This window comes from Sardina pilchardus, chromosome 4 (genome assembly GCF_963854185.1).
Source record: "Sardina pilchardus chromosome 4, fSarPil1.1, whole genome shotgun sequence".
Taxonomy (NCBI): Eukaryota; Metazoa; Chordata; class Actinopteri; order Clupeiformes; family Clupeidae; genus Sardina; species Sardina pilchardus.
The window spans coordinates 3,015,798-3,159,976 of record NC_084997.1 but is presented as its reverse complement, the minus strand read 5'-3'; the positions used below and the strand labels follow the sequence as shown (position 1 = coordinate 3,159,976).

General features: G+C 40.4%; 3 protein-coding genes and 1 long non-coding RNA gene across 12 annotated transcripts in view; 3 read left to right on the top strand and 1 right to left on the bottom strand.

Annotated features, from left to right (window-relative positions):
• Positions 1-43,911: 43,911 nt before the first annotated feature.
• tsc22d1 (TSC22 domain family, member 1) lies at positions 43,912-88,085 on the top strand. 6 transcript variants are annotated; one of them, XR_009938821.1, is made up of 4 exons: positions 43,912-47,062; positions 57,251-57,336; positions 86,313-86,364; positions 87,376-87,460. XR_009938821.1 is itself a non-coding variant. In XM_062533744.1 (4 exons), exons 2-4 carry the CDS (start codon positions 57,296-57,298, stop codon positions 87,631-87,633), a joined length of 351 nt encoding a protein of 116 aa, XP_062389728.1. In that variant the 5' UTR covers positions 53,699-53,819; positions 57,251-57,295; the 3' UTR covers positions 87,634-88,085. The 6 variants fall into 6 exon arrangements, 5 of the variants coding, with proteins under 5 accessions (XP_062389724.1, XP_062389725.1, XP_062389728.1 ...); XM_062533744.1 differs by lacking the exon at positions 43,912-47,062 and adding an exon at positions 53,699-53,819 and having other exon boundaries at positions 87,376-88,085; XM_062533740.1 differs by lacking the exon at positions 57,251-57,336 and having other exon boundaries at positions 87,376-88,085.
• Positions 88,086-117,523: 29,438 nt separating this feature from the next.
• lacc1 (laccase (multicopper oxidoreductase) domain containing 1) lies at positions 117,524-120,547 on the bottom strand. The gene is made up of 5 exons (XM_062533739.1): positions 119,803-120,547; positions 119,411-119,589; positions 118,956-119,121; positions 118,360-118,585; positions 117,524-117,999 (listed from the first exon to the last, which is right to left on the bottom strand). Exons 1-5 carry the CDS (start codon positions 120,350-120,352, stop codon positions 117,816-117,818), a joined length of 1,305 nt encoding a protein of 434 aa, XP_062389723.1. The 5' UTR covers positions 120,353-120,547; the 3' UTR covers positions 117,524-117,815.
• A 4,453-nt stretch (positions 120,548-125,000) lies between these two features.
• The window catches only part of enox1 (ecto-NOX disulfide-thiol exchanger 1), a 90,256-nt gene continuing 71,077 nt past the window's right edge, over positions 125,001-144,179 (top strand). For both annotated transcript variants that reach the window (XM_062533738.1, XM_062533737.1), the window contains exon 1: positions 125,001-125,084. The gene's annotated coding sequence lies outside the window, so the exon portion shown is untranslated. The remainder of the gene's footprint in view (positions 125,085-144,179) is intronic.
• Positions 127,297-129,669, top strand: LOC134077721 (uncharacterized). Of its 3 annotated transcripts, XR_009938742.1 has the most exons (5): positions 127,297-127,410; positions 128,308-128,425; positions 128,510-128,644; positions 128,862-128,998; positions 129,269-129,669. It is a non-coding gene; the product is annotated as an uncharacterized LOC134077721 (long non-coding RNA). The 3 variants fall into 3 exon arrangements; XR_009938740.1 differs by lacking the exon at positions 127,297-127,410 and having other exon boundaries at positions 127,820-128,425; positions 128,573-128,644; XR_009938741.1 differs by lacking the exon at positions 127,297-127,410 and having other exon boundaries at positions 127,820-128,425.

The following is a 144,179-nucleotide window of genomic DNA, read 5'->3' as shown; positions in this document are numbered from 1 at the left end:
TCTGGGGTGTTGGTGTTTTAGCAGACTCAACCTCGCTAACTTTAAGACATTTGGATAACACAGAGATATAAAGTTACTCACGTAGGCTGGCTGTATGGTATCGATCACATTCTTCACATCGTTCTCCATGCACTTGTTCCATTAAGTCCAACAGGCTTTTAAAAAACACTGTACAGGGTAAACCGGGTGGAAGAGCTAGCTAGCCATAGTCCCAGGCAGGCACACAACGATTTCATGCTAACTAATCTGACGAATAGTTTTGGATTAATCCATAATCGATTAGAGTGGCACCTGAAATGCATTCATGTTTTTAAAGCTTTATTTGTTATGAAAATATGATGATGAGGACTCCAATGAATTATTTCTCAAACAATGTTCCCGGGGGAGAATTGTTTTATATTAACACGTAGTCCAAGTTATAGCCTATGTTACTGTGCTGTTCACTCAGCCGATCCCACAATTCCCAGTCCCAATTTAAAACAAAATAAAGCAAAATCCATCATAATTCTGAACCGAGGACTTTTACAATGCAATAAAAACAGCCAGTTTTGAATGTTGAAACAGTGTGTTAGGCTAGCGCCTGCTCTGCTTATGTTTTGATCTGACTAATCGTTTATTATAGGAAAAGACACCGTAGACAAGAAAGTATAGACCTAACCGCATTTAAATACTTAGCTGACACACAGTCATATTAACGGGCCGTATTCGTCGCAGTTCAGCAAGCAGCTAATGGTAAGTGAAGATTCATATAGCCTACTATGCATTGCCTTAGCCATCAGAAATGTTCGCTCTCCCAGTTTACAGATAGGCTGTCGTCGCAGACGGCGAGTGTGCAGCGAGCCATGTGAGGATGTCACGATAATTCTACATATTTTTTCCCCCTCTACACTTTGTTGCTGGGAGGTTAGGGGAACGTTAATGCAACCAAATATAGTAAAGTTCCCTAAAGGGTAGGAGAACGTTCTGCTAACCAAAATAAACAACCAGAAAAAAACGTAGTATTTTCGTCAAGAAAACTTTCCTGGGGAACCTTGTGGCAACTTTCGCAACTTTCAGGCAACGTTTTCCTAACCAGGAAAAAAACGTTCTAAAAACGTTCTCCTAACCAGAAATTGTTAGCTGGGATTCTGGCTGTCTTCCTAATTTGTGGTGTTGATGGCTGCAGGAGACGCTGTTATGTATGAACATCAGAAATGTCCCGGAGAAAATAGCTTTCGAGGACGCTACTGCGCTACTTGATCAATAAAATAGCTTAGCTACAGAAAAGTTACTTGGTTTTGTAAATAGCGACGTTACCGTCAAGCTACTGAAAAATGTGGTTATAGTAGCGTCCCCAAGCAGCAAAACACGTTATTTGAACCAAAACAAACGTTTTATTTAGGTTGTATTTTGGTTTCAAATAAAACAGACGTGCATAGTACGTTATTTAAACGTGCTTGATGGCACCAGTACAAATAACCCTATTAAAAACGTCCATTGCACGTTGTAATCTGGTGCCAAAAGACACGTGCAAAACCCAACGCATCTAGCACCGATTCCAACGTCAACAGAAGATGCAATATCGGTTTCAATTTACACCAACTATTACAAACTAAAAAACAACGTAAATTGCACGTTCAAAATGGGTGTAAATCACAACGGTTTATAACAAACGTATCTGACACTTACTTTCAACAATGAATGAAGGTGCTGGTTAACACCAAATACTAACGAGGGGGAAAACGTGTGGAAAACGTGTCAGACACGTCTGAAAACTTCAATGACATTTCGTGTCAGGCTATTGAGATTTGCTTCCCAGCATGCATTGTAATTCAGTTGCTTAGTTTATTGGCTGTATTATTAGTTTGAAACAACGTGGTTGGGACATTTTAGCTTAGGCTAGCCTACTCAGTTGATGTTGTTATCTACGGATAAGACCACTGATGTAATTGTTCATTAGGAAAAAAATACACCGTAGACATGAAAGTATTATACCTAAACCGGTTTAAATATCCAGCTGACAGTTATTAATATTATCCGAACGTGGTCGTTGAACTTCAAGACGTATGGAACGGTGAGTTAGCACAACGTAATCAATAAATTCTAATGTCGAATCTGCTATCATGAAGACGTGCGGTTGGTTGTTTCTCTCCCAAGGTTACCAAGGTAACTATATCGTGGAATAGACAGTCAACAGCAAAGATTCTAGAATGGACAAATGGCATTGCGGTGTCGAAAACGAACAGATATGTACGTTCATTGAATGTTTTTTTCACAACCATTGTGTTTAACACCCTTTTTCAACGTGCCCAAAACGTACATGGACACTTAATATGAACTATTCTGGAACGTGTTAAAAGCGTAATCGGGAACCTACACATTTACCAAAAATGAACGCAATTCTGAACCAATTCTGAACGTGTCTGAAACCAACTGAGCACTGGAAAAAAACGTGTACAACACGTCTGTTTGCTGCTTGGGTCGCTACAAAAGTAGCGACGCTACTGCCCATCACTGGTAGGCACAGACTAGGCTACTGGTCCTCCTGTAACTCGACAATCAAATGTAAATTTAATTTACGCTTGGCTTACGAACTCGTAATGATCCGGCCCGGGTGTAACTGAAACTTGTTGCAAGTCACACGGTTACGTGCGTTACGTGTGGTCTGAAGCAGTCGCAACTTTTTTTGGCTACGTTACTATAGCGAATCATTTGAGTTGCATATATTTTGCGTAGGCTTTGCGTAAGGTCTATGCGCAGTGTGCTTCGAGTAACAGGGCCCACTTTTCTTAAAGACAGCATTATCATGTCAATCAACTACGTCTCTGGACAAAACGAACCAGCCCAGTTTATGAGCATTTAATTCAACTGTCACATTAGCCTTTGATATACTGATAAAGTCTGCCTATTTGCTTCACCTTTTGCCGATCTAGGTGGTTCAAACTGCACGCATTCTTCATCAAAAGAACTCGTCATGTCTATTAGTCGGCAGGCCAAGACCCTAAAAAAAACTTTTGATGGCATTTTTTGTTAAAAGTTGGCAACCATGCTAGAAGTGATTAGTAGGGTCTGAGGTTCCAGAATCCAGTGGTTGCCAAAATCATATTTATAATTTAAGGTCAAATTTGAAGGTCAAAAAGTTGGAAACAATAGATTTTAATGGTTTGTCTTTTGGGGGGGATCTATTTTCATGACATCCTTTTTAAAAGTTGGCAACCATGTTAGAAGTTATTAGTAGGGTCTGAGGTTCCAGAATTCAGTGGTTGCCAACATCATTTTTATAATTTAAGGTCAAATTTGAAGGTCAAAAGGTCGAAAACAATATATTTCATGGTTCGTCTTTTTGGGGAGCTCTATTTTCATGACATCCTTTTTAAAAAGTTGGCAACCATGCTAGAAGTTATTAATAGGGCCTGAGGTTCCAGAATCCAGTGGTTGCCAACACCATTTTTATAATTTCAGGTCAAATTTGAAGGTCAAAAGGTCGAAAACAATAGATTTCATGGTTAGTCTTTTTGGGGAGCTCTATTTTCTTGACATCCTTTTTAAAAAGTTGCCAACCATGCTAGACGTTATTAATAGGGTCTGAGGTTCCACCTTCCAACCACCTGTCTCCTCGGGGATTTCACTAATTGCAGGGTCAGACTATAGGCTACACTGTTTTTGTCGCTCACAATTGTCGTTTACGATCTACCATGTCACACTATACGATTTTAGAACCATGAAAACCTCTCCGCGTCTTGGTCGGGAGAGTGGCCACATACACCGAAAGCATCGGTCGCATGTGTCACGCCCGGCTTTGCCATGCTGGGTGTGCTCACTCCACCATCTGACAGTGTAACTTTGGGCACTCTCTCTCCCCCGAGTCTGAAGGGGGAGCTGTCTGTTTTCTAGCTCATCTGGGCTGGACAACAGCTGATTGGCGGGACTATTCAAAAACATCTCTCACTTGCTGTTCGGTCTCTGATCTGATCTGTCCTGTTCTGGACCCTATGCTGGTGGCAGCAGCATTATACTCCTTTTTGCCTTATTTGCACTACACATAGTCTACATGTTACTGATCTGCACAACACATTTGATTACCTTTTCTTACTTCTCATCCACTGACTTGATACACGTCTTGATTTAGATTATGTTTTAACCGTAGACCTTTAACTTCATGCTTTATTAAATTATTTTTGATTTAACGGTACAAACGGTGTGGTCTCCCTTTATGTCATGGCTACTGTGAGCTAGGTAGTCGTGACACATGTCACATTATTCAGTAAGATTCCCTCCGCGTTTGATGTCGTGCCCGATCATTTGGTCACGACAAATGGCCAAAATCGGGCTGATATCGTGTAATCTGACCAGGCCATAACATCCACCTTGTCAGATTGCAGCCATACCTTTGCCTGATGATTTGCACATGCAAGATGCAATGACAATGCATCACTTCTTGGAGGTAACATTTCCATTGCCTTTTTGCCTTTCTGAAACAAGTCATGTCTAGCCCTGTCAATACCCAAAGATGTGCATGGTGCTTTGTACAGATGGCACAAAAACTCCTCAACGTCACCTTGAGGCCCATCCCAACCAACACCATGTAACAGTTCTGGGTGTTGCAAATACACAGTCCAACATGACTTCTTCCCATGTCCAGCAAATGAGGAGACAGTATCGCAACCAGTTAGGGCATGGAAGCCGAGTACATTATCCACAACTACCCGAGGTAGTTCTCATTGATAAGGTGGACTGAGTAGCACTCATATTCCTTGGAAGTCCCACTCATCATCCACACCTTGCAAACTTGGTCCCTAGTGAAGTGAAGAGGCAGAAGGTGGAGATCTGTATCACGGCACTTCACAATGATGTTCTCGTACCCAGCATTAATTACTTCCAGCATATGTAGGATGATGGGTGTGTCAGCCTCCTCATAGATAGATAGATAGATACTTTATTGATCCCCAAGGGGAAATTCAAGATTCAAGATTCAAAATTCCTCATGGTTTGCCTGTAAACCATGAATAATTCCACGTGGAAAGTGTGCAATACAGTCTCTACTCTCGGTTTTAATTTCCTAATGATGTCATTATTTCTTGTCATCCGCAAAACTGAAGATTGTTTTATGTAACTAATCACCTAACTGTGAGCTCACATCAGAAGCAACCAGAGTGACGAAAGTCATTATTTCTCTACAAATAGGGTGGCCATAGCAAATTCGGTGGCAAGGCAAGTTTTATTGATATAGTGCATTTCATACAGGGGAGCTCAATGTGCCTCACAAAACAAAATAATAAAGCGAAATGAATTGGGTGACCAGATTGAAAAGGCTAAAAGTCTGAATATGCTAATGAACTATGATGTAGCTCGGCAAAAACCAATTGGAATGTACACATTTTCGAATGCCCCAGGCTGACAGGCCAGAGCCGCTCTATGATAAGCTAAATCAAACATTCCAATATAAAGTCATGAGTGGATAAAACAAATTTATGTTGAGGCAGACTCATGTTGACTCTTCTTCAGTGAGCCTGGCGACCTGGTCGCTTCTGATGTGAGTGTTAAAATCTAAATTCTTTTCACATTTACCAATCATTGTGGCAAGTACCATCTGGAACCTCAGACCCCACTGTTCTAGCATGGTTGCCAACATTTAAAAAAGAATGCCATGAAAAAAAGAGGTCCCCAAAAAGACAATCCATAACATTTATTATTGTTTCTGACCTTTACATTTGACCTTAAATTGTGAACATGATTTTGGCAACCACTGGATTCTGGAACCTCAGACCCTACTGACAACTTCTAGCATGGTTGCCAACTTTTTAAAAAGAATGCTATGAAAATAGAGCCCCCCAAAAAGACAAACCATAAAATGTATTGTTTTTGAGCTTTTGACCTTCAAATTTGACCTTAAATTCTAAATATGATTTTGGCAACCACTGGATCCTGGAACCTCAGACCCTACTGTAAACTTCTAGCATGGTTGCCAACATTTAAAAAAAAGAATGGCATGAAAAAAGAGGTCCCCAAAAAGACAAACCATAACATGCATTTTATTGTTTTTGAGGTTTTGACCTTCAAATTTGACCTTAAATTCTAAATATGACTTTGGCAACCACTGGATTCTGGAACCTCAGACCCTACTGTAAACTTCTAGCATGGTTGCCAACATTTAAAAAAAAGAATGGAATGAAAATAGAGCCCCCCAAATAGACAAACCATAACATGCATTTTATTGTTTTTGAGGTTCTGACCTTCAAATTTGACCTTAAATTATGAATATGATTTTGGCAACCACTGGATTCTGGAACCTCAGACCCTACTGTTAACTTCTAGCATGGTTGCCAACATTTAAAAAAGAATGCCATGAAAAAAAGAGGTCCCCAAAAAGACAATCCATAACATTTATTATTGTTTTTGAGCTTTTGACCTTCAAATTTGACCTTAAATTCTAAATATGACTTTGGCAACCACTGGATTCTGGAACCTCAGACCCTACTGATAACTTCTAGCATGGTTGCCAACTTTTTAAAAAGAATGCTATGAAAATAGAGCCCCCCAAATAGACGAACCATAAAATGCATTGTTTTTGACCTTTTGACCTTCAAATTTGACCTTAAATTATGAATATGATTTTGGCAACCGCTGGATTCTGGAACCTCAGAGCCCTCTAATAACATCTAGCATGGTTGCCAACTTTTAACAAAAAATGCCATCAAAAGTGTTTTCTAAGCACATTTCCTAGTGTTGGCCTGCCGACTATATACATGTTTGTCTAATTTCGCTAACTTTCATTATTAGAAGAAAACAACCTAGCTACGTTGCTACACTAATCTCAGCGTCTTTTTCTAATAGAAGTTGAAAGTTTTAACTAGCCCACCTGTGAAATCCCTCGGCATCTCTTCTCGCCAGAATCACTATTCACCTGACATCTCAGACGCATCTATCTGCGCTCACAACAGAGGCTTGGTGTGCGCGTTCTGTTCGCGTTGCGTCTTTGCTTCCACTAATGTTTATTAAACGCATAGGGGCTACATTCACGCATCCCTTGCTGATCAGACACGTTTTAAATGCGGCTCTAGAAACACCTCAAGATGCGTTAGCATCTGCGCATAATTTCTAAACTTAGTTGTAAATTAAATTCACCTTGACCCCCCCCCCCCTAAATATTTTCTCATCGGATCTGCACGAACCATGTAAGTCACCTATTTTTGATTCAAAACGGCGAATTTCGCCGAAAGGTGAGGAGTTTGCATGCCTGCAGTATATTAAGCCTCATTTGCATATTCATTTGCATATTTAAACATTACATTTCAGAAAACTTGTAATACAAAAAAATCTTGTCTTAATGTAAGTGAATAACTGGGAAAGTTTTGTTGTGATACATAAAAGTTTAAAATGTTACCAGTATAAAATTAAATCTACCAGTATAGCATTATATGGCGTTTTTAATGCAATAGGACACCATTTTCAAGACCCAAAATGACTGCTTTAATGACTTCTGAAAATTGTCAAACAAAGATTTCCTGATTCTTCAGGTTCTAAGGATTCCAAAAATATATAGTTTTCATAATCCTTAAAAAAACTGAACGAATGAATTGGTCTGAACATAGTGTCCTGGGCTAACATGTTTGAGCCTTGATGTATTATTGACAAATAACTCAACATGCATGAAAGCCATAGCCTAATGTGGATAATTAACAAAACATACATAGCCTATCATCAACATGTCTTTCTCGCATCAAATAAGATGGAATTTTTGACGGGCGCACAAAACAACAATCAACCACGTTTTAGATTTTAAACAGGATTAGGTTAAGGCAGTTATGCCATTGATGCGCGTCATTGTGCGATGTTATGTTTGTGTTAAACTTTGATTATTGAACCAATTTCGTGTCGTTGTACCTGTTTCCTCCTGAGGTTGCACTTTCTGCTTTTCCCTTTTTTGTGCGTACGCATGGGTCAGAGCTTGCGTGGAGGTGCGCAACTTTTACCGTCAAGTTCAGTTTTTATAAATACCAAAGCTTGCGTAGAACGAGGCGTATGCATTCTTTTGTGCGTACGCATCAAAAGGTACAGAGGTGACGTGTTTGTTACAGATGAAAATATTATAATATTTCGTTGACTTCTTTGGGTCAGAAGCTCCTCTCGGAATAACGAAGTCGTCCTTCTCAAAATTATGACAGCAGACATGGTAATCCATCACTTTAGCGTTTCGATTGAGGTGTCAATGTCCACATTCAAAACAATAAGCCACTGGAGACCGACTGTATCGCAATGACAGCTGATGAAAACTTTTAAAGGGTCACTGCACCCTAAAATACGTTTTTTGAGCTGTTGATTGATTGAAAATACTCATAAGTGGTGAACTGTACTATTATAAATGAGGCCCCAGGTGTGTGACCAGATCGTGCTTGAGCAGTTGCTGGGCATGCTGAACCCGGAGCTACAGGTGTGGGTGAGAGAACGCACCCCACACTCCTCAACACAAGCAGCTGAACTGGTGGAGACTTATATGGTTGCCAGACCCTCCAGAAGAGGCTACCACATGGGTCCACAACAGGACTCCTGGAGAAGACCCCATCGTGAGCCAGAGAAGACATCAGTGCCTGGTAGGTCTGCGGGGGATGGTGCTCGTGTGTTTAGGGCATCTAGCAACCCCTATAGCCCCAGTGTTAGCTCCAGTGCTAATCCCACCTCAGCTGTAGCATCCAAAAGCCCTGTCTGTCATGGTTGTGGTCAACTAGGTCATATCAGGCCTAACTGTCCTGTTAAGAAAGTGTCTTACTCTAGACTGTGTTATCTCCCTGGCCCTAGTGTAACGGTGTTAATAAAGTGCTTCATAGTAAATGTTAAATCCTGCATAATTGGGTAGGAATTTTATTTTGATAAGAATTCTGGGTAACACTTTACATTACGGCTCGCTAATAGTAATTGTATGGTAATTTCTATGTAATTTCATGGTAACAATCCCTTGTTACCACTTGTTACAAGTAATTTCCATGCCGTTTCTAGTGCAATTACTCTGCAGTTTCTAGGTAATAGCAATGCAAACAGCATTAATTAAGGTGGTAATTTCTATGGTATTTTTATGTAATTTCATGGTAATAATATTTTATAGCCCCTTATTACTAGTCATTTCTTTGCAATTTCCAGTGCAATTACTCTGCAGTTTCTAAGTAATAGTGATGCAAACAGCTTTCATTTTAAGTTTAATAAAATGGTAATGATTTAAAATGAATCTAGTTCTTGAAATGATAGTCCAGGATTTACTTATTGTTTTTGTTTAATTACCTGAAAAACAATGAGGTAATTTCCAGGAAAATACACAGCATCAGGGCCGTAAAATACACTATCACTTATTTCCACTCAGTTACTTAGTTATTACCATCTCTGATCTGAAATAGGTTACCGTGTAGCCTACTGACATTCAACACACAACCACATGTTGAGCACAACCTTAACTGTTCTGCAAAAAGACATTGCTTTCACACATTTAACATGTTCTGCAATAGCCTAATAAAACAACATAATCAAATTCTGAAACAGTAGGCTAAATATTTTATTTGCAGTGCACCCTAAACCTATCAAAACATTCATACAGGTACAGAGGTGACGTGTTTGTTACAGATGAAAATATTATAATATTTCGTTGACTTCTTTGGGTCAGAAGCTCCTCTCGGAATAACGAAGTCGTCCTTCTCAAAATTATGACAGCAGACATGGTAATCCATCACTTTAGCGTTTCGATTGAGGTGTCAATGTCCACATTCAAAACAATAAGCCACTGGAGACCGACTGTATCGCAATGACAGCTGATGAAAACTTTTAAAGGGTCACTGCACCCTAAAATACGTTTTTTGAGCTGTTGATTGATTGAAAATACTCATAAGTGGTGAACTGTACTATTACCAGGGTTAATATTGACAAAAATCGTGTTTCTCGACAAAAGTAACATTTCGTCTGATTTTGTATTGGAGATATTGCTCTCTCGCGCATACTACCGTTTGAAAACATGTCATGGCATGTTGGTCCAAAATACTATTGGAATGCTGACGTTGTCCTGCACTTCTAGTCCGACACTACGTCACCGGGTCGTTACAAATTAGGACTGAAACGCCCCAACACCTGCTGCCCTGATTAGCCTACCTGTCTGCAGCTCTCATTCCCAGACTGACACAAAATCACCATGGTTGATTGGTTGCAGCAGTGCTGCACTCTCTCTCCAAAATTTCAGAACGTCTCGCCCATTTTGAAAGCTGTTTTCAGAAATGTGAAGTGGGTGGAGTTATGGGGTGAAGTGACTCTTTAATTTTTGTTTCGCTGCCGGGAAAGGAACAGACACGAACCACTCTGTCTTCCTTGTCCTCTTTCTTCTGTCTGTAGCATATCTCACCAGAGAAAAGACGGGCTCTGATCTCACTGTAATTTGAGCACCGGACTACCCGTAGTCTCTTCCGGCAATAGCTCGTGCGTGCTTCCGTGTGAGAACTCGCGTGACATTTCTGTGCTTCAGATAGCGTTGCAGTCTCGAACGATTTCTAAGTGTGTACAGACTATTCCAAAGTTTACAGACTGACTGGTGCTTTGTTTTATGTGTAGACACCTCGAGTTAGCTGCTGACGAGGTTTTGCGCTGTTTTGAGCAATGTTACTTGGTTTAATTTTGAAAGCGTAGCCGGCTTTATGCCACTGTTAGCGATTTTGGGCTGTAGCTCATGCTAGCTCTGCAGGCTAGCCTACTGCGTGATCAACGAAAAATACTTCCTCCATGGCTTAGTTACATTTTCGGCGGACTTATAGGCTACTTTAAATGTTGTATGTTAAATGTTAACTTTCTTTTTTTGCAGAACAAAGTAATAAAGGTCGTACTCAACATGTGTTTGTGTGTTGAATGTCAGTAGGCTACAAAATAGCCTATTTCAGATCGGAGATGGTAATAACTAAATAATTGAGTGGAAATAGGTGATAATGTATTTTACGGCCCTGATGCTGTGTATTTTCCTGGTAATTACCCCCTTGTTTTTCAAGTAATTAAACAAAAACAACACTAAAAATGTCATAAGGATAATTGATGGGTTTATCAACACAGCTAGGTAATTAAATAGGAAGAGGCAATAGTGCATTTTACAGCTCTGATACCATATAGTTTCCATAAAATGACTTCACTTCCAGTTTAGTTACAGGCACATAATGTCTTCTTTATCAGCTTACTACGACAATGACTTGGTTTGTCTCTTTCTTAGTAGGCTAATAACTAAGTAATTGGGTGGAAATAAGTGATAATGTATTTTACGGCCCTGATGCTGTGTATTTTCCTGGAAATTACCTCCTTGTTTGTCATGTAATTAAACAAAAACAATAAGTAAAATAATTACCATTTTATTATACTTAAAATGAAAGCTGTTTGCATCGCTATTACCTAAAAACAGAGTTATTGCACTGGAAACTGCATGGAAATAACTTGTAATAAGTGGCTACAAAGGATTATTCATAAAATGATATCAAAATACCATAGAAATTACCACCTTAATTAATGCTGTTTGCATTGCTATTACCTAGAAACAGCAGAGTAATTGCACTAGAAACTGCATAGAAATTACTGGTTATAAGTGGTAACAAGTGGTAACAAGGGATTGTTACCATGAAATTACATAGAAATTACCATACAATTACCACCTTATCAGCGAGCCGTAATGTAAAGTGTTACCGAATTCGGTACAGTAGTGGCGTTGTGGATGTTCTGCAGCAGACACGGAAATGAACTGCTGCAGGTAAGCAGGGCAAAAGAGGGTCCGCCGTAAAAGTCTTCACAAGTTGCGTTATCCCTATATTGATCCCTATATTAATGTATGTTCCCCACATAACTCGCGTTTCATATTGTCTCGTGGTTTTTATTTGGTGTATGTTTTCGTTTGACCTTCAAGTTCACTAATATAACATTAGCTACAGCGCCCTCCACAATTATTGGCACCCCTGGTTAAGATGTGTTAAAAGCCTTAAAATAAATACATTTTTTATTGTAGAAGCATACTCTCACACTTAAAATTTTAGAAAAATGTAACCTTCAACTCAAGAGAATATTAAGGTGGGAAAAAAATCCCTGACTGAGAAATAATTATTCTTCATAAAATCACCTGTTCCACAATTATTGGCACCCCTAACAATTTCTAGGTACGGAAGCCCTGAACCGCAAGTGAATACATTTTTTTTTGAGATGCTATCTTGTTATTTCGAGATAATATCTCGTTATTAGAGTGCATGCAAATGCACTTTACTGTTATCCGACATCTTCTTATCGATATTATTATAGTGCATGAAAATGCACTATACTGTTATTCCAAGTCTTCTTATTATAGTGCATGAAAATGCACTATACTGTTCTTCCTAGGCTTCTTATTATAGTGCATGAAAATGCACTATACTGTTATTCCAAGTCTTCTTATTACAGTGCATGAAAATGCACTGTACTGTTATTCCAAGTCTTCTTATTACAGTGCATGAAAATGCACTGTACTGTTATTCCAAGTCTTCTTATTACAGTGCATGAAAATGCACTGTACTGTTATTCCAAGTCTTCTTATTAGAGTGCATGAAAATGCACTCTACTGTTATCCTGTTTCTTCTTATTAGAGTGCATGAAAATGCACTCTACTGTTATCCGACATCTTATTATTATTAGAGTGCATGAAAATGCACTCTACTGTTATCCGATTTATTCTTATTATAGGTCATTATTATTCTTCTAACGCTTTTTGTGCGTGCAATTCAGCTTCAACCGTATAACGTAGAAACTTCATTCAAACTGCGCTGCGTAGGTCTTAATTAGGTGACTTCAGCTATGTTTTTTTGAACTTTGTAACTTTTATACTTTTTGAACTATTAAATAAAAACTATTAAAATTTCCCCATAGACTTAACATTGTGATTATGACATCATAATAGGGCAATTAGAATCTTATGCCAGGTGGCCAGTCCAGGTGCAGCAGCTCTCTCTCTCTCAGGCTTTAAGCATACAATCTCATTAAGACTACAGATCCTGTTTCACTACTTCCTCTGTCCACAACTGTTTCAAAATAAAAGTCCTCATTGCAATAATACACTATTAAATCATTTAACCATTGAAACTACTCAACTATTTAACTGTTCAACCATTCCAACTGTCAGTTACCATCAACTATGCCTCCAGTCAACTACATGAAACTTCCATGTACCTAGCAACCAACATAGCAACCATTAAAATTAAGCGTTTATGACCGTTTCCATAGCAACCAACATGATTTTACTACAGTAACTTCTTTATTCCTGATAGTGGCCACCATAGATACCCTATCAACAAATGTTTCAAAATAAAAGTCCTCACTAGCAAGTAAGCTAGTTAGCATGGTTAGCATTGTTAGCATAGTTAGCATTATTAGCATAACTGCTAGAAATGATTAGCTAAGTTAGCTAATCAACCTGGTTAGCATTGTTAGCATTGTTAACATAGTTAGCATTTTTAGCATAACTGTTAGAAATGATTAGCTAAGTTAGCTAATCAACCTGGTTAGCATTATTAGCATAGTTAGCATTTTAGCATAACTGTTAGAAATGATTAGCTAAGTTAGCTAATCAACCTGGTTAGCATTGTTAGCATAATTAGCATCGTTAGCATCGTTAGCATTTTTAGCATAACTGCTAGAAATCATTAGTTCAGTTAGAACTGTAATGTTTAAGCTTTAAACTGTCTACCTTCACACTATCAGCTTTCTTTAAACTATGCAACCACCATGTTTACCCTAGCTACACCTTAGCAACTATATCTACATTATCTACTGTATCTATACATTTTTGCATTTTCATGCACTCGTAATTTCCCTGGAATTACATTCTCTAGTTATCGATATTATTCTTCTTCTAACGCTTTTTGTGCGTGCAATTCAGCTTCAACCGTTTAACGTAGAAACTTCATTCAAACTGCGCTGCGTAGGTCTTACTTAGGTGACTTCAGCTATGTTTTTTTCAACTTTGAAAACTTTATCGTTGAATTTATATTAATTTTTTAAAACATTTTTTCTCCCATAGACTTAACATTGGATTATGACATCATAATAGGGCAATTAGAATCTTATGCCAGGTGGCCAGCCCCACCTGCAGCAGCTCTCTCTCTCTCAGGCTTTAAGCATACAATCTCTCTGTGAAGACTACATATCCTGTTAAACTGTTTACTCTGTCCACAACTGTTTCAAAATAAAAGTCCTCACTGCAATAATACACTATTAAATCATTTAACCATTGAAAATACTCAACAATTTAACTGTTCAACCATTCCAACTGTCAGTTATCATCAACTATGCCTCCAGTCAACTACATGAAACCTCCACCTACCTAGCAACCAACATAGCAACCATTAAAATTAAGCTTTTATGACAGTTTCCATAGCAACCAACATGATTATACTACAGTAACTTCTTTATTTCTGATAGTGGCCATCATGGATACCCTAGCAACAAATGTTTCAAAATAAAAGTCCTCACTAGCAAGTTAGCATGTTAGCATAGTTAGCATAGTTAGCATTTTTAGCAGAACTGCTAGAAATCATTAGCTAAGTTAGCTAATCAACCTGGTTAGCATTGTTAGCATTGTTAGCATAGTTAGCATTTTTAACATAACTGCTAGAAATCATCAACTAAATTAGCTAATCAACCTCTTTAGCATAGTAAGCATGGTTAGCATTATTAGCATAGTTAACATTTTTGCATAACTGCTTAAAATCATTAGCCAGGTTAGCTAATCTGGTAATCAGGTTAGCTAATTAAATTTTAAACTGTCTATCTTCGCACCATCAACTTTCAAAAACTATGAAACCACCATGTCTACCCTAGCAACACCTTAGTAACCATATCTACATGATTTATCTGTACATTTTTGCATTTTCATGCACTCGTAATTTCCTTGGAATTACATTCTCTAGTTACAGTGCATGAAAATGCACTGTACTGTTCTTCCTATTCTTCTTATTATTATTAAACTTCTTCTTCTAACGCTCGCAATTCAGCTTCAACCGTTTAACGTAGAAACTTCATTCAAACTTTGTTGCGTAGGTCTTGCTTATGCCATATGTGCTTTATATTTTTCAACTTTGTAACTTTTATACTTTTTAAACTATTAGTTAAAAACTATCACCATTTCCCCCATAGACTTAACATTGCTCATTATGACATCACGGCAGCAATTAGAATGTTACCCCAGCTGGTCAGCCACCTGGGCACCAACTGTCAGTTTCTCTCAGGCTCCTCTCTGAAGACTACATATTCTGTTCCCCTGTATCCTCTGCGCACAACAGTATCAAAATAAGTCCTCCTAATTCCATCCAACTTTATATCCATTCATCTTCTTCAAACCATTCACTCATCCACCCATTCTAAACAGTCTGCCTATCAACAACATCAATTAGACGCTCTACATTGAACTTTTAAACAATCTACTCTGTCTCAGGCTGGCTCTCTTAAGACTAGCCAGTTAAATTGATTACACCTGTATCTGTATCCACTACTCTCAGTAGAGAGCTGTGTCTCTCCATTCTACAAGAATATAAGGCACATTCCATCCAACATTCTATCCATTCATCTTCTTCAGACCATTCACTCATCCACCCATTAAACTGTCTATCAACATCTATTAAACAATCTGTCTATCAACATCCATTAAACTTTAAATTAAACATTAATTAGACTATCTACATTCAACTTTTAAATTATTTACTCTGTCTCAGGCTTTAAGAGTACTCTGGCACTCTTAAGACTAGCCAGTTAAATTGATTACACCTGTGTCAACTACTCTCAGAGAGCTGTATCAGTGTCTCTCTTAACAAGAATATAAGGCACATTCCATCCAACCTTCTATCCACTCATCTTCTTCAGACCATTCACTCATCCACCCATTAAACTGTCAATCAATATCTATTAAACAATCTGCCTATCAACATCCATTAAACATTCTGTCTATCAACATTAATTAGACTATCTACATACAACTTTTAAAGTATTTACTGTGGGTCCCTCTCAAGCAGCGTTTATATGTCCTCCCTCGCTCCTCGATCCTCAATGATCTACATAAAGAAAGATAGAAGAAGGGCTAGACTATCCCATTGTTGCCGCTCCATCATTCTTTATGTAGATCAGTGAGGAGCGAGAGAGGACGCGTAAACGCTATGAGAGGCACCTTCTGTCTCAGGCTTTAAGCATACAATCTCATTAAGACTACAGATCCTGTTTCACTACTTCCTCTGTCTACAACTGTTTCAAAATAAAGGTCCTCACTGCAATTATACACTATTAAATCATTTAACCATTGAAACTACTCAACTATTGAAATGTTCAACCATTCCAACTGTCAGTTATCATCAACTATGCCTCCAGTCAACTACATGAAACCTCCATGTACCTAGCAACCAACATAGCAACCATTAAAATTAAGTGTTTATAACCGTTTCCATAGCAACCAACATGATTATACTGCAGTAACTTCTTGTTTCCTGATAGTGGCCACCATGGATACCCTAGCAACAAATGTTTCAAAATAAAAGTCCTCACTAGCAAGTTAGCTAGTTAGCATAGTTAACATTGTTAACATAGTTAGCATTTTTAGCATAACTGCAAAAAATCATCAACTAAGTTAGCTAATCAACCTGGTTAGCATTGTCAGCAAATTTAGCATTGTTAGCATAGTTAGCATTTTTAACATTACTGCTAGAAATCATCGATAAGTTAGCTAATCAACCTGGTTAGCATTGTTAGTAAAGTTAGCATTGCTAGCATAATTAGCATTTTTAGCTTAACTGCTAGAAATCATTAGCTAAGTTAGCTAATCAACATTTTAACATGAATAGAAATCATTAGTTAAGTTAGAACTGGAATGTTTCATCTTTAAACTGTCTACCTTCACACTATCAACTCTCTGTAAACTATGCAACCACCATGTTTACCCTAGCTACACCTTAGTAACCATATCTACATTATCTATCTTTTTTAGCATTTTCATGCACTGGTAATTCCTTGGAATTGCATTTCTAGTTATTTTTATTTATCTTCTAACGTTTTTGTGCGTCCAATTCAGCTTCAACCGTTTAACGTAGAAACTTCATTCAAACTGCGCTGCGTAGGTCTTACTTAGGTGACTTCAGCTATGTATTTTTCAACTTTGTAACTTTTATACTTTTTGAACTATTAAATAAAAACTATTAAAATGTCCCCCATAGACTTAACATTGTGATTATGACATCATAATAGGGCAATTAGAATCTTATGCCAGATGGCCAGTCCAGGTGCAGCAGCTCTCTCTCTCTCTCAGGCTTTAAGCATACAATCTCATTAAGACTACAGATCCTGTTTCAAACTTCCTCTGTCCACAACTGTTTCAAAATAAAAGTCCTCACTGCAATAACACACTATTAAATCATTTAACCATTGAAACTACTCAACTATTTAACTGTTCAACCATTCCAACTGTCAGTTATCATCAACTATGCCTCCAGTCAACTACATGAAACCTCCATGTACCTAGCAACCAACATAGCAACCATTAAAATTAAGCGTTTATGACCGTTTCCATAGCAACCGACATGATTTTACTACAGTAACTTCTTTATTCCTGATAGTGGCCACCATAGATACCCTATCAACAAATGTTTCAAAATATAAGTCCTCACTAGCAAGCTAGCTAGTTAGCATGGTTAGCATTGTTAGCATAGTTAGCATTTTTAGCATAACTGCTAGAAATGGTTAGCTAAGTTAGCTAATCAACCTGGTTAGCATTGTTAGCATAGTTAGCATTGTTAGCATAGTTAGCATTGTTAGCATAACTGTTAGAAATGATTAGCTAAGTTAGCTAATCAGCCTGGTTAGCATTGTTAGCATAGTTAGCATTTTTAGCATAACTGCTAGAAATCATTAGTTCAGTTAGAACTGTAATGTTTAAGCTTTAAACTGTCTACCTTCACACTATCAGCTTTCTTTAAACTATGCAACCACCATGTTTACCCTAGCTACACCTTAGAAACTATATCTACATTATCTACTGTATCTATACATTTTTGCATTTTCATGCACTCGTAATTTCCCTGGAATTACATTCTCTAGTTATAGTGCATGAAAATGCACTATATTGTTCTCCCTAGGTTTCTTATTATTATTAATCCAACTTCTAACGCTCGCAATTCAGCTTGAACCGTTTAACGTAGAAACTTGATTCAAACTTTGCTACGTAGGTCTTACTAAGGAGACCTGTGCAATATCTTTTTCAACTTTGGAACTTTTATACTTTTTAAACTGTAAATTAAAAACTATTAAACATTTCCCCATAGACTTAACATTGCTCATTATGACATCACGGCAGCAATTAGAATGTTACGCCAGGTGGCCAGTCCAGGTGCAGCAGCTCTCTCTCTCTCTCTCTCAGGCTACATACACTGGCTCTCTTAAGACTAGCCAGTTAAATTGATTACACCTGTATCTGTATCCACTACTCTCAGTAGAGAGCTGTGTCTCTCCAGTCTACAAGAATATAAGGCACATTCCATCCAACTTTCTATCCATTCATCTTCTTCAGACCATTCACTCATCCACCCATTAAACTGTCTATCAACATCTATTAAACAATCTGCCTATCAACATCCATTAAACTCTCTGTCTATCAACATTAATTAGACTATCTACATTCAACTTTTAAATGATTTACTCTGTCTCAGGCTTTAAGCACACTCTCTCTTAAGACTAGCCAGTTAAATTGATTACACCTGTATCAACTACTCTCAGAGAGCTGTTTCAGTGTCTCTCTTAACAAGAATATAAGGCACATTCCATCCAACCTTCTATCCATTCATCTTCTTCAGACCATTCACTCATCCACCCATTAAACTGTCAATCAATATCTATTAAACAATCTGCCTCAACATCCATTAAACATTCTGTCTATCAACATTAATTAGACTATATACAACTTTTAAAGTATTTACTGTGGGTCCCTCTCAAGCAGCGTTTATATGTCCTCCCTCGCTCCTCGATCCTCAATGATCTACATAAAGAAAGATAGAAGAAGGGCTAGACTATCCCATTGTTGCCGCTCCATCATTCTTTACGTAGATCAGTGAGGAGCGAGAGAGTACGCGTAAACGCTATATATGAGAGGCACCTTCTGTCTCAGGCTTTAAGCATACAATCTCATTAAGACTACAGATCCTGTTTCACTACTTCCTCTGTCCACAACTGTTTCAAAATAAAGGTCCTCACTGCAATAATACACTATTAAATCATTTAACCACTGAAACTACTCAACTATTGAACTGTTCAACCATTCCAACTGTCAGTTATCATCCACTATGCCTCCAGTCAACTACATGAAACCTCCATGTACCTAGCAACCAACATAGCAACCATTAAAATTAAGTGTTTATGACCATTTCCATAGCAACCAACATGATTATACTGCAGTAACTTCTTGTTTCCTGATAGTGGCCACCATGGATACCCTAGCAACAAATGTTTCAAAATAAAAGTCCTCACTAGCAAGTTAGCTAGTTAGCATTGTTAGCATAGTTAGCATTTTTAGCATTACTGCTAGAAATCATCGGTTAAGTTAGCTAATCAACCTGGTTAGCATTGTTAGTAAAGTTAGCATTGCTAGCATAATAAGCATTTTTAGCGTAACTGCTAGAAATCATTAGCTAAGTTAGCTAATCAACATTTTAACATGAATAGAAATCATTAGTTAAGTTAGAACTGGAACATTTCATCTTTAAACTGTCTACCTTCACACTATCAACTCTCTGTAAACTATGCAACCACTATGTTTACCCTAGCAACACCTTAGTAACCATATCTACATTATCTATCTATTTTTGCATTTTCATGCACTGGTAATTCCTTGGAATTGCATTTCTAGTTAAACTTCTTCTTCTAACGCAGCCAATTCAGCTGTAACCGTTTAACGTAGAAACTTCATTCAAACGTTGTTGCGTAGGTCTTGCTCATGCCATGTCTGCTTTGTATTTTTCAACTTTGTAACTTTTATACTTTTTAAACTATGAATTAAAAAACGATTTCCCCATAGATTTAACATTGAGCTATTTCCCCATAGACTTAACATTGCTCATTGTGACATCACGGCAGCAATTAGAATCTTAGGCCAGGTGGCCGGCCACCTGGGCACCAACTGTCAGTTTCTCTGGCTTTAACCATACAATCTCTCTGAAGACTACATTATTCTGTTCCCCTGTATCCTCTGCGCACAACAGTATCAAAATAAGTTCTCCTAATTCCATCCAACTTTATATCCATTCATCTTCTTCAAACCATTCACTCATCCACCCATTCTAAACAGTCTGCCTATCAACATCAATAAGACGCTCTACATTCAACTTTTAAACAATCTACTCTGTCTCAGGCTGGCTCTCTTAAGACTAGCCAGTTAAATTGATTACACATGTATCTGTATCCACTACTCTCAGTAGAGAGCTGTGTCTCTCCATTCTACAAGAATATAAGGCACATTCCATCCAACATTCTATCCATTCATCTTCTTCAGACCATTCACTCATCCACCCATTAAACTGTCTATCAACATCTATTAAACAATCTGTCTATCAACATCCATTAAACTCTCTGTCTATCAACATTAATTAGACTATCTACATTCAACTTTTAAATTATTTACTCTGTCTCAGACTAGCCAGTTAAATTGATTACACCTGTATCAACTACTCTCAGAGAGCTGTATCAGTGTCTCTCTTAACAAGAATATAAGGCACATTCCATCCAACCTTCTATCCATTCATCTTCTTCAGACCATTCACTCATCCACCCATTAAACTGTCAATCAATATCTATTAAACAATCTGCCTATCAACATCCATTAAACATTCTGTCTATCAACATTAATTAGACTATCTACATACAACTTTTAAAGTATTTACTGTGGGTCCCTCTCAAGCAGCGTTTATATGTCCTCCCTCGCTCCTCGATCCTCAATGATCTACATAAAGAAAGATAGAAGAAGGGCTAGACTATCCCATTGTTGCCGCTCCATCATTCTTTATGTAGATCAGTGAGGAGCGAGAGAGGACGCGTAAACGCTATATGAGAGGCACCTTCTGTCTCAGGCTTTAAGCATACAATCTCATTAAGACTACAGATCCTGTTTCACTACTTCCTCTGTCCACAACTGTTTCAAAATAAAGGTCCTCACTGCAATAATACATTATTAAATCATTTAACCACTGAAACTACTCAACTATTGAACTGTTCAACCATTCCAACTGTCAGTTATCATCCACTATGCCTCCAGTCAACTACATGAAACCTCCATGTACCTAGCAACCAACATAGCAACCATTAAAATTAAGTGTTTATGACCGTTTCCATAGCAACCAACATGATTATACTGCAGTAACTTCTTGTTTCCTGATAGTGGCCACCATGGATACCCTAGCAACAAATGTTTCAAAATAAAAGTCCTCACTAGCAAGTTAGCTAGTTAGCATAATTGGTTAAACCAACATGATTATACTGCAGTAACTTCTTGTTTCCTGATAGTGGCCACCATGGATACCCTAGCAACAAATGTTTCAAAATAAAAGTCCTCACTAGCAAGTTAGCATTGTTAGCATGGTTAGCACAGTTAGCATTGTTAGCATAGTTAGCATTTTTAGCATAACTGCTAAAAATGATTAGCTAAGTTAACTAATCAACCTGGTTAGCATTGTTAGCATAGTTAACATTTTAGAATACCTGTTAGAAATTATTAGTTAAGTTAGAACAGGAATGTTTAAGCTTTAAAATGTCTACCTTAACACTATCAACTCTCTTTAAACTATGCAACCACCATGTTTACCCTAGCTACACCTTAGAAGCCATATCTACATTTTTTTGCATTTTCATGCACTGGTAATTCCTTGGAATTGCATTTCTAGTTACATTGCATGTAAATGCAATGTACTGTTATCCCTGTTCTTTTTATTATTATCGGGATAATTATTCTTCCTCCGACCAAAATCAACGATTTATAACGCTAAAACCACATAACCGTTTGACGTCATTCAAGCACTCCTACAAAGATCTTGTAACGGAGATTTGACGATTGTATTTTTGACATTTGTGAACTTCATACTTTTTGAGATATTTACGATAAAAGAGTTTAAAATTCCCATAGAGTTTACATTGAGATCCTTTGGCGGCAAAGACTAATTGTTACGTCAGTGCTCAGCTGTCAGTAATCAAGGATCTTTGATCCAAACTAAAGCCATGCCACCGCTGCAACCTGAATGTTTTGTCTAGCCTACTCATTAAACTGTAGCTGCGTGCCGAGTAGCCTAGGCTATAACAGCTATGAAAACATTCTACCATGCCATAGCTGCTGTAGGACGTTATCGTCTTGTCTCCTGTTAGGCTACTCCTAACTTGATTTGTTTATATCGTTACAGTAGGCTAACCGGTTTGCTCTCGGTAACGTTATCAACAGCTAAAGACAATCTAACCTAACGTCAACGTAAATCTAACACTGTATTTAGCTAACGACAACCAAACTTGCTCCAGGCTAGGTTTTTCGGTAGCCTATCATTCACAAATTAAAAACCTTTGTTAACAGCTTGTACATTCCTATTAGGACAATCACACACCTGGAGACACTTCGAAGAACATAGCTCATCCTATACAAATATCCTACTGTAAGCTAACGTTACATTTGCTAGATATCCTACCTGTTGCTGCATCATTAGTGATTGGCGTTGTTTGACATCGTATTCCGTATTCCAATGGTGTCTAAGTCTATGGTCTACTTTTAACCTGCATTAGTGTAGATATGAAGGCTAGGCTATATAAGCTATCCTACCAGTCGTTTCACTGTAGGCTACTAAAGTGTCAGCTCTTGCAACTCGTTTGAAGTTGCCAACTTCATTTCAGTCTTAAATTCTAATAAATGAAGAGTTATTTTCCCATAATAGCCTATATCCACAATTTTGATGCATTTTCATAAATCACTTTTTAAATGTGACTTTCCAAGTAATTTCAGTGGAAATGTAATTGGGTTATTGTTATTTATCTATTCTTCTGTGTAGCCTAGTTGTCTTTTTAACTATAGACCTAATAGGAATGTTTTACACAGTCAGCAACCTTTTTGCATTTACATGCAATGGTAATTCCTTCCATGGAATTACATTTTCTAGTTCTTATTCTTCTTCTTCTAACGCAGTTAATGCAACTTCAACCGTTTAACGTAGAAACTTCATTCAAACTTTGTTGCGTAGGTCTTACTTACGCGATGTGGGCTTTATATTTTTCAACTTTGTAACTTTTATACTTTTTGAACTATTAATTAAAAACTATTCAAATTTCCCCATAGACATAACATTGCTCATTATGACATCACGGCAGCAATTAGAATGTTACGCCAGGTGGCCAGTCCAGGTGCAGCAGCTCTCTCTCTCACACTGGCTCTCTTGAGACTACATTTTCTGTTCCCCTGTATCAACTGTATCAACATAAGTCTTCCTAATTCCATCCAACTTTCTATCCATTCATCTTCTTCAAACCATTCACTCATCCACCCATTCTAAACAGTCTGCCTATCAACATCAATTAGACGATCTACATTCAACTTTTAAACAATCTACTCCGTCTCAGGCTTTAAGAACACACTCTGGCTGTCTTAAGACTAGCCAGTTAAATTGATTACACCTGTATCTGTATCCACTACTCTCAGTAGAGAGCTGTGTCTCTCCACTCTACAAGAATATAAGGCACATTCCATCCAACTTTCTATCCATTCATCTTCTTCAGACCATTCACTCATCCACCCATTAAACTGTCTATCAACATCCATTAAACTCTCTGTCTATCAACATTAATTAGACTACATTCAACTTTTAAATTATTTACTCTGTCTCAGGCTTCAAGCATATACACTCTGGCTCTCTTAAGACTAGCCAGTTAAATTGATTACACCTGTATCAACTGTCAGTTTCTCTGGCTATAAGCATACAATCTCTCTGAAGACTACATATCCTGTTAACTGTTTCCTCTGTCCACAACTGTTTCAAAATAAAAGTCCTCACTGCAATAATACACCATTAAATCATTTAACCATTGAAACTACTCAACTATTTAACTGTTCAACCATTCCAACTGTCAGTTATCATCAACTATGACTCCAGTCAACTACATGAAACCTCCATGTACCTAGCAACCAACATAGCAACCATTAAAATTAAGCGTTTATGACCGTTTCCATAGCAACCAACATGATTATACTGCAGTAACTTCTTGTTTCCTGATAGTGGCCACAATGGATACCCTAGCAACAAATGTTTCAAAATAAAAGTCCTCACTAGCAAGTTACCTTGTTAGCATGGTTAGCATAGTTAGCATTTTTAGCATAACTACAAACAAATCATCAACTAAGTTAGCTAATCAACCTGGTTAGCATTTTTAGCAAATGTAGCATTGTTAGCATAGTTAGCATTTTTAGCATTACTGCTAGAAATCATCGGTTAAGTTAGCTAATCAACCTGGTTAGCATTGTTAGTAAAGTTAGCATTGCTAGCATAATTAGCATTTTTAGCGTAACTGCTAGAAATCATTAGCTAAGTTAGCTAATCAACATTTTAACATGAATAGAAATCATTAGTTAAGTTAGAACTGGAATGTTTCATCTTTAAACTGTCTACCTTCACACTATCAACTCTCTGTAAACTATACAACCACCATGTTTACCCTAGCTACACCTTAGTAACCATATCTACATTATCTATCTATTTTTGCATTTTCATGCACTGGTAATTCCTTGGAATTGCATTTCTAGTTATTATTATTAAACTTCTTCTTCTAACGCAGCCAATTCAGCTTCAACCGTTTAACGTAGAAACTTCATTCAAGCGTTGTTGCGTAGGTCTTGCTTATGCCATGCCTGCTTTGTATTTTTTAACTTTGTAACTTTTATACTTTTTAAACTATTACTTAAAAACTATTACCATTTCCCCCATAGACTTAACATTGCTCATTATGACATCACGGCAGCAATTAGAATCTTACGCCAGGTGGCCGGCCACCTGGGCACCAACTGTCAGTTTCTCTGGCTTTAAGCATACAGTCTCTCAGAAGACTACATATCCTGTTAACTGTTTCCTCTGTCCACAACTGTTTCAAAATAAAAGTCCTCACTGCAATAATACACTATTAAATCATTTAACCATTGAAACTACTCAACTATTGAACTGTTCAACCATTCCAACTGTCAGTTATCATCCACTATGCCTCCAGTCAACTACATGAAACCTCCATGTACCTAGCAACCAACATAGCAACCATTCAAATTAAGTGTTTATGACCGTTTCCATAGCAACCAACATGATTATACTGCAGTAACTTCTTGTTTCCTGATAGTGGCCACCATGGAAACCCTAGCAACAAATGTTTCAAAATAAAAGTCCTCACTAGCAAGTTAGCTAGTTAGCATGGTTAGCATAGTTAGCATTGTTAGCATAGTTAGCATTTTTAGCATAACTGCAAAAAATCATCAACTAAGTTAGCTAATCAACCTGGTTAGCATTGTTAGCAAATTTAGCATTGTTAGCATAGTTAGCATTTTTAGCATAACTGCTAGAAATCATCGGTTAAGTTAGCTAATCAACCTGGTTAGCATTGTTAATAAAGTTAGCATTGCTAACATTATTAGCATTTTTAACGTAACTGCTAGAAATCATTAGCTAAGTTAGCTAATCAACATTTTAACATGAATAGAAATCATTAGTTAAGTTAGAACTGGAATGTTTCATCTTTTAACTGTCTACCTTCACACTATCAACTCTCTGTAAACTATGCAACCACCATGTTTACCCTAGCTACACCTTAGTAACCATATCTACATTATCTATCTATTTTTGCATTTTCATGCACTGGTAATTCCTTGGAATTGCATTTCTAGTTTTTATTTAATCTAATCCCGCCGACGTTGTCAGTGAAAGATATGCGCACATTTCAACGTTGTTTCTACCTAGACTGCAAGGTAGCCTATTCCAGAAAATCCAGCTGATATAAAATAGTTATAATGCGTCACGTCATATGTTTCAATAGCCTCGCCAGGCCTTTTCTGTTTTTCTGAATCAACGAGTTTATTAACACGTTAATTCAGAAAAACAGGGCTGTTTTTCTGAATTGACATGATAATAAACTCGTTAATTCAGAAAAACAGGATCCGTTTTTTTTTTTTTTCGTGAATGCAATACGCTTCCGTAGGTCAAATTATGTGCTTAGTAATGAATGAAACTCTATATATTTCGGATAGTTTGCCTGAACCTTTAAGGTTTTACATGATATCTCGTAGGCGCCGTACGTACTGACGCTAATTTTCTGTCACCAAGCAGCTAGGTTAATAGATAGGTCCCACCTCTTTGAAATGCGTTTAAAATATGACAAGACTATTGATTTTACATGTTGAGACCTTGAAGGATGTACTTCTACTGTGTGGACTTGAAATGTAAAGCTTAAATATGCTTTAGATGTGTTAGAATATCACCCACGATTAGCATGCTAAATGCATTGAAAGTGAATGAATGAGCTACAAATCGCCACTGTAATGATCTGACGTTCCCTGGAAACACTTTACTAATGTGATCAGATACCCTAGCTCACTTTTTAAGACCATAGAGATGGTGTAACAGAAGTGTGGAGTTGAAATTTGATGTATAAATATGCCTTAGAAGTGTAAACATGTCAACCGCGATTTGCATGCTAAAAACAAAGTGATGAATGAATGGGCTGTATTTGGTTGTCATAAGCACTTTGTTTCACCTGTTGGCTCTGGAAAGCAAGTAGCACACACGTCATATCAGTACTCATTGCATGTGTTTTTTATATTTCCAGATTATTTGTTGTGGAGCCAGAGCCCACAGTGTCGTCCTCTTCCACTCGGCCAAAGCCTGCTGCGTCCACCCACCTCCAGCCAAAACCTGCTGCGCCCACCTATGGACCACCCCCTGTGTTGGCAGCACCCATACTGCTGGTTCTCCCCCCACAACCACAGGCTCCCTCAGTCCTGTTTCGTGGGCCATCGTGCAGCCAGAGCTTTGTACGTCCCTGCACCAACAGTCAAGGCATTCATGCCAAACAAGCCCTCCTGGCCATGTGGGGCTTGCCACGTGCCTAAGGGCGTACTCACACTAGGCAATGCGTACCGTACCCGAGTACACTTGGCCCCTAAAGTCCGGTTCATTTGACCAGTGTGATCGCTTCGTTCCGTACAGGGGTACGGTACGCTAGTACGCTCGGAGGAGGTGGACTCTGGTACGGTACGCATGGAAGCACAACGTTATTAATGATGAAATAAACAATAATGTTCCAATAAACAATCACGTTGCATAAAGATTCTAGAACACAGCAACTCAATCGTACCCAAGTACGGTTTGATTATATGCAGTGTGAGCGCAGACCAGGAACCAGAGGCAACCGTGCTCCAGCACGGTACGGGTGAAACGTACCTAGTGTGAGTGCGCCCTAATTGTGGTGGACAGCGGAAGAGGTACACACCTTCCAAAGACAGTAGCTTGAAGCACCCAGAAGATATGATCCTATTGTCCATCCACTAGGAAATCAACCACCTCTGGGTTTGACAATGTGGTGTACGACAGCTTTGAACACTTTAAATGTGTGGTGGATGAGGAGTTGGAAAAGAGGAGAACTATGTAAACTAGAAATGCAATTCCAAGGAATTACCAGTGCATGAAAATGCAAAAATAGATAGATAATGTAGATATGGTTACTAAGGTGTAGCTAGGGTAAACATGGTGGTTGCATACAGAGAGTTGATAGTGTGAAGATAGACAGTTTAAAGATGAAACATTCCAGTTCTAACTTAACTAATGATTTCTATTCATGTTAAAATGTTGATTAGCGAACTTAGCTAATGATTTCTAGCAGTTACGCTAAAAATGCTAATTATGCTAGCATTGCTAACTTTGTTAACAATGCTAACCAGGTTGATTAGCCAACTTAACCGATGATTTCTAGCAGTAATGCTAAAAATGATAACTATGCTAACAATGCTAAATTTGCTAACAATGCTAACCAGGTTGATTAGCTAACTTAGTTGATGATTTTTTGCAGTTATCCTAAAAATGCTAACAATGCTAACCATGCTAACTTGCTAGTGAGGACTTTTATTTTGAAACAGTAGTTGCTAGGGTATCCACTGGTGCCACTGCCCACTAACAGGAATAAAGAAGATACTGTAGTATAATCATCTTGGTTGCTATGGAAACTGTCATAAATGCTTAATTTTAATGGCTGCTATGTTGGTTGCTAGGTACATGGAGGTTTCATATAGTTGACTGGGGGCATAGTTGATGATAACTGACAGAGTGGAATGGTTGAACAGTTAAATAGTTGAGTAGTTTCAATGGTTAAATTATTTAATAGTGTATTATTGCAGTGAGGACTTTTATTTTGAAACAGTTGTGGACAGAGGAAACAGTTTAACAGGATATGTAGTCTTCACAGAGAGATTGTATGCTTAAAGCCTGAGAGAGAGAGAGAGCTGCTGCAGGTGGGGCTGGCCACCTGGCATAAGATTCTAATTGCTTAACGACCCGATGTTAATGTCATAGAGTGCGTTTACATGGACATTAATATTCCGAATATGGACCTTATTCTGAATATTGACAACATTCAGAATAAGGTGTTTACATGAGTTATTAAAAGAATACTCCGTTCATATCCCCGTTTACATGACACGCAGCATACTCTGATTAATGAAAGTTCTAACGTGCCTTCCCTGTATGTTTCCATAGTAACTTTATCACTAGCTATGCTGCCACATAGCCTGCCCTACTGTATGTCGCTACTATGCTGAACGTATTTCTTCCTCGCTTCAAAGTGTAGCCTACCTTCTTCTTCATTCTCGACATGTTTTCTGAGGCCCCGCTTATAAATAACTTTGAAAGTTTGCCGCCAGAAGGTCTTTTTCTTTTCATTTACTGTCGCGACAGAAGAAATGCTGTGGGCCGTCAAACAGTTTGTTGTTATTTGCCATAATGCTGTGTTTAGGCTAATTGTCGCGAAACACCGTGAATATTCCAATAGAACGTCATTATTCCGAATAAGGTGTTTACATGTCTAGAATGCACCTACATAACCAGAATATGATCGGAATACTCCACCTATTTCATTCCGGTTATGCTTATTCCGAAAATGACCTTATTCCGGTTAAGGCAATCGGAAAATTAAGTTTACATGGGAGTATCTTATTCTGAATATGGTCTTAACCAGGTTAATATTGGAATATTAATGTCCATGTAAACGCACTCATAGAGGCCAATGTTAAGTCTCTGGGGAAATGTTTAATAGTTTTTAATTTATAGTTCAAAAAGTATAAAAGTTACAAAGTTGAAAAATACAAAGCACACCTGTCCTAAGTAAGACCTACGTAACAAAGTTTGAATGAAGTTTCTACGTTAAACGGTTGAGATTGCATTAAAGGCGTTAGAAGAAGAAGTTTTATAAGGAGTTTTGGAATAACAGTACAGTGCATTTTCATGCACTGTAATAACTGTGTAAATGACTTACCTGTGTGGTGCCACTTCTCCTGTGCCATCTGTGGGAGAGAGAAAGAGGCTTGTTAGTGTTTGTTTGTGTGTGTGTGTTTGTTTGTGTTTCAAAGTGCTTCAGCAAGTACATTCTATTCATTTATAAAGTTCAAAAGGTTTTTTTAAAAAAATGCACTTTACAGTTTTACTTAAAGAGACCCTATGCAACTTTTTCATAGTCATAAAATCGCTTAGAAATTGTTGTTTTGCTTGACTGACCAGTTTGATCGAAAACAGTAATATTTCCTCCCGCCCCTAGTGTCCCTATCCGCTATTGCAACCTTGCAGTTTGTTCAGGAGATGATTGTTCCCTGTTTACATCTGGAAGGCTGAGACGCATAAAGAGCACACTTGCAATTTATATATTTATATATAGCCTATATATGTATAAATATACACGCTAAAGCTGTCGGGGAAGCTCTGCAGAGAAACATGCAAGCATGACACGAGCGAAAATGAAAAACGAAACCGAAACTTAAGAAGAAATCGCCAGTCCTCCATAGTTCCTCTTTAAGAATGTTCTTGTGTTTGTTTTTCTAATTATTATTATTTATGTTACTGTTAAAATGCACTTTGTATTATCTTTTTTATACAAACATGTTCTGGCCTATGTTCAATATCAAGACCAATCTAACCTCAATCATTTTAACCTTAATCAATTCCGATCTAACACAATCAATTTACATACCCTTTAGTGGTTGTTCATGTTCAGATAATCTGTTTTTTTCATGTGTGTTGTTTGTTTGTCTTTTCTCAGCTTCATGGCCTTGTAATGTTTGAATGTCCTTGTCTGCTTCATGTTTAACAAACATTTGCCAAAAAAAACACACACAAAAAATGTAACAAACAGGAATGGCTTGAGCCTTTATTTGTTGATTGGTGACCCTGAGTCTTTGGATAATCCTGTTCTTTATTGGGTTTTTGCCCTGTACACACCAATTGTTGATTTTTATTGTTAATTAGTTGTGCGTGTTCTTGTGATGTTTGTATGTCTGTCAGCTCCATGTTTAACTAAATGTTTGCAAGTGGTAGTAAATGTTTGTCTCTCAGGTTCTCGCTCGTACATCTGTACTTTGGTTTAAAGCTCGCTCACCACAACAAACAGATCTTGTTTTCTTGTGTTTTCATGCATTGCCTTTCAAATGAAACACATTCTGGGTGAAAAATAAAAGTTGTAAAAGTATCTCAAGTATTTTGGAGTCTCTGTATGCTTGGGTTTCAGAAGGGCTGGGATAGTGTAAAAAAAACCCTGCCAAGAGCCTTTCAAACTGTCAAGCAAGCTTCCTGAGAATCCTTCCTTAAAGGAAGTCTCTTCAGATATGCACATTACCAGAAATGACTAGCTTCCAAACCTGTGTGAAAACACTGTTAATCTTCTTAGAATATTTACCTGAGTTAAAGTTCTGTCCTGTTCTGGAAAAATAAAAATTTGGTATAAAGACATGATATAAATACTTATGAGATGAAACTGCTGCATCTTGATCGTTATTATCTATCATCATGTTATGTATATATGATTCATAAGGACTGATCTATATCACCTACATTGTACATCACCTACAATACACCCTCATTTTAATTCAGAGATGACATACAAGAGCTTGGCCACCAGAGGTCGCCATGCTTTTTGATCCTGGATTCTGCTCAACCCAGGATCAGCGATAGGGACTTTGGGGGGTCATAAGCCATTCCCAGGCGGTCTCCCATCCAAGTACTAACTGGGCCCTGGGCTGCTTAGCTTCCGAGATCAGACGAGAGCGGGCGTGCTCAGCGCGGTATGGCCGTAAGCGATTACCTCCCCACTCGGACCCAGTCATCAAACGCAGCTGGTGTGGCTGCAAGCAGCTCAATCCAAAGCAAAGCGCTTACAGCACCCGGTATTCCCAGGCGGTCTCCCATACAGGCCTCTAACTGAAAGTATCAAAAACACACACATACTTGCAGGCCTCTAACTGAAACGGCATGAAGTATCAAAAGACACACATACTTGCAGGCCTCTAACTGAAACGGCATGAAGTATCAAACCACACACATACTTGCAGGCCTCTAACTGAACTGACATGAAGTATTAAAAACGCACACACACTTAACAGGCCTCTAATTTAAACGGCCTCAAAGTTTCAGATTGAATCTGAAAACTACACTGCAAACTGTGCCCTCATTACTTTAACACAAGGACGCACAGGTCCTGGGATTTCATACACAGTTTGTATGAATTCCCAGATCTGCACATGCATGTGGATACTGAATATCAAAGACAAAGAAGGCTTTGAAGCACCCATCTACAGCGCCCAAAAGGGTTGGATGTTCCAGCGCAGTTCCATCGATGATTGTGAATGCTTGGGTACACTGATGATTATCACCCAACATCAGAACAAAGGGGTACTCTGCTTTTGCCTGGGACAGGAACTCTGCCAAATTTGTTCCAACCTGTAAATGAGAGGGGGCAAAGCAGATTCTATTAGACAAATTGACACCCAAAGGCAGACAAACAACGCTAAACTTTACTTTTCCACTGCAAATTAATCTTAGCCTGACAAGCCAGACTGTAACACCAAATTTTAGTATGGCCACAACAAATAGACCAGGCTCAACCAATACAACCAATCAGAGCACCATCGAAAAACAGCAAATGCGTCCTCTGAAATCAATGACTTGAGAATGACAATGACAACTTACCGGCTTCTCGTCGATGAATGCCTTTTGGCATTCAAGGTTACTCGGACGGACAAGTTTCCTCCCAACTTTGTAAGCACTCGGTGGTATAAGTCTTGGAAGTAGCTGCAAAGCTAGTTCTCCTCGTCTGTCTGCAATATATTACAAGAAATATGTATCATTATGGTGAAAATGTCTAACGAATTCCTCTGACAAGAAATATATTTCCTTCCGCTGTATCGCTGGCACGTAACACACAAACGCAGCCAGCATAGCTTTTCAATGGTGCAGCAATATAGAAATGCGGTCTCAGCCATGGTATATCGGTGAATACACAACGGCATCGAACATGATTCAACCAAACATAATCAAGGACGGAACTGACGATGCAGTATTATTAAACAGTGCAACATAAGATCACCCTGCAGGTTTTCAGTTTAAAATCAGTGCTCTTCATTTTTGCATTGGCCCTATGTAGCTTAGATGAGTGTGTCAGTGTGTGTGCACGTGTGTGAGTATGAGAGTGTGTAATGTGTGAGTGTAAATGAATGTGTGTGTGTGTGTGTGTGTGTGTGTGTGTGTGTGTGTGTGTGAGAGAGAGTCAGTGAGGGAGACATTTTCTAAAATACCTGCAGAGAGGCTGTCAAGGTTTAGGAGAAGGTCCGTATTCTCCTTTTTTCCCAGGCAGATAATCTTCTCCATGAACAGCAAATTCCAACGTTCCGTTAATTTTCTGGATGATTCAGGATGTAACATGGAGAAGTCCTGAGCAATCTATAATTGAGGAAAATGTCACCTGAACAGCACCTATTAAGAGCAGTACATTTGCATACCACCTCAGGTCTATAACTGGACTACAGGCCAAACACATTGCATTGTGCTACTGGTCTGACTCGTAACCTAAATGATCTAGATTGCGTATCCCGAAGCCATAGTAAGCCTTAGTAATTGTACTCGCTGTTACCTTCTTATCCACACATTGGCATTAACCCTGCTAACATGGAATATCCTAGATTACAGATAGGAAATCTCACCATTCCAGGAGTATCCACCAGACGTGGAAACTTGGCAATGATGTCTTGAACTGACTTCGCCCCATTGGTCCGTATCCACTGGGCCCTGTAGACTGCAGTCTCTTGCATGAAGTCAAACACCTGCTGCTGTGGCCACACGTTATTTTTCAACCATTCTGTCATCTGCATGGCTCTCTCTTCAGTTACAGTCGCTTCTGTGATGAGCAGGGAAAAAATCCTAGAAAATAAAAGCTCACATCTTTTGCTGGTGCTGGATTTAAATTCAATTATGTACAAATATGTTAAGATGGAAATTTCAAAATCTATTTCTACCTGGCAAAATGACAGGGGAGACTGGCAATGTTGCTGCTGATGGACCACTGCGTCTTCCTCTGTTGAGCTTTTTGCGCACATTACGAAGCCGTTCCTCCAGAAAACCTGTTGCCGGTCTGTGGTTGTAACGATCCTGTCCTGTCTTGTCCTCCCTGTCTAGTGTTTTCCATTATGTCTGCTCCTCTTGTGTCTTCCTGTTTACTTCCTGTGTCCTGTTCCATGTGCTCCTTTGTTTACCCTCTCCATGTGGTCTGGTTTGTTCTTGTCTCCGCCCCTCACCTGTCTCTCATGATTAGTCCTGTCATTCCCTTGTTAAGTTCACCTGTACCTGGTTATTGTTTCAGTGTCATCACCTGTGTCTTGTTCCCTTGTGTATTTAAGCCCTCTGTCTTCCCCCAGTCTTTGTCTGTCATTAGTCGTGTTAAGTGGTGTATGTGTGTAGTTGAGTTTTGGTTTATACGATAAAGATTCCTGATTTGCCTTATTTTGCCTCATCGTGCTGTGTCTTGCCTCGCACTTGGGTCCACACCCTGCTCTCCTGGCTACACCCGTGACACACCCGTGACACACCCGTGACAGAATGACAGACCACACAATGGACCCAGCAGGCAAGTTATTCGATTTCGGTTCTGATGTGCCTATCCACATGATGCCATGGGAACTCTTTTGGGTGGAGGAGGAGGAACCAGAGACCAGTGAGGGCGAATGGTCCTCTGATGAGGACTGGCCGGGCCCCTCTCTGGCTCCAATCCTGGCTCCTCACTACTTTGCCGTTCCGGCTACCCGACCCACTGCAGTTCCGTCTGCAGCCCCAGCTCCCCGACGCACCGCAGTCCGGGCTCCAGTCCGGGCCCCAGCGTCGGCTCCAGTCCGGGCTCCAGCATCTGCTCCAGTCCGGGCTCCAGTTCGGGCTCCAGCGCCGACTCCAGTCCGGGCCCCAGCGTTGGCTCCAGCATCGGATCCAGTTCGGGCTCCAGCGCCGACTCCAGTCCGGGCCCCAGCGTTGGCTCCAGCATCGGATCCAGTTCGGGCTCCAGCGCCGGCTCCAGTCCGGGCTCCAGTCCGGGCTCCAGCGTTGGCTCCAGCGCCGACTCCAGTCCGGGCCCCAGCGTTGGCTCCAGCATCGGATCCAGTCCGGGCTCCAGCGGCGACTGCTGTGCCGCCCCGATGTCAGACTCCTGTGCCGGCTACGCGTCGGACTCCTGTCCGGGCTCCTGTCCCGGCGCCGCTTCTGGTTCCTGTCCCGGCTCCGCGTCAGACTCCTGTGCCGGCTACGCGTCGGACTCCTGTCCGGGCTCCTGTCCCGGCGCCGCTTCTGGTTCCTGTCCCGGCTCCGCGTCAGACTCCTGTGGCGGCTCCGCGTCGGACTCCTGCTCCTGTCCCAGCTCCTGTCCCGGCTCCGCGTCGGACTCCTGCTCCTGTCCCGGCTCCTGTCCCGGCGCCGCTTCTTGTTCCTGTGCCGGCTCCGTGTCGGACTCCTGTCCCAGCTCCTGTGCCGGCTCCTGTCCCGGCTCCTGTCCCGGCTCCTGTCCCGGCTCCTGTCCCGGCTCCTGTCCCGGCGCCGCTTCTGGTTCCTTTCCCGGCTCCGCTTCGGAATCCTGTACCGGCTCCACGTCGGACTCCTGATCCTGTCCCAGCTCCTGTCCCAGCTCCTGTCCCGGCTCCGCGTCGGACTCCTGCTCCTGTCCCGGCTCCTGTCCCGGCTCCTGTCCCGGCGCCGCTTCTGGTTCCTTTCCCGGCTCCGCTTCGGAATCCTGTACCGGCTCCACGTCGGACTCCTGATCCTGTCCCAGCTCCTGTCCCGGCTCCACGTCAGACTCCTGTGCCGGCTCCGCGACGGACTCATGTCCCTGTCCGGGCTCCTGTCCCGCCTCCGCGTCAGGCTCCTGTCCCGGCTCTGCGATAGACTCCAGTCCTGGCTCCTGTCCCGGCTCCCCGACTTCTCGCCGTTCCATCTGTGGTCCCCTCTCCAGTCCCGTCTCCACGACGAGCTCCGGACTCGGCTCCCTTTGACTTCTGGTCCCTTCCTGTCCCTGTTCTCCCTGTTCCCCTGACTGCAGTTCCGGCTCCGGCTCCTGCTCCGGCCCCGACTCTGGCCCCTGCGCCAGTCCCGACGACTCTGGCCCCTGCGCCAGTCCCGACGACTCTGGCCCCTGCGCCAGTCCCGACGACTCTGGCCCCTGCGCCAGTCCCGACGACTCTGGCCCCTGCGCCAGTCCCGACGACTCTGGCCCCTGCGCCAGTCCCGACTCCGGCCCCTGCGCCAGTCCCGGCTCCGACGCTGGTTCAGGCTCCAGCCCCGAGTCTGACACAGGCACCAGTCCCCAGGCCAGCTCTTGTCCCGACTCCAGCTGCAGTCCAGACCCCAGCGTCGAACCCGGCTCCAGCTCCTGCACCGGTCCTGACTCCGGCCCCAGTTCCGGCTCCAATCCCGAATCCAGCTTCGGTGCCTGCAGCCCAGTCGTCGGACCCGCAGCCCCTACCTGGCTGTCGACCCGGCCGCCCGCCGGACTCGCAGTCCCAGTTCGGCCGTCCACAAGGCCGTCCGCCTGATCCACAGTCCCAGTTCAGCCATCCACAAGGCCGTCCGCCTGATCCACAGTCCCAGTTCAGCCATCCACAAGGCCGTCCGCCTGACCCGCAGTCCCTACCTGGCTGTCGACCCGGCCGTCCGCCTGATCCGCTGTCCCAGATTGATCGTCCACCGGGCCGTCCGCCTGATCCGCAGTCCCAGATCGGTCGTCCACTGGGCCGTCCGCCTGACTGGCCGTCCGCCCCACTGCCCGCCTGGCCCTCCGGCCTTTGGCCCCCTCCACCCGCCCTGTTTGGACTTTTTGTTTTCTGTTTTGGGCCGTCTGGAATCCGGCCCTTAAAGGGGGGGTACTGTAACGATCCTGTCCTGTCTTGTCCTCCCTGTCTAGTGTTTTCCATTATGTCTGCTCCTCTTGTGTCTTCCTGTTTACTTCCTGTGTCCTGTTCCATGTGCTCCTTTGTTTACCCTCTCCATGTGGTCTGGTTTGTTCTTGTCTCCGCCCCTCACCTGTCTCTCATGATTAGTCCTGTCATTCCCTTGTTAAGTTCACCTGTACCTGGTTATTGTTTCAGTGTCATCACCTGTGTCTTGTTCCCTTGTGTATTTAAGCCCTCTGTCTTCCCCCAGTCTTTGTCTGTCATTAGTCGTGTTAAGTGGTGTATGTGTGTAGTTGAGTTTTGGTTTATACGATAAAGATTCCTGATTTGCCTTATTTTGCCTCATCGTGCTGTGTCTTGCCTCGCACTTGGGTCCACACCCTGCTCTCCTGGCTACACCCGTGACACACCCGTGACAGTGGTATCTTCCCGGAGTGAACCACGCATCCTGCCATTATTGCAGTAGAAAAAGTTTTAGAGCCTGTGTCCACCAGCACCTATTTTTAAGTGTTCAGAGTGCTTCAAGAAGAAATCCCTTCTGTTTTGCAAAAATGTATTCAACAACAACACTGTATAGTAGACCCCAATAGCTCAATGAACACTAAACAATTGTGGAAACTGATTACCACCAATACTTCATTTTTCTCTGGAATTTTAAACTTTATATATATTTCAAGTTTTTGAAAAACCATTACAATGTTTTCTAGAGTGGGGGATTTTTATTGACATCATCAAAGGACAGAAATACGAAGTACGTCTGTGTTACACACTTATGTAGATTTAAAACACTCTGTGTACATGGTCAGGGCTCCAGAGTGCGACCAATTTGGGCCCAAAATCTTCAAGAGTGCGCCTGAAAAAAATTCTAGGTTGCACTGGTGCGCCTGACGCGGCTCGGGTGAATGCATATATTTCTTTCACAAGTTGCTATGTAAACGTGGCTAGACTCCACAGTGTTGGGGAGTAACGCATGTAACGTGGAGTTACGTAATTTAATTACAAAATAAATGTAACTAATATATTACAGTTACTGGAGAAAAATGTGTAATTCAATTACAGGTACTTTTGAAATGTTAAAAAATTACAATTTAAATTACATCTCAATATTGTCAGCAAAACCTTGCAAAGAATATTGTAAAAATAACTGTTTCCCAGTGATGTATAAAGTACTAGAGATCCAGACTTGAGTAGAAGTACAAGTGCTCTATCAAAAAAGTGACTTGAGTAGAAGTAGAAGTGCTCTTTAAAAACCGTACTTAAGTGGAAGTACTAAAGTATTAAACATGTTTTGTACTTAAGTATTGCAAGTAGTTTATTTTTTAAAATACTACTCAAGTACTGAAAGTAAAAGTAGAAGTATTATGTAATTAGCTGATTTGCGAACGAGATGGGTGCAAAAGGTATCAGCACAATCGTTCAGTGCAGGCCCCTTGGCAGACACACGGGGGCCATAGCCTAGGCCCTAGATTAGGCTATAAACATGTGGTAGTAGTTAAACAAGGTGAATAAATATGTAGCCATCTATGTATCTATCTATCTATCTATCTATCTATCTATCTATCTATCTATCTATCTATCTAATGCATCAGTCAGTAGCCATAGCATGAAAAATACATGATAAGTGTCACAATTGTTTTAGCATAAGTTAAGAATTTTGATACTGATTTGATTTGGGAGCCCCACCACACCAGTGGAGACCAGACATTACAAGGCATACTTCCCCACACTCAGTGAAAAGGTGGCTTCATATCATATTTGTATTTCAAACATTTTGAAATTCATATGAAGTTTACATTAGGCCTATTTATGATCTGCACAATTAAAATACATAGTATGTTGAGTATTTGATATAGATTTTTTATTTTGACTCACATTTTACACGATTGTCATTGACTTACATTTATCTTTAATGTCAGCTGTCTAATTGAGTGCCTGTCACTTTAAAAGAACGTGAGAGTAATTAGGCCTCAGTCGTGGTAGGTTATCCGGCTAGTCTAGAATAGGCATAATGCATAGAAATATGTGGAAGCAATGCTTATGTTTTCTATGTAATTTATGTAGTTTAAATAAATGTTCTAAAACCAAACAAGTGGAAGAACACAATATTGAAGTAGTAGGCTTATTGTGGGGTGCTACACAGACTGAAGTCGGAGACCAAGAAGAAATGTTGCAATTTAAAAACGGGATTACTCGAGAATGACTTATTGTACAAATGAATGCTTCTCATGTAGCCTAACTTCACCTTGATTTTCTCGCGAACCCTTAATTACAGTAACTATTTAATACCATTGGAAAGCTAAGATCGTGCTGTCAACAAGTGACACGCATCAGTGTGACTAGGACTTCGTGAGCAATCCGGAACGGATTTGTTCGTGACCGACACACCAGTAACGAGTAACGATGGAGCACATAAAAAATGTATCGGAGTAAAAGTACTATACTCATCGAAAATATGTAGTGAAGTAAAAGTAGAAGTAGCAGAAAAAAATAATACTCCAGTAAAGTACAGATACTGCATTTCAGTACTTAAGTAGAGTACTTAAGTAGTTCTACTTCGTTACTATACATCTCTGCTGTTTCCCTACACAGCCATAGTTTGATACGGGACCTTCTGATAGGCTCTATCACGTCTACAGCGCCATCAGCGTAGGCCTACATGCCTGCCTGTAAACATGTTATGATAAAGGGGAAAAAGGCTGTGACCTATGTGTATGTCAATTCAGATTGATTTGGATTAAAAAATCAGAAAAGTAATCAAAAGTAATTAGTTACGTTACTCAGATAAAGTAATTCAAATAGTTATACTACTATTACATTTTAAACAGGATAACTTGTAACTGTAACACATTACATTTCTAAAGTAGCCTAACCTTCCCAACACTGTGCGTGCAACTTTACCAAACTGTATAGAAGTAAACCCTCTCTCCTAGGACCTCTCCCTCTCTCTGGCCCTTTCCGAAACGTGCCCCTAAACCCTAGTCCTACACACTTCCACTTCGTTTGCGCGTTCACGCGAGGGTCCGCCACATTGAGTATCATCCGAAACAAATTTTGAGTCGAGTGAAGTGCCTAGGGAGAAGGGCTACCACGCCTCCAGGAGCAAGTCAGCATGGATGCTGTCTTGAAACGAAGGTGCAACCGTTTTCAAGTGTTCGTGCAGCTTGTGTATCTCCCTGCCAGTTGTTTTTTGGTCCGTATGTCAGCATTTACAGACAAAAGCGTGATTTAAGCTACATTGTAACAACTCATGTTTAGTTTGATACTCAGTAAAATGTGCAAGATCGTACAGAAGTAGACTGTAATATTTAAACACATGTGCAGGTCGCATTTACAGCACTTTCATAATTTGATGTTAAATAAAGCATATTGTGCTAATATTAGCTAGCAGGCTAGCTAGGTTCACGGGCGAAAAGTTATTTATTCTGTGCCCAAGAGAGTGTTTCATTGGCCTCACACACAAGCAATGGCAATAAAATAATACACATAATATAATTATATTTATATTTTCTTATTGCTTAATCAGAGAAGTCTGAAAACTTGCAATTACTTCCGCGAATCCTGCTTGATATCTACTCGGCTCGGCTGACTCTGAAGCCTGCAGTTATGGTTAATGTATCAGAGTTCACGCACACGCAGAACGTACAATCGGTGTCGGCGTCGCTTCGGTGTGTGCAGTGGCACTTTTTTGACCGACCAGGGGAGACGAGAGCCCGACTGATAGTCAGACTGCTTTTCTGCCGACGGTCGGCCGGTCGGGTTGGTGTGTCCAGGCCTTAAAAGAGATAAGAGTCACTCCACATCATAGCTGTAGGAAAATGCTGTTTGTTTGTTCAGTTTTCTAATTACATACTGTAGTACAATTAAAGCAAGAAATAAAGACAGATTTACACTAATCAGAACTGTTTTTTCCTACCATTGCCTGACTGAGTCTTCAATCTGTATAAAAATTACTGTCAGACCTGTTTATAACGAATCAATTAAAATGGTAAAATGTACTATATTGCCTCCTCTTTATAGTATGATGTTTTATAATGTGGTGTGACCATATGTAGCTATAGCCAAATGAGCTAACGTGGGAAGAAAAGCTTATGAATGAGAGTGAGGGAGCTCACAGTATGCAGAGACCTAGCACAACAGACCGCTCAATTTTCTACTAGGCAGCCTGTCCAACAAAAATAAACTGCATCCTGGCTGAGAAATACTCATTCTGATTGGCTCCTAGTCCAGTGTAATAAGGACAAGTGTACATAAGCCCCAGAATCCAGGCCACAGTGTATAGCTTGCCTGACTGACTGAGACGTGTCATCTCCCCCCTCCATAAACCTTTGTTGTTTCAGAAATTCCATCTCAGTTCAGTCAGTGTTATGCTGCAGAAACTGTAGCTCCAGCTTTCATCACAAATCAATTCATACCCGTGAGTAATGGGTCTAGTCAACCCATACCCTTGTGTCTGGATCAGGGTTGAGTCTACAGTACAACATAAGATGTGCACTAACATAAACTATGAAATACCCCCACTCAAATTCCCTTTCAATTCCTTTCCAAACTCTGCATGATGTTGGAAACATAATTAAGGTTTCATGCCATTATAAGAAATGTTCATATCCTAATGAAAGTAGACACGGGAGTATAAATTCGCCAATACTCTTCAGGCAGCACAATAGCTCTCTGTGTTTTTTGTGTGCCAGAGTGATTTAAAGCTGCTGACAGCACCAGACGCTTACATTGCAATCAGTCCTCGCTGGCTCTCTCTCTCTCAACAATTTGTATGGGATGGTTACAGCCTATCTGCATGCTCTGGACTGCCTGGCAGTCACAAAGGGCATGTACTCCTGTGGGGGATTTTTTATATTCACTTCGTAAATATTTTACTCATAATCTCTGTTCAGCTTCTCAAACTTTTCTCATATTAAATAAAAGAAGACATTGGAAATAATAACATGATAGTAATATTTCATTATGCTTGGAGAGTATGTTTTAATATTCCCTCATCTCAACCAGTCATGAAAGTTTGATCAAACTATACTTATATCTAACTCTTGTTTGGGAATTGAAAATACCTTTGTATGTCCATTCGGATTAAATACAATTATGTATACAGTGTCACAGAATTAAAACTAGGCCACATGCATCCTGCAATGTGGACTAAACCTTTGCAGCCAGGAGGAGCCAAACTCAAAATGTGAACCCTGTGAGTTTTGAATGGCCATTCAATGGCAGTGGACATAACACAAGCCACTGCATAGAGCAATGTAGCAGGAGAACCTCAATTCCCATCCCTTCACTTTGGTAATTTTCCAGGGCCAAGGCTAAATGCACAACCAGAGTGTGACTGAGAGCAAACAAATGTCTCTGACATGTCAATGTGGGGTAGCCTATACCTGTTTACATTTGCTAACATGTGCAGCAGCCTATGATCAGAGATGACGTAAAAATGTTATGACTGGACAAACAGATTTCCCAGCAGGCCATGTTACATCTTATAAGTTGACAATAAAATAATCAATACTGTTATTAGTTTTATTGATTAATTTTGCTTTTTGCAAAGTCGTCATTAACGACAACAGTTGACTTTATGTCGCACAGCTGGGAGGCGCGGGGCAAATTCCGATCTGCAAAGGGCCCTGCGAAGCTCTGAGGGCCCCGGTGCGTTGCACCGGCTGCACCAACGAACGCTACGCCCCTGGTGGAGTCAACCATTACTCATAGGACTGGTCCAGGCTCTGAAACTAACCAACTTGGTAGAGCTGCACATTGCTAAAGACAATAGAGCATGAATGTGTCACTCACACACACACACACACACACACACACACAAAAAAAATGTTTCTAGTAAAATAAAAACGTGTCATGATAGCCAGGTAGATCTTAACTTATAGGACAATAATCTACATAATGTTCAACAAGTGTAATGGAAATTTAAGATGATATCAATTAGCCTGCACCAACACATCTGGCTAGGCTACAGCGTATGCAAATTAAGTATCTATTATGTAATTGGAATTTCATTTGATTGTTTAAAAACATTGAAATCTGTCTTTGTTAGAACACAGACAATGTGAGATAGAGGTCTTATTAACTGTTTAATAATTATGGAGTGAGCCAAGGTCATGTTTATTTTTCGATGTTGCATGACATTACATCCTAGCCTGACGAGCCAGACCCACATCAAGATGTAGGGTCTGGACACTCACCGTAGACAGGGCTCAATTGGAGGGGTGGGATAAACAGTTGTCTTTCAAATTCCCTCCCCGCAATAGGATAACGCTAAACGAATCATCTTCTTGTTTTCAAGTAGCAGGATGCGTAACCTTCCCTCTCCACGCAATAGGATAACGCTAAACGAATCATCTTCTTGTTTTCAAATAGCAGGATGCGTTACCGTCGCAACTTCTGGTCGCATGCCAGTCACCATTATGTTAAGCCCTGTGATTGGACCGCTGGTGCTGGGGGTTCTCAGCTCCCTACCTCAATGGATCGTGCCTAGACTGCCCCGCCAGCCAAATTACATTTGCTGCCGCTAGGGGCGTCTAGATTTCTAGGCTAATTACATCCAGCAACTCACTTTACTCGCCCAAACAAGATAAACAAATACATAAATAAATTGGCGTCTGAAATGCTGTAGCCTAATATGTTACCTATAGCTAGCCTACAACAAAAGTATTCCATAGGACATGGGGGCAATGTGGATGACGTCTGAATGTGGCTTGTTTGAGTCAACACATGTGTTTAGTCCAGGTCGCCGGCACTATTCTGTCTGTAGAAAACTCTGGTCCCTCTTTGAATGTGACTCTTTTGTTAAACAGAAACTTTTGGATTTGTTTACTATAGACTAGGCTATAGCACAACAAACTAACAAACAAGTTGGCGATTTGCAAGCATTTGCAAGCTATGCTATTGAAGCCCAAATGTGATAAATACTAATGCTAATCATGCACTGCTATAATCAAATCAATCTAACGTTGACGCTGACGGCGCTGAAAAGGACAACACCCATATCATTGCGTTTTACACTGTAATCACCCGTCTGGTGAATGGTAATTACCTCAGCAATAACCAGTGCTCCCTGTAGACGAGAATACAACGTAGCTAGCAGCTCTGTTAGTGTGCTGTAATGTATCAGTTTGCCTATCTGGAAGTGGCTTGCGCAAATACCTAGACGTTTACTGTCTGCATCATGACATTTTCTCATGAGAATACCAATATTACGAGAAGTGTTTTGTTTTCATTCATCGGCACTTTCCGGAATGTGTGCCGAAGCTCGTTTTTGTTCGCTTCTCTGGCTTACTTTCCATTATTGTCACCCCTCTCTCCCCAGACTGCTTTATGTCTGTTCCGAGTCGTGAACACGCATGCGCTTTAGCTATGTTGGCCAGCACTCCTCCCCCTTTGGTCTCGCCGTCACAGGCAGGCACACACACCAGGCAACATTACAAGGTGGTCAGTGGTCAGAACCTGGGAGTGAGACAGCAAACGTTGGACTATAACAAAGAGGGGACGAAATGGAATAAACAGTGATTACTAAACCAAAACGGATCATTTCTTCTTATCCACTCCGGCAAGGACTGTTGATTTATTTTAATGTCTTCTACGCTGTATGTCAAATAGTATGACTCAACAGAGCCAGACAATGCTGAAGGTAACGTTAACGTTAACTTCACATTAACGTTACTGTTGCTGTGGGCTTGTAGCTAACATTGGCTTGCAAATTTATATGTATTATTAAGTGAACTGGATATAGATACCCGTAGAAGGGACAATATCCGTGTTGGCTTAAACTTCGCTCGAGCAGTGTTTGACGTGCACGCCACCAGGAAAGACAGTGTTATCTTGGTAGCTAGCTAGCTAGTTAGCTCAAGACTCACTGACTGCTTGTCTATCCACACCGTCTCTGTGCTGGTTGGCATTTAAATAGTTAGATTCCCTTCACTTGGCTGAAACTAAAAGTGTTCCAACGTATATGGACTTTAGTTTGGTACGGTGGGTCTGTTTATCAAACCACTGTCAAAACGTCAGTACTCCATACCGGTGTTTACAACTGTTTGCCCCCTCTGGATATTTCGAAATGCATCACCCGGTTTCTGCAGGGGACTCACCAAGCCCAAGGAAAATGGCGTACCCAGCAATTATTCCTGGAGGGGGTAACGTTTGTAATCATAGCAGTGAAACCATGTCTGCATTGTCAACTGTGACTTGCTCTACACTTAGTAACAACCCTCTGCTGGCTGATGAGTATCACTCACTGACACAGGCTCACCCTATACCTGTCTCTTCTACTGGTGGATTACAGCAACCTCCTCACAGTCTCAACATTCATACCCAGTCTACAATCCAACCTCAGATTCTGCCATTATCTGGAGCACAGATGAAGAAAAAAAGTGGCTTTCAGATCACCAGTGTGACACCTGCTCAAATTACCATCAGCACTAACAACAGCATAGTTGAGGATACTGAAAGCTGTGATGACTTGGATGAGTCACACACTGAGGATTTGTCCTCCTCTGAGATTATGGATATACCTTCCCGAAGTGATAAGGGAGGTCCACAGAGGAGTTCCTCAGAGGAAACGCTCAACAACTTTCAAGAGGCAGAAACCCCAGGAGCAATGTCTCCCAACCAACCCCCACTCCATCACTCCTTGACTCATCCACAGGGCATATTGATGAATGGATCTGCCCATCACCTCCACCAACAGGATCCTCATTATAATCACCGCCACCATATTCATGCCAACCTGGCCTCATCAGCCTCCATCAGTGCCCAGTCAGTCTTCCCTGCTCTGACCACCGTGTCCACTTCTGTCCAGAAAATGCCTTTGAATGTTGGAGGCCTACTTGAAAATGCCTCTGCCAGCACTGCTGGTTTGATGGGTCAGCCTTCACCTGGGTCTGTCCCAGGAGCTACTGCTGGAGTATTCTCTGCTGTCTCAGGTGCCACAATTAGTAATGTAAGTTCAAGCAATGTTAATGATATCAGAACTTTGAATTCAGCCTGTGTGCCTGTTGTGGGGGGTGTCAGCAGCAGCATTAGTAATGTAGTACCTTCCACTGGTTTGAGGAATAGTGGTAGCAGCCAAAATGTGAACATGATACAGCAACATCAACAAAGTGAAATGACTGGAGCAAGTATGACTGGTCTTTTGGGGATGAACAACAGTGGCCTTACAGGAGTGCCTGGAGCAGTGCAACCCATGACTACAGGAAACACCGCCCCAGTTTCTCACACCCAACAGCAGCAACCCCCTGTCACATCAAGTTCACGTTTCAGAGTAGTCAAACTAGACTCTAATTCTGAGCCGTTCAAGAAGGGGAGGTGGACATGCACTGAGTATTATGATAAAGAAACAGCTTTATCCATGTTTGCCTCTGCTTCAGCCTCCACAGTCCCATCAGAGATTCCTGTCAACCAAGTAGTGGAGACTGTGCGGCAGGGGACTGAGAACACTGTGGCAAGTTCAGAGCATGATTGTATGAGCTTGAGCAGCAGCTCTGTCAGCAGTTCTGTGAGTACTCTTAGCCACTTCTCAGAGAGTGTGGGCAGCGGAGAGATGGGAGGTCCCTCTATCTTACAGCAGACTTTCCAGCAGTCACAAGACTACACCCCTGTGGCTCCCCGGAGTGTGCACCATGTGAAGAACAGCCTGGCTCCCTCTCCTCCTGTCAGCATGCAGCAGCAGCAGCAGCAACAGCAGACATCAACCAATTTGGGAACCCTGTCATCACCCATGCTCCCATCCTCAGCAGTGTCCCAGCAGCAGCAGATGTCATATGGCCAGACACCCCCCCAGTGTGTCAGTCAGCAGCTGATGAGCTACTCACCTGCACAGCAATTGGCCTCACCTGCCCAGGTGGCACGGGCACACATTATTCCTTTAAACCAGGCTTGCACCCAATCATCTGATTACAGCCAAACTCAGCACCAAACCCAGCTCCAGACATCTTGCCCTGGGTCATCACAGTCAATAACCCTCCAGACTGGCAGCATGCCACCTGTCTCTGTGTCAGGGAATAGTCAGTTGATGATCGCAGCACAGCAACCTGTGGGCAAAGCACCCACTTCTGCCATGCGGCCCCTCCCCTTAGGTCTTTTACAATCCCAGCCTCAGCAGACATCATCACCCCAGATGGTCCAGGCACCTGTTGGGGTCATGCCTCAGATGGTGCCGGCTATGCTTGGACTTTTGCAAAAGCCTAGCCACCAGCTTCCTTTAGAGCAGCAACCAGTCAGCACACAAGGCATGACCCAACACTCCTCTGTAATAACGAATATGCTGTCAAATGTGCCTCCCAATCTCGCAAACATTGCCCTGTCTGGCATGGTCCAGAATGGTACTAAGGACAATGATGTCCAGTCTAGTGCCAGCACACTGTGTGCAACCTTGCCTTCTCTGACAGCCACACAGCTTGAGGGTGCCCAACGTCTTCTCCTTCAGCACCAGTCCCTGCTATCGCTGCCTATGCTGGCTGCTGGTGAATGCGCCTCACATACTGGAACCTCCTTAGCTACAGAGGGAAATATTGGAGTCAATGCCTTAACTTCCTCAGCAAGTCTGCTGAAGAACCTGCCTGTGGATGGAGAGGATGATGGGTGAGAAACAGTATTGCTACTACTACTTAGACCATTATTTATAGGAAGAGGAGTGGATAGTTAGGCCTAATCTTGTAATCGATTTTGTAATAGTATTGCCAGCCTATTTTTACCTCTTTTTTCGCTCATAACAATGGTGCTGAATAGTTTGGTAGCACAATCCACAACATCTCTAGCATCGGTAAATACTCACCTGAAGGGTACACTTTTGAAAACATTGTCACCATTGCTAAGCTGCTAAATCATCTATAGCACACACTGTTTTTTGTTGTAGCATGTGCTATGCACTGTACAGCCATACATTTTCTATGCATATTTAACTTAAAGGAAGAATGAGTAAGCCTACCCCTTATACTCATTCAACAGTAGTATGATGACCAAGAAATGATTAACCCAAAAGACCACACTGCATTAATGGTTAGTTGCTATGACTGCAGTTATGATGGAACTAATCGACTTGTTGGTTGTTGTGGCAGCCTTTGCCATGTTTGTTGTTTTAGTTTGTACAGGCTGTACTTAAGTTACTGGGTGTTTAAAAGGGAGCAGATCTTATTGGAGGAAGGCATTTCAGCCTAAAATGGACATAGTGATTAGGCATTTCATGTATGTAACTGTTAAGAGTTGGTTATGATATTCAGGAAGCAGATTTATTAGTAGCCATTTGGGGCAGCCGTGGTGTACTGGTTAGCGCATCGGGCTTGTAACCGGAGGGTTGCCGGTTCGATCCCCGACCAGTCCACCACAGCTGAAGTGCCCTTGAGCAAGGCACCTAACCCCTCACTGCTCCCCGAGCGCCGCTGGTTGGGCAGGCAGCTCACTGCTCTGGGTTGTGTGATTCACCTCACTGTGTGTTCACTGTGTGCTGTGTGTTCACTAATTCGGTTAAATTGGGTTAAATGCAGAGAACTGAATTTCCCTCACGGGATCAAAAAAGTATATATTCTATTCTATTCTATTCTATTCATTGTAATGAGCTGCTAAGAATTCAACAAACAATAGGCTCTAAATTGTAGAACCGGTCTATAAGAAACCTTCTATTACATTGTCTTTTCAAATGTTTCCAATAGGCTGTAACTTGTCCATGACTGGATGATATTCCCTGTGGGAATTAAGCCTAGCATTTTTGTACACTGTGCTGTTGGAACGGTCTTGTTAGGCTCTTACTGATAAATAATGGGATGTTTGGCCAATATTCATATAGATGTACACTCAAACAACACAAATGTTGTATTATCACACAGCTTTAGTTATTGTGTAACCTTAAAAAGCATGGAACTGTAGGATGAAAAATGTGACAATAACTGACCAGTAAGAGCCTCTGATTATTACAGATACATTGGCATTAAGTGTGATTTGCTTGTACTTTGCGCTTTGTCATAAATAAAAATGTAGGCATACCAGAGCTAAATTAAATAGATCTTACACATTCCATAATACTACTGTATTCTCCTATAAACATGACTATTTTGAAATTAAGCCTATGCATTTATTGAGTTAAATCTTTGAAATATTGTTATACACTCATATTTCCCAGCCCATAGGCTAACTGATGAAGCAAGTCTATGAAATTTGGAGTGATAGGTTGCTTACTTCTTTAGCGGTGGATAATTAATTTTTGGTGTCTAAGACCTAGAATCCAAACAGCATTAAGGGGGAAAAAACATTTAGGTGTACATAATGTCCTTTGTTGCATGAGAATACCCAGACCTCCACAATTGTGGCTCTGGAAAAGGTTAATTGACTTCCAGCAGGGGCGTAACTAGCAGTGAAATGAACTTACATTGGTACATTAAACTCTTACCAAATTGTTTAAATATGTAGCAATCCTGTAAACTAAGGTTTTAAATGCAGTTGATTTACTCAATTCACATCCATGCCTGTTTTCAATGGCCTCTTGGCCAGACGGACCTGCAGAGCAAATTCCAAATTTTCGAAAGTTTATATATTCCCAGACTAGTCCTTTTGGTGATTAACAAATAAACCCTAGTGATAAAAATAGTGATGGATGAGTTTTAACCTCAATTCACAATATCAGCATCTTTTTTCGTGGCCAAGGCAGAGTAGCATTTTCAGTTTTAACCTCTCTTTGTGGTTCACTTTCCTGTCTGCCCCTATTGACCCCTGCCACCCATTCTGCAAACACAGCATTCTGTATAGACTAGTCATTACTAACCATTACTATAGCAGCTGAAAGCTAACTGGTTTTAATAACAAACATCAACCGAATTGCAATGATGCAAAAGGTAGCACACTTATTCTTGAGATATGTGATAAAACATGTCCAGCAATTGTAACTATATCGTTTAATCATTAGGAACCGATGGTGGACACTTCCTGTATCAGAATCAAGCCATTTTTTCAATATATGAGTCATATGAAATTTGATGGTATTTGCCTCTCACTTGCAGAGCAGGCCACTTAAGGTACTTTTGGCAGGATGCAATTCCAAACCTATAGGGAGGGAAAGTAATCTTATCGCCATCTAGTGGTTGCGTTCCTAGAGGCTAGCGGGAGGGGATGGGATTTTCTTTTAGAAAAAATATCTCGGCCCACGATGGGAACTTAGTTAAATGCCTTCAATATGCTATGCATTTAGGTCAGCTCTATTGCTTCTAGTGGTCATACTTTATTTTTTAGGATCAGTTTAATTGTTTTGAGTTTGTTTGTAACATGGTGATAACGAACTACAGTAGCTACAGTAGCATTTGACGTCACCAGTTTGGGCGCCTCATATCCAACTGATCAAAACGGCAATTTGCTTAACTGGCTTTACATATTTTGTAATAACAGAGAGCGATGTAAACCGTGTGGTAATTACCTTTATGTTGGGATAACTTGTGTTGTGCTCCTACTCACACAAGAGCTGGCAGTAAGTGTGATTGTCTACTAACTAACCAACTAGCTAACAGGCTAATAAACAAACCATGCTAGGTGAGTAACGTTGTTGAAGGGTGTCACGTCACTTGTAGTTGTAGTCCATTTATGAAATGAAACGAGCAATTACGTTTTTTTTAAATAAGGCGAAATAGGGTCTGATATTTTCACAGTTAGTAGATTATCACAGTATGCAGACTGAAAAATATTTTTGGTGGATAAGATCGCTGGTATAGCTGCGTAGTATTTATTTGAAAAGTCGGTCTATGAGACTTAACATTGGAGCTGTTCTTCGATAGGAACGTAACCACTTGGGGCGCTGGTTTTCACTTTCCCTCCCTATGTCTACAGCTAGGTTCTATGTTTCTGTTGTTGTCATGTGATGGATGGAGCATAGGGTGCCATTGTTGATGAAAATCGCCCCAGAGTTTTTATGAGTTTCCAATTGAACACGGCCAGCAGCCACACTGCAACTTAGTCGGAATAATTTGTTGCAAAATCGACATATAGGCCTATTCTATTCTTCCCCCCTCTGTTGGATTGATATAGGCCGACCAGAGCCAGCCCGTCTAGCTAAGCAGGGGCCAGCGCGAGAAGAGTACTTCCATCATCTCGGGTCGGTGAAAAAAACAGCCAGCTCTGGTGTGTTGGTGTGTTAGCAGACTCAACCTCGCTAACTTTAATACATTTGGATAACACAGATAAAGTTACTCACGTAGGCTACTGGCTGTATGGTATCGATCACATTCTTCACATCGTTCCACAGACCTTCAGGACCCTTGAGCTGATATACCATCCAGACCTGGGGCCTTGTTCTGGTGAGGTCTCCTCAGCTGCAGATTTTCACCTGGCTGCTGGATACAGACAAACAAGTGGGAGGGGTATGGTGCAGGTTCAGGATTTTCAGACCAGGTGGTGTCCATGGTGGGAGTTGAAGGCTGGGGACATTGATCCATAGCCATGATCACTGAGGAGGCTTGCACAGGCTGTCCTAGCATGAGGGGGGTATGAGAGGTCTGAGTGGCTAAGGTAGCGGAGGGTCCTGTACTAAACCTGTTGAAAAATGTGTTCAGTTTATTGGCCCTATTCTGACTCCCCTTCACCTCAAAACCTGTGATGGTTTTCATACCCATCCACACATCTCTCACATTGTTATTCTTGAGCTTACTCTCCAGCTTCCTCCTATATTTCTCCTTGTTCTCCTTTCTCATTCTCGCTTTCAGCTCCCTCTACACGCTCCTCTGCATCTCTCTGTCACCATCCCTAAAGGCTATTTTTTTCTTGTTCAATAACTCCTTTAGATCACTGGTGATCCAGGGCTTGTTATTTGCAAAGCATTTCACTTTCCTTGTAGGTATGACATTGTCAACGCAAAAGGTGATATATTCAGTTATACAATCCGTCACTGAGTCAATGTCTTTTCCATGGGGTTCACAGAGCACATCCAGGGATGGGCAGTATTTCTAATACATGTATTTGAAATACGTATTTCAAATACAAACTAGAGAATGTAATTCCAAGGAAATTACGAGTGCATGAAAATGCAAAAATTGTGAGGATTTTTATTTTGAAACAGTCGTGGGTAGAGGAAACAGTTGAACAGGATATGTAGTCTTAAGAGAGCCAGAGAGCCTGAGACAGAGTTGCTGCCAGGTGGCTTTGAACACCTGGCTTAAGGCCAGTTCAAACCGAAGATTCGCGATGGTCTGAGACGGTTGCGGAGAGCAGTTGCGGCAGTGTGAATCAAAAGTTGCAAGCAGTTGCAAGCAGTTGCAAGCCGTCACTTAACATTCAACATGTCAAATCTTAGTTGCAGAGTTTTAGAACGTTGCTGGTTTTTAGAATGTTGCAGCTCGTCTCGTCGCGGATCTTGTGTTTGAACTGGCCTTTAAGATGCTTAACGACTTTATTGTGATGTCATAATCCAATGTTTAGTCTATGGGAGAAAAAAATGTTTTTAAAAATTCATATAAATTAAACGATAAAGTTTTCAAAGATGAAATTTACATAGCTGAAGTCACCTAAGTAAGACCTACGTAGCGCAGTTTGAATGAAGTTAGATAACAGTAGAGTGCATTTGCATGCACTCTAAATACTATTTTGTAATTTGTATTTTATTGAGATGATGAAAAAGACCTTGCGTTGTGCACTGGTGCACAGTCATGTTGGTCTTGGTTGGTCTTGGTTGATGCTGAAGCATTCAGAGTTCCTTTCACTGGAACTAAGGGGCCAAGCCCAGCTATTCCAACATGACTGTGCAGCAAGTATAACAGATGTCAGTTTGCTTATAGCTGTACGTGTGGAGCGTTGGTAAACCTCACTCCCCGACGCCTCAAGAGCCTGCTGGCATGAAAGCTAGTAGCCTGGGCTTTAAGCTGGATTGTTAGCACGCTCGACTCCCGATCCGTGGTGCTGCTGTTTCGCGGGTTCGAGTCTGGGCGTGTGCAGGGCTGAACCGCAGTGGTTCAACACAACACAGGTTTCAGTAGCACGAGATCTCTGTCTGTCTGTGGCACCTTCACATAAGGCTTTTTTTCACCGAAAACGAACCTGGTGTTGAACTGGTGCCGTTCAGAATTCTTTGAACTGTGGTGCTATCTAGTGAACCAGCCCGCATTTACTCCAGTTTTGAACAGAACCAAGGATGTGTCATCAACAATGGGTGGTGCATGCAAAATCAAAAGTTAATGAGATGCATAAACGGGAGAATGATATGACCAGTTGTCCCATAAAAACGGCAGAAACTAGCTGTTTAAAATGCTAGTCAACGTCTGCAGTGTAATGCTAGTTGAATCTTTCTGTTTACTCATGGCAACAGTTGATATGGACGGAAAACTCATGCTTTTAGCCTTCTTCCCTCTGAAAGACGCAATGACACGCCCACTCCGGTTCGCAGGAAAAAACAACTATTTTTTGGTTCAACTTCCGAACCAAGGTGCCACGTTCCGAACCGGCTTTTGTTTGGTGAAAACGCGACGAACGGTTCAAATGTTGGTTCGCGAACGGGAACGGAGCCGGTTCTCTGTCGGTGAAAAAAGGCCTATGGTCAAGCCCCCGTGATGCCACTCTCGGCACATTGCACTCACAACACAAAACATGAGGTGTATTTTTTAGGACCAAAGAAAGGACTTGCCATCCTTGGACCAGTAACCCTCATCAAAAACCTTTTTTGTAAGGTTCAATACCATCATCAGGCCCCATGGGTGTCGTCTGAATGGAACACTGTTTGAGAAGTTAGTTGTGCGTAAAGGCATCAACTGAGGAGACACCACTATCTTACACAAGGACAGCACAAAGACTTGAGTTCACAATATCGCAATACTTGAGTTTGCAATTTTCCTTTCTTTTTTCTGTTTTACAGTATTAATGTGACAACCTGTTTTTTTTTACATTGATAGAGGTTGTACACTGTGATGCAACACACCATATCTAATCTTTTGACTGATTATGGAAGGAGTCTCTTGCTTTCAGCTGTTTTTCCAGATAGTGTACAAGTGAAGGGATAGACGAAAAAGGCTTTTAGAAAGAAGTATTTTGTAGTATTTTGAAAATACAAAAATACAGTATTTTATTTTGATAATTTTTTTGGCTGCTGTATTTTGTAGCTTATTTTGATATTTTTTTTAGGTGGGTATTTGGTATTTTATTTGGAAATACATTTTGATGTATTCGTGCCCATCCCTGAGCACATCCCAGTCTGTGACCTCAAAGCACTGCAGTAGCTCATTAGCTTCCTGTGACCACCTCCTTACTGTCCCTGTAGTCACTGGCTGCTGCTGAACCATGGGTGTGTCAGTGGGTGTGAGAAGAACCAGGTTGTTGTCTGATCTACCAAGCGGGGGCAGAGCTGTGGCATTATAAGAGTCATGCACATTTGTATACAGTAAGTCCAACGTTTTTTTGTCTCTGGTAGAACAGTTAACATATTGCTGGAATGTTGGAAGTGGAGAGAGAAGCATGGTTGAAATCGCCTCCTGAATTCGTCCCCTGAAATCGCCATGAAGGCATCTGGATGTTGTATGAGAAACAAGGGGGGTACACACACAAAGATAATCAGGCTGATTTTGCCCCAATTTCCCCCCTTCCAAACAAAGACAGACAACGGCCAATTATCTTAAGCTCTTAAGATTATCTTATGCGATTCTCTTGTAGTGGGCGGTGTGTTAAGAGTCAAAATTCTCCAAGAATGGGATGCTGGTAGCGGTGGCAAAGCTCTCCAATAAATAAGTCACAGCAAAATATGTTCACAGTGAATAAAGTCGAATATATAGGCAATGTATGAACACACACACACACTCAAACACTGTAAAAGACTCCACACCAAATAGGCCGCACACGCACACGGCGTTTCACACTACACACTGGTGGACACTACAAAAGGAACACTGCCCCCACAAGAAATATTGCACAATGCCCAAGGCCAAATACCAAACTACAATGGTTGTATAACATAGACAAAAAAAGAAAGAAAGACACAAACAAATAAACAAACCAACAAACAGTACAACTAGCAAGCTTAGCAGGCCTCCCCCTTAAGCCCACCAAGCTCCAGGTCAAGACACAGTTGTGGCACATATAGTCAAGGCAAATGGAAATTTAAAAGAATGATTAGACCCAGGAAAAACAGTGGCTAGTTGGACAGACGAAGTAATCCTCAGTTGAAGCCAGCCTACAGAAGATGAATTAGAAGCTATACAGCCAATGAAGTCTAACAGTATGGATGACTAGCTGAGCACACTCTCACCAGCGTCAGCGTGGCTTGTTGCTGCGAACAGTGTGGAATCACTACTCGCTATACTGCGAACACGTAGACTTGTAACTGCATACACCATTTACTGGTCACCGTATGCACTAGACACTAGGCCGAGCTACAAACAAACAATGAGCCGTGTTAGGCGCTACTCAATGGGAATGAGTCTAACATTAAAAACTCATGGATGTAACAATTCAAAAACTCGCGTTCTCCTGACCGCACAGCTTAATCCCAACGCACCCGCTTCTAATGCACACCACGCTATTGTTCCCCCGTCCACATCTTGGACACATTTAAAAGAAAGCACCACTGCCGCCACCTGACCAAATAATCAGTGCCAGTGGGCCGGCCCTCACCCCGCGTTCACACTGTCTACGTCCGTCAACGGATCTCATTCACTTTGCATGGGGCGGACTCGAAATGCATTGTGGGTCCGTCCGTTCCTTCAGCTCATTTGCCTCCGTCAAGAAAGTTGAGAAATGTTCAACTTTTCAGGCAGCGACGGATCCGTCAGCCAATCAGATCACGTGTATGCAAATACACATGCGGCAAATACAACCTCCGAGATCCGTCGACGGACGTAGACAGTGTGAACGCGGGGTCATACCACTCTTCCGGTCTCAACCACCCCACCTGCTACATGTACATTTAATTTGGAAAAACAGCTAACCAACGCCCCTTCTACACTCACGTAGCTACAAGGCTCATCTCGCCCAATCATATCGTGAAACACTTCCCATCTTTTGCTACAGTAACATAATCTGTTAGGATCTTCGGAAATGGAGAGAAAACAAAAATTAGGTGCAGAGAAGCTGCGAGACAAAAATAAGCTGGCTCTTCAAGTCAGCGCAGCCAAACGTGCAAACAAATTTTCTGATATGTTTGCCACGGCAGGGCCTTCATTAGCTCCCGTGGCAGATGACTGATGGTTGTGGAGACATTGAACAGGGACATGCAGTAAAACTTGCGGTAAGACAAGTGTTCAGAACACCTGTAATAAGTAAAGCAACCCAAACCCTTGGTAAATCTGATAAAATAATAAAACCAGCATCCAATTTTTCCCGCCTTGGCAAATTAAAAAAAATGGATCTTTAAACTGTTTTTCCAATTTTCTATTTTTATTCAGAAGATTTAGAAAATTATGAAATTGCGTCTAGCTGGGCTTTAGTTATTCAATAGGCTTCTTTCTCCCTCGTTCCACCTAGTTAGTAACGATCGGTTGGCCATAATCGTGGGTGTGTGTATTCCGAAAGACTAGGGGCAGACAAACCAATGCTGGATAACTAGCCTATGAGAATATATAATTATATGAAATGTGGGTTATAGTCTAGCCTACTTACGGGCAGTGTAAGAATGTGGGTTATTGCGGGCAAGTGCAAAACGTCTTACAGACGAATTTGGACTTAACAGGGGCAAGCATCTCATCATTATACAAGTTTTGCACGGAGCGTAACATACAGGCACAGGCTTGATTATGCAAGAGCAGCAAGACCAGGAAGGGAAGGGACAAATCAATTTGTCATGTCTGCGGCAGCTTCAAGTGGTCCTGTGTATGCGTGAATAGGTGCTTTCTGCATTCACACTGGACAGCACTCTGGCAATTTGCCCATCTTTTTTGCGGTTCGGTCAGAGATTTCTGGTTGCACATTAGCAGAGGAGATTGAGAATGGGCCAATATGTCCACCACCACAGATTTAAAATCTGACTGATCTAAAGCAACAATAGCAGAGACAACACATTATGACAATCTTTAAATCCATAAAGCGTGCAGTCATTAACGTTGACTGTAGGCCTATATAGCACGGAATGCAATCAGTTTGCCAGCTGGTCCTGCCTCCTGGTCCCCCATATAGAAACAGGCACAACAGGCCAGCACATTTTCGCCTGCGGCAAAAAGATGTCTCTTCCCGCGAACGGTGCGTCTTTCAGGGTAAAAAGGGATTATAGTTTACATTGCTGAGCTTATTCTCGTAGTTATCCAGCGTCGGCATTGTCCCAAGTCTTCTGGAATGCCAGCCTAGTAGCCTAAACAACCAGACACACCCACTATAATAACCAACCAAGCAATCGTGGTGGAACGAGGTGGAACGAGGGAGAGAGTTTGTAATAGGCTATTGAATAATTGGAGCCCAAATACATTTTTTTCATTTCTACATTGGATTTAAAAAGCAAATTGAAAAAGAAATGTTTCTTTTTTTTTTTTTTTTTTTTTTCATTTGTCAAGGCGGGAAAAACTTGGATGCTGGAATCCATTTGTCTGTTCTTCCTAATGTCTGTTTGTGTTTAGAAAATCGAACTGATAAGCGTTCAGTCAGAGTACTAAGTCAGATCACGCTTGATTAAGCGAGATTTCTGGCTTGAGGGACAAGATTCTATAGTGCGTCGGAAGACAAATCTTTATGTCTGTGGTGTGCTGTATATCGGAGCACACCACAGTGACCACACACACAACACGATCAAAACTGTTCAATCAAAGATTTTTTGTCTTCATGTGTGAGGTCTCTCACAGATAAGAAATCGGTTGAGATTTATAAAATCTTTGTGTGTGTACCCCTCTTTAGCGGTGACTGTATTGATGACGTCACACGCAGCATCGGCATCAGCTGATGGTGGGATGTGAACAGCAACAGCAACAGCAATGGCACAGGTAAATTCCCTTGGCTTGTAATAGGGGCGCAAACTCACGGGCCACGGCCAACAGTTCGATATTCGGGTTACAGATAAAAATAAAAATTTGCCTGCCTCTATGGGAATCACATAAGGTTAACACAGGGGTTTGAATACCTATGACCCCTGTATTTTAATGAAAACATGTATTTATTTACAATACATTATTCATTCACAAAGAAAATTGATATCCTTAAAGGTTGGATATTAACTCTCTTTTTTATTATTTAAGGCATTAAGATCAATTTCCAAAAGATGATTTTATATTCCTCTTTTTGGTCAACTTTAGCAAGTGTTTAAATACTTATAAACAACAATAGAATGACAAAAAAAAAAGTTGGTAATATATTTCACAATTATTTTCAGATAAATATGCTATTCATGACATTCCACTAACTTTTGATGTAGGGCTCATAGAAACTATTTCAACTATTTTGTAAACGAAGTAAGGGATAATCAACGACGCGCCGTGCGTACATGCACTTATCGAAGTGTAAAGTCCCCTCCGCCTGCGGCGGCGGGTCCTTATTACCACTTCGAACGTGCATTATTTTCCTAGAATATTCAAGTGTAATAAGACCATAAGACCAAAAGAAGGGAACTACTTCATAGCCGTGCGGTATGTCAAAATAACGCACGTTCCAAGTAGCGCATCACAATAGGAAATTTGACCAAGCAGTGGTATAACCGATTGATAATCATACCAGATGTGTTTTTTAGAGATATATTAAGTTTTATTTTTTACCCTAGATAACTTACATGCATGTGATCTTTCCCACAGAGCAGCATTATTTAGATGAAGATATTTTAAATAAACTTGCCCAGTAGGCTATATTTGCTGAAAAGGAATTTGCTGCTTGTTTATGTTGCTTATGCTAGTTGTTGCTATCTCCGTTCGGTGAACAGTAGGCTACAATCCATACAAAATAAACCGGTCTTTGTAAGGTAATTGTTAACATTTAATCAGGCTCGCCAGACATTCATTTTTGTGACCATTCATAATGGAGTAGGAAGTAATCAACATCACAGGTAGCCTGGAGACTTGCTTTATAGCAAACTGTAAGCCAGAAGCATAGTTTACGATAAGAAAATTTGCAAGTTACCATCTGTTGATGACAAGTTGCCTAGGTGAAAGTGTGGCACACTGGCATGCTGATCAATGTTGATAAATTAGCTCTAACAAGAACTTTGATTTTAAACACTCATAGCTTACTTATTCTGTTTATTTGAGCCTGTTGTGATTTATGTTACAATAAGATTCACAAGTCAAGTTGGCACACTGTAGTTAATCATTCTAAAGGTCAGGGAAGTGATTGTGCACCACCAGATACTTTATGTTCTGTCATATATTTGGTCATGTTGTGAAGTCGTGCTACATTTTGAAGGGACAGAGACTATATTTTATGGTGCTTATATGTGATGACCGGTTTCTAAGTAATGACAACTTCGTGAGTAATTTAAAGATGATTGTGTTGGACGTTCAAGAAAACATGAGACTTTCGTAGCCTATTGTGAAGTTAACATAGCCAAAGGCATAGGCTACCAGTTGGTTCAATTGTACAAGCCACAATTGTCTCGGATCAACACTCAGTTTAAAAGTTTGCTCTCCTTGACAATTAATAATGTTGGGCTATCTGTAAAGCTGCATATCTTTATATCGCCTGGATTATTATGACAACTATGTAGGCCTGCATGAGATTAATATGCCATTTTCGAACAAAGAAAGCATTATTAATTCAGAAGTTATGTTAAACCAGAGAATGACTTTGCCTAGGCTAAACGAACCAGGTTTGCCTTACATGATTTAAGATCTCTTTCATCCTAATTTCCAAAACTATTGCCTCATTTGTGTGTTTTGTTTTTGTGTGTGTTGTTTTTTGACTTTGCTATTAGCCCCCTTACTACCTTGTACTTTTCTTCTTTTATCCTGTATGTTATAACATAATTACTTAGGAATATTTTTCACTCTCAGTAAAGTGTTGACATGAGAACTATTTAGAAAAGACTTGATATCCAGTTTGTATCTGTGAACCTCTGGCCTTGAGACCAGGTGTGAGGCTGTTTTGTCCTTGCATTGGTTTTCAAAGTGCTATATGTAGGATTTAACCCTATGAGCCCGACGGACGCAAAGTGCGTCAAAAAACGCACACATTTTCTTTGTTACATTGCTCCGCTATTATTAGTCACAGCGAGATGAATATGAACTTATATTGCAGGAAAGAGCAGAACCGGGGCTTTCCAACGATACTAGACACTTGTCTGTACGATCAAGTATGAAAATAAAATAAAATGATGAAGTTAAATCAAAGTATATCATATTTACAGTCTATAATTGCTCTGCGTTCACCGGCGCATCCAGAACTCTCGCTTGAATTACTCGCGGACCACGCATCGCACATGACACGCATATCAAATGAAAGAGGAGAAGCAGAGCTTTGCATTGATACCAAATACATCGATCATTTCGTATGATAAAATCAGACGAAGTTACAAACAAATAATAATGTCATATAGCTTTGGCTACCTTTACTCTCGTTTGATTTTCTCGTGAAACCGCTATCAAAAAGATATGGCACGCATGTCAGATGAAAGAGGAGAGCTAGAGCTATCCACAGATACCAAATACAACCTTCTAGGCCATAAAACAGACGAAGTGACAGCAAAATAATAACTTCATTTAGCTCCACTTACCTCGTGTTTTTGTGTGCCATAATAGCCTATGTTCATAATCCAATGTTATCATGTGTTTCTCTATGACAAGTCACGTTCATAACACGGTTTTGAGATCCTAGCAAACTCCTGTATGGTATCCAATTCAAGACTCATATTGCATCCAAATTTGTTTGACAAATAAACACTTTTTGCCTTTACTTTGTTCATTGCAATGCAGTAAAACAAATATTATAGAGAATCATCATCTGTGCACGTCATGTGTGCTACCGCAAACAAGTCATGTCAGATCAGCTAGTGTCACAAATATGGAGCGCAAAAAGTGCCAAAAAGTCATTTTTTCATCACTAAATAAAAATTGCCATTTATTTCTGGAAGGCACACACCACATATTTCTGTAAATTGCTCAGCCCCAAAGTATACCTCCACCATGGTTCTTATATTGCCGTGTTCAGGACAGTCAGGCCTACATAACCATGTAAGTTTCGTCGAGATGTGAGCTTGCTGTGGTGAGATACACGTCAAAATGTAAGAATTTGTATAGTACGCTTTTCAAATTTTTATTATTTAAAAATCTAAATCAAATCAATGCAAGTATTTATACATGATATTGTGGCAGATCTGGATAGCCTAGACTGTGCTGAAAAAAACTATATGTAGCATGTGTGAATGGCACTTACAATGACCAGGATAAATGCTTCTAACTAGAGGTAGTGAAAATGCCCTTAAAACAGCTTAGGGCTCATAGGGTTAAGGGGGTCTGTTAACTCATTTTAGTATAATTATGTGTCACCAGTATGAATTGTTCAGTTGTCATCACCAGTATGCTATTGTTAGTTTACAATGACCAATCCCACAGTAGCCAAGTAGCCAAGGAATAATCTAGACAGAGGACCCTTTGCATTTTTAAGTGGAAGTAACAGCTTTAATTTGGTGATGCTAGTTGGATGACAAAGAGAGAATTGAATCATTGGCTGCTGGGACTAGATTTAGTGTTGTGAGAAATAGCAGAATCCACATTGAGGATCATCAAAGAAGAAAAATCAGCGGCGTCTGAAACATTATTAACTAGAAAAGCACTCAGAAAGCGCAGACCTCCGCCGGTATTGTTCTTCCTTGGTTGAACAATACCGGTGGTGGCGAACCTAAACTATTTAGTTCGCCACCACGTGGCCATTATACCGCTAAGCGAAAACATAAGTGCCTGCTGAATCCAAACTCTGATACGGATCACTCCCAAAATGTAATCTTTTCCAAGGTTCTTCCTTGGGTCATTGCAGACCTTCCATGGAAATTTCATCGAAATCCATCCATTACTTTTTGAGTTATCTTGCTAACTAACAGACAGACAGATAGACAAATAAATAGACTAGAAAAGCACTCAGAGTGCATACCTCCACCTGTATTGTTCTTCTTAGGTTGTCATACATTTGAACCTAAACTTTTCAGATCGCCACCACGTGGCCATACCATGCCATTACACCACTAAGCGAAAAACAACGCCTCCGGTCGGAATTCCGACGGTGATACAGCGAAATCCATCCATTACTTTTTGTGTTACCTTGCTAACAGACAGACAGACAGACAGACAGACAGACAGACAGACAGACAGACAGACAGACAGACAGACAGACAGACAGACAGACAGACAGACAGACAGACGAAAACATAACCTCCTTGGCGGAGGTAATAATAATGAAACAGGGTGGCTAGTACTTTCAGATGAGGTGAAAGAATGACACAAGACGGAGCTATTAGCTATGGTTTATTGTTTGTCTAAGTTAGACGGGTAAGCTTGGGTAACATATGAATGTTGTTTAAGCGATAGCTACTGACTTGCGTCCTTGACGTCATCTCGATCCGGTGTCTGAAGGTCCGGTGACAAAGGAGAGCCGACAAGATACTATGGACTGTTTATTGGTTCCGGGTGGTATTGGACCGTTCCATTAAGCGCATCTATTGTGGGGTATTTTAAGATGGTCCTGATCAAGCCACCTTAATGTTCAGTCTTCTCACATGTAACAAAAGTCTATTTAACAATGTGTTTGACTAGACTTGGTAGTGGCATATGTTGTTATGTTTATGCTTGTGGCCCAGAGTCTGTTTTGTCTATTGTGTGTTACTTGATTGTTTAGTGTTTACCTGTGTATGTCAAATGGTGCTGGCCACATACAGTATGTTGCCCTCTGTCTAGTCTGATGTTAGTCTTGTCTGGTCTATGTAATGTGAGTACTATGGATCTGTATTTTGATTAGAGGCCAAAGTAGTTTTTTCATACTGGTCTAGTTATTGAATTCTTTCAAGATTATTATTGTCAACCTTTTTTCTCTTTTATATTTTTCCATGGACTCCTCTGCTTGTCTTCAAGCCCAGAAATATTAAATATGTTGTCCACCTCAACTACTGCCTCTGCTTTCTTGGCCATACCCACAACTTTTTGACGGTAATCAGGCTCAGTTCCATTACAAATGTAACCTTGAGTCTGTGTCCATGGGGCCCATGTGCTTTATTAGCTGGGTACAATGAGATTTCCCCTCCTAGTGTCATCAGCCTGGCTAGTGTGAAATGAGGTCAGGACAGAAACAATAGTAGCAGCACAAAAGGATATCCTCTCTCTCTCTGCTCTGTCTCCCTCTCACTCTCGCTCAGTTAATACAGTCTATGTATCTGTCTTTCTGACCATCCATCTCTCCATCTCATCCTTTTAACATCACCATGTCTTATCTGCACTGAGCCCCACCATACCATGTCATTATGGAATGTGCTCATTCTTTGGCACTGTGACATTGAAGAGCCTACCTGTTATTTTTTTTACAGTACTTTGACTGCTAACCTCCCCTATCCCGGGTGAACCCAGGCAAACCTTTAGGTCAGTCCATTGCCCATTGATGTCCGTCTCTGAGTATCAAAAACAAGGATCATGTTAATTCTTTAGAACTGAGTAAACTTAACTGCACTTAAAACCTTAGTTTACAAGAAACATGTATTTGATGTACGTCTGAAATGATTTGGTCACAGTTTAATGCAATGAAACTGGCAAGTTTGGAAACAGGCATCAATGGGATCCTCTCCAGACTGACCTGTAGAGTAAATTCAGATTTGCTAGCATGTTAGTCTGGGTTCATCCAAGCTAATTCCCCCCACCACTTCAATGTCATTCTTTTTTTCTGCGGCTTGCACTCAACATTTAGTCATTGTCAGTGAGTGCCATCAGCACTGAGTCATTGTTTTGGCTGTTATTGCCGAGTAGACATGCACCAGCTTTACACCTACCACCCACCCGCACACACACACTCACACATACCTTTGGCTAAACCCCCGTAATACCGCTGTTCTAAAGTCAGCTTTTCTTTTTTTCTCGTAGCCTTTTCCAGGACGTCAGTACTCTATGCTCTGTTTAGCCTAAGTATTAAGCCACATCAACAGTGGACAGGGGGAAATTAGGACTAGTGGAGATAGACCACTGCCTTGCATTAGTGTTTTTGTCTTCAGTCTGCCCCTCTGCCTCCTTTTACTCTTTTGACCTTGTGTAGAATGAGATCACATGTACATGTACCCTCCTGTGGTAGCACACATAAAAAAAGCTATTCTACAGCACAGTGGAGAGGAGACAGGGAATGAGTGGGAGACAGATGGGCAGTGGGATTGAGAAATGACCTCACGCTAGACATAAACTTGGGTATAGGTGACTACTGGACGTTTTAAGTGGTAAGGGACATAATGATAAACAACTTTTCATTATCTTGTCTTGGAACATTGTACTACCCATTGACATTTTCCTCTTGGCATTTGGTAAGGTAGCTGGCATGATTTCTTTACTAAATGGTGTGTAGTGTGTACCATCAAATTGTTTTTTAGGGGTGATAGTGGAACAAAATCCAAACCAATGAAATGATGATTTTGCTTTTCATTGTAAAAGCTCTTGTACATTTCTGCATGGTACGGTTGTGTGGCACAACTTAACAATAAACTGTTAAGTTGTGTCGCTTTCCCTCACTGTCCAGATTGAGGTTTCAAGGTGGCAAGGCATGGCAAATAATGGCCAAAATGCTCAGTTATTTATTGGTGGGAACCCAAGCCAATTTCTGTGAAGGTGATAGTGTAGTGGCTCTGGCACGGCTCAGCTAGCATGCAATTTAGTCACGAATGCCGTGGGTTTGATTCCCAGCTGCCACTGTTATGCCCTTAAGCAATTAACCCCGAGTTACTCCAGGGAGACTGACCCCTCCAGTTAGTATCTGTAAGTTGCTTAAATGATAGGCATTTGGTCTTCTGCTTACTTCCACCATCACAATGGCAATAGACATGACACAAATGTCAGGGCATGCATGCAAGCCAATTTATTCTCTTTTTTTACTATTATTTGAGTGATTTTAGGTTTTTACACGCATCTAGATCTACTTGTGAAATCTAAGGGAATACAAAAGTAGTCGTTTTTCTTGTCATGTTAAATTGCTGTCATTGCTCTTCTCTTTCTGTTCCCTCTCAAACATCTGATGACACTTGTACATTTCAGCTACTGATGAATGTCACCCTGGCCCTTTCACCACCCCGGCACACTAGGCAGCCAATTCACGTATTAGCTGAAATTAAACTATAACATGCTCATCAGCTAGCTTTGTGTAATAATCATTTCTACACCTCACCAGTTAAACATTTTGTAATAGATATGCATTGAGTCTTTTGGTAGATTTATTGTGTATCATGATATTTTTTGTTGTTATTATTATTTAGAATGCATATTGATAATTACTATGTTTTAGCATGGCCATCATTCTTAGTGTCTATGTTCATCATCTTAACCAAATCAGTGAACAGGACACTAGTTTGTGCTTTCAGTGGGTACAAAGGCCAAGGTTAATTGGGTTTAAAGTTAATAAGATGTTTTATTAGGTTAGGCTGGGTTAAAGTGCAGATTAAAAATGTGACGTGCAAGGATCTGAACTAAAAACTACTTCAAAGAATTAGTAGAGGAGTAGCAGTAGAGGGTAGCAGTCACCTGATGCCTGCGTGCTATTGTCATTTGGCTATTACTCAGCTGCCATCTACTGGTTATGATATGCTACTTCATGATATGCCACAAGATAAATGAAGACATTGTTGGGAGGTGAGGCTGGGTAATTAGAAGGTTAAGCCTATTTATATTTCCTTTCAACAGCTAGGCAAATAACACCTCTGTGCTCCCCATGTACAATATTTTGATTGGCTGGAATTGTGCATGGCTTAGTCTGAGCCACTGTGTTTGTTCCTCGAGTGTACAGGATTTTTTATGTTTTCACAAAATGCTGCTCTTGGGCCATGGGCCATTCCCATTGGTCAAAAGGTTTTCCTGTACCTTTACAGATTTTATGTCTGGCTCATCAGACCCCTCTAATGTCATGCTGATGTTCATAGACAGTTCTGTTCTGGGTAAAATAGTGGATTGGATTGAACCATAAACAATTCCAGTCAATCAATCAATCAATCAATCAATAAATACATTGCTTCAGAAGCAACAATTGAGCAATTTGAAGCAGCAATTTGATTGAGAGAGAGAACAAACAATACCTCTATGACCACAAGAGTGCAGCAGTTAGGTGTGCATGTGTGAACAATTTACAATCTCTTTCACATAATGGAATGAGAGTTGCCTTGATAAAAGTTGGTTATGGTATATAAATACATTAAATGACAAATACTTCTTTACTTCTTCACTTGACACTCCACAGATGAGGGATGCATGGTAGTCAGGTACATAGACCTCTGAAGTTCGCCTACAAAATAGCTGCCATCTTTGAGAATCAGTATCTGCCGATTTTTCCAATGGGAAAATAACATGGGGATTTTGAATTATCGCACCTGTCGTGGGGACGATAAAGTCTTAAATGCAGACGTTTTCTTGAACACACTTTTGTCCTCTGCCTTCTTGTGCATACTGTGATCTCCAGTACGTGAAGTCGGCACACTTTAATTTTTGCTACCCCAGAGCTAACTGGCTAACTAACTTAATGGCAAGTTGCATGGCAAGTTAGCTCTGGGGCAGTGGCGGTTTTAGGTACTTAACCCTATGGGCCCGACTGACACAAAGTGTGTCAAAAAAACACACCCATTCTTCTCTGTTTCTTTGCTCCGCGATTATTAGTCACAGCGAGATGAGACCTTTTTTACACAAAAGAGCAGAAGCGGGGCTTTCCAACGAGACTAGGCACTTGTTTGTGCGATCAAGTATGAAAATAATAAAAAAGCATGATGTTAAATCAAAGTATATCCTATTTACAGTTTATATTGCTCTGCGTTCACCCGCGCATCCAGCACTCTCGCTTGAATTACTCGCGAGACCGGCATCGCACAAACATGCCACGGATATCAAATGAAAGAGGAGAAACAGAGCGTTCAATTGATACCAAATACATCAATCATTTTGTGTTACAAAAACAGACGAAGTGACAAACAAATAATAATGTCATATAGCTTATAGGCTACCATTACTCTCATTTGATTTACTCGTGAAATCAGTCAGAAAGATATGGCACGCATGGCAGATGAAAGAGGAGAGCTAGAGCTATCCACAGATATGTGGGGGATCTCGCCCGGGGAGTAGCCTAATTCAGTCTAGAACCGCCACTGCTCTGGAGTAGCAAAAATCAAAGTCTGCCGCCTTCGCGTACCAGAGATCACAGTAGGCTATCTTCTTGAAGGCAGAGGACAAAAGTGCGTTCAGGAAAACACCTGAATGTCCGATTTTGTCATCCCCGCAAGAGTTTAACAAGTGTGATAATGTTAATTTCCCATAGGAAAAATCGTAAGATACCGTATCTCCTTATATGGGCAAAGATGGTAGGTTTTTTGTAGGCGAACTTCAGAGGTCTATTACTGTCGTATGATTGAGATGAAGGTGAAGCTTGAATGACAATCATAGTCATTATGACATTTCTATGGACCTACTGATGTATTAAATTAACATAGTTCCAATCAAAGATCATAGCTCTATCTTTGGTTCCAATACAGTGCATGCTTCTGATGTTCTGACTTCATCACTATTGCCAGCATGCAACAATTAGTCCAAATTAGCATTAGCTAGTTGGCACATAGTATGAGCAACATTTATAGCCATTTGTAACCTGTCATAACATAATAGGAAATACAATAAAAAGTGCATTGTGTGTTACTGCCCATTTTGTCTGTTTTGTCTCTTTGCAGTTAGTCACATCAGAGCAATGTCCAGTACTTTACAGGCTCAGGGCATCCCCTTCCATATTCTCATCTATTGCACCACTCAGATGACATTCTGAATGTGTTGTTATGCTATTTTATAGAACAGATAGGTCCGCTTTATGTTTATTAATATCTGATTGGACGAGACATTCCATGAGTGGAAATATCCCAGGGCATCCCCACTCAAACTCTTAAGCACTAGAAATCAGTCCGCATTATGGATTGAATTATCATCATGAACATTTCTTTCATTCAAAGTGAGAGAGCGGCGATTTTCGTAGTTTTAGTAGACATTTCTGTACTCACAGCCTTGTATTGGCATCATACAGCTGTTCACAACTCCTCCCTGGATTAGGGTTGTCCATTTTTAATTTGCATAGTACAGCGGATGGAAACATGGACAGACAGTATAGTAGACAGACATTTCTTTTGCCAAATTTTAATTGGCTTAATGTTTGAAATATTTGTTTTATTTGTTGGCACTTTGTCCAAAGCAAATATAAGAGTTTTGAATTATTTGAAATTACTTGAATGGAAACTCAACTAGGCTCTCTGTTTCAATTTGCTCTATATCTAGATTATCTAAGTGACATTGGTAATTCCAAATATTATGTTATAATCTGTGGCTGCCTTGAACTGGCAGCCTCTGAGACACCCTGAGGTTGAAGCTATTCATCAATTTTAACGAAAACAAAATAGTGTGGCTGTAGGCTGAGAGGCGAAATAGAGATGACTTTTTCCAAAATTCACGGGCCGCATTTATCATTGCATCGCCTTTAATGCCAAAAGGTCACCTTTTTATCGCTCTCCTTTCATATAATGTGAATGATTTTTTTAACAACCATTAGGTGTAGAAAAAGCATGTCTTTATTTGAAACACACTATATAAATGATATAATATTCTTTATATAGTGTGTGTGTGTGTATATATATATATATATATATATATATATATATATATATATATATATATATATATATATATATACACACACTGTATACACACACACACACACACACACACACACACACACACACACACACACACAGGAATGAATGTTTTCCTTAAAATCCAGGGGTCATAAGTATTGGAACGTCTATGTTAACCCTATGTGTTAACATTTGCATAGAGGCAGGCAGATTTTTTTTGTTTGTTTGTTTTTTAAATGGCAGTTATTTCATGGATCCAGGACACTATGCACCCTGTGAAGTCCCCTTGGTCTTTGGTATTAAAATAGCCCCATATCATCACATACCCGAGAGATTGGCATGGTTTTATGTCAGTTAGCCTATTAGCTGGTTTGATCTGCATTGAGCTCACTGAGATTGAAACCAGCTAATAGGCTAACTGAAATAAAACCATGCCAATCTCTAGGTATGGTAAAGGGTGTGTGATGATGTGGGGCTATTTTGATTCATCTCTCAAAGTGGGATTAGTGTCTTAACTTATTCCACCGTCCAGAACTAATTGTCAGTAAATGTAATATATTAAGTCAACACTGATCCCTTAAATGAACCTGGGGATTCCAAAAGAACAGTGCAAAGAAAGGCTCTGAAACTGTCTCAAGTCCTGGGTCCCCAGTCCAACCTCCCACTCTGGGTACATAGAGTCCTCTCTTCCACACACTGTCCTGCGCTGTTCCACTGCCAATGAAACAGAAAGGGGCTCTGTGTGCCCACTCAATTAGTGTGAGTGCCCCCTTCCTTCCCTTAGAGAGGGGCACAAAAGAGCATGGTATCTGGAAGAGCAATGGAAAGGGGGAATTGGCTGTTCTCCTTGTTCACTGTTCTGAGAGACTCATCGATGGTTCAGGGTTGTAGAGGGCTCTTCTGCAAAAAGGTTATACAACCTGTCCTGTGGTTTGAGTAAGCATTTTTTAACATCAACCACCAATTTGCTTTACGTAATCAGTGAGTCTTTGCAAGAAGTTAGAATAAGATCTAAGGCTAAGCACAAAAGCAGTGTAAAGTGCAAAGTTCAGCTCAGAACAGGAAATATGGGGTCCATCACCGGGTCACTCAACCTCAATTCAACGGATTTTAGGGAAACTTCTGCTTGACCATCTCAGATTTGCTTCAAACTTTTACCAACTAAAGAGTAACCATTTAAACTAAGTTAGCCAAAATATTAGCTTGATATACCTGATACATCCAGAGAAAAACATTTTTAAACATGGTACCCCCTTCTGATTTTTGCCACATTTGCGCGCTCATCCAAATCTGCAGCAACGTTCAAAAGTCATTATCTCAAAAAGTATTCATGCTAAAGACATGTGAAGACAATCTTGAAATCAGTTAGATTTTTTTCAAACTCCCACATTTGGTTCCCCATTACACAATGTATAAACATTGTCTGGCAAATGGTCTTTCTACACGTGTTTAAGCTGTCTTAGAAAAAGTAATTAAGAGGTGACTTTATTGTAGTTTTGCTGGTATTATTGTAACACAAAACTGAAAAATAATAAATTTGGATGATATTTCATCTCCCCATTACAGAGACAAGCTACAGTGCCTATAGAAAGTTATCATACCCTTTTGAAATAGTTACTTTTTTTGTCTTACAGCCTGAAATCAAAACCCATTTTAAAAAAAAATCTTTTCCAGTTTTATTTACAAATGTAGCTGTACAACATCAAAATAATGAAAAAAAAGTCAACAGTTCTGAAAATTAATAAAAAATTAAAAACTAGAATAACAGGGTTGGAAAAGTCATCATACCCCTGACTTAATACTTTGTAAAGCTTCCTTTTGCTTTCATTACAGCCATCAATCTGTTTGGATATGTCTCTATTATAGCTTTGCACACCTAGATAGGGGAATATTTGCCCAATTTTCCCTGCAGAAATGTTAAAATGTAGTCAAATTCTGTGGGGAATGGCGATGGACTGCTCTCTTCAAGTCAATCCACATATTTTCTATAGAATTTAAGTCAGGGCTCTGACTTTGCCACTCAAGGATATTCACCATCCTATCCTTAAGCCACTGCTTTGTTCTTTTGGCAGTATGTTTAGGATTTTTGTCGTGTTGGAAGGCGAATGACCTCCCCATCCTCAGGTGTTTAGGAGAGGGACGCAGGTTTTCCTCAAGAATTTTGGTGTACTTGGCAGCATCCATTTTCCCTTCTATCCTGACCAATTGCCCAGTCCCCGCTGAAGAGAAACATCCCCAAAACATAATGTTGCCCCCACCATGCTTCAAAGTAGGTATGGTGTGTTTTGGGTGTGTTTGGGTGTGTATACTGTGTTTGGTTAGCGCCTGGAGCTCAGTCCAAAAACTTCAATCTTAGTCTCCAAAAAGTTCGATCTTAGTCTCATCTGACCATATAAGCTTTTTCCACATGGTAGCAGAATATTCCAGATGTGTTTTTGCACTGAACTCCAAGCGCAATGTTTGGCGAAAACCAACACAGTACACCACCCAAAACACACCATACCTAGTGTGAAGCATGGTGGGGGCAACATTATGTTGTGGGGATGTTTCTTTTCAGCAGGAACTGGGCAATTGGTCAGGATAGAAGGGAAAATGGATGCTGCCAAGTACACCCACATTCTTAAGGAAAACCTGCGTTCCTCTCCTAGACAGCTGAGGATGGGGAGGTCATTCGCCTTCCAACACAACAATAATCCTAAACATACTGCCAAAAGAACAAAGCAGTGGCTTAAGGATAGGATGGTGAATATCCTTGAGTGGCAAAGTCAGAGCCCTGACTTAAATCCTATAGAAAATATGTGGATTGACTTGAAGAGAGCAGTCCATCACCATTCCCTACAGAATTTGACTAAATTTTAACATTTCTGTACGGAAAATTGGGCAAATATTCCCCTGTCTAGGTGTGCAAAGCTATAATAGAGACATGTCCAAACAGATTGATGGCTGTAATGAAAGCAAAAGGAAGCTTTACAAAGTATTAAGTCAGGGGTATGATGACTTTTCCAACCCTGTTATTCTAGTTTTTAATTTTTTTATTAATTTTCAGAACTGTTGACTTTTTTTTCATTATTTTGATGTTGTACAGCTAAATTTGTCAATAAAACTGGAAAAGATTTTTTTAAAAAATGGGTTTTCATTTCAGGCTGTAATACAAAAAAAGTAACTATTTCAAAAGGGTATGATGACTTTCTATAGGCACTGTATACTAATTAGTTGAACGCATCTCCAGAAAAAGTAGAATGGGCGGCTTTCAGACTGTGAAATTTCAAGATGGCATTATTGCTACAGATATTGAATAGACCAATATTTCAATAATAAAATTTCAATAACTGCAGCCATAATACCATCTTGAAATTTCAGTCTGAAAGTCCATTTCTGGAGATGCGTTCATTTCATTAGTATAGCTTGTCTTACCTCTGGGGAGATTAAATATCATCCAAATTGATTATTTTTCAGTTTTGTTTTACAGGACCAACAGTTTACTGCCACCAAACCCCCAATGTGAGGCAACATATGCATTGACTCTAAAGAGGTCCATTCTGTAAAGAGGAATGGTTGCAGGTGCATGCTAGCCTGGCTAACGCCTCCCACTTCACAAATGAGACGTGGTCTGGCAACCAGACATTCATTTTCTCCTATTTGAAAAAATGCCCAGATCCGTTCATTGGGCGCCACGGATGTCAATCAAATGCGTCTCTGCATAGCTCATCATGGTCTTGCTTTCTCCCCTGTTCTGTGATTGGCCACCAACATCAGGCGAAAATGGGGGCCTTAGTTTCCAGACTGCCTTAGCAGCGTGAAAGAAATCACCGTGCAAGGCAGTATGGGAAACCCAGGCTAGGTGCATGCATGTTTTTTTCCTGTTTGTGTAATGTTCTTGAGTTCACGAAATAAAATAATGAAGTGACACAAATATAATAATAATAATAATAATGCATAATACATAATACATAATAATGTTATTAAAATGGGATAGAGTTCATTAGAGCAGTCTTAGTCTTAAAGGTATACTATGCAACGTTTTTCAGTTAATCAATTCGTTCCATACTGTTATATATGATTAAATTAGTCATTACCGGTCGAACAGTGTTTTTTTTTGGCCGCTCTAGTGGTCTGTAGCGGTAAAACCACACTTGCAACTTCAGGAGACACCGGGCACGCACCCATGCTCTACTCAAGGAAGTGTCATGTAAAGTCTCATGAAAAGGCACGGCAGACTGACCGATTGAGGAGTTTTGTCAAATATACACGCTAAAGCTGTAGAGGAAGCTCTGCAGAGAAATATGCAAGCATAAAACGAGCGAAAATGAAAAGTGAAAGCGAAACCGGCGATGAAATCGCCAATCCTGCATAGTATACCTTTAATTTTGGCCATCAAACTTCAGAAATGCTTGCCTGACTTCAACAAACTGAACAGGCATACTGGGATGGGTGGAGTCCTTTATTATTTTAGTGGCTCTGTTCTTGCATTGGCTGATATATGTACGCTACTCACAAAAAGTAAGGGATATCTGACTTTTCTGGAGAAATGTATGGCAAAAAAATAAAAAGTTCAAGCAACAGTGGTATTATCATTATCATAAAAGGAGGGCATTTAAGTAGAAGCATGCAATGGTTATTCAATTAGTTGTCTTAAGTGGAACATTTGTTGTCTGGCCTTTTTAACCTGAGCTTGGATGTCAGTAGCCCAGGGGCCTCATTTATAAACGATGCGTACGCACAAAAGAATGCGTACACCTCGTTCTACGCAAGCTTTATTATTTATAAAAAGTGAACTTGACGGGAAAATGTGCGCACCTCCACGCAAGCTCTGACCCATGCGTACGCACAAAAAAGGGAAAAGCAGAAACTGCGACCTCAGGAGGAAACAGGTACAACGACCCGAAATTTGTTCAATAATTGAAGTTTAACACAAGCATAACATCGCGCAATGACGCGCATCAATGACATAACTGCCTAATCCTGTTTAAAATCTAAAACGTGGTTGATTGTTGTGTCGTGCGCCCGTCAAAAATTCCATCTTATTTGATGCGAGAAAGACATGCAGGCTATGCCTATGTATGTTTTGTTAATTATCCACTTATGGCTTTCATGCATGTTTTGTTATTTGTCAATAATACATCAAGGCTCAAACATGTTGCTTGTTAGCTTGTAAATGGTAGGCTATATACAGTAAGTGCTGACTTGCATCGGCTTTCTTGCCACTGGCTGAATCGAGAACTGGCTGACCAGACTGGGATAGCCAACCTTCAGCCGAATTTTGCCAGACGTGTTAGGAGGTGTAACTACTTCATCACCAAACTACATCAACTTTCCTTACACGGTGAACAGGCAAATAAAAACGCAGCAAAGTCTAATTTCCCAAATGTGATCCGTGCTATTGACTGTAATCATATTGCTATAAGAGCACCGAGTGAAAATAAATGTGCCTTTGTTAACAGGAAGCATTTTCATTCCCTCAATGTCCAAGTTATATTATGTGACACGGACATGTTGCTCACAAATGTTGGCCTGATTCATATTGAGACATACTGTAGCAGCGTTGGGCGCAGACTGAATGCTGGAGCTGTGCGCGATGGTGGCTTCTACTGTAGGTGCGGCCGAATCGTGTTTAAAGAGACCCTCTGCAACTTTTTCATAGTCATAAAATCGCTTAGAAATCGTTGTTTTGCTTGACTGAACAGTTTTATCGAAAACAGTCACATTTCCTCCCGCCCCTAGTGTCCCTCTCCGCTATTACAACCTTGCAACTTTCTGATAAACGATCGTCTGCTGTTTACATCTGGAAGTCAGAGACGCGAAAGGAACAAGAAGAACCACGCTTGCAATTTATATATTTATATATAGCCTATATATGTATAAATATACACGCTAAAGCTGTCGGGGAAGCTCTGCAGAGAAATATGCAAGCATAAAACGAGCGAAAACGAAAAACGAAACCGAAACCAGAGATGAAATCGCCAATCCTGCATTATTCCTCTTTAAATCCTGTGTGTAAATCCTAAAAGAATTTGTAACAATTTTTCGACCATTTCTTAACATTCACCCTTTACTCATTCAAGTTATGTTGTAGGTGACAGTGGATATCCGCTGAAAGGGTGGCTGCTCACGCCATTTATGAACCCAGAAACAGTCAATGAAGTTGCGTTTTTTGTCTTTCCCGCTGTTTTTGGCATGTTGTCCACAGACATCAATATTCATTTAGGGCGTTTCGCTGAACATTTATAAGCAGTTATGGTTGTGTCTTGAGGTACGCACAGGTGCCGCAAATGTAGAGTAGAGCTTGATTTATAAAGGGAAATTGCCGTGGAACATGCGTGCGCACGGTTTTATAAATCAGAATATTTCTGTGCGCACGCACTTTCTGAGTTTTGAGCGCACGCCATCTTCTGGCGTACACCCTGCGCAACGTTTTATAAATGAGGCCCCTGGTCAGGTCCTCAAATAAGAAAACATTACAATTGAACAAAGATATTTTCACACTTTGTGTAAAACTTGATTTAAGGACAACATGTGAAAGATTGCTTTGGTAACATTGCATTGGTAAATCAAGATATCCTGTAGCTCCTTGCCATTCTTGCAAGAAGCACTCTCTGTTTTTTGTGTGCATGTAATGGGGGGAGAGGTATGCTTGTGTGTGAGTGTGTGTCTCACTTCTGAATGGCTTTTTTGGGGAGGCTAATCCCACTAAAGCCAGGTTTCACTGCACATTACTCATTCCTGATGCCCTTTTGTGCTCATTCTCTGTACAATTATGTAACATCATTTTCTGGAACATTCATCAATGCATTTACAGAGGGCAAACCAAAGCTCTCTATATTAGTGTAATTTTGATCACTTGCAGTATGCTATGTCAAATTTGAATCTCGGTACAAGTAAATTGCAATGGCATGGTATCAAATCACACAATTTAGTTACCATGGCAATATTCTTTATAACCCTTTGAAGGTTGCCTGTATCAGTGGGGGAGATTATCCCAGTATCTCTGTGTAGACACAGTTCAATTGTAGCATCAGTAATAAGGACCTGCTAATGATTTGCTTATGTTTTGATGACTTTTTAGAACTGTTGCAAGTGAAGTGGCAAGTTTCTGCCAATGGGCCCAAATTTGCAAACTTGTGGACTCTCTTCTCCCAGTGCTATGTGTGCAGAATCCTGCTGAGGCTGTCCTCTCTTTTCTGCTGGTTGTGTGCCACACGTGAGTGTGAGCTGGAGAATGCAGGATGGGGTTCTGTTGTGCAACTTGCTGCTGTCAGCCCAGTTGGCCAAAAGGCATGCTCTCATGCAGAGAGGCAACATGGAGAGGTCTATGAATGGGATGATTGACAATGTCTATAAACCTGGTATTTATTTACAGTATTAGGACCCATTAGAGATACGTATAGTACACTGTTCTTTCAACCGACTCCGTAATTAATCTCTTCAGTACATCTTTTAGAGGACTGGATTCATTCCTGGTACAATGGAGACGTGTCTAATCAGCTTATCAAATGTGATGTCGCACCAGCTAGCCAAAATTGAATACTTGACTGAGGTGCTGAGTTGATTTGTGTGCATCTGTGGCTCTGCCCTCTGAGGGTGAAAACAGACTAATATGGAATCTAGTAAGCTAAATGAAGATTTCTGGGTGACTGTTCAATTTGTTCGCAGTACTTTTGCCTACATGTTATGCCTAGGCACCATTCCACTTGGCAGCACCAGGAGGGAAAAAAAACAGGATTTCTCAGTGTCAGATGAAAGTGGAGTTATGGTTGTTTACTGAGGACTAGACACACGAAGCCGTGCAGAGACCCCCATCTGTAAGACTGGATAAAATCCCTGGTTGCCCAGTGTATTTGAAGAGGTGGAACACCCTCCCTTTGTCAGTAGATATATTGTTTTCCTCAGCAGGCCACCCAAATCTGATAGAGACATGAGTGTGCTTCATTGGTTGCAGCCTTGCTAAGCCCTACACTGGCCCACAGGACTGATGAGAAGTGACAAGATAAGTCCAGGCTCAAGTGCAGAGGCTCATTGCTCCACACTCCGACACCACCCCAATGCAGGGAACAAAGTGGGAAAGAATTGTGCTGCTATGCCTCAGGGAGAGGAGTGGATAAAGGGGATGGAGAGGGTCAAGGGGAGTGACAGGGCAGTTTTGGAGGGGCACAGAAATGGATTCGACAACAGCTTTGTTTCAACCTCTGGTTAAAGAAAAGGAGAAAGATCAGTGGGAAGATTTTAATCTCTGTTGATGGTTTATGTAACTAGCAGGTCACATGACCGCAGGAGCTGTATGACATCACAGCTTGCCTTGCTCTTGTTTTCAGTCAATCTGAAGCGAATCTGCCTGTAAGACGCACAAAGGCAGAGACAGCCTTGTTTGCTTTTACCCCCATTCTCTCTCTGATCTCTTCTCCATGTCACACTACAAGGAGAAGGCATTTGTTTGTGTGTGTCTACATGAGTGTTTGAGTAAGCCTTGTGGAGAAAAAGAGGAATAAATTCTATTTCCGAAGTGGGGTTGATTGACACATCAATGAGAGAAACATTTTTCCAAGTGCAAGGCCGAGACGAAATGGCCATGGAGCTATTGTTCTGGGAACTGGAACAGCATTTGAAAAGGTAAAGTGGCTTAAGTAAGCTAAAGTAAGCTAAGCTTGTCAAAATGTAGAGAAATAGATAGTAGATAGATTGGTTGGTTGATGGGTAGTCATGTTATGTGCGACCTGTTTCAAGTGTTTGCTCTCCTCATGAATGGACACTTCCTAAAATCTTTTATCAATGAACTAGGCTACTCCACGCAGTTTTTGTTCAAGCTTTGTAAGAAACTATAGTAATTACTTGAATGTTTCGTTGATGGTATTTGAGTTGGATTGCTTCTGTTCATTCATGGACAAACAAACAGTATTTCTCAAATGTATGCCCTAAACGTGTACAGTACAGGGCCCCTTGGTATTGAACTTCTATTAGTGTAGCATGTTGAGGGTGATATGTTCAGGAGCTACACTCAATGTTGTAGTCAAGGTCCTGTTATGGTCAAGATCTGGATCATCTAGGTCATCACCATCTAATGGCTCTGAGAGCTGGGACTTTAACAAGACTGATTCATGTTCAGATGGTGGACAGTTCTGCAAGCCCACATGCTGTTGCATCCAACTTGATGTCATTGTAACTGTAACAGGGATTTCATCTCCCATAAAAGTTTGGCTGGAATTCATCACTGTACATTGTGCAGCAGCCTTTGTTTAGTGGTGGTTGAGAATGATGTGTTGATTTGGTTGTTTGACAAGGCCAGTTTGCCATCGCTACCACCACACCCATCACACACTGTGTGTAGGGCACCAAGAAGAGATAGAGGGGGCACTATAATTTATATGTTTTGCCTTGCAGCAAGCCCACTTACTAATTTAGCCAAAATATTAGCTTGGTTTACCTAGTACATCCAGAGAAAAACATTTTTGAACATTGTACCCCCCTTCTGATTTGTGGCACATTTGCGCCCTCATCTAAATCTTCAGTAAAGTTCAGCTGTCATTATCTCAAAAAGTGTTCAAGCTTAAGACTTAACATTTTCTGTATAATAATGATTGCTACCTATAGATTTCACATGTATAAGTTAGTTTAAATGGTTACTCTTTAGGTGGTAAAATTTTGAAGCAATTCTGAAATGGTCAAGCAGAAGTCATTTGTTGAATTGAGGTGGAATGACCCTATTTGTTAATTTCATTTGTTGTATGTCTTGTGTGTCATGGGTATGCTGGCGATTATGCTGCTCTGTCCAGCATCTTTTGTCTTGTGTATCATTTGTTATTTTGTTAATGTTTGTTTATGTCTTGGTGTTATGGGTATGCTGGCGATTACTCTGCTCTGTCCGGCATCTTTTGTCTCACGTGTCAGTGTTTTGAGTGTGGAGCACTTTGGGTTGCACTCTGTGCTGCACTCTGTGCTGCACTCTGTGCATCTTAAAGGTAAACTATGCAACGTTTTTCAGTTAATCAATTTGTTCCATACTGTTATATATGATTAAATGAGTCATTACTGTTTTTTTTTCGGCCGCCCTAGTGGTCTGTAGCGGTAGAACCATGCTTGCAATTTCAGGAGCCCTCGGGCACGCACCCATGGTCTACTCCAGGAAGTGTCATGTGAAGTCTCATGAGAAGGCACAGCAGACTGACCGATTGAGGAGTTTTGTAAAATACAGTGCCTATAGAAAGTTATCATACCCTTTTGAAATAGTTCCTTTTTTTGTCTTACAGCCTGAAATCAAAACCCATTTTAAAAAAAATCTTTTCCAGTTTTATTTACAAATGTAGCTGTACAACATCAAAACAATGAAACAAAAGTCAACAGTTCTGAAAATTAATAAAAAATTAAAAACTAGAATAACAGGGTTGGAAAAGTCATCATACCCCTGACTTAATACTTTGTCAAGCTTCCTTTTGCTTTCATTACAGCCATCAATCTGTTTGGATATGTCTCTATTATAGCTTTGCACACCTAGACAGGGGAATATTTGCCCAATTTTCCGTGCAGAATTGTTCAAATTTAGTCAAATTCTGTAGGGAATGGCGATGGACTGCTCTCTTCAAGTCAATCCACATATTTTCTATAGGATTTAAGTCAGGGCTCTGACTTTGCCACTCAAGGATATTCACCATCCTATCCTTAAGCCACTGCTTTGTTCTTTTGGCAGTATGTTTAGGATTTTTGTCGTGTTGGAAGGCGAATGACCTCCCCATCCTCAGCTGTTTAGGAGAGGGACGCAGGTTTTCCTCAAGAATTTTGGTGTACTTGGCAGCATCCGTTTTCCCTTCTATCCTGACCAATTGCCCAGTCCCCGCTGAAGAGAAACATCCCCAAAACATAATGTTGCCCCCACCATGCTTCAAAGTAGGTATGGTGTGTTTTGGGTGTGTTTGGGTGTGTATACTGTGTTTGGTTAGCGCCTGGAGCTCAGTCCAAAAACTTCAATCTTAGTCTCCAAAAAGTTCGATCTTGGTCTCATCTGACCATATAAGCTTTTTCCACATGGTAGCAGAATATTCCAGATGTGTTTTTGCACTGAACTCCAAGCGCAATGTTTGGCGAAAACCAACACAGTACACCACCCAAAACACACCATACCTAGTGTGAAGCATGGTGGGGGCAACATTATGTTGTGGGGATGTTTCTTTTCAGCGGGAACTGGGCAATTGGTCAGGATAGAAGGGAAAATGGATGCTGCCAAGTACACCCACATTCTTAAGGAAAACCTGCGTCCCTCTCCTAGACAGCTGAGGATGGGGAGGTCATTCGCCTTCCAACACGACAATAATCCTAAACATACTGCCAAAAGAACAAAGCAGTGGCTTAAGGATAGGATGGTGAATATCCTTGAGTGGCAAAGTCAGAGCCCTGACTTAAATCCTATAGAAAATATGTGGATTGACTTGAAGAGAGCAGTCCATCGCCATTCCCTATAGAATTTGAGTAAATTTTAACATTTTACGGAAAATTGGGCAAATATTCCCCTATCTAGGTGTGCAAAGCTATAATAGAGACATATCCAAACAGATTGATGGCTGTAATGAAAGCAAAAGGAAGCTTTACAAAGTATTAAGTCAGGGGTATGATGACTTTTCCAACCCTGTTATTCTAGTTTTTCATTTTTTATTAATTTTCAGAACTGTTTACTTTTTTTTCATTATTTTGATGTTGTACAGCTAAATTTGTTAATAAAACTGGAAAAGATTTTTTTTAAAATGGGTTTTGATTTCAGGCTGTAAGACAAAAAAAGTAACTATTTCAAAAGGGTATGATGACTTTCTATAGGCACTGTATACACGCTAAAGCTGTAGGGGTAGCACTGTAGAGAAATATGCAAGCATAAAACGACAGAAAATTAAAAGCGAAAGCGAAAGCGGTGATGAAATCGCCAATCCTGCATAGTTTTCAATTTCAATTTCAATTTAATTTCACTAGAGCGCCCTTTAAATGCCCTATACAAATAAAATGACTTGTCTTGACTTGACTTGAAACATATTTCACTCAGATAGCTAGGTGGCTATCAGGCTATATCCCTTTTAATTGCAAACAGAAAATGTCTAGCTAGCATCTTGTCATTACAAATAAATGAAAACAATCAGGCTTATTGGCCATGTATACTTGCGTACACAAGGAATTTGGTCTCTGCATTTATCTCATCCATGAATTAGTGAACACACACAGCACACAGTGAACACACAGTGAGGTGAACACACTAACCCGGAGCAGTGAGCAGCCTTCATACAGCGGCGCTCGGGGAGCAGTGAGGGGTAGGTGCCTTGCTTAAGGGCACTTAAGCCGTGCACTGGGCGGGGATCGAACCTCTGGTTACAAGCTCCAAGCCCTAACCAGTAGGCCATGGCATGCTTCTATTTCCAAAGGAATGAAGGTTGTTTATACCAACTTAATATCATGTTTATCATTATTAATGCTAAACAAAAGGTCATTTGGAAAGTCGTGACACAATGCTCTTAAAGGAACACTTCACTGTTTTTTTCATATTAAACTACGTTATTCCCTTAACTAAGACAAGTTGACATACCTCTCATGTTTCAATGTGTGCACTCACTGGTTCTGGCGCACGGCTCAACTTTAATAGCATTTAGCTAGCCCAGTTCATTCATTAGGATCCATACAACGATGAAGTTAGAAGCGACCAAACACCTCCATGTTTTCCCTATTAATAGAGAAGTTACACGAGTAGTCACACGACCAAGTATGGTGAGACAAAATAAAACGTGGTGCATTTCTAAGCAGGTAAGAGGGATAACTACAGTATATTGTGTGGCGCAGTAATATCCTCACTCTTGCACTTTCAGTTTCACTTTGGCGTGAGGATATTACTGCGCCGAGTCTAAGTGCTCCCATTGTTATTCCGCCACACAATATAGTTATCCCTCTTACCTAAATGTCTCACAGACATTTTGTACTGAGGTCAGGTCATCATTGACACTGAAGGTATATTTGGGCTCTGTAATTTTCTAAATCCACTTTCCATCAAAGAACACCGGAAGAGCTTATGTACTTTGAGCTGCTTACTAAGGTTTTGGCTACATTTAGTGTTCTGTTACATTTAATGAGGATAAGTGATCTATATTTGCTACTCAGACACACGGATTAGTCTGCCTGAAACACGCAGTTACAGTATATCCCACATCTTCACCATTTGATCGGTCTTCTTTCCATTAATTACCAGATGTGTTAACAATAAACAACAGTCACAATATATAAGCTAGAAAAGCACTCAGAGAGTGCAGCTACCTTCGCCTGTATTGTTCGTCCAAGGTTGTCATACATTTGAACCTAAACTATTCAGATCGCCACCACGTGGCCATACCATATCATTTCCCAGTAGGTATCAGCAGTCTGGACTGAAAATGGCTAAACTTAATTCATGTTTATGGTTACTAAGTAGAAACTTGGGTCATGTTAGCACCCTTTTGGTAACTGGTCATGAATTCTGTAGTGATCATAGGAAGTTGTCATTGGCCATGCTTTAATTTGGCATCAACGCAAGCGTGCCTTGTAAAGACTCTCCTATCTAACATGTTTTTGTGCATTTCCACAAAGTCTTGTGGTAATGAATTCAATTTTGAATTGAACTTCCAACCTCAACAACCATGCCCTTGTATGTGGTAAAATGGTTCCTGTTATTAAAAGTGAAGATCTACTTTAACATTATAGCCAAAGGCAACAAGTGGTGACACTGGTGAGAGTTTTACCCTAAGAACATTGAAATGTATTACATTTGCTTGTAATGTCTTTTCATTGTGATGGAATGGCCCACAAGTGACTGTGTAGGGGAAGGAACTGTTCACATATTTATATTTTTTATTTTTATAACAAATGGCATCACTATAAATTGTCATCATTATGAATAAGTCAACTCATTCTTTATCCTCCTGAGACCCGGCCATTCATTTTTGTCCTCTGTAGGGGACATCAGTCTAAGTCTTATGAAGGAAATACCATTCATGCCAACTATTTCAATCCTTTTGTACTCTCAAGAGGACATCCTGGGCTTTCTGGTGATACCACAATTATGTGGGTTGGGTTAACAGATTTCACAAATTTTATTTTCAAAATGGCGGCTATTGAGTTTTTTTCATTTCATGGCAGCAACAGAGTTAATTGACCATTTTTTGTCATTATTATGTGTTTTATTGCACACAGTCAATTTGTGTCATAAAAATGACAGTCTCAACTTGAATTCAGAGAGATTTCAGAAAGATCCAGCAATTCTAACACCTTCAAAACATAACTTTTGTTCAATGTCCTCTGTAGTGGACATCGGGACTTAGTACCCCCTGCTTTTTAACCAATTTCTAAGTTTTAGAAGGCAGAGGGTTGAGTGAGACAACAAGGTCTTTTCTACTTATTTCTAATAAATATAAAGGAGATACAGGATAAAAGGGGATCCCTTAAGGTACAATACAGCCCCAGAAGCAGTGTGTAAGCTAGAGCTTTAAGGTTTATTAAGAAATAAGTACATCGTAGGTGAATTTGCCTCAATGTACATTGCCCAATTTGTAAAAAGGTGTATTTTGGGCAACTGATTACTCCATTTACCTGTAAATGATTATTTGCCACTCCTAAAAGTGCTTTCACATTTACATTATCCATCAAGCATCCCTTTAGTGTACCTCTGCCATCCTAGGATGCCCTGAACAGTAACGTTTCATTCATCTCTTGGGTCTTTGGCACAGGGGTCAGAGGTCAAATAATGGGAGTCCCTATCATGGTGTATACTCTCTGATGCCCTCACAGCAAGCCATTGCACTTCTTCAACACATGTTCATTAAAGGGAGAGTGTAGTAACCCCTCCAAACCTAAAACCTAGCTCTACAGTGTGCCATGTATACAGACTGGCTGCAACACTGATGAGCCAGGCTCATTATTATGGCTGTCTGAATGCTTATTCAGCCATTATGGCAACACTTAATGCTATATAACACTACTTATTGTAGTAGCCATCTCTGAAAGCTATGTTAAAAACACTTGAGGGGGAGCAAAGCCTTTCTTGGCCATCCTATTTGCCTGTAATATCTCACATACAGTGAGGAGCACATGTATTTGATACCCTGCTAAAACAGGAATATAAAATCATCATTTGACAATTGATCTTAATGCCTTAACTCAAAAAATTAGTACAAATCAAACCGCCAAGGACACCAATTTTCTTTGTGATTGAAGAATGTATCGTAAATAGATAAATGTTTTCCTTAAATGCTAGGGGAAGGAAGTATTTGACCCCCTATGTAACCCTATGGGAATTTAACACATAGGGTTAACATAGGGGCAGGCAGATTTTTATTTTTAAAGGCCAGCTATTTCATGGATCTAGGATATTATGCATCCCGATAAATTTCCCTTGGCCTTTGAAATTAAAATAGCCCCACATCATCACATACCCTTCACCATAGCTAGAGATTGGCATGGTGCTTTTTCCAGTAGGCCTATTAGCCTGTTTGATTTGCATTGAGCTCAATGAGCATCAAACAGGCTAATAGGCCTACTGGAAAAAGCACCATGCCAATCTCTAGCTATGGTGAAAGGTATGTAATGATGTGGGGCTATCTTAATTCCAACGGCCAAGGGAACTTTATCAGGATGCATAATATCCTGAATCCATAAAATAGCTGGCCTTAAAAAATAAAAATCTGCCCGCCCCTATGTTAACCCTATGTGTTGAATTCCCATAGGGTTACATTGGGGGTCAAATACTTACTTCCCCCTAGCATTTAGGAAGAACATTTATTTATTTACGAAACATTCTTCCATCACAAAGAAAATTGGCGTACTTAGCGGTTTTATTTTTACTCAATTTTTGAATTAAGACATTAAGATCAATTGTCAAATGACGATTTTATATTCCTCTTTTTAGGCAACTTTAGCATGGTATCAAATACATTTTCTCCTCACTGTACCCTAACACTCCATTGACTTTAATGCAATACTATTACTACACATTCATAATTCCCATAGGGTTAGGACATTCGGATAGTCCCGATGTCCTCTGCAGAGGACATCTGATAACTCAGCAACTAAAAACATTTTTGGATTTTTTTTTGCTGCAGCATGTTTCTTTAGACCAAAATACTTAAATCATCTAAAAAAATCTCAAAATTAAAACTTTTTTTTCCCCGGGTCTCAGGAGGTTATACGTTACCTATACATTTTAGATGTCTATAGGACAGTTATAGTCTATTCATGGCAAGTCAGGTAATTTGTATCAGAAATGTTGTAGCTGTTTAAAATGTACTTGTCAAAATACATCAATGCAAATATATTTCCACACAGCATTCAGGTCATTAGCTTTTTCCATTACTGCTTGAGTGGTCGTGGTTAGCAATACTTTTACTTTTTTAAATGTCCATTCATTTCCACTCTAAAAATGTGAAAGATTCTAGAATGCTACACAGGTTGGTATAATTTCAATACATAATTCATAATATAGTGGATCATGATAGGTAAAATACTGTATGTCATGATATAAAAAATATATTTTTGTTTTTCAGGGAAAAGTCATGGAATTTTACATTTGACTTTAGTGTGGGAACCCTGTGTTTGACTCAAGCACTATGTGGATGTTCATTTTATTCAGAGTTGTTCTTACTTTAGCCAGCAAGTGGCAGTAGGCTACATTTACGTGTGGAACGAGATACGCGAACAGACCTCTCACATCAGAAAATATTTATTCTACGAACTGTTGCAACAAGGGGACGGTTGCAACGTTTCACTCTCTCAATTAAAATGTAATTTATTTCAATATTATAATATTTACACATGTTGCATAATTATGCATGGATAGGTGACAGATGTGGGCTAAACATATACAAATTTAGTCTTTCTATTGAAAACGGTCTCTGAGATATACAAGGAAAGGTAAAAAGTGGTGCAACTGCCCCCACTCTCCCCTAATGTCGCCTACTGTGCTATAGGGTTTGCTTCTTCTGAACTGACACTTTGATTTTTATTATTTTCATTAACAGTTTTGTAAAAAAAAAAAAAAAAAAGTAATTAATGTGATGTTTTCGACTTTCTCAATGCACAACATGGACACAGAGAAGATGCCCTATAATGAGTTTTGAAACTCGTACAGCGATTATCTTGTTCCAACCGGTTTTCGCTTGGAATACATTATGGTGACAGTCGCCTGAGATGCTATTGAGGGCGTGTCTACATATCGTTATTAATATTAATGTATCTCTTCGCCAATAGGAGTTAGCAATGTGCTGTTTTTCTCGCATAAATTATGCAAATTGAGGAGGCTGCAGATTTTCATCAAAGCGCAGATGAGCTGACCTTGGCGATTTTTTGTGCCGCAGTCCTAGATGAACGCTCTCAGGATAGAATCCTTCCCCTCGAGGCTATAAGCTACCTTACTTGATCAACCTTGAAAATGTGATATTTAATCAAGACGGAGCTGGTGTTGTAGGCTACAGCTACATCCTATGGATAAAGAGGCATGAATTGTGCATGCCACAGCGTGGCGATGGATCTTGGTGTTTGTCAGCTGAGACATTTTTCGATATCTTTCCTGTCGTCATTGCTGGGAACAGACAGCTCGACCGTCCGATTGGATAATAGGTACATCATTTCAGTGAACCCCTTTGAGGACAGAAGATATCAGAGCGATATATTGGTTGTCTGGACATTTACCATGAAGGTTGAGCACTAGGGGGTTCGTAATGGAAAGCCGACAATGTTTTTCACTTGTCGGGTCTCTCTCTCTCTCTCTCTCTCTCTCTCTCTCTCTCTCTCTCTCTCTCTCTCTCTCTCTCTGTGTGTTTTATTGTGCCAAGTAGAACAATTCTGTATGCTGCCATTTTGTTAAGGTCGAAATATGTAGTTGGAAGTTGTAGACTCGCTTTGTCATTGCACCAGTGTGTTCGGATGCTGCACCTCTTAGAGTGGAATATTTTGAGATGTGCCGCTGAGTCAACGCTCGTGATTAACGTGATTAAATGGGTTATGTTAAAGGACATGTGCTTCCATCATGCATACCTCACTTTCGCTTCCTGGTTAAGTTATTTGGCCATAACAAATGTGTGTTATTTAGAGATCTAGCCTATGCATGTCATTTTATTTCACCCTGTGTAATTGTAGGCTAGGTAAAAGGAAAATTAAGTGATCACTGTTGTTTTGTCTCTGCAGTTCCTCGGGTGCCAGTGTTGTTGCCATAGACAATAAAATTGAACAAGCAATGGTAAGTTCACAATTGTTTGTACTTGTTTATTTTCTGTACTAGGCTACAAAGGTCAATGTATTGATAGACTTAGGCCTTTACTTGATGGAATTTAAACCAGTAACCAAAATGCATCCCTGGTTTAGTTACATAGCCTATTAAATGTGGTGTTTGAAGTGTTGGATCACAGCATTAAATTGCAAGGGTTCAGTGTGGTCTAAGATCTTTAAGGGGAGGGGGTTGGCCTTGGCTACTACTATGACTAGAACAGCTAACGTCATACTGAATTCTGTTGTGCACTTCAAAGCTTGTCTACTGTTGCTAGGCAAACCCTAAATCTTTGACACTGTGTTAAAAATATCTCCCGCACTGATTGGCTGCTGGGTATGTGGGCAGGCCATTGTGCTGATTGTATGACGTTTTGTGCAAAGCAAAGGGGAAGGATCTATAGAATGATGTAGCAAACACAGATCCAGAAGTCAGTCTTTCCCTCTTAGGACTTTGAGATGTATTTGATTTATTTGCAATTTTTTTGGGGATATTTCAATTTCAATTTCATTTCACTTATAGAGCGCCAAAACATTACACATTGCAGGGGGTCCGCACAATGTTGCCTGACCTGAGGTTGTGAGATTACCGAAATTATATTTGCGCACATTAAATGTCTAAAATCCCAATAACACACCCAGTTGGATAATCAAAAGTCTGTATAATCCAAAGTAAGACACATTTTTGTTCCACATTTAAATTCATGTAGCTATTTATTACCTTCAACCTCTGAACTTGTGTAAGCAACCTTCAGGTCGGGCTAGGCTAGGCATTGGTATTTCATCCCCAGCCCCCGATTGTTGAATAAAACAATGTCTTGTGTGTGTATGCGGGTAGGAGTGGCTTGTCTTAGACACAGGCAAGGGGGCCTTCAAGGAAAAAAGGTTGGGAAACACTGGTCTAGATGCTACTTTTTGTTCAGAAGAGCAACATTTTACATTTCCATAAATCTAAATTCATCAGCTATTTCTTTCTTACCTTCAGGATTTGGTGAAGAGTCACCTGATGTACGCCGTACGGGAGGAGGTTGAAGTTTTGAAAGAGCAGATAAAAGAATTGGTAGAGAGGAACTCTCAGCTGGAGCAGGAAAACAACCTGCTAAAGAACTTGGCCAGTCCAGAACAGCTGGCACAGTTTCAAGCACAAGTGCAGAGTGGTTCACCGCCGGCTTCCATTCAAGGTAGCCAGCAGCCTGCCCCGTCGGTCCAGCTTGCCTCTCAGACCTCTGGGCCTTCTGCATAGCCGCCTTTTACCACAGTGGCATAGAGACTGTGCTGAAGAGAGAAAAAACTACGGAATGCAAACATGCTGAAGCTAATGATCATTAAACCTGAAGATCGATGCCTCATTTACATGAGGATTCTGTTAAAGGCTAATGTTTCTTTTTGCACATATTTGACTTTCAAAACTTGATACAGTGTTACAACTGAGAGCAACTGACAATCCGGTCATGCTCCGGAAGCAGATGATGGAATGTTGCCAAAAAAGACAAACAAGCTGGACATGACATTATGAATCACTGTGCCTAAGTCTAATAGATTTCAAATGTTCATTTCCATCAGTGACTATGGGATTGTAAATGATTGTCATCATACTCAAAATGTGTCTGTGTATGTAACCACAGCAGTCCTTAGGTCTGTGCTCTTAATTGGAAAAAAAGCACTTTTCATGGTGATGGATGGTCAAAACTCAACGCCCCATCTGGTATGGGGCTGGGGTGGGTGGGATGGGTTAATTTTGTTATTGTCATAATTATTTATAATTGTTTGAATGAAGGGAAAACACTTTCTTCAGGATAGGCTATTTCCTTTAAGATTGAGCTCATCCTTGCCCTTGTTAAACCCTTATTTCATTTTTTTTTAAGAGCTTGGGTGAAATCTTGTGTTGGGTTGAGCTTAAATACTAAAGATATGGAAAACAGTATGTATATTTCTGTACATCTAGTGTAAGTACTTTGTAAAAAATAACAATACCATGGAGTGGAAACATGCTATTAAGTTTGTACAAAAATGGAAACAAGCTGATTATTAACTGACCTAAGCATTTTGGGCAGTCTTTTTAATACTGTTATTCTGTGAGTGGAGCACAGCAACAGTTGTAAGGATGTTTACCTGACAGAACACTCGGTTCCATTGCCCTGCCTGTATTCACTCCTACTGTAACCATGTCACTTGAATTTCTTATGAAGTATTGCATCCACGGATTTCATTTTTATTTTGACAGTGAAGCACCCTGGCTGATCAACTCTTAACTTGCATTAGCAATGAATATCATTACAGAATATGGATATGACTTTTGCATTACACATATGCTTATGTTCTGTGCATGTTCCTCAAATCAGATAAGTTATAACAACTCAGTTGCACTTCACAGTTGCACTTCTCAACTTTGAATAAAATGTTACAGAAAAATACATTTTTGATAACCAATGGTCTCCATGTTTGCTTTTATGCAAATGCATGCTGCCTCATGGAACAGGCACAACAAGCCGGTATATTTTCACCTCGTTTTTAGACACAGTCAAAAGTCAAAAAGACGTCTCCTTTTCCGCGAATTTTGCTGCTGTCAGTGTGAAAAGAGATAGCTAATACGCCCTCCCCATACATGTTCTGCCTTCTAAAAATGGATCATATACAGTATTTGTAATTCTTGTAAAGTCTTAATTTACATTTTCTTTGCATTTGCTTCCACCATGCGGTCATTTTCGGTAACTGAAAAGAAGTAGGCTACTATTTTTCTGTATTTACTTCTTGACTTATGGTTCGGTCTACCATCATGGATGAAGACAGTTTCAGAAAATCCCTTACGTTTCAGCTTTGGACATTCCTTATCTGTAAGTAGACCGTTTGTGTTAGGGGAATATTTCTCATGCGATATCTTTGATTGTCGTAGGCCTACTTCTGTAACTAACTTGGCTATTATTTTTCGCAGTTATAGCTAAATGATGCTAGCTCTCGTTGGCTATTCCGAGTCACGTTAAGAATGAATAGGCTAGCAATCTGTGTTTTGAAGTTATGCAGTTTGCATGTGTAATATGTCAAATGTATCCTTATGTATCTTTTTGGTATTCTTGTACAGTTTTACGTGTCCATAGGCTTACTTTGAGTGAAAGTGTATCGGGATACAATATGCCTTCATAGTCCAGTCTAAATGTATCTGGCCAGTGGCACATCAGAACTTACTGGGAGCTTTATTTTATCCAGGTATCTTGGACATATTATTGAGGTATATCTGGATAATACAAAATGCCTTTGTAGTCTTCTACATGTAGGCCTATTGGGAGGGGTCATTCCAGCCACTACCACCGCAGAAACGATTGGGAGTGTTGGTACACGATCCATGCCGCTGCCCAGTCTGTACTGCACATGTGCAGATGATAATCCTGTTTCATGACAATTTACGACACTGCCCAATCTGTTTCACACTTGTGCCTGCGCCACTTTATTTGCTTAGCCGGGCCCCTTAGCAAGACATTTAAGACAAAGGTATTGTGATGTATGGTTGTTGTGTATCGTTTATTACAGCACAGCATGACAGAAAGTTTAAAATAGTTCACAGATGAAGAACTATTTCATCTATAGTTTAGAATAGTTCACCTAATGGATGCCCCTGATGTGGTGAAAATTATGCCCTGAATTATCTAAGAATGATAAGATACAGTCCTGAAAGTATAAGATAAAGTCCTGAATGATCTAAGACCCATTGCCCTCACCTCCCTTGTCATGAAGGCCTTTGAGAGGATTGTGAAAGCTCATACTATCAACGCCACAGCTTCAAAGATGTATCCTCTTCAGTTCGCATATCGTGCAAAAAGAAGGGTGGATGATGCCAAAATCTACATATTGAATGCCATCCATGAACACCTAGAAAGCCCAAATTCTTTTGCACGGCTCCTATTCGTGGATTTCTCCTCTACCTTTAATACCATTCAACCTCATGTTGGCCAAAAAGCTCATGAACTGTTTCAACTTACAGTGTAGATCATCAGTTAATTCTGTGGATCACAGACTTTCTGACCCAAAGAACACAGAAGGTGCTGGTCAACAAGAGGTTCTCTGACATCAGATACACATCCACTGGCTCACCCCAGGGTTGTGTCCTCTCACCACTGCATTTTATCCTGTACACAGATGATTGTAGAAGCCGCCATGCTGATCGTCATCTAGTGAAGCCGACAACACTGTTCTCCTATCCCTGTTATCTGGTTCTGTCCAAGATCACGGTCCTGTCCTCAGTGAGTTTGTGGAATGGTGTGATGGCTCCAAAAAGGAGCTAAATGTCACAAAGACCAAGGAGATGTTCATTAACTTCAACAGGCATGGAGGATGCAGGACAGCCACTACAATTCACAGGGAACCAGTGGAATCTGTACATGAGTACAAATACCTGGGCACTGTCATTGATGACAAATTGCGTTTTGACTCCAATACAGAGATCATCCTTAAAAAATGTCAACCGTGCCAGTATTTTTTGAGGAAGCTATACTCCTTTCTGATCAGGAAGATCCTCAACATTTTTTACACCTCCTTCATTGAAAGTGTTCAATGAACTACCCCCCACAATACCATGTCTTATATGTTGTGTTATGTCTTATATGTCACAATCCTGCATGGAGAAATTGCAAGTTTTTTTGTAATTTTTTGCAAATTGAATTGAATATACCATGTTATTCACCCATGACATCTGAATGGGGTAAATCTGTTGATGGTTGTGTCATATATTAGGGCTGGGCACGTTAACGTGTTAATATCACGTTAACTCATCAATCAATTAACGCTGATAATTATTTTATCGCGCATTAACGCAGTTTTCATTATTTATTTTATACTGTAAAAGTCTGTTGCTCACAGGCTGGTCACAGGCTGCTGACGCGCTTACAGGAACCGGTAAAGGAAAACAATATTGGCAGATTTAAACAAGCCAACCAACTAACATGGAGCAGGGTAGACCAACAGAACTTTTACATGGCCATTGTCATTTCTAAGTTCTTTCAGACGGCGCAATCGACAGAAGCAAAGTTATTTGTAATCACTGCAAATTTGAATTTTCGGTAACACTTTATATTAAGACACACATATTCACCATTAATTAGCGGCTTACTAACATGTGTATTAGTAGCATACTAACCATTTGTTAGTCATTATAAGTCACTAATTAATACCTTATTCTGCAAGACCTTATTCTACCCTTACTAGACTCTTAATTAAGAATGTCCCCTATGTAAGCTCCTAATTACCCCTTATTCATAGTTATTAAATAGGTTGCTGCCTATGAATCATGACTTAAATATACATGGCTCAGTATGGGGCTTGTAAGGTGGTAGTACCACAAGAACAGTTATTCACCCCTAATAATACTTAACAAAGATGGTCTATTCAAACTGAACTAGACACTAAACCACAAGTGCTAATAGTGTGCATATAATTCATAATTAAGTCTTTGTAATGCCAAATATGTTTCCTATTCTAAAGTTGGATCTTTGTTCATAATTAATTCACAAATAATTTGGCACTATTAACCCCAATGTATGTATACTGCGTCATACTAAAGGAGAAATCTGGTGTGATTCAATCCTTAGCTCTGCTGTTTGAGGTCAGAAGGGAAGAGTAAAATGCTGTCCGTAGGAATAAGGACAGAGAATTTGATACAACATACAGCAGACCAAATAGCAAACCCACAACTAACATTAACTGAATGGGGCATAGGTAAATTAATCTGAAAGTGAGTCTCTATGCCCCTTTCAGTTAGTGTCAGCTGCCTGTTAACTATAGATCTTTGTTGAATCAAATTTTCTCATTCTTTTTTCTCATTTCTCATAGCAGAGCTATACACTAATCCAGCGAAACCCGGAAGTAACATAGCGCCGGCATTACTGCGTGGCTGGCTGCTAAGAAATTAGCCCGTTGGTTCCATAGGCGGCTCTTGCAGAGGTTAGCTGTCATTAATACACGTCTTAAAGCAATAGTTCGGAATTTTGGACATAGGACCTCATTTCCAACTCAGTCTGGGTGATATAGGTCGGTGAAGACCATTTTCGGTGAATTTCTGCCCTTCCTATGAGTTGCAGCGTTCATCTCGTGCTAATCTGGTGCCAAGATAACGCAAGTCAACGGTAACATCCAGCCTGCCACTGAAAACACTCCACAGAACACCCGAAACAAATACATTTTAACGTCAGACTATCGATGCACATGCCTAGTGTTGATAGAACCATGTTAGAAATAAAACGAACCTTGCATCGCATTGCAATAGCCTACTTTGTTCCCTGTATGGCAGTGGCGGATTGATATTGAGAAACTAGTCCCTCAAAATGTAATAAATCATTGAGTTGCAAGGTTAGTTTTATTTCTAAAATTATTCTATCAACACGGACATGTATATCGATTGTCCGACGATTTAATTGACTTGTCTCGGGTGTGCGGTGGAGTGAGTAAGACTGTTGTTGATGTCAGACTGATGTTACCGTAGAAATGTGTTAGCTCAAAACCAGTTTTAGCAAAGGGGGACGCTGCAACTGAAGGAAGGGGCTAAACGAGATAAAAACGGTCTCCACCGACCTATATCACCTCGGTAAAGTTGGAAATGAGGTCCTATGTCCAAAATTCCGAACTATTCCTTTAATACCTTATGTTGTTAATGAATTACCTTCAATGGTATGTTTTGGCCACAGTCTGACATCATTGATCCAATGTTCCCTTTCACCAGACATTTTCTTTCATGAGCAGGATCTCTTGTTATACATTCTCTGACAGGATGCTTTCATTGAAAAGCACAGGCAAGTGTCACTCCTCCCACTCGCAGGCACGCAGTAATGGCGATACTCAAGATGGCAGCGCCCATAAAGTTTGCGCTGGATTAGTGTATAGATTGATTCACACCGGATGTCTTCTTTAACATGTGACCTTCACACTTGAAAAATAGTTATGAGTTTGAGACTTTTGATTATTCAGGAGCCAAGAAAGTTAGCATACAAATGTATCCAGGTTTGCCTTTCTCGCTATCTAATATTCATTGATGAAAGAGATATTTGTATTTGTGCTAACTTGGCAGTCTGCTTGTTGTGTAGCCTACTACAGTATGTGCTGTAATACAGTTAATGGCCGCGTTTCCCAAACGCGATCTTTCTTAAGAACTTAAGAAGGCTCCAAAGAAGGAATCGCTAAGAAGGAGCGCTAAGATACGGGTGTTTCCCAAACACGTTCTTAACTGCCTTCTTAGGAGAATCTTAAGATCAAGCCAAAGAAGCTTCTGAAGAAGCTCTTAACGAGAGCTGTTCACCACGGTGGTGCTGAAACGGAATCAATCGATGCCAGGCAAATCGATCACCCACCCCTTTATAAACGCACAAGTCACACAGCGCCCCGTGTTCCCCCTACAGGTGCAATTAGGCTACGCATGTATCGTGTGTGCGTGCGTGTTTGTGTGTGTGTGTGTGTGTGTGTGTGTGTGTGTGTGTGTGCAGGCCCGGGTGGCTAATCGGGAGATTCGGGAGGATTACCGGTGGGCCGTTATTTTGGGCCGGTGTGAATATCGTGAGCTTAATTAAATTGTTTCTGAAGATAATTTGCTGCGCCCTTGCGGCACTTCTGCAGCCTGGGCTGTGCGGTCGCAGCTCCTTACGTCTGCCAAAAAACTCAAACTAACTGATAAAACAGGGTGATTTTCAATATAGCCTAGGTCTATTTTTTATTAGCTCAGGCCATTCATATATTAACTCATGCAAGACGCATCCCATCTCTCTTACAGATAGTGTGGTAGTAGGCATGTGATGTAGGCTAGTCTACTTTATTAATATCCGAGAAGATGTAACCCTCCAGCCCATGTGGCCTGCGAGTGGGGTGCACATATGCATTACAGTAATGTAAACCGGACTTTTACATCGCGGACTTTGGCAATGCCTAGAGTACTGTAGCAGGTGAAGCCTCATTGGATTAGGTTCTTAGTTCAATTACATCTGTTTCCTTGATATCCGTGGAATGCCACAGGGTTGTTGATGTTTTTTGTATGTGAAGTAGGCCTATTATAAACTCATATGCATATCCGTGGAATGCCACAGGGTTGTTGATGTTTTTTGTATGTGAAGTATTATAAACTCATATGCAGATATGTTGAAAACTTAAACGTGTAATTCAATATTATTTTTTTTATTAAGTCTATGTTTCTTGCGCCAGTGGTCCACAGCCACGAGTGCATTGCAACATTGAACATTGTTTTATTGTTTAAAAAAGTGGAGAATACATTTCCCTGACGCAGCTTGATCACTAAAGCCTAGAAATCTAGGTGCCCCTAGCGGCAGGCTAGATCACTGAGCATTTGATCGCTAAGAAGGCTGTTAAGAGTGGGTCAGCTCGATCTTACGTTTCACGACTTTGGGAAACACGTTTTTCTTTCACAGCGTTTTTAAGAGCGCTCCAAAGAAGATCTTGGCGTTAAGAGCTTCTTAACGTGTTTGGGAAAAGCGGCCAATAAGAGTGAATAGGAGGCAACTTTAGTTTAGGGAACACATGGGGGTTAATAAGTGCCAAATTATTTGTGTATTAAATGTGAAAAAAGACACAACTTTAGAATAGGGAACATATTTGTCATTACAAAGACTTAATTATTAGTTATTTGTACACTATTAGCACTGGAGGTTTAGTGTCTAGTTCCATTTGAATAGACCATCTTTGATAAGTGTTCTTATGGGTGAATAACTGTTTTGTGGTACTACCACCTTACAAGCCCCATACTGAGCCATGCATATTTAGGTCATAATTCATATGCAACAACGTATTTAATAACTATGAATAAGGGGTAATTAGGAGCTTACATAAGGGAAATTCTTAATTAAGGGTCTAGGAAGGGTAGATTAAGGTCTTGCAGAATAAGGTATGAATTAGTGACTTATAATGACTAGCGGCTAGCCTAACAAGTGGATAGTATGCTACTAATATACATGTTAGTAAGCAGCTAATTAATGGTGAATGTGTGTGTCTTAATATAAAGTGTTACCGAATTTTCTTATCACCGGAGTAGGGTGACCAGACATCCCGAAAAAATCGGAACAGTCATGATGACAAGCAGTTGTCCCGAATCCCGAATCCCGAATCCTGCTCTATACACCGATTCGAGTAGCGATTTGTGTATGCCGCCATCTTGCGGCGGCACCATTGCTGCGGTGTGCGTTCTCATAGTTGTTGTATGCCGGTGACTGAGAGCAGTAACAGTATGAATAAAGTTACTTGGTTTTACGCGATCAGACAGTGGCCCCCAGTTACTAACGAAGGTATCTTGAATTACTTATATTAATTCATGAATTACTATATTGAAATATTTGTAAACCGAAAGTAGTAGAAGATATAAACACTGCTGGCTACGTTGAACTGACTTGACCTTATAGCATGCTAACTAGCATTTAATCATTATGGACAGCCCACAGCGATTAAAAAGTAATGTAATGATTAATGTTGGAATTAAATACTGGTTTCAACAATAAGTATGAAATATTAAAATAGGATACAGCAAGAAAATAGACTGTCAACACACAACACACTGGGGAAAAATAGCCTCCATAACAAGACTCCCCAAATCCAGAAACATTTATTAAATTGAAATCAGACAACGACGTTATCTTTGGTAAACTCTTAGGTAGCTGTGGTGTAAATTATGTGACGAAATTCAAAGTCTAAATATACAAACTTTATGTTGAAAGTGTAACTGCGATTTTCATAAGAATACATTCTAATTACAATCCTCGTTGCCTCACGCACACCGCAGATAGGGCGACTGCTCTACTTTCGGTATTTCGCCAAATCGGTGTATAGGCGTCTCATTTCCTGCTTCGTTGTTACGTGACATCAGCTTATTGTCCCGAAAATTATAGTCTGCAGAGTCTCGAGTAGCCTAGTTATTGTCTGATTAAAAACTATTCATTCAAGGCTGCTCATTGCCTGTATGTTTAAGGGGGGGGGGGGGGGGGGGTGTGTAGCATAGCCTACTCCCGCAAATTGATAATAGGCTTATTTTCATTAATAGACCCTTTTCACGTGATGTCAGCAGCTGGGTATCAGTTCGTCCGGTAGCAGTAATATACAGTCATAACGTCATTTAACTTTACTCTCAAATCAATGCAGCTACGAGAGCACTGATTGCAAACGATAACTGAACATAACATTAGTCCTAACGTTAGGAGACCCGTGCTATACATAGCAGCAACTTCAGCTAGCTAACATGTTAGCAAGTTGGTTTGATATTGGATATTCGGATACTCAATGAAAGACCGTTCCTTATTTTAAATCTCTGTCGAATATCCAATATCAAACCAACTTGATCTTCGGTGAAGCTAGCTGAAGTTGCTGCTATATATTAAGGATTAGGCTACTGACTTTACTCTCAAATCAAGGCAGCTACCTGACGGCAATGATCGCCAATGATAACAATGAAAATTAAGATAATAGATACACGTGAAATATTAATCTTACCTCAAGAACTGTAACCGTATCACCATAGCTTTTGCTTACGCCGGATGAACTGATACCCAGCAAAGCTTCAAATCGGAAAGTGTCTGACGTTAGCGTGAAAAGGGTCTATTGTTGACATGGAGGCGCAGGCAGCTCCGGGACCTGATGAACAAGCCGCTCAAAAGCACAAACGAATGCACGTGTAGCAGCCGTGAGGACAGGGAGCAACCACGAGAAGTGATTGGTCATGTCTGGGTTACACAACTCATTTGTTGTGTTGTGGTCAAAAATCTCCAGGCACACTCAGGTGTGAAAAAACACTGCAGGTTTATTCACGATACTGGGAACAGGTCACTAGCCACATCATAGCTCTGATAACACTGTTCAAAGATTTCTAGGGCAAGGCAATTCTTATACATGGTTCAAAAGTTCACTATCCGAAAATTTGCCAGATAAATAAATGAATGTGGGAGTGCTTGGTGTAGGTCACTAGTCAGGGTCCTGACGAGCTTCTCGTGAGCACGGTGGCTCTGCGCTGGCATTACCACTCGTGGTCGTGAAGTGCATCATGGGATCACGCCGGGCGTTAACTGCGCTGGCAGACGTCAGCCCGGAGTGACGACCGTGCGCACCCGTGAAGCTTAACATGATATCGTGCCTGACCTGCAGCGGAGGCCAGGCAAGATGCCAGACGACGGATAAATGCAGCACGAATAAGGGGACCAGACTAGACCTGAGCTTGGAGACTATATTGCAATTTAAGTAGCAGAAACATTATGATTATAATTAAGCGGAGATAGCAAGTTGGGCAAGGTCGCAGGCCGGGGTCCTGAAGTGCACCGCTGTATCACACCAACCAGACTGCGCCGGCAGCATTTGGTGTGATCTCTGTGAGCACCCCAACAAAGCCAGTAATGTGGGGACCCCTGACCAGGACCCTGCCACCTTGAATATTATGTCTTGTCATTGAGATTGAGATTTGAAGTGAAAAGAGAGGAGCAGCATAGTGCGATGTAGTTAGCTTAAGACCTCAAGGTTAACTTTGACATGCAGGGCAATGAACTCGCAGTAGCAGAGCTCGGGTCATTACAGGGCAACACGGGTCAGTGCATGGGAATACAGCTTGCAGTTGCAGAGCTTGGAGTCAGTGCAGGATAGTACAGCTTGCAGTTGCAGAGCTTGGGGTCAGTGCAGGATAGTACAGCTTGCAGTTGCAGAGCTTGGGGTCAGTGCAGGAGAGTGCGGCATGCAGTTGCGGAGCTCAGGGTCAGTACGAGCGGTACTGCTTACCATTGCGGAGCTCAGAGTCAGTACAAGCGGTACTGCTTGGCAGGGATCATGCAGGAACTTACTGCGCTGGCAGAAGTCGAGAAGGAACCAAAAGCATCCCAAAAAATGCAAGCAAGTTGAAAAGACCTTCGCTGGGAATCTAAGAAAGGTATCTAAGAACCCTGGCAGAGCTGCCCAGAGAGCGAACATTCTGGCTGTAGATTTGAATTTTCCCCTTTGGGAATCAATAAAGTATCGATCTACAGTATCTATACATTTGGTATCGTCAGTTTCAGCCAAATTTGGACAATAAGGAGTTTGTTATCTGGGTGCTAGACCATTTCTGCTGCAATGTAACCTAAAGATGTAACGGTCTGTGCAAATTTCAATAGCATTGGTCGATGTTGGAGTTGTGCTTGGAACAATAGAAGGCTTGAATGACCAGATCAAAATTTAGAGAATGAGAGCATCTCAGCAGGAGAGGGTTGGGCAATGAAGTGAGCGGTACAAGTGAAGAGCATAAAGTCATGTTGTAGCTGAAACTGAGTGATTGTTAAGAGAATCATAGCTAGGCAGAGTCTATTCTCAGCCAAAATGCTCTGCAGGGATCGAGTCACAGCACAGATACGTGCATGCACCCCAGGGATGCAAGCAACTGAGGCACCTAGAAGATGAAGCAAGAGGGTTTGGTAAGGAGCAGAAAGAGAACCTGAAGATTCAGTAACATCCATAGATTAACCTGGGAATGAAAGGAAGGAACATTGTTAGAATGATGTGGTGACCCCAAGAGTGATGGCACAGCTCCAGGGAAGGAGGTGAAGGAGTAACCCAGGACGCGGTCCTTAGGGGAAAGGGGTGTAGGCACGAACGCGGTTCGGTGATAGGCAGAGGAAAGATGTAGCGACGCGGTCGCTACAGCCAGGGAAGGAGGTGGCTCATCACTCTGGGTCAGTAGGACACCTATGCTGGAAGGAAGTGGTCAGACATGACAAGAAATAAAATATGAAGACCTGTGCTGCGGCTCTGTTGCTCCACGGATCAGCTAGAAAGGGCAAAATAAAACTAGGACAGCAGTGTTTTAGTAAACCAGAGATATCAATATGCATCAATATAGTAATGTCAAGTGCAAGGAAAGAATAAAAACTGTAGCCAACTATAGTAGCTAGCGGCAAGAGAAATGGTGAGCAGCATGAATTATGGTGAATTCCAAAGAATGGCTCAGAGCTACACGCTGGTGTATAATGCTCTCTTGGTCAGCTAGGATGGAATGGAGCAGAGCTACACGCTGGTGTATGCTCTCTTGGTCAGCTAGGATGGAATGGAGCAGAGCTACACGCTGGTGTATGCTCTCTTGGTCAGCTAGGATGGAATGGAGCAGAGCTACACGCTGGTGTATGCTCTCTTGGTCAGCTAGGATGAAATGGAGCAGAGCTACACGCTGGTGTATGCTCTCTTGGTCAGCTAGGATGGGATGAAGCAGAGCTACACGCTGGTGTATGCTCTCTTGGTCAGCTAAGGATGGAATGGAGCATAGCTACACACTGGTGTATATACTCTCTTGGGAAGCTAGGGAAGAACTTTAATTAGCTGCCACGCTGACGGTGGAAGATGATGGGGGAGAGAGATATAGCGACGGGGTCGCTATGCTAAGGAAGGAGGTGGCTCAGCATGGCACCTATGCTGGAGGGGCGAGGTCAAAAGACAGATGACCGGAATTTAAACTTAGAACCTGTGCTGCATCGCTGATGCTCCGATGTCAACTAGAAAGTGCAGAAAAGTAACATTAGAACCACAGCATTTGAGTATCATACATATCAAATCCGCCAATTTAGCAATATCAGTACGCAGGAGCAATTGAGGGCATATGCTGCGGCACGGGTGCTCCATTGGTCAACTGGAAAGTGCAGAAAAAATAAAATTAGAACCACAGCATTTGAGTACCATAGATATCAAATATCCGCCAATTTAGCAATATCAAGTGCGCAGGAGCAATGGAGGGCATGTGCTGCGGCACGGGTGCTCCATTAGTCAACTGGAAAGTGCAGAAAAAATAAAATTAGAACCACAATATAAGGACATGTGCTGCAGCACTGGTGCTCCAATGGTCAACTGAAGAGACTGAAAGTGCAGAAATAAAATTAGAACCACAGCATGAGTAAATACTTATCTACCAAAATTAGTCAAATCAAGTGCAAATGAGCAATGAGATACTGTAGCCCAACAGCTGTAGCCTAGACATCAAGGAGAAGTGGTGAGCCACACATTTATGGGAAAGGAGCAGTAGCCTATGCGTGCTCGGTCAGCTAGGAAGTACTAAGCAAAGCTACACGCGGGTGTAAGTGCTCCCATGATCAGCTAGGGAAGGGTTTTGATTTGTTTGCATACTAAAACGCACACACTGGAGAAAAACCCTGGTCCTCTTTACAATGAGTAACCGAGCAACGGCTCCAGATAATCAGCTACCTTGAAGCCTGAGCGGGCATTGAGTTGGGTTAAAGAAATGCAGGCGATTATACTATGTTACTATTTCGTGAAAGAAACCACCATGTTTCATGCAGCGGCAGAACATTGACCTTGACTCCGTATTTCACATGCACGGTGCGCAAACAAGTTCATGTAAATTGATTTGTAGGCCTGCCTCTCGCAAGTCAATCGCCGCGATAAACTCGTTAGCAAAGTTATCAGCAGTTAGCGGCTTGCTTGTAAGAAGCCTTACCTCTAGAAGCAGCTGTTTGCGGTTTCGCAGTAAAAGCAAATGGCAAATTAAGCCAATTAAAACGTTGAAGCTAAATAAGACTGAAATGTAGCCGGGAGCCTTCAGCTCAGCTAGAGACTGCTAGAGACCCATGCGGCCATGACGGCAGAAGCAGCAGCAATACACGCGTTAGCCTTAGGGGAAAAGCTAGTTTGGTTGGTAACGTACGCGGCAAACTATAGAAGTGATAAGTCATACGGAATACCGGCAGCCTACTGAACAACCGAACAACAATGAACCATGAAGCAAGTCTAGTAGCGGCTACTCCGAAAGCCTACTGATCTATGAACGGACCCAACACGGCCTAAATTAACTAGCCAAAACAACCAAACAGTAAACCAATGAGGCTTCAGCTAGCCTGTAGCTACGTTTGCGGCGTGAGTTTTAAGACAGTCTTTACGGAACAGCTTTACAAAATGACAAATAAGAACGGCCTCACTGCATTGTTTCCCGTGAAACCTAGACGCAATAAGTCTGTAAACGAAAAACTAAGCCAGCAAGTTCTGCTCGACAACGAGAGGCAAGTCACTTGCAGCGAGCAAAGTTAGGCAAGTTTAGGCCGCCGGCCGGTGCTGCTGTTGCTTTGCGAGCGAGAAAAAACGCTGCAGAAGCACCGGCAGGTGAGCGTTGACTAAGCCATCAAGTTTATAGGAAGTGGAGGCGTGGCAAAGTTTTCGTCACGTTCCTCTCGAACTTAAGTTTGCAACTGCATTTAGTTACATTGTGGTAATTCAAAAATCACATGGGTACAATGGTCTTTTCCAAAACTCCTCATACATGCAACAATACAACAGTACTTCTTGGACATAGCATGTGATCCATGTGCCATACGCAAGTCATGTAAGCAAGATAATAGGTCTATACAATACACATACATCCCTCAGCATTTTCTTGTCGTAGCATGTTCTCTGTTAGGGGCTTCCTAATATTACTGCCTCAGGCAGAATACCCTTAGCCTATGACAAAAGGGGGTCGCAAGACCTTAATTAGAAAGTCGTAACATGGAGAGAGCAAAAGACATTGCACAGTATTGAATGTATAGAAAAGCATACAAATAATATATGAAAATATAATGTTAATCACTTCTATGTAATACATGTTAATTAATATTCACTTCTAAAACATAAGATTTGTTAGTAATCCAACATTTCTACTACAATGTTTTCTTAATGACCTATAGGCCTAAATAAAAAATTGACATTATACCAGGCTAGGCTTATTACAACAAGTATGGAAATATTTGTCTACACGCACTGTTAAAGGCTTTACTAAAAAAGTGTGTGTACCATAAGCTTTAAATTTGTATTTGTTTTGATTACATTGTTTAAGTTGAGATTTACACTAAATCATTTATTTAACTGCTACTGTATAAACAAAATGCTGATGTTAAATGTTTGCAGAAAAAATGCTATGGCACTTGCATTCATATGGCAGCACATTTAAAATCAATATGTGCTATACTACTTTTTAATTCATTATTGAGTTTTGCGTATAATAATGCGATTTATCATGATTAATCAGGGAAATCATGCGATTTATCGCGATTAAAATGTTTAATCGTTGCCCAGCCCTTTGTATATCTCAAGCTGTCAATTTCATTCCATAAAACTCACCAGAAGTCATCAATTAAGGGGTTATTTTTCAAAAATTGCCCACAGACGCCCCCCCCCCCCCCCCCCCCCCCCCCCGCTTAGCTTAGTTAACAACTTTTTGAGGTGAGGTAGTGGGTAGATGAGTAGTGAGGTTGCTACTCATACCTGTAATTTATGATTTATTAATTTAGCGACTGCTGGGCTCTCTTCTCAAGTCAAGGTAGAATCTTTATGTTTCACAGTAATATTCAATACCTAACCTCGTGACAGGTACATTATTGATGCTAATGCAGCACAGACATTCACCAAACAGAAGTTATTATGGAAGATGCTTTCTATACAAAATTCTAAAAATGTTAGGACTTCGATCATGGTCCAAATAGAAATATCACTGGTCAAGCCATGTTATGTATCCAACAATCAACAGACAAGAAGGAATCTGTCTACAGTTGTTTGCAACTACTACTCACTGAGCATTGTTTCAGACCCCTGTGTGTGTGATTAGTGGTGCTGTTTTTCTTTGTCCAGTACTTCTAGTTGTTCTGCAAGCCAGGCTATGCTCACATTGTTTGTGACACTGCATGACACAAAACCATTTCTCTGCACTAGTGCTGTTTTAGCTGGCAAACCTTTCGCCGGACAAAGCAGCTATGACAAAAGATATACAATCACAGAGAGGCTGACCTCTGAAAACCCCAGAGAATGCAAGAACAGCCAACGACCCCCTACATACAGTATGCAATAACTGAGTTCAGCAAGAATGAGTGTATCTCAATATGTGTGTGTGTGTGTGTGTGTGTGTGTGTAAGAGAACGAGAAAGGAAGAGAGAGAGATTCATATATCATGGATGATAAGTGGTTAGATACATATTCACACCCTTTAAAGTGATTAACCTAATTCAATAGATAGGTCCAGTCAATAGCTGCTAGTCTCCATAATTAGTGAAATGGAGTTCACCTGAAGTGTCTCAAGTTATTGCAATAGAAAGCCGAAAGTAGAATTCTGCCAGTCTACGCACGGTGCAGGGACGAAAATTTCATTAGACATTATTCAATCAGGTAGACATTACAAATTGTCTTTCTGATTTACCAAAAAAAAAAGTTAATATGATGTGGTGGTAAGTTGCAAAAAAATTATATTATACTCTATATATTATATAAATTATTATATTAAAATATATGTATTAAAAAAAACATGATTCTATTCTGAATAAATATGTCTAATGTCATCAGGAAAATGTATTTATCCTGGGTTCTGTTGGGCTGTTGGAATTCTGTACTCTGATTTGGCTGTTGGGGTCCTGCATTCTGATTGGCTGCCGGAGTCCTGCATTCTAATTAGCTGTCAAAATCTTGCATTCTGAATTTCTGATTGACTACCAGAATCTTGCATTCTGATTGGCTGGCAATATACATTCTAACTGGCTGTCAGAATCCTGCATTTTGATTGGCGATCAGAATCCTCCAAACTGATAGGCTCTTGAAGTTGAAATCTTCCGGTCAGATTTGCTGTCCTGCATGCAAATTAACTAATGCAATTCTGCAATCTGTTTGGTCATTCATTTCTTGCATTCTGATTGGCTGTCAGAATCTTCTAGCCTGCATCGCTTTGCTATGGCTGAATAACATCTTTATTTAAAGCAGTGTGCCACAGGGTTTGCAACATCCTTCGATGTGTGTTTTCTATCAAGTGTTATCATTTTATCAGCTAAAAAGAGTATACCTGCCATAAAAGAATGTTTATGTTGGTGGAATGAGTTGCCCAGTACTCTTCATTCCAACAAAAAAGTTAAAAAGTCTTAAAGGGATATTCCACCATTTGGGGAATTACACTCATTTTCCACCTCCCCTTGAGTTACAATTGATTTGACCTTTCTCCAGTTCATCCAGATATTCTCTGAGTCTGGCGATACCACTTTTAGCTCCAGCATAGCATAGATCATTGAATCAGATTAGACTATTAGCATCTCGCTTGCTAGCATCGCATTTAAAAGTGACTTAATATTTCCAGTATTTTTCCTATTCCTTTAAAAGGGTGGGTTTTGAACATTCTAACACAAGATTCCATTCCGCAACAATTCAACGTTCTAAAATTCTATGTAGAATTCAATGAGCCCAGACATTCTTTAGAATGTTAATTTTCCAACATTCCAAACACACCGGTGTGACGGTACACTATGTTCAGACTAAGCGTCTTTTTCTCAGCTGCCGGCGCCCGTTTTACATTATAACCCTATGGAGGAGACCGTGTTTTCAAAAAAGTTGCCGGCTTCTTTTAAAACGCGACTGCAACCGTCTTTTTTCTGCAGCTCGAAGTTGAGAAAAGTTCAACTTCTGGCGGAAAAACGCCTTACGTCATGCTGTCTTTTTTACAACTGACCAATCACAAGCGGATTAACGAGACCTGTGGTTTCCCATAACAACAGGTAAAAAATGGTGAAGGTGACAGAACATCGGTCGAGAGCGGTCGAGAGACTCGTTTTAGGTTTCTGAGCTTTTGGGAAATGTTTGATATGACTTCACAACTTTGCCATAACATACTAAAAGCAATAGTCAACCCCATTTTTTTCTTTTGCGATATTTTGTGTCCACACGTACGTTAGTCACTTTGCCTATCGCAATAAAAACGCTTCCGGCTGCTTTTGGAATAAAAACGCTGGCAGATTCTTTTTTCAAGATGAGAAAACGGTCTGCACAACTTCTTTAGTCAGAAAAAGACGCTAAGTCTGAACGTACCCTTAAGGGTTAACACTTGTCTCCTCTCAAGTTAGAAAGTGTAATAAGACAAACGGAAAATGAAACGTGGAAATTTTCTTTCCTCTCAAAAGCACATTCCATGTTGTTACACCACATTTTGTTACATATACACTAACTCGTCATTTCACTATCTTTCCCAAAACACTGGAAACCTGACTCAAAATGAAGTTATTTTGTCAAAGAATGAAGCTTGTTTTCACTTCAAACGATACATGCAGTCAATCAGAGTACACTAGGTTTCAAAATACTGGCTATTGTTGACATTACAAAAACTGCATAGACTTTTATGTTTCAGTTTTACAGGTATTTGCATGCAAAACATGCAATCCAGCATTTTTACACTAAATTTCTTGGTTGGGAACTGTATGTCCAGATGTAATGTTCACATTCAAATGCATTCCAGTATTTTTTTTACTGTTCACTAGGCCTACAGGAGGTGCAGTATAAATACTGTTTGCAGTAGACTATGATAGAACAGAAAAGGTTTTACAGCATTGCAGTGAACAAAATATCCATGAAACACAAGAGCATTCTGAACAAAAAACAGCAAAAAGCCCAGATAAAAAGGGGTGAACAAAAAAAGCACAATATTACTGTGTCTAATCTCTGCGCCTGCTCCTCTCAGGGCTCCTGCACCTCTCACTGCATCTCTCACTGGGCCTGCTCTTCTCCCTGGGCCCCTTACTCTTACTCTTCCTCATCCAGACATTACAGTATTTGTCTTTTTCTGTTTCTGCTTCCAAAAACATCACCTCTTTTTACAGTGTAAGTGTCAATGTAATAGAGAGAAATAACCCCTGCCACTGAGTCTACTGTAAGATACACTCGAATCAGCTGTGGTTTGGCCCAATTTACCCAACATAAATCATCTGTGTGTCAATTATTGGATTGTTTGTTTATTATCAGCTGAGATATATTGCTTTTGAATTCATAACATTGCAGAAGGTTTTTATACTGTATCTAGGAATATTGTTTTAACTATTGTGGGATGTTGTGTGTTAGCATTCGAAAATAATACAAAAACGATTCATTATTTTGTTCGGATGTATAGTTTGTCTGTTAAGAAAATGTAAGCATTGTGAAAATGTATTCACTGACTGCATACTGTGTGAAAACAACATGAAATGTGTGAATGGTATGGCCACAAAAGATCGATGATCGATTCCCAGTACCCTCCCCAGCCGTCAAGATCACATGCAATGGAACAGCCTAGCGATTGTGGAAGTGCATGTCAACCGTGCATGGTTCCGGGTACGCGCTTCATTTGAACCGAGGAAACAACTATGCAGCTGCACTTTCCTCTAAATAGGAATAACCTTTTTGTATTTCCACATTCGACTTGGTCTTCACATATCACAATCCGTAGTTTATGTTAGTGTCAATGGAAAGTTATAATTGCCATTTTTTTTTAATCACACCGTCAGAGAATTTCTAATTGTCCATACGCAAAGGATTGTGGGTTATTTCCTTACGCCGAGGATCCATCGCTGCATCCTCCAAAATTCTCAGAAATTCTCAGAACAAAGGACTTGATAGAATTTTAAAGCATCCTTGACTTTGGAACAGTACTTGACGAGATTTGATGACGTAACATCCTTTGAAAAGTGGCTTTGAAGGACCCATCCTTGACTTTGAGAAACAGCCAAAGTGTGCCGTCTTCACCTACCACACAACTGTGATTGCGACTTTCGTATTTGTCGATCCAGGTTATCCAAAGAAAACCTGGTTATGTTCAGCGAGATTGTAGTATACCCCACAGGGCCTGAAAAGCCTCCATTCCAATTCCATTTTATTTCCATTAACTTTTGAATGTGTTGAATCTGCCCTGACTACGCCCCCTTCACCTGTTGACTATAAATTGTTTGTGAATTCTTTTGCTTGTCCTTTATGCTTTCTGCCAGCACTCCGATGCATCCTTTGAACGTCTTCCTAAATTACGTGAGTCAATCTCAGTTTGTGTTTTTATGCTTTGTCATGATTATGGTCACTTTGCTAACATGTGCACTGCTGACTGGATTCCTTTGTTTGCCAGACATGTGCCATCAACCATGTTTGTTTGGATTGTCTTGAAAGCCTGTGCAATTGAGAGTAGTAAACTCACATATCCTTTGTTAATTTGTATAATTTTGTTCATTCTATATGATTGCCCATTGTCTAATTCCATTGTTATTCCTTTATGCAGCACACAGATGGGAATGCAAGGAATGCGAAGTAGAGTCTCCAAAAAGGGAAAATAAATTGCCACTGAGGTTGCATCAGATCCTGCCTTCTCGGCTCTTATTCATCAATCCACATTTGACATCTTCTAACCAAGACGCTGTCTGCTCACCAAACCCTCTCTCCACCCAAACCATTCCACATTTAATTACCCTACAGTTCCTTCAGGGCACAAGCAATCAAAGCCCATGTAAACTAAAAAGCTATGCTACATCATATTTTTGCTTAGACCCTGTTAATCACTGCTTGCCACTAGGGGAGCTAAAAATACCAACACTTTCACCTATCGAAACCAAACTTGGTATGTGAACTTGGGAGCACATCCCAAGGAAAGCGCAAAAATGCATTTTTGATGTGTTTGAAGTTGAAGCTTATTGGTGTCTTTTGATACTGTTCCAACTAAGTAGATTTTCCATGCGTTTGCCCAACACAGCCCATCGAAATCTGCAAAGTTGCCAAACCGAGTTAGACCTTATATTTCAGGGACTCTTTTATGGAGTCAAAACCATGCCATAAAGATGTTGTGCCTGTGAAAAGATATTCACATATGTAATAGAGTTTTACAGCTGTATAAATCATTTATGCTTGTGCACGGAAACTTTGTACTTGTAGAAATATTTTGTGCTAGTGCAAAAAATATTTGTCTTCGAGGATATGATTTGCACAAATGTAGAACCGTTTTGTAGCTGTGGAATTAATTTGTCTGTGCCCCAAAAAATTGTCTACCTGCACACTTGTGCACTGAAAAACATTTGTCCAGGGATTTAGTTTGAATGTGTGTGGAACAGCAGCAATTGGGAGAAGTGCGACATCTATCTGTCGTGTGCGAACTTGATCTACGAAGCTACAAAACTTTTTTACAGACACGAATTATGGCAGCGTTTTGACCAGGGGGTCAGGATTTGGAGGGTTAGTTTCAGGCAGTTAGCATGGCATTTGGCCGCCGACATTTTTTAAATGGCGTTACATGGTTGCAACGTCCAGCACCAGTTTTTGCATGCTGATTGGTAGATGACAACTCATGCACGAGTTTGGTGTTGAGCACGAGCGTCCTCGCGCGTCCATGTTGATTACGCATTCTAGAAGACGTAAATAAAATGACTGACGACTTGGATTAAGTTACCGATACTTGACTTAATGCCTGTGGATTAGGCTATGTAGGCTATCATTAGGCTATACCAGGCTTTGTTAATAAAAGAAAAAAGCAAATGTTGTTCTTATACAGTAGGTTACTATTATTTGCATTAGACTATGTATGAGTTGGCAAGGTATGATAAGACATTCTAGGAAATGCGAAGCAACTCTCTAAACCCAATTATTAACCTACTGACGTGGGGGGGGTTACATAGCCTACAGTAGATAACGGCAAAAGTTTCCGACAGTGACAGCAGACTAAATGCATGCTGCTCGAAACACAACACATGGATGGGCACTTCTATTGGTAACCCTATGCGTTGGCTTCATTTCGTCTGTCTACAAATAGGTTTAAGCTGCAAATTCACACTGGGCGCAGCACAAATTGCATATCAGGTATCCACGTTTCTTACATCCCATGTCTACTTATTACGAGTCATTTTCGTCGGGTAGACACAGCCTATTGCGCACATAACATCATAGGCTACAGTCAGTTCAAAGCATTTACTGTGGGGATCATATTTATACATAGATTTCTCGAAAACAGCACTATTGGAAATCACGATGGTTAGAGAATGTTCAGGAATGTAAAGTAGGCTAATGCATTTATTTGCCAGAAACCACCAAAACTGCCAAAAATACGATGTTATGATGAAAACGAACGACAAACTCTGAAATAAACTCAGAAATGATATGTTATCATCATTTAGACAACAGTGGCATACAAAAAATGCTGATTGTAGCTTACAGCAGCTGGTTATTAGGTTAACTTTATAACGTTATGACCGGCCATCCGACGTCTTCTGCCCCACGTCTGCGCGCGCATCTAGTTTTTTTAGTAAACATGAAATCTGTGTATTTGTGTATGCTAAGTGAATTCTTGCTCAATATTGACTCGCCATGTTTATTATCATGACATATGAATATCACATTATAGGATTTCGAGACAAGGGGCAAACTTCTCCACCACCATCCCAAAATGTCATCTCAAATAGTTAAATACATTTGCGCCTGTAACGATAGGTGCGCGTTCACGAACACCTTCTCTCACTCTCCAATCTTCATCAACATGTAGGCCTACCTTACGTTGTCTTGTTGTAATGTGGAACCTACAGTAATTGGCTCATTCTAGCTGGTGACGGAAGTGAACACCCATGGAACGCCATTTTCTCAAAGATGGCTGCGGCCAATTTCAAACTTTTTTGGCTGAAGTAGCTAGCCTAGCATGGGCCATTGAAATGAATGGGGGCGGGACTTAGTCCCTCTCTCCAGTTCTTATAATACCTCCATGGTTTTGACGTGCCAAAAAAGAGCCAATCAGCTAATTTGCCATGGTTTTGACAGTGTTTGTGTAGAGCCAATCAGCACATTGCATCGCCTGCTGACTAGCCAATCAGCGCTGCTCTGCTCACCGACTTGTTGCCTGAACTGGTGCTGACGGCTAGAGAAGGAAAAGTTAGCCTTAAACACATGTCTTATGACCCATTAAAACATCGACAATTGTGTCTGTGGTATATTGTTACGGCAGTCGACACCAACTATAGCTCAGTAACATGTAGTAGGCTAGTAACTTTTAGTTATTATGGAAGTTAACGTCGCCCACAGCGATTTTGCTGAGGCCTCCGCAGGTAGCTCTCTGTAGTCCGACAGTGATGACAGGGTGTCCCTCGTCGTCTCGGAGGGCTGCTCGCAGGAGCAGCAGAGCCCGGTCGAGAGCGCTGGGGATGATGCTCCACCGGAGTCTGCCCCTCTAGAACACGCCATAAAGCTGGTTGCATAGACTGTAGCCTATACATGGCTGGTCGGCATGCAGCTATGAAAACGTCCGGTTTATTTACTGACACATTTATTGATTAATTAGAGTGCACGTGTGGACACAAAATATTGCGAAAGAGAAAAATGGGGTTGACTATTGCTTTTAGTATGTTATGGCAAAGTTGTGAAGTCATGTCAAACATTTCCCAAAAGCTCAGACACCTAAAACGAGTCTCTCGACCGCTCCCGACCGATGTCCCCTTCACCATTTTTTACACAGGTCTCATTAATCCGCTTGTGATTGGTCAGTTGTAAAAAAGACAGCATGACGTAAGGCGTTTTTCCGCCAGAAGTTGAACATTTCTCAACTTCGAGCTGCAGGAAAAAGACTGTTGCCGTCGCCTTTTAAAAGAAGCCGGCAACTCTTTTGAAAACACGGTCTACTCCATAGGGTTATAATGTAAAACGGACGTCGGCAGCTGAGAAGAAGACGCTTAGTCTGAACGTACCCTAATATTTCCCTATTATATCATTTAACCATTCAAAACTATCCAACTATTTAACTGTTCAGCCATTCCAACTGTCAGTTGTCATCAATTATGACTCCCGCCAACTGCTTCCTCTTCCCACAAGTGTTTCAAAATAAAAGTCATCAGTAACATAATTCCCCACTAAATAATTTAACCATTTAAACTACTCAACTAATCAAATCTTCAGCCATTTTAACTGCAAGTTGTCATCAAATATGACTCCTTCCAACTGTTTCCACTGTCCACAACTGTTTCAAAATGAAAGTCCTCACAACAATAATTCACTATTGAGGAATATAACCATTTAAACTACTCAACAATTTAACAGTTCAGCCATTTTACTTGCCAGTTTCATCAACTATGACTCACATAACCGGTTTCCTCTGTTAACTGTTTCAAAATAAAAGTCATCAGTACCATAATTCCCTATTTAATCATTTAACCATTTCAACTATGCAACTATTTATTTCTTTAGCTATTCCAAATTACATCAACTGTTGTCATCAACTTTGACTCCCGCCAACAGTTTCCTCTACCCACAACTTTCAAAATGAAAGTCCTCACAAAATAATTCTCTATTAAATAGCACTATTTTAACTACTCAACTGTTTAACTTTTTGCACATTCCAACTGTTAATGGTCATCAACAGTGATGGGCAGTAACACGTTAGAAGTAACGCGTTACTGTAATCCAATTACTTTTTTCAAGTAACGAGTAAAGTAAGTAAGTAAAGTAATGGCAAAATCAGTAATTAGATTACCGTTACTTTAGGCTGCGTTACTGCGTTACTAAACTGCGATTTTAATTGCTTTGTGAGACTGTATGGTGACAATCAGTATAATGTCCAACGCATTGCCAGAGATGTAAACAACAGACGAGACAACAGAGTGCGGGAGAGAGCATGACCATGCTGCATTTAATAGCCTACGTGAGTTGGTGTTTTCCTAAACTTTTCCCATAGTTCGGGACTTGGACTTCTTTTGCTTATCTTTACTTCACTTTTATTGTTCTTTCTACTTTCATTTCATTCGATGACTTATGCTTTCACTCTGGACTGATGCTTCAACTCAAATGTCTTTTCAAATTCGAAATTGGGGTCGTTGACGTTCAAACTTGTTTTCGGTGGACATAATTAAGTTTGTACCGTCGGAGTCTTTGCGAGACAATGAGCAAAATGTCCGTAAATAATAGAGCCTGTATCATCTGCGTTCTCTGTAGTCGCTTTCAGACATAACCCCTGCGGTAGCCTATGAGGTTTGCCAGACGGAGGTCCGACTCTTCGGTTAATTATAGGCTACAGAATCTATGTATGTTTGAGTGAGGGGTGGCGCAGAATGCGGCCGCTGTCACAGGACTTACTGTTTTTATTTTACCACCGACAGCGCGCCCGTTCCGAATATTGTTGCAACAATGCAGCATGTATTCTGTTACATCCGCAGCATCGATGAAAGATTGGAGCGTGACATGCAGGTTAACTGTGCAACGTTTAATTGAAACGCAGTGACGCTCGTTGTTCATTTCACATAATCTGAACGAATTCACGTTCTTTATTTACAAATGTGTTGCATGCAGTTCATAGTTCACAGAACTCGTTTATGCACAACACTGCATTTGATTCTATTTTATATGATGGAATATGCAGAAAGAATAAAATTAGGCTGAAAGGTGTATTGCTTTATAGTATATTCAGGTTGTGTAGCCTAGTTAGTGTGTTTTTGAAAAGTAACTAAGTAAAGTAATTGTAAAGTAACTAATTACTTTCAGGGAAAAATAATCAGTAAAGTAACAGGATTACTTTCTTGGACAAGTAATCACTAACTAATTACTTTTTCCAAGTAACTTGACCAACACTGGTCATCAACTATGACTCCCACCAAGTTTTTTTTCTCTCTCACCTCTATCTTTGTGCTTTGATTATATTTGAAACAATATTTAACAAAATGTTACTCTACAGCAGTTTTTGCATTTTCATGCACTCGTAATTCCCTGGAATTGCATTCTCTAGTTTGTATTTGGATTACCAACCAACTATTCTATTTTTTATTGGCCTTCTATGTTTGGAATAGAAGTAGCTGGCAGTGTAGCAATTTGCCTTGACAAAAACCTGTAGGTATCTATCAGTGATGCGCGGGCTGATCCAAATCGAGCGGGCGACCGCGGTCACCCGCGGTCACCCGCGGTTATGGGTCAAGAAAAAATATTTTTAATGATATGCGGGTCATGTTTGGTCGGGTCGGTAAAAAAAATAAATTGTCATTTATATCGTACATAATTGTCTTTAGAAGAAAAAGACATAAGTTGCAGCATTCCCACTGAAACGCGATTCTATCCCCCACATTTTGTCACGAACATGTAGAAATGCACTTGTTGTTTCTGCGTAGACAGACCCTCGGCTACACTTGACATGCAGTTGTGTTCTGTTCTCAGAGCATATGCTTTCTCTGTCTATGATCTGCAGCTTTTATCTCGAACTGCTGGCCTCTACAGAAAGTGGCAGAATCGTCTACTGAGCAGCGAAGTTGCCGATGCAATGCGTGTTTCTCAAGTCTGATAATTTCCAGCAAGATCGAATGGTATTATGGAAAGAAAAATAAACTAAAAGTTTCCCAAATCAGGAAATATTTCTTAATTTAATGTCATCAAGGCATATAGCCTATACAATTGGTATGAGCATGCAATATGTGCGTCCTTGCGCAACTTATAGGCCTAGTGGCTCGTTGGAAAGCCCCACGTCTGCTCTTCCCCACGTCGTGCAATAAAGGTTTCATCTCGCTGCAATTTATAATCGCGGAGCAATGGACTTTTGGTCCATTGATGAAGACGTTAATAAAGAGTTTCTTAATAATATTCTATGCCTGCATTTCATGCTTGGGAGAGCTTCAAGGCATTCATGTGAGGAACGGCTGAAACAGAATTTGTATAGGAAAATCCTAGGCTAATTATGTTCAATGTTGAGTCAAACAGCCACATTTTTGGATGAATGCTGACACGGAACAAAAAAAAGGTAGACTAAATGCATGTTTCCCAAATTCTGAGCAATTATAGGCTATATATAATTAGGCAATATAGGCTATATTATTGTTTTACATGCATATGAGATACCAATTTTGCATAGCTCAATGACGCTACGACTAAGTTAGACTAGGCTACTTTTTACAATAAGCGGGTCGGGAAGCGGGTCGGGTCCTGTATTTCAATATTTTTTTTTTGCGGTCCGAGTTGCGGTCGGGTTAGTTGTAAACGGCGGGGCGGGGCGGGGCGTTCAGACACGTACCCGCGCATCACTGGTATCTATAACTGCGTTCAGACCAAGACCGTCAAAAGCGTCAAGAGCGCCGGAAATCATTCATTTTCTATGGGCGTGAGCGTGGCTTCATGAGCTTCACGTCGTCAAAAAAAAGTTGAGCCTCAGTTAACTTTATGGTAATGAGCTATGACACGGTTCGGCGTCAACCAATCAGAATGTCAAACTCGCAGGATTGCTGCTTGTGGTTTGTTCAAATGTTTCACGTCATGGCTTTGACGCTTTGGGCGCCGAACTGGGTTGAGCGTTGAGCTATGAGCTTCACCAGCGACTTTGACGCTTTTGACGGTTTCGGTCTGAATGCACAGTTAGGCAATGGTACTTAGCCCATTTATGGAGAGCCGGTCCACTCGCTATTAACTCCATTGTACCTGCATTGTACCTGCAGTTCCCGTTGCAGTTCCACTAGGGGCGATCACGAGCAAGTGATCAATCAATGGGGGTCTATGGGGCTAGATGAAAACCGAAGATTGGATTTTAGTTTCTGCAAGCTCAATATGGGTTATTGGTCGAAAGTTGAATGAACAATTACTTATGGCCCTTTGGTTTCTCACAGGCTTGGTCGTTGTTGCCCATAACACAGCACCCTGCTAATGAATGACGTCATTGACACGTTTGCAAGGCTTTTTAGAGCAATTAAGGGACTTAAAAAATCTAATACTTAGCCGTGTGTATTTTCCTTGACCCACCTTTCACATGCAATATTCCAATTTTTACACAAAAAATTGATCCAGAGAAAAGTGGATTTTAGGAGAAACTCCATTCATCTCCATTCATTCTCCACTTGCTCGCAATCGCCCTCTAGTTGCAGTACCATACGGAAGTATTCAGCGAGTAGTCGTTCTCCCCTTATTAGACATTCTCTGGTACTTGCAAGAAATGCTACAGTAGGCCTACACATGTAGCCTAGTAGCTACACAAATAATGTGTTGACATGAGCTGTCGTCATATAAGAGCTGGTTGGACATAATAAATAGCCTTGAAAATGGTATTCCCAGCATTTGTTTGTACTTGGCAGCAGTCATTGTTTTGTCTACATTATTATTGGTGTGCCAATAATTCACCAAAACTTTAAAAGGCATAGGCTACTGAGTATCTAAACAGCTGGTTTAGAGATATTTTGCCATTTATTTTGGACAAAAAGAGGGTTACACTGGGTGTACTTTCAAGACGCAGTAAGAACATCACATACGGTGGCTATGGCATACAGTGTATGCTCAAGGTAGGATAGTTTACCAAGATGATGGTTGTGCAGCTTTGAAACAGGATAAAGGTTGTTTTTGACCACATGTCTGTTTGCATCCCTGGGTTGAGGTCAGGACTCTGTGCAGGCCAGTCAAGTTCATCCACACCAAACTCTGTCATCCATGTCTTTATGGACCTTGCTTTGTGCACTGGTGCACAGTCATGATGGAACGGTTCCGTATCATTGGTCCGACATGCCATTAGTCCGAAAATTAACCATTGACCAGAGATCCCATTAGACTGACATTCCATTGGTCCGAAAAAAAGAGGCCCATTGGTCCGACATCTCATTAGTCCGACCATACAATAAATAAACAAATCCAAACGTTGGTCTATTTCCTAAAAACTCTGTCACTGTTTACAGTTAGACTGATGTTTGATTTCAATAGCAGAGACATAGGTTAGTGGATGGGTGCGTGACTGTCACGCAGGTGACCTCGCATCCCGCGATGAACTTCATGTAGAATTAGATGTTTTATTTTGCAAACGAACATCGAAGCTAACGTGTTTCAGTCTTAGGCCTACGTTCACACGACAAAACTACAAATTAGCCTTCCAACATAGCCAAACCTAAGAACAATGAACTTACCTTTATGGTCTAGGCTACAAGTTATCCACAGTTAGTCCACAGTTATTTCCATCGTGCATTCTTCTCGATATGAGCTAGAAATAGAGCCTTGCCATATTCTTCTATCAGGTCTGACTAAATTCAAAGTTTCACTCCAGAAACATCTCGTTTTAATTTGGTGGTGGTCCTGGCTTCCCAAAATGTCGCACAACACACTGCCACATTGGTTTAGGTGCCATTTCTTAAATATTACATATTACATTGTTTAATTGCATATATAATATCTCTGTATTTCTCATGTAATATCATTGTATGCACATGTACTTATGTATGTATTTTTTTAATACACGCGCACCTTACCCGAATGCAGTAGCCTATTGGGGGCGGTCTGAAGAGGGTAGCAAGTGCGTGTGTGAGATTTTGAATCTGTGGCGCCAGTAGGCCTAGCCTACTCAGTGCTGCGGCAACGAGTGTTTTTAAATGTTTTCCTGCGAGTTTGAAACTAACAACAATAAAAGACTAGGCTACAGAGTAAACGTATTTTCACATAGTTAGACGCTGTGCGCAGTTTGGACCGGTGCATTACCAAACAGAGGACGCACGAAGAGAAAAAGCCTTCGCGGACTGCTGGTGCATTCACCAGATTTGGTGAGATCGATTGCTTTTTTGTGTTTTCATATTGATTGGTCTAGCAGAGAAACAGCAATCGCATTTTCCCTTTTTTTCTGAGCATTATATTTTTTGTTTGCTACATCGCAGGACGTTTTGTCGGCAGCGGCCCTTTCGTGTCCTCCTGGATTGGATTATTGACTCTAGTGCGCGTGACAAAATACTTGTGCGCCTGGCAAAATACAAGACATCTTTCTTTAGTTTAGACTTTTAGGTTTATTTTCGGGACTGAATGACTGAGAGGGGGAATTGCAACACTTGGGATTGTTTGGGACATTTAATTGTGTGTGAATATAAAGCGCCGCTGTGCACGACCTGGGTTATTGTTTGGTGTGTGTCTTCCTTTACTGTTAAACCGAAGAAAGCGACATTGTTTCATTGTTATAATCAAGAGATGCACTCAGATGTGTCTAGCCTACGTTGTAGCCTTCTTCATTCTCAGAATGATTTGTTTCATATTTAGTCATTAAAAAAAACCTTGTGCGTTTAATTAACACAGCCGAAGGTAAAAGGTTGATTGTTACAACAGGCTAGCACATTTCCACCTGTTGTTAGACACACGATGCTGCAAAAAAAGACGTCTCCTCTCTTCCGCTAATTTTGCATCTTTCAATTTCAAGTCATCCATGCATCTCTATGTGTATGGTCGGACTAATGGGACGTCGGACCAATGGTTCTCTTTTTTTCGGACTAATGAGATGTCGGACTAATGGGATCTCTATTGAATGGTTCATTTTCGGACGAATGGGATGTCGGACTAATGGGATGTCGGACCAATGGTTAGTCCCCTGATGGAACAGGAATGGGCCATCCCTGAGCTGGGCTTGGCCTCTTAGTTCCAGTGAAAAGAACTCGGAATGCTCCAGGAACTGGCATATAAACAGATCAGAATTGAACTTGGGGTTGTATGTGATTGGTTTATTTAAATTCACTTCAGAGTCCACTTCAGATCTAGGCTATACTTCCCGTTACCGCTACCACTTCACCACAAAACTTGCAACCATGATGTAAAACAAATTCACACGTTATGGGCAAAAGTAAAATCGTCACCACATGGCATGCATGAGGGGTTCTTGTTATGGCTCCAAATGTAGGGACATACAAGACTATACAAGAGTACCATGAGTAACTGGGTGTAATTTACATATCACTTGGCCAAAACATTGTTATATCAACACTAAAAACATTGCTATATTTCCCCCCTTTCTTTTATCCAAAGGAAGCCGATTTGCGTGCCAAAGTTGTTCCCATCTCGAACATGAGAGAAAAACATATCTGAGTGGCAAGAGGTGCAAAGTGTGACACTTGGAATGTCTGTAACAGTGTCATCATGAATATGCTCAGAGAGGAGCCCCCCTTGCTCCAGCAGAACTCTGAAAGTTAAAGTACATTTCCAAAATTATTTTTTTATTTTAAAAATAGACTTTCTCATTCAACAAATAAATGAACCTAACTCAGGGTAGGTCTGATGTATGTTGTTTATATTTATCTATTTATTTTCCTATTTCTAAAAATCTAATTCAAATGATTGGAATTCAAATGTATTGTGATTGGGATTCACACCACCCTATTTCTTTTGTTAATATTGTCAATGTAAATTATGAATAATTAAAACAGACTCTCTTCTTAAGGAATGACTGCATGGACAGTGGGGAGTGGGGGCTTTATAAGGAGAAATTTGTCTTCGTGACCTGTAAGTAAGCGTCAGATAAACATGTTCATTTGTGGTTTACCTTGTAGCCAGCCTGATATTAATGAAGGGCTTTGACGTCCCATCTATCCTGACACAATCTGGGTGAATGGAATGGAATTGTTTGGCTGACTCCTTGTCAAGCTTGAAGCAGCAGGAACCAACAGATGGACCAATCACAGCTACAACATTTTCTGTCTTACTGCCAAATCGTGACACCATGGCATTCACTGTTGCCTTTGCAATCCCCATTAGCGTACCCTTCCAGCCTTCATTGATGGAGGAGAGCATACCAAAAAACAGAAAAAAATGGATTATGCAAATATTGTTGAATCAAATATTAACTTTTGCCTTAAAGTGTAAAAGAAACTGATGGTTAAGTCATACCACAATTATTTGTCAAGGCTTAGTGACTGCAAAAAATAATTAACTTAATCTACTGAAGAAAAATACTGTATCAACATGAGAGACTTTGGGTGTCAAAATCAATCCAATAACCAAATGCAGAAAACTGCGTACAAATCCTTGTGATGCCCATTTCCTTATGAAAATGATGTACTTCCCAATTAACCAGACTCTGAACTCTACTATTCTTGGTAACTTCAACAAAGAGTGAGTAAAACGTTTTGAAACAGTCACCTGCATGAGCCACTCCAATAACTTTTGCTACAGGGTCAGAGAAGAGTATCGGCATGCAGTCAGCACCTGGTGCTGCTATGACAACGTTGACTTGATCGGTAACAATTCCATCATAGCTCTCAGGTGCTTCCTCTCCCATCACCCACACATCACTGGCATGATTTGTCTAGAAGAAATCATTAGGTTGTACACATATAATTGTTACTTCTGGTTCATCGACTTCTGGTTAGGTCTGTTTCACTAACATGGACTGATTTAAATAAAGGAGGTACACAACACTTATTATATAATATTATACCTCAGATATCAGATATTCTAAGGATTAGAACTGACAGAATAAATCAGCAGCAAGGTGAACGATGGCTCTTGCTCTTAAAATATTAGGCCATTACATGTAGGCTACTATTTTCTGGGCAAACATCTCGCTGCAACTGAGGGCAAATGAACCCTCTCACCTTTACCAGGTGGAACTGGTGAGGCTGAAAGCCCATTTGAAGTCCAAGACGCCTGATGTTTTCAATCACAACCGCTTTGGGGTCTCTGCGCTTGGAGCTGCTGAAGAGGTTGAGTGAGCTTAGAGTGCTAATGTAGGAGATGCCTCCCATCCTAGTACTGAAACCATGGGAGAAGCAGTCTAGAGGACAGAGAGGACTTAAAAACAATCTTAACAGATCATATGAAACTATCTTCATAAATAAATCAGATTTGTCTTCTTCTTTTTCAGGGTGGTTGATCTATGGCAATATTATTATGGTGTGTGACTGTGATCTTGTCCGAAACAAGACCAAATGTTGAACTTCTTCCCAAATTAAATAATTATTATAATAAAATAATGATCATAACTCACCAGGTACCAGGGAGGAGTCAAGGACCGTTATTTCACCAATGCCTGGGAGCTGTCGAAGAAATGTACTCACTTCTTCTGTCACGTCTGTGATATCTCTAGAGTTAAGGTTTGTAGGCCTACTACGCCTAGCACTATCGAAAGTGCTCGGATCTTCCAACACGGTTATATATTCAAAGAGGTACACAGGTGTGAAGAGAAGTTCTTGGTATTTCTGCAGGATAATCATCCGACTAGGAGACGTAATTACCAAAATATTGGTAAAATCCAGGCTATCCAATTCTCGCTTGATTGTGTACAGCGCAGCAGAAACGGCGCTGTCCCGTAAGACACGAATCTGTTTCCTTAAGCTGACAAATGTCTCAGGTAGTACAGCACTTGAGCTCTGCTGCAGATAACCAATGAGGTAAACAGGTTCATGCATTTCATCAGCCTGACCAAAATACATTGAGATCTTTCCTGTTAATGCTTCAAAACAAGCCTTGCTGTACTCTGAACAAGGGACGCTGCCAAGATCCACGACAACAGCTTTAGCCATTCGTTCGGATATCATAGCCTACTTTCACTATGCACTTATCCGAAGGCGGAGGAGCATGCTATTCACGCGTTAATAGATTGCATCGCTCTACCTGAGTGATCAGACTGATTTAAAACAGCTATTTTATGCAGTTTCCTCAACCACAACTGTAGGCTAAGTCTGGCGGAAGAACTCCAGTGCAGAGGGCAAGATTGAAACTTCCTGAATGACGTCGTAGCCTATGCCGCTGTGTTCTGCAGTGGAAACTCCAGATGAGACAAACAACGCTTATGGAAAGGCTGTTTCAAAACATCTTATCGTTATACTCCAGGTCCAGTGTGCAGTTACGTGGTTATGAGCGATTAATGAAGGGGGAAAAAAAGATTAGAGAGGCTATTCAATAGCCTAATCTCCTATAATTTCAAATCTGATATTAAAGTGTAACTGCATCCTAAAATGTGTTTTTTGAGCTGTTGATAAATTGAAATTACTCATAAGTGGTGAACTACACTATTACCAGGGTTGATATTGACAAAAATCGTGTTTCCCGAGAAAAGCATTTCTTATGATTTTGTATTGGAGATAGCCTATAGCTCTCCGCGCCCTCTACAGGTTGAAACATGCCATGGCATTTTGGTCCAAAATGCTATTGGAATGCTGACGTAGGCTAGTCTTGCACTTCTCTGGAGAGACGTCACCGGGTATTTCTCTAAGTCAAGAGCTCGTCCTTGATAGAATGCTTTCTTTCAAGTCGAGTGCTAGAGAGACAAGGCTACACACCTTCCCAGTACCCCCTCCAGCCGTCAAGATCACATGCAATGGAACAGCCTAGCGAGTGTGGAAGTGCACGTCAATTGTGCACGGTTCCGGCTGCGCGCTTAATTAGAACCGTGGAAATTGTGCTGCTTTTACAGGAGTTCCGACAACTGCAGCTGCACTTTTCTCTAAATAAACTTTTTGGTGTAGCCTACAGTATTTCCACTTTCGACTTGGTCTTCACATAATCACAATCCGTAGTTCATAATTATGTTAGTGGCAATGGAAAGTTATACCGGTAATTGGCAACAGCAACGGTAATGTTAAACTTCTACAAAGTTCGTATTGGGCGAAATTCTGAGATAAATTAATAACAAGTCTATCACAACTTGTTCATGCACATTGACATATGCATTTATGATGAATATGCACAATAACTTGATAAATGCCTGAGCAAATATACAATGGCATTAACAAAACACTTGATAAATCATATTTAGCCTACATTAACACGCACTGCTTCTTTGCATCTACTTTCCATCTCCCTCTCTCTCTTTTTTTTTTAAACCGCACCGTCAGAAAATTTCTAATTGTTCATACGCAAAGGATTGTGGGTTATTTCTTCACTCCGAGGATCCATCGATGCATCCTCCAAAATTCTCCGAAATTCTCAGAACGAAGGACTCAGTACTCGCTAGAATTTGAAAGCATCCTTGACTTTGGAACAGTGCTTGACGAGATTTGATGACGTAACGTCCTTGAAAAAGTGGCTTGGAAGGAGCAATCCTTGACTTTGAGAAGCACCCTCCGGGTCGTTACAAATTAGGAATGAAACGTCCCAACACCTGCTGCCCTGATTAGCCTACCTGTGATAAGCCATGTCTGCAGCACTGATTCGCAGATTGACACGAAATCACCATGGTTGTTTGGCTGCAGCAGTGCTGCACTCCCTTCCAAATTTCAGATCGTCCCGCCCATTATGAAAGCCTTTTTCAGAAATGTGAAGTGTGTGGAGTTATGGGATGCAGTTACACTTTAGGATATTTGATCATGGTCCCTACCAAATGACACTGTAAGAGCAGACAGAGGCTAGGCTACTATTTTATTTTTTGAGTCATTCCGTGTGAAATCAGACAAAATCAAGGAAAATGGTTGCAGCACCGACTCGGATTTTCTTCAAAGTTTGTCTACACAATATTTAGGTTCCATAACTAAAATCTATAAAATATTTTTGTTCAATTCTATTGTTTTCATTGTCTTTTTGCCCTTGCCTTTTTACACTCTCTAAATGACCTTATCTTGGAGGCCATGTTTCATAGCTATCATTCCTAGCCTGACTAAACTTTATAGAATGGAAGACAAGCATGTTCTCAGTAAGATTCAATGATTAAATGTTTGTACCACAGTCTCATTGGTTGTACAGAAGTCCCTAGTTTCTGAAAAAAACATGCAAAAAAAAGTGATATTGAGGGTCTCAAAACTCTTTTCTTGGGACACACCTGCCACAAATGAGTATTTTCTCTAGAAATATAATCCATTGTTAATGTTGTCTAAAAATGTGAAGTCTCCAAAACAATTGGTCATGACAATAATAAGGATAAAAAAAGATGTGTTTGTATTTTTGTGTCATTTTCACCAATTTTCTTTATGATTGAAGAATGTATCGTAAATAAATAAATGTTCTTCCTTAAATGCTAGGGGGCATAAGTATTTGACCCCTATGTTACATTAAATTCCCATAGGAGCAGGAAGATTTTTTTTATATGTTTTTATTTTTAAAGGCCAGCTATTTCATGGATCCAGGATATCATGCATCCTGATAAAGTTCCCTTGGCCTTTGGAATTAATATAGCCACACATCATCACATACCATTCACTATAGCTAGAGATTGGCATGGTGCTTTTCCAGTAATCCTATTAGCCTGTTTGATTTGCATTGAGCACAATGAGCATGGGGTGGTTTGCTGGTTGACCAGCTTGTTAACCAGCTTGTCTTACCTATGATGGTTGACCAGCTAGACCAGCAAAACTCTTGGGAAAACATACCTTCAGCTGGTCGTACCACCTCAAGGTGGTCATTTTAGTTGGCTGGTCTACATTACTGGTTTTTACTGGCTATGCCAGTTTATGTTGGTCATTCTAGAAAACCAGCTTGACCATCTGTCAAGCTTGGCAGGCTGGTCACCAGCATGATCATCTTAAACCGGCTGTATCCCACACGACAGGCTGGTCATGGCAGCACAACCAGCTTCCTCAGATGGTCACGCCAGCATGTCTAGCTGGTGGCCTAACCAGCTACACCAGCAAAGACCAGCAATAGCTGGAAGAAAACCAGCAAACACCAGTTAAAACCAGCTACCAGCATAAGCTGGTTTCTTGCTGGGTTTTTTTTCCAGCAGAGTAGAAAATCGTTATGTTTCATTTTCCATTGGTCTTATTACATTTTCTAACTTGAGAGGAGATAAGTTTTAAATAGGAAAATTACCGGAAATCTGAAACGTGATGCTAGTAGGCAAAATGCTAATGGTCTAATCGGATTCAATGATCTATGCTAGGCTGGAGCTAAGATTGGTATCGCCAGACTCAGAGAATGGCTGGATGAACTGGAGAAAGGGATAATCAGTTGTTAATTCCCCAAATGGTGGACTATCCCTTTAAAACTGCTGACTCTCCAGTGTTCCCACCTCTGATGTACGTCAATGTCATTTTATGTATAGCACATTTAAAAAACAACAACAGTTGACCAAAGTGCTGTATAACAAACAATCAGACAAACAAGAAACATACTGTACATAAAACAAAAGATGTTAGTAGAGAAAAATTGTTGTCTAAGAAGCCTAACCTGCTTTCTGTTTGCGGTCTCATCATTGTTGATAACCAGGGACATAATAGTGGTCTCATCAGCAAACCCTTATGAGAATTCTAGACATTGGAATAAAAACTGTGGTGTTGGTGGGGATGGTAGCACTGTAGTGGTTAAGGAACAGTATGCAATAGCCAGAAATATGTCACCCGCCAAACATAAAAAATTTGGAAAACACCAGAGAGAAAGTTAAGTTATAAGCAGAGAGAAATAAAACATGAAATGTTGCTACAGTAGTAACAACAAAAACAAATACCAAAGCTATGATTAGTCTATGCTGTTTTATATGTACCTTGCCTCAAACAAATAATATAATCAGAAAGATGTTCAATGAATCAATTGGGTATCACTCTGTGATTTCTTCCTTCTGAGGAATTACAAAGCTTCTTGGAGGAGCAAAGCGTTCAAGATGGTGAATAGAACTGTGTGATGAAATAGTGTAGAAGATCATAGATGATGCATTATCATTTCAAATGATGGGAATAATTGTGACCACCAGGGGGAGTAACGGAACTATGCAGTGGTAACTAGGCTGAAGCCTTTGCTATGGGTATTTTCCTCAAACAGCCTACTGTAGGCTCTTAAGGCAGTGCTGTATTCACGAAACATGCGCTAGCACATAAAACACACATGATCTCAAAAGCATAATAAAGCAACTCCAAAGTAATACAAGTAGGCCTAACCTCTCTTTTTCTGCGTCCATCCGTGTAAGGAGTGATTAACATTGATAAAGAGAAAACTGATGACTGCTCCAGAAATCACTAGGCTACCTATTACCGAAAGAGGCAGGCAGAAGTTTCAAATATTTTTTTTAATGATCTGCATTCCATTTTAGCTGTCTAAATGTTGGTTTCCCGTCACATTAACCAACAGTAACATTTGAAATAGACAGCTCATTACTAATGCAATGAACACGGTTTTCAACATTTTCACTTGACGCTCAGGTTTGCAAAAAGGAAGAGGATGTTGATCGTGCACGCTTGATCCGTGTCGCGCGCCTGAGTCTGTCACACCGACTCTATGCAAGAGGAAATAGAATCGACTGTGCATGGAAGATAGGCAGCATCAGTGCACGGTTGTGTGTCGCTGGATAAGGAATAACGGTCACGAATCGTTTGTTCGATGTGCATAACTTCTTTCGGCAAAACGGTAAGAAACAGATTTTTTTTGTTTGAATTTGTGTGTTGTGAAGCTGCTGATTGATTTGATGCCTGGATACAGGGTTACACTAAATTTGGAGGCTTGGAAGAGACTGACCTGGACATTTTACATTGCAATGCATATAAGCAACCTCCCCTGTTGTTCTGTAGCCTGTACAACTTTGCAATGACAGCGCACTAGCTCGCATATTGTGTGAGATAAACAGACGTTTTGCTCCCGTACACGTTGCAAAATGACTGCCTAACATGTTGAATGCCCAATATGGTACACTGAAGTAGTGGGATTCGCAATGGAAGTAGACTACAGGCAATTGGCAATATTGGCGTAACAAAAAGAAGTGTGAGCTTGGCTGCATGGCGATTACGCTTGCATTCATTGCATGCATTCATTTCACTTTTTGGAGTTTGCAGTTGTGCATTTCGTTTCTCACCGTCCCTTTTTCTGTCTTGTTTATTTTAGAGCGTGAAAGTATGTAAAGCCTTAACTTAAAATAATCAAATTAATGAGCTGTTAATAAAGAACACATCTTCTGTCTAGGCTGTAGAATGTTTCTGCCAAACGTGGTCTGCCATCCAGTGTAATGCAATGACTGAATGGATTTCTGTTAACAACCAAGATGAGGGTTGTGACGGCTAGGATATGAAATTCATGATTTTTTTTACTTTGTCAGTGCTTGAGAATTCATCAAGACAAAGGATATTTTCGTAGACCAATGGCCTATACGTCACAGCAATTTCCATCGATGCAGGCAACAGACGTTACTTCAGTCCTTAGCAAAAACCAATACTGCTTTGTGACTCATGTGAATGGTCCGTTTTATTTGATGTTCTTGGGAAATATCCTGAACAGAGGCCAAAAATAACTCTGCATTAGGCTAGTTCTAATCGATTAAGGCAAAACTGTTTCCCTGCTTCTGATGTAACATCACCTGGGTAACCACTTCAGCACCATGGAGAGAGGACATGTTGTGTTAGAATGGCAGGAGGATCTGTGTCCCACAAATACCAGAATGTTGCTCAACTCAACCACCTGGAATTTGGTGTCCTGTTTTTCTTAGACTATCAAATTGTCAAACAGTTTGTTTCTCATGTGATTGACATTATGTTGCCATAAGTTGTTGTTCCATGTCTGTCTGTGAGACTTAGCCTAATTGAAATTCACACAGAAGTCACCCAAATTTGGTATTAGCCAAATTATGGTTATGGTTATGGTTATTTAGCAGACGCCTTTGTCCAAAGCGAACGCCTTTGTCCAAAGCGAAATTAGGCTACATTATTGCAATGTAAGCCATTTTGTGGCAATGACTGGTCATTAGGCCTAACAGTTAGCCTAATTATAGCCTATAACTATTTTTAAGGTATGCTACTAATATAAAAAAAAAATTGTGTGCACTGTAAAAAATGGCTGTGAAATTCACAGTTATTTACAGGAAATTTCACAGTAGCACTACTGTATATGCTTTTTACAGTAGAATGTTGTAAAATTTACAGTAACGCCCCTACAATTACAGTAGTCCAAGTGTTACTGTAGACATTACAGTAGTCAAAGCACTACTGTAAAACAAACACAGTATAGCCACTATAGTACTGTAAATAGTAAAGTAAACTACTGTATTTTTTCTTTTCAACAATTGGCCAGTAAGTTACTGTAAATACAACTGAAATCACAGTATTTAATTGGTTTTCATTTTACAGTGAATGCATAAAATACTGTAAATGGAAATGCGGTACCTTTACTGTAAAAAGTATTCACAGTAACTTGCTGGCAACAATTGGGCAGTAAGTTACTGTAAAACTACTGAAATCACAGTATTTAATTGGTTTTCATTTCACAGTGAATACATAAAATACTGTAAATGGAAATGCGGTACCTCTACTGTAAACTACAATTACAGTAGTAAGTGTTACCATAGAAATTACAGTAGTCAAAACACTACTGTAAACAAATCACAATAGTAGCCTAGGCTACTGTAAATAGTTAAGTAAACTAGCCTACTGTGTTTTCCCTTTTTAATCTTATCTTTCTTTTAACTCATAATGACATACCAGAGACGGTTGAGAAAGTCAATTTGATGTCAAGAATTAAGGCTTTGATCACACTATTGAGCAAGCATAACACATTTCAGCCTAATAATTTTCCACGATTGTTTTTAACTGCTGCTATCGCCTCTTGATAAGCGCATGCGCACACGCAGTAATTCCCATCCCCCACCCCTGACTTTTCAACTCCAGCCAGAGTGACTTCACTTCAACCGTCACTTTTCAATCATGAATCTGACTGCAATTTTCAACTCTGTACAAACATCATATTCAAGGTAAGAATTACAGTACTTTTGTATGCCAATTGAAAACGGGAATTTATTAGAAATGTATTGTTTTCACAATGAAATGTTAACCAAAGCCATTATTGTCATGTTAGAATCAGCATAGCACATATCGATAGCTAGAACTAGCAAGCTAGCTGCTAACGTCGCTAGCGTTAGCGATGTTAGCTGTTAATGTTAACTTTTCCAGTAACTAACTTAACCATCATGTGGGATTTTTCGAATGATAGTCAATATCATATCTAGCAATAATTCAGTCTGACATGTCGTTATGAATGTAGAGTTTTAGTTTGAATGAAATATCAGACGCAAGTAGCTTAGCTTAAAGTGGCTGTTACCATGCAGGCTGAAGGCTGAAGTTAGCTAACAGACAGACACAGGTGAAAGTTGTTAACGTTAGCAGCTAGTTAGTAACATTACTTTGCGAACTCCATGGGGCATGGGTAGTTAACATTAAACTTAATACATGTAGTGTTGATGCATAATATGTAGTGTTGCTATAACTGGAAAGAGGACCAGTAAAACAAATTAATGAAGTAGGCTGATGTGTAAGTTATCTCACCCCTAATTTAGGAACTGTAGTTTTGCATAGTCATGCTCATAGATCCGTCATATAGTGGATGTGAAAGGGGAGCATTTGGGGAATTTCAATTACCAGAAATATCATGCCGATAAGTAAAGGGATCTTTAGTTTGTGAAGGGTAGTGTTTGGCTAAATGGTATTCATTTTATAGCCTTTATTTGCCCAATGTTTGGTGACTTAAATTGAGGCATGTGTTTATTTAAGATGCATGTGAGTGTAGTAGTGCTTCAGTGATGGTCTTTTCATGTTCTGTGTGTTTTGCAATGTATTAATTAATGTAAGCCTCTTTCTGTTCCCTCTGTTAGTAGGTGGTGTGAGGACTGCTGCCCTGAGAACGCTGTGTCAGAGACACTTAGGCTGTGTGCATTTTGGAATGTTCCAAATGTGTGTCACTTCCATAAGGAAGAAGTTCCAAGCCTGCAAGTGAGTTCACTCACCAAATAGAGACACACTCATATAGCATTTAATATGTGTGCATGTACTGTATTTGTGTCTGTAACTGTTTAGTTTATCCCCTCCTTTCATGTGTCTGTTATGACTTTGTGGGCTCAACTGTCAACAACTGTCCAGGGCGAAGTCGGTCTACCCTGATGGCACTACCTGATGATGTCTGTTAGCCATGGCTGCTGGCCTCAACATGGTGTAAGTGTTTGTGTTTTATTTATGTTCATAAATAAACTGATATCAAGAAGTAACATAGATGGTGACAAGGGTGGCAAGGGTGCCTCATGGCAAGGTAATTATCATTTCTATTTCTACATCTGATTGCCTTGCTTATTTTTTAAAGCTATGATTTGTTTTGTATGGCAATTGCTGTTTATTAACAAATTATATGGCAATTGCTGTTTATTCTTTTTAGAAGCCATCCAGAAGTCCCAGCCTGGAGCCAGAGGCTGCTATTGCAAGTCAGATGGGAGATGGCCTACAGTATGTTAGGCATCAGAAAAAGTGGTGTTCGCATGAAGGCAGAGTTGCCGCAGGCAATTATGAGATTAGGTATGATATCACATAGACATACTAATGTTCAGAAGTGTAGGGTCACTTCGAAATGTCCCCTTTCCAAAAAAAAAAACACTGGACATATCAAAGTGAACTCCCAAACTTTGCTATGGTGGTGTATTGTACACATCTGCATTGCTTCTATCTATTGCACCTGACTAGTGTGGGTTTGCTTTTATTTGTCACACAACCGGAGTAGTTTGCATTAATTACTGTATATTCATGAACGGGGTCAATTGTAATGTATGCTTTCTTTCTCTTTTTCAGACACTTGACATTTACTGTGAAAGGTACCATCAGAGCACCTCTCCCTACCCTGCAGGATACCTATACCAGAAGAGTACAACAACGGCCCAAAAGTATTTCAAAAGACATTTCACGCTCTGACCACGGACTGTTTAAACCACTGAGGTCAAGCAGACGTCTCTGTTCCCACGTGGAGGGAACACCCACAAAACAGACTGGGGATGAGTTTCTTTACTCCGCATCCTGTACACACACAACTCCTTATACTACATTACATAGACTTGCCAGTTGCCATACTGCACTTACACACACTGCGCTTTTAACCCCCTTATCTGTGTCAAATCAGATAAGGTTGTGGTTGTGTTCAAACCATGTCTACTGTTGTCTGTCAACATCCACTTCAGTCATACATTTGAAATGTCTTAAATAAAACAAAAGTTAAAATTGTTTTATTGTCTGCAGTTAACTGAAATATTTTGGAATATGAGTTATTCTATTAATGATTGCTCATGTAAGTTCAATTGAATTCACAGTATTTAACTGACCTAGCTTTTACAGGGAAACAACCAATACTGTAAATACAACTAAAAAAAAAATCTTAATTTAAAATCAATTGTTTTTCACTTTACAGCGAATACATAAAATACTGTAAATGAAAATGCGGTACCTTTACTGTAAAAAGTATTCACAGTAACTTACTGGCAACAATTGGCCAGTAAGTTTCCGTAAATGGAAATACAGCACCTTTACTGTAAAAGGTTTTCACAGTAACTTACTGGCAACAATTGGCCAGTAAGTTACTGTAAATGGAAATACAGTGCCTTAACTGTAAAAGGTATTCACAGTAACTTACTGGCAACAATTGGCCAGTAAGTTACTGTAAATGGAAATACAGCACCTTTACTGTAAAAGGTTTTCACAGTAACTTACTGGCAACAATTGGCCAGTAAGTTACTGTAAATACGACTGAAATCACAGTATTTAATTGTTTTTCATTTTACAGTGAATATATAAATACTGTAAATGGAAATACAGTACCTTTACTGTAAAAGGTATTCACAGTAACTTACTGGCCAATTGTTGCCAGTAAGTTACTGTAAATTTTACAGTAAATTTTTTACAGTGTGTTTGTACATCTCAGAAACTCCAACTGTCATTGTGTGGCAGTCATGGTGCAGTGTTTGCAATCAGATAAGCCTGCATAAAAAAGAAAGCGTGGATGTATGTTGATCTTTGTCTGAAGGATGATGTAAAGAATTTTAAACAAACAGTCTTCGTAAATGCAGTGACAATCCACATGATCAAGCCATATTACCAGTGACAAAGAACATCCCGATACAGGGAAACACTATTTGTATTGGGACTTATTTTCCTGCTTTGACACATAAATGCACTTAAGTGTTATTGTAGTGGTGGTGAATATATCACAAATCAGCCTTGACAGAGATACAGAGATACTTGATACAACTCATACTCATATAGTTGTGCATTGTCAGTCAAGACCCTCCTCTGGACTTGCAGTTGTATTTAAGTTTTTAATAAGTGAAAAATGAAACAACCTGGAAACTTTTTCACAGTTCTTCAAAATGTTGATAAATGCTGTGACATTTTGATGTAAAGCATCATATTTAAGTGGATATGGATTTCAAAGTTCATTACTTCATCTGTTTAAATGTGAAATCCTTTTCTCATGCACACACTTAAAAGCAGCAGTGAAAAAAGACATCCAACTGTGTTTTCCATCGATCTAAAATATGTACAATCAGTTCATTGTGAGGCTCTGCCGAAATAATGTGTAGGCTGTTTTATGCTTTATTTTGAATTTCTATACAGTGTGTCAATCAATGCCTAGGCAGAAAGAAAGCAAAACTTCTTGACAAATCATCTTGAGAAATGATGCTTCTATATTTTTTCTGCTCCCTCAAAAGGTCGGGTTTCATTTGTGGAAGCTAGTGGAAGCTTAGTTTTGTTTGGCCTGAAACATGTGACTGGTGAGGCTGGATGATGATGTGATTGGTCTTGACATTTCTGCCACTACATCACAGACATCTGTATTCTATGTTGCAGTCGACAACAACACAGATGAATCTGTGATTGTACATTTTCACATTAGAATGTCTCCCAATACACCCTAGCCTTTCAGCTCAGGGGGCTATATAAATACTGTTGGGTTCACCTGCGAAAAAAATATGTATTTTTCTAGAAATAAAGACATAAAGCTAGCTAGTGTAGTCAACTGATATTCAAGCCAGTGGGTTTCACAGCAGATTGTCAATGACACTAAGGTACTGAGCAAAGGGTAGGCTACTTACCCATTTACTGCCACCAGTGTGAGATAAACTCTTTGAATTTGAATTTTATTTGTGAAGCCCATACATGAATGTGTGCTTTCATTATGATATCTGGTGACTATGATGACATTTTCATACAGGACCTATGCTTTATATCAGCCCCTTATATATCTCACTCTTACTATTTCTTCACGGGTCTGTTATAAGTGCTATATTCTTTTCCATTTCCCATGTTCTCCAAAATGGCTTAAGTCCATTAACAAATCCTTGTGTTGGCAGCTGGTCTGAAACCCTTGCAAAGTGGAGCCACATGACCTCAATTATGTTTTCATTTGTCTTTAGAGGTGTGTTTAGGGAGGCCTTTAGTAAATGTTGTCGATAAACGGGCTTGTCACAGATAAGAAGCAGACCCCTTCATCTTAACCTCACTATAGTCTGACTACAGAGAGCTTGCTGAGTACACTCAAATCACCAGTCACCACCACACATACATGCTCATACATACCCTGTATCCACATGCCAACACACATACAGTACAAGCACACAGACACATTAACACAGACAAAAATTACAATGTTCCATTAATCCTCCATGAAGAATATGTTTCTGTAGCTGACTTCCATTCCTCTGAATGGCCCTTGCTATATTTTGCTGTATATTATGGTGAATGGAAGTTGTCCGGTTATAATATTTGAAGATGTGGTTTCCCAAGAAAACAAAATACCATGTGTATGTATATTCAGTTCTTCTTTCATTCAGAATCATTCCTTTTGAGAATAGATGACAGGTTAGTGTTTTCTCAGGTTTGGGGAGCCCAGTCTGTTGTGTCTGCATTCATACTAAATTCTGTTTTAAGAGAGATCGTGTCTGTATACTTATGATTTTTCTCCACCTTCTTTGGAGAACAACAGACAGGTTAGCTTTAATCTATCCTGTTATTACAAGAGTGAGGAGGAACAGTGTGAGTGCTTTGATGTGATTTTCCATAGAGAACCTCATCCACTGTACTTGATGGGGTATCCTTCATGCCGCTGTATGCCATCCCATCTGTATTCTCAAGGACAGACTCGTCCTGTCTCTTCCTCTTCAACTCAAGGACTTAGAGAAGAGGGAGAAGCATGGGGGAGGGGAGCATTTGACCCTACAAAATCACATTGCTATGAGAGCACTACTAGCATGTCTGTGTAATTATTGGTGTGTATATATATATTATATATTTAGTGTGTGTGTGTGTGTGTGTGTATATATACTGTATATGCACGTCTGTTTTCACGACTGTCTGTATATCTGTCTATCTATGTCTGTTGGATTGCCTGTAGGCAAATATAGGATAACAATGAAAGGCTTAATAACATGCAAAACAATACCATATATGACTTTAAAACATACAGTAAATTGCAAACTCAAATTCAGTCATGCTAATTCAGTATGATGAATTATTAAGCTATAATAAGTGTAGTCATACTGGCATTGCAAATGTTCATCAATAAAAATAAAAAAAACGGACCACAAGATCTATTTCTTGTTGCACATCTGTATAGGCATGATAATTATAAGTGAAATGAAGACATACAAGGCGTGTCATTGTGTGAAAACAGACCATGTAGATTAAGTTCTCTAGCCAATTTATGCTAAAGATGCTGGCTCAAAACGTTATTTAGCCACAATGCTTACTACTGAGGAAGACATTATATCCCAAACAAATTAGGTCAGTTGACAAATATAAGAAACCAAAGTCCAACAGTTCACATGAATCAATAGCTCTTTTAGTTGTGATGCAGCTTGTAAATTACCTTGAAGGCTAAACTACAATCTGATATATTTCCTGTTCTATCATTATGTTTCACAGACAAAATTTGGCAATATATCATATGTTAGTTTAAAGGAATAGTTCGGAATTTTGGACATAGGACCTAATTTCCAACTTTACCGAGGTGATATAGGTCGGTGGAGACCCTTTTTATCGCGTTTAACCCCTTCCTTCAGTTGCAGCGTCCCCCTTTGCTAACGCTGGTTCTTAGCTAAAGCATTTCTACGGTAACATCAGTCTGACATCAACAACAGTCTTACTCACTCCACCGCACATCCGAGACAAGTCAATTAAAACGTCAGACTATCGATATACGTGTCCGTGTTGATAGAATAATTTTAGAAATAAAACTAACCTTGCAACTCAATGATTTATTACATTTTGAGGGACTAGTTTCTCAATATCAATCCGCCACTGCCATACAGGGAACAAAGTAGGCTATTGCAATGCGATGCAAGGTTAGTTTTATTTTCTAACATTGTTCTATCAACACAGGCATGTGCATTGATAGTCTGACGTTATCATTTATTTGTTTCGGGTGTTCTGTGGAGTGTTTTCTGTGGCAGGCTGGATGTTACCGTTGACTTGCGTTATCTCGGCACCTAGGTTAGCACGAGATGAACGCTGCAACTCAAGGAAGGGCAGAAATTCACTGAAAACGGTCTTCACCGATCTATATCACCCCGACTAAGTTGGAGATAAGGTCCTATGTCCAAAATTCCGAACTATTGCTTTAAGCTCAATTATGTCTGAGAAATAGGTGAAACAAAGGAGATAAATCCTCAAAATGTTTATTTTTTTCTCAAAAGCAAATATGTGTAAACTCTATGATGTCAATATCCCCAGAATATTCCATTATCAAAAGAAAATGCCAATGGCAGGTTTCATAGCATCTAGAAAGTTGTTTTACAGTTATACAGGCCTGATAGAGTTCAGGCGTGGTGGTGCCTGAATTCAGGCTTGAGCTCGGCCATGTACAATGTTAAGAAAGGCTATTGTCTTTGAATGTATTTGATCATTTCAGGCACAGATCATTTCCTGTCTATCAGCCCTGGTTATATACTGTATCAACCCTTGTATACCATTTAAACATTTTGGATGAGCTATTTTATTTGGATAACATTGTACATCTATAATACTATGCTGCCGAGCTGAACAAGGCCCAGGTATCCATCTTACAAAATGGGAGCATTAATATGCAGGGTCAAGGTTCTTTCTCTTTTTTTCTGTATGTTTCTAATCTTGTATTGTCTATCTTTTGGGTTCCACTCTTTTATATGGTCATGCTATTAAATCTCGTTTCATGTCTTGCCCCTAGTTTTGGAAATTTCTCTGAGAAATGCGCCAAAGCGATAAAGAAAAACTGTAATTAGACTTAATGATAGCTGCCATGACCAGACATGAGTGCTGCAAATGCAAATATCACAACCCAGCAATAACCAACTTTCAAAGTAAAAGGAACACAGTGCCACTCTTAGCTTTTTTACTGCTGTCAAAAAAATAAAAGATCTGCTGTTGCTGACCATCTGTGCAAGAGCAAGATAACAGTTCACAGAATTTCTTATCGTCTGTGTACTTTACAAAGTTAAGTTGTAATTTATTGTATCAGGTGAGGTAGAAAATGTTGTGACGTCTGATGTAAAGATGTCCGTAAATCTGTTCCATTCCCTGCAGTCCATGACACTTCACTTCTGTTCATCTCTAGTGTTGTATCAACAAGTAGAGACCATAACATTTTAAATAAAAAAATGATGAAACCAGGGACTGCCTCATTTCCCTGCCCAATCAAACACAGTCCCATTATGTACACACACGTTTAGCTTACCTTCAAGCATGAAGGAGAGGCAGCACTTGGCATGAAAGTCTATTGTTTCTCTCTGTAATGTTCTCAGCTTTCAGACTCAAATCTCACCCTGGGGAGAGAACCCGCCCGTCATCGTTGCCTTTTGTGATTTTGCCTGCAGTTTGGAATACATTTTCACCACCACGGCTTGGTGATTTAACAGCTTATTTCTCTTCCAATTGCAATTTCTCTTAAAGGATTTTGACAATTGAATTAATTCAGGCGGATATCATTGCTAAGGTTTTTGGCATTATGGTATTTATATTGGATTACCTCGTTTTAATTACACCAAAAATTGCATCAACATTGTAATTCCAGTTGTCCATTCCATTTCACATGTGCAGTCACCCATGATACTAGAAGGTTTAGACATTACATGTCTTAAAGAACCAGGGACATCTCTTGAATAATCACACTGTGTCTCTCTCCAGAAGCTCTTCTTGCAACAGTGTTTTTCCATTAATGATTTATCAGCCATCTCTCAAGGGCCTGAAATATATCCCCCCTCCCTAGTGTTCATCCTTCCTAAAGTGTAATAGTGTGAAATCTGTATCCAACATCAGTCAGTTTCCACATTTGTGTAGAGTGCCATCCCCTCAGACACATTCTAGACTGGTCATACATACGCAGAAAGATAAGCATAAAGACACACACACACACACACACACACACACACACACACACACACACACGCTAAGAATAGGCTATCAAACACATAACAGACACAGCATGTACAGTCAGTGGAACAATTACATCAAGACAACTTTAAACACTAGTATGCACTTTGTTAAGGTGATATTGTTTCCCAAGCTTCCTGATGGTACAGTTTTTCTCAAATGCTAAAACACATTTCACAAACGTTTCCTCCATGTTCCTCAATGTCTAAACACAATACCCTTTTCTAAAGCTACATAAGCACAACCACACCTTCTCACTTCAAAACTCAAACTTTCACACCAAAAGAGCAGCTCGAAGCTTTCAAAAATGTAAACACTATACACATCATTACACACTACAGCAAAACAATTGAAAACAAAGGTTCTTTGTTTCATAACTGCCAATGCATATTTACTGTAAAAAAAAAAACTTTAGCCTACAGTAACGGATCTTCTTAGATCTCTGCAGAGGATTAGGCATTTGAAGAGTTATTTTCCAAAACGCTATATCCACCATTTTACTAATAAATATATTTTTTCAATTTTGTTTTTCAAGTAATCTCAGTGAAACTGTATGGGTTATGTTTACAGTAGTTACAGTAATGTATCTTTACTCAATAAAAACAAAACAACTGCATTTTTATTGATATTACCTGAAACACACAATTACTGTAAATACAGTAACATGATATATTACAGTACAGTAATGTTTTCAAAAATGGATTTATAGTGTTTTGGAAAAGAGCTCTTCATTTAGAGTTGTGAGTTTCATATGAAGAGTACAGAAAATTCTGCAAGTACTCTTAAACAGTACAGTACTCTTGAAAACATGATCAGGCTGTGAAGTGAAGTTACATGTATTTTATTTTCTTCATTTACACCACACACACACACACACACACACACACACACACACACACACACACACACACACACACACACACACCATAGTCACTGTTCACATTAGCAACAAGTGTCTTAAATTTTGAGTAGTTGTGTGTAATAAATGACGCCAGATGTGTTCATTGTGTTCAGTTATTGCTGACTGTGGCAAGCATTTTGCATCACATGAGCTTTCATTTGAGAATATGTTTTGCAACATGTGTTTTAGCAAGGAAAAATGTGCTTAGATTTATGAGAACGGAGGATTGTGTTTTGTGAATTGTGTCTTCATGTGAAATGTGTTTATGGTATTGAAAAATTATATCTAGATTTAGTAAATGTGTTTAGACAACTGGTCATTTGGTTTAGAGAATTGGATTTTGTGTTTTAGCATTTGAGAAAAACTGTAATGTAAACAGAACTATATTAAAAAAAATTCTGAATGCTTAAGCACATTTCTTGGAACTATTGGATATTTTTGCAAAACTCTACACACAAATAACAAAACCTTTCACCAAATTATTATTATTATTATTATTATTATTATTATTATTATTATTAACATTGTATTTCTCTTGCAAAAGCGAACACAGCTTGATTAACTCTCCACACCTTTGTAAAAATGGTGTTTCTGTATCAAACAGTAAACACAAGCCATCATTTACTAAGCACACAATTTTTCAACTACACACTGATGGTATGAATACAAGACACATCTGGCTTTTGCTTTTTCTGTGCAGAAGGTAGGCTACAGTATGTCAGTTTGAGGTCATACTTTTGTCATAGTTCTGTAAACATACAGGGACTCAAACTTCAAGTATTGGTGTTCACACTCATCAAAATAAATATAAAGTCAAAACACAAAATAGTAATTTCACTGAGACCCAAAAAAAAAAAAAAAATCTGTCTACATCATGACTTCTCTCTGGGTACGGCCACAAAATTTCATATACATCACATGCAATGTCCTCCTGTCCAAGGCACCGGGCTCCTTGTCCTTGTCGTCCTCTCCCTCTCGCTCCTTCACCTCCTTGTCCTCTTCCTCCTCCTCTTTCTCCTACTTCACCTCCACGTCCTCTTCCTAGGCCTCCTCTAATTCTCACTCTTCCTGCTCCCTCCATTGTACTCCACACGGATATCTTACCTGTGCCTTATTTACACTGCTTAGGCTGATTGCAAAGTGAACTAATTATCTAACAGTTTTCATGATGTGACCGTGTGCCATACAGTTGGTAAAACAGTGTAAATGATAATAAATGTGTGTATAATTTTGCTAGGAGTGTGTTGGAAATTTGGAAATTGAGTGTAAGCAGTGAGTTGTGTTTAAAGTTCCGCAAAAGGAGTGCTGTGCAGTGAATTGTGCCTACAGTTTTGCAAAGTGTGTGTTACAAAATTGCAAACTGAGTGCAAAGCTGTGTTTGTGCTTTTAGTTTGGCAAACTCAGTGAGTGGTTTTGCTATACGTATTAATAGTTTTAGAAATTGTGCTACAAGAATCACGATTAGCGCTTAAGCATTCAGAAAAAAACTGTAACAGGACAATAGTATCTAGAAGAAAGGGAGGCCATCATTTCACTGAAACCACTGGGTAGCTAAGAGTGACATATTATATTATCCCCTTTATTGGAAAGAATCTCTGTCCAGTCCTGTGGGATTTTAGTTTGATGGGGGAGAAGGGGGAGGCCCCCCCCCCCCCCAGTAGAACAATCCCTTACCATGGTACATCTGGTATAAACAGTGTCTGTATGGCTATTATATAATAATTTTGTTGCAGCATTTTACATACAATAATGTGATGTCTAAAGCGAGAACAATCTGCCTATGTGTGTGTATGTATGTTTTTTCTACTAAAATATATTTTGACATTATCTGACACCTTGTTATGGGCATGGACACATTTTGTATCGGCACTACTGTGCAATAACTGTAATTTCAGGAAATATTCGACCTACAGTGACCTACTAAAACATGGTTTGAAAATATCCCATGGAGGAGCAGATTTTTTTCATTTTAGATTTTTTCTAATTGCAGTCATGATCTCTGATATTAATATTTAAATGTGGGCTTAGAGTGTCTCAGTGCCTTTAATGTGGTCCATTCCATCTGCATGCATAATAGCATCGGTTCAAAAGGGAACTTTAGCATTAGCAGATAAAATAGAAGTACGATTTTTTATTTTTATTTATTTATTTATTCATTCATTTTTTGCTGTTATGTTACCTGATATGAATATTCTTGACTATTGATGCATACTGCAGGCTAGGTGTAGCTGATGGCAATAATCACTCACGCCCCTGGAGCTGAATGGTGAAATGAAAGCATATTACACATCTACACTGCAGCACATATAGTAGGCTATTAACCACTGATTTAAACACTGCACCATTAATTATTATGTAAAATTAAAGATGTAAGTAGATGTAAAGATCTACTGTGCTGCTATTCAGCAAAAAGTGTGACTTCAACCTCAACCACTTTTTTCCATGTCTTAACAGTATTGAAAGCAAAGAACTGAGCTTTATGAGCTATATAGAATATGTTTTTTCTCAAACAATATGAAACTCATTCAGCAAATGTATTCTCTGTAAGATCAGTGGCTTGATGTATCTTAAGTGTGTGAATCCCTAGATTAAGCACACAATGTCACATCATTTTGATTACTAGTTTGCTTGTTCACTGATATTACACATCAGAGAGTACTTGGAAAAGGTAATAATGTGTGCCTGCCCTTGGTGAAAAAAAGCATGTCTTACATCTCAGGTTGTATCATTAGAGAGTGATTGATCTCTGGGCCTGGTAAGTCATCGATTGTGAGAATAAGTACAACCTTGGAACATAATGTTTACGAATATCAGAGCACTGAGGTGCAGATCCCACTTTCTCTGTGGATAATTGATCAAAGCCAAGTCCTATGTCCACATTTAACTATGCGGCTAGGAGAAAGTCATTGGCATTTGCAGAAACCGTGGTTTCATTAGTTGAAGATGCTTTGTCAGGCAGCATGATAGATGGGGGTTGTTAGGAGTTGGAGACCTCACATTAGCTTCTTGTGGATGTGTTTTTCTCTTTATGTAGTGAGCAGATATAGCCTGGATGCCAGACCGAAGTTTAGCCCCGCCTACATCCTTTTTCTGCAGGGAACTTCGGTCTGGCACTGCTCCGTTCAGCTGCTACTATTCGAGATACAGATCTGTTCGGGCCAATCACGTTGTCAGGGCGGGCTTTACGTGATGATTGACAGATGAACAGCAGTGAAGTTCACGGCTGCATGCGTCCTCGTTCGACGAGTTGGGTGTGAGACCATGTTGGCTTAGGTTAATTTTGATTGCAACAGAAACGCTATGGCTATGTATGTATTACCGGCCTCCAAGTCTAGGGGAGCTTGGGGCACGGCACAACCACGTTCCCTTAAAACACAAAGAGAACGGACAAGGCAAGGTTCAGGTGTTGCACACTGGCATTCCATTTATTAGTTTAAACAAATGTGTTCAGCATAAATACTTTTACTATTGCAGAATATCAACCACTGTTCAGACACACTAAACACTAAATAGCGTCATACACATTAAATCATTAACATCTCTGGTAAGAATACATATATGCAATTGAGAATAAGCATCCAGCAACCAATTCATCCATTTGTCACTAAATATCATCACACACATTACATCATTAACATCCTTGATCAGAATATGTATTTAAGAATAAACATTCAACAACCAATTCATCTCTTTGTAACCTCACTAATAAGGCAATGGCCACATGGTTAATGGTGGCACCAAACATTTGCTTGCATTAACATTCATTTATTTGTAATCAGAACCACTCAACGCATTCAACATTCAACACATTAACCAGTAATTTCTACCAAGCAATCTTAGATGGCAACAGTAAGATTAAAATGAAACATACCTTAAAACACAAAGAGAACAGACAAGGCAAGGTTCAGGTGTTGCACACTGGCATTCAACATTCCTTCTTCTCTGCCAGCTATATAGCACCTGTCCCTCATTCCCATCCCTCCCTCCCAGGGTGCCATCTACAGGCCTGGAGACCCCATCCCAGATATTTTACCCGACAGCAAACTGGATGTGTGCAATGTATACCATGTCAAACTAAAACATACAAGCATTTTAATTGAAAATATTACTCATGCGAATTAAAAATCATTACTGCAGAAAGACACAAAATGGTTCCTTTCTGGACCCCCAACACTCTCCCCTACTTTAAGAGATGCCTCCTGGCATCCAGTGTATTATTAGGAAGGAGTTAATAACCCCAAAGTACTGGTCTTGGATAGTAAACTACTGCAGGAAGCACTGGGTATGACATTATCTCATTCTGTATTAGGTAACTAGGGTTATAAACAATTGAATTGACCTCAGGCCTTAGCTGTTGGTAAGTGGGCTGTCCAGAATGAGTATAGGTCAACATCTCTCTAGGTTTTGGAATACGTGAAGATCTTCTCACCCCAGGTACCTCTACCTCCTGTAATGAGACTTCCCCTGGGTCCGGAGGGTCGTCTCCAGGATCGTCTCCCTGAAATGGGACTTCTCCAGGGTCCTGAGGGTCATCTCCAGGATCGTCTCCCTGAAATGGGACTTCTCCAGGGTCCTGAGGGTCGTCTCCACGATCATCTCCAGGATCAACTGGATCTTCCACCTCAGGGACATCTGGGTGTTCTATTAGTTGGCCCTCATCAATGACGGGATCCGGTGTCATGTTTTCTGCTGGCAGCTCTGGTCCTTCCCCTTCAGGTCTAAACTCTCTGGCAGCAGCCCTCAAGTTAGATGGAGGTCTTTGTTGGATCGTCAGGGGTAAGTCTGGAGGTAGATCCCCGTGCCTGGCTGGTCGGGACCGCAAATTATATGTAATCCCCTCATCAAAATCTTCGGAATCTGCCTCGTCCACCTCATCATCTATCAGGTCACCTTTTGATTTTCCCCTTTCAGATTTTTTTCTCCCCCCGGATTGACAACGCAGTTCTTCCTCCAGAGGCAAGCTGTTCACCAGCAAGAGTAAGTTCCTATGCAATGTACGTATCGTTTTCTCCCCATTCTCTGCTTGGACCTTGTACACTGGACTGGCTAAATCTCCCACCCTACTCATAACTTGATGTACACTCTTTTCCCAATAGCTACGGAGCTTACCAGGGCCATTCCTCTCTGACAGGTTCCTTACAAGGACCCTATCACCAGGTTGAAGTGGAGGCCCTTTCACCCCTCGGTCATAGTATCGTTTCCCTTTAGCAGAAGACTTCTGACTATTTTCTGCCGCAATCTTGTATGCCTCTTGCATCCTCGTGGCCCATTTCTGCACAAACTGATCTCTAGGTTCACCATCATTTGCGATGTTGAGGTTGAAAAGTAAATCAACTGGCAACCGTGGTGGCCTGCCAAAGACAAGGAAATAAGGAGAGTATCCAGTTCCCTCATGCTTAGTGCAATTGTACGCATGGATCATGTGCGGGAGGTGGTCTTTCCATTGTGCCTTTTTCTCTTCTGCCAAAGAACGAAGCATCTGAAGTAGCGTGCGATTTAGTCTCTCTACAGGGTTCCCCTGAGGGTGGTAAGGGGTGGTTCGGGAGTGTGAGATACCAGAAAGTTGTTGTAATCTGTGAAATAGTTTATTCTCAAACTCTCGGCCTTGATCATGATGCAATCTCTGTGGGAATCCAAACCGAGGAATGAAATCATTAAATATTTTCTCTGCAGCAGTTTTTCCAGACTTATCTTTGGTGGGGTATGCCTGGGCAAATCGAGTGAAATGGTCCATCAGGACAAGGATATATTCATATCCCCCACGACTCGGTTCTAAATGCAGATAATCTACTGCCACAAGTTCAAAAGGTTCTGCGGATGAAATGGAACCCAGGGGTGCCTTATCTGGGACAGCGGGACGTTTCTGAATAATACATGCACATTTTCGAATTACATAGTCCTCTACTTCCTGCTGCATGTATGGCCAGTAAAACCTCTCTCTGACTAACTGGATCACTTTATCGGCCCCCACGTGGCCCAGATCATCATGTAGAAATTTCAGGACAACTGGTTTAAACTGACTGGGTAAAACAAGCTGACGACGGGACCCTGCTAGTCGATACAACACTCCACCATCAAGACACAAGCGATTCCATTCATGCATCAGTTTTCTGGCATCTCGCGACAGAGTTTTCCTGTCTATCGCACTTGGACTCTCTACTCTGTTTTTCAACCTCAATATCTCTTTGATTGCGGGGTCCTCTTGCTGTGCCCTTTTTATGTCTTGAGGTGGAATTACTGGAACATCGAGAGTCGGACTGTCAGTAGCACTGGAGAGTTGCAAAACTGCTGCCCACGGCACCTCTTCTTCCTCAGCAGCCTTGTTCCCTTGCCATACAGCTGAAATGATGTCATGTGGCAGGCTTTCTGTGTATTCGGTGACATCACTAAAGGGGATAGGGAATCGAGATAAAGTGTCCGCGTCTACATTTATCTTTCCTGGGCGATATTTAATGTCAAAATTGAAATCTGCCAGTTCCCCTACCCAACGATGCCCAGCTGCATTCAGCCTAGCTGTACTGAGGACATAAGTTAGAGGATTATTATCTGTAAAGATGGTAAATGAAGGTGCATAATATAGGTAATCTCTAAATTTATCACAAACAGCCCATTTTAAAGCTAAAAATTCCAGCTTCCCCGAGTGAAGATGATAATTTTTCTCTGCTGGTGTAAGTGTTCTCGAGCCATAGCCAATCACACGGAGTTTATCCTGTTGGTGCTGATACAAAACTGCTCCCAACCCAGAATTAGAAGCATCAACATGCAAGACAAAGGGCAAGGTAAAGTCAGGGAAAGCCAAGATAGGAGGATTAGTTAACATATCTACCAATTTTGCAACAGTATCACTATGCTTTTGTGTCCAATCAATTGGTGCTTTGGAAGACATCTGTCGACTAGGCTTCCCCTTAACTCTCTTAGATGCAGATGTTTTCACAACCCCTTCGCCGTGACTTTGCAGGAGTTCAAATAAGGGTTTCGCTAATCTGGCAAAATCTTGAATAAAGGAGCGGTAATAGCCAAGGAAACCCAGCAGGGCCCGCACTTCACCAACATTCGCTGGTCGTCTCTCTTTGAGCAATAGAACGGCCTCCACATCCTTGGGGTCCATCTTCACTCCTTCACTAGAGACGAGGCGCCCTACGTACCGTACTTGTTGCTTAAACAGCTCACACTTGTTTGGTCTCAACTTTATACCGCTCTCTCTCATCTTCGCCAGCACTCGCCTCAAGTCTGAAATGTGGTCTGTAAATGTCTTTGAATAGCAAAGAACATCGTCAAGGTAGGGGGCGCAACATTCATCACGCAACCCTTCCAATACACCTTCCATACACCTCTGAAAACAGCCGGGGGCGTTAGATAACCCGAAAGGAAGACGGATCCACTCATATAGTCCCCAGGGGGTGCTGAAAG

Coding starts and splice junctions, on each gene's coding strand:
- tsc22d1 (XM_062533740.1), top strand. CDS start 44,436: ATGGACTTTAGTTTGGTACGGTGGGTCTGTTTATCAAACCACTGTCAA. Junction 47,063..86,312: donor GTGGATGGAGAGGATGATGG/GTGAGAAACAGT, acceptor TTGTCTCTGCAG/TTCCTCGGGTGCCAGTGTTG. Junction 86,365..87,375: donor ATAAAATTGAACAAGCAATG/GTAAGTTCACAA, acceptor TCTTACCTTCAG/GATTTGGTGAAGAGTCACCT.
- lacc1 (XM_062533739.1), bottom strand. CDS start 120,352: ATGATATCCGAACGAATGGCTAAAGCTGTTGTCGTGGATCTTGGCAGC. Junction 119,590..119,802: donor TGACTCCTCCCTGGTACCTG/GTGAGTTATGAT, acceptor TCTGTCCTCTAG/ACTGCTTCTCCCATGGTTTC. Junction 118,586..118,955: donor TATTGGAGTGGCTCATGCAG/GTGACTGTTTCA, acceptor CCATCAATGAAG/GCTGGAAGGGTACGCTAATG.